Source organism: Prionailurus bengalensis, chromosome A2 (assembly GCF_016509475.1).
Source record: "Prionailurus bengalensis isolate Pbe53 chromosome A2, Fcat_Pben_1.1_paternal_pri, whole genome shotgun sequence".
In the NCBI taxonomy this organism is placed as follows: Eukaryota; Metazoa; Chordata; class Mammalia; order Carnivora; family Felidae; genus Prionailurus; species Prionailurus bengalensis.
The window spans coordinates 21,845,505-21,957,778 of NC_057348.1; the positions used below are offsets into that span (position 1 = coordinate 21,845,505).

The 112,274-nt window shown below is 53.1% G+C and overlaps 2 protein-coding genes and 1 long non-coding RNA gene across 5 annotated transcripts; 1 reads left to right on the forward strand and 2 right to left on the reverse strand.

The window, feature by feature from the left end:
• Positions 1–17,202: 17,202 nt before the first annotated feature.
• On the forward strand, positions 17,203–46,924 carry PRKCD (protein kinase C delta). Its single transcript, XM_043587634.1, has 19 exons — positions 17,203–17,481; positions 20,964–21,077; positions 33,122–33,255; positions 34,366–34,565; positions 35,889–35,949; positions 36,121–36,283; positions 36,374–36,405; positions 37,860–37,945; positions 38,237–38,366; positions 39,049–39,149; positions 39,842–39,929; positions 40,149–40,246; positions 40,417–40,590; positions 40,780–40,871; positions 41,451–41,513; positions 42,530–42,668; positions 42,832–43,020; positions 43,624–43,752; positions 46,186–46,924. The coding sequence occupies exons 3-19, from the start codon at positions 33,141–33,143 to the stop codon at positions 46,342–46,344; spliced, it is 2,019 nt and encodes a 672-aa protein (XP_043443569.1). The 5' UTR covers positions 17,203–17,481; positions 20,964–21,077; positions 33,122–33,140; the 3' UTR covers positions 46,345–46,924.
• An 802-nt stretch (positions 46,925–47,726) lies between these two features.
• TKT (transketolase) lies at positions 47,727–92,753 on the reverse strand. Of its 3 annotated transcripts, XM_043587635.1 has the most exons (17): positions 84,372–84,517; positions 83,781–83,826; positions 82,313–82,430; positions 81,339–81,452; positions 80,485–80,582; positions 76,449–76,640; positions 74,361–74,479; positions 72,711–72,904; positions 71,777–71,941; positions 70,528–70,684; positions 70,267–70,397; positions 69,034–69,117; positions 68,834–68,927; positions 67,504–67,626; positions 66,535–66,785; positions 61,331–61,344; positions 47,727–47,738 (listed from the first exon to the last, which is right to left on the reverse strand). In XM_043587635.1, the coding sequence occupies exons 1-15, from the start codon at positions 84,451–84,453 to the stop codon at positions 66,610–66,612; spliced, it is 1,893 nt and encodes a 630-aa protein (XP_043443570.1). In that variant the 5' UTR covers positions 84,454–84,517; the 3' UTR covers positions 47,727–47,738; positions 61,331–61,344; positions 66,535–66,609. The 3 variants fall into 3 exon arrangements, with proteins under 3 accessions (XP_043443570.1, XP_043443573.1, XP_043443571.1); XM_043587638.1 differs by lacking the exons at positions 83,781–83,826; positions 84,372–84,517 and adding an exon at positions 92,508–92,753; XM_043587636.1 differs by lacking the exons at positions 47,727–47,738; positions 61,331–61,344 and having other exon boundaries at positions 66,534–66,785.
• Positions 92,754–95,716: 2,963 nt separating this feature from the next.
• LOC122487329 lies at positions 95,717–104,015 on the reverse strand. The gene is made up of 2 exons (XR_006298354.1): positions 103,802–104,015; positions 95,717–95,979 (listed from the first exon to the last, which is right to left on the reverse strand). It is a non-coding gene; the product is annotated as an uncharacterized LOC122487329 (long non-coding RNA).
• Between the last annotated feature and the right edge of the window lie 8,259 nt (positions 104,016–112,274).

Here is a 112,274-nt window from a genome sequence, read left to right on the forward strand (position 1 = left end):
TTTTCCACGACTTGCACAATGGATTCCCTACATTTAATTCCGTCTATTTGAAATACCTAGACTGGCTTCTCTTTTGCTGCCAAACCCTAGAAGTCCAGAGAGGTGAGGCTACTTGCCCAGCATGAAGGGGCTTACCTGTGGCAGTCCACTCTCTGCTTCCTCAGCCTCCTCTCCTTCCCTCACCTCACCTCTGTGCCAGCTTTTCTGCTTTATGGATCTGCCTGGCAATGCATTGAACTTAGGGAACCAATCAATTGATTCTCACTAAAGTATTACTGATTGATATGCGTGTCATCCAGAAGAAGCTAAAACCTCATTGGGTCTGTCCAGGGGGTCTGAGTCCATGAAGGAGATGTAGCCACAAGCTGGAGACATTGCCTAAGGGGTCTCTCTTCCTGTCTCTGTCCATTTTCCCCCACAGGACCCCCACAGGCTAAACCAAGCCACACAGACGTTTGGGGAGTGCAGCCTGAAGAGATTGGGCCCCTTCCATGGACAAAGGTCAGAGCTGGGAAAGGCAAACAGGTCCAGGATGTGCACACTCCTCTTTTGTGCACTGTCACAGGGGGTCAGAAAATGATGGTCCCTGAGGACCTTTGCTCTCTGAAAGTCCACAGATCTGTGACTCTTAGAGCAAGGGCATGACATCCCTGGGTTCTGGTCCCAGTTCTGATTCTATGTGGCCTTTTGATCCTTTCTCTCTTTGACCTTAGCATGCCCATCTGCTCAATGGGGAGGTTGGTCAGACAGGTCCAGGAGGGCCCTGGAAGACCCTGGTCCACATCCACAACCAGGCCACGATTCTCCAGGAGCCTCCCTCAGGAATCTGCTGACCTCACCATCCCTTCTCACCTAATGTCCTATTCATCCTGCTGTCCCAGGATGGGGCCCACCTGGTCCTATGCCCACTTTTCCCTGTAGTCCTATCTGCATAAGCCTGAGAGCCCATCAGCCCCGGTCTAGACCTCCCACCCACAGGGTCAGGAGTGATTCCAGCCATCAGGGCTCTGCCTTCTGCCTGGCTGAGGGGTTACTTCCCCTCAGAGGAATAGGGGGCACCACTTGGCCTAGACAGAGGTTCACTTGAGTCCCCTACCCCACTGCCCTCCCACTGTCTGGGGCTCTTCCTTTCTTCCTTTCCAGAAATGAACCGGAAACTGGGACACTTTCTAGAAAGACTCCAAGAGAGGAGTTGGAGCAGAGGAAGCTGATCTCCCTCCCATGAAAACTGAGGTCAGACCCTTCTAAGGTTTCTGCAGGCTCAGCTCACAACCCAAGCAGGTTAAAATATACCCACTTCCCACGTCATAAAACACTTTTGAATCACTTTATAAGAGTTGAGGTGTGCTACATTTGACAAGTTGTCCTAATATTACACTTTGCAGACATTTAGTGAAACATGTAGGAATTTCAAGCTTCCTGTCACTGAGCTCATATCCTGTGCCATGTGATCTCAATCTACTCAAAATATCATACTACTATTAACCCATTTTATAGGGGAGAAAACAGGGTGAGAAAGGCCCAGCACCTAAGACCACACATCCAGTGAGCACTGGGCCACTGTCTGGGTCTGCCTCTCTCTGCAGCCTGGACCTCTGTCATCCTGGGTTCCTGGCTCTGCCCTGGGGACCCCGGGGGCAGGGGATTCAGGCCTGTGGGGCTTACATTTCATTAGAACTCAGAGCCAGCGCACAGCTTGGCTGGCTGGACCAGAGACCTCCTCCTGGCCCAGTTAGGTGCTTGGCACCTGCACCTCAGGACTCCTCCCAGGGTGAGCTCTAGGGCACATGGTTTACCTGCAGGAGCCCAGAGGTAGGAAAGCAAACACCATAAATCATCAGGAAGCCCGTGTAAATCTTTTATAGCTGGGACAGTAAATAATGCAGCTCCCTGGACACACTCAACCCAGTTCATCTGTCCCACATCCAGCGCTCTGTCTGGGCCCGTCTCTTGCCTTGTATTTTTTAAACAAATGCTGAAGCCCAGTGCTGGGCACTTTCCTATGCACCATCTTCACTGCTTAGCCTTTGCTCAGACTGCTCCCTCTGCCTGGAACACCTTTGTCCCTAAGCCTGGCTATTCCTCCTCCTCCCTAAGGAGTCACCTCCTCCAGGAAGCCTTCTTTGATTTTCTGGATGGGTCAGGGGTTCTTCTGACTCTCACAGTGCTTTCCCCATCTGGGCTCTGCTAGACTTCCCCTATCTGGGCTCTGCTCACTCTGTGAGGTCTTTTCCTGGTGATTTGCCTGCTCTCTCTCTGTCAGCTCTAAGAGAGCAATCACATCCCTTAAGTTGAATGCAAGTCTTGGCATACAGTAAGTGCTCAACGAATAATGTTGAAAGATGGAATGTCATCTTGTTCAATCCTTAAATAAGTCTGTGAGGCAGGTGTTGCTGTGTTATTACTATAATCCTATGTCACACACAACAAAACTGAGGCCCCAGTGGCAGAGCTGGGACTGACTTCCCACCTGTCTGACCCTCCCTGAATCTGATGCTTTCTCAATAACCCATCTGGGAATACACCCGTTTCCCCTGCAGACCTCAAGCTCCTTGAATCAGGGACCCTGTGTTTCTGCTCAGGGAGGCCCTTGACCCCTGCCACAGGCTCTGACATTCAGTGGGTGTTAATCTATGTGTATGAAAGACTACAAAAGGCAAGTCATGGTCAGGACCTTGCCTTCAACCTGGGCGGGAAGGCACAATGAGGGCCTGGGGAGCAGGAGGCTAGGCAAGGGGATCTGTGCTTCTTGGGCCCCAAGCAGCCCTGGAAAGAGGTTTGTTCAGGGAGGATCCCTGATGCAGCAGCTGTGGAAGGTGCTCAGATGCAGCAGCCCAGATGCCTTGGGTCTCTAAGCACTGCACCACTTTGGGGCCAAGTCCCTAACCAGGCCATCACTGCCTCACAGGAACCTGAGACGTGAAGACAGATGATCCTGTCTACCCTCTTCCCATCTTGTGTCAGGCGCTGAGAACGAGGACAAAGAAATCAGGGCACAGGCAGTGCAAGGTGGGACAGGACAAGGATAGCTTTGCACAGAAGCCCTGGCCTGACCCTGGCCTCAATCCTCAGCAGAAAGTGGGCGGCAGAAGTGTGGGTAGATGGGTTTCGACTTGTATGTCAATTCTGGCTGGTTGCTGATGGCTCCCTGAAGCTGTTGTTAAGAAGGATTCTAGGGGCACCTGGGTGGCTCAGTCAGTTAAGAGTACAACTTCAGCTCAGGACATGATCTCGTGGTTTGTGGGTTCGAGCCCTGTGTCGGGCTCTGTGCTGACAGTACAGAGCCCGGAGCCTGCTTCAGATTCCGTGTCTCCCTCTCTCTCTCCCCATGCCCTGCTTGCGTTCTGTCTCCCTCTCAAAAATAAGTAAACATTTAAAAAAATTATATATATATATAAAATAATGCATATAATATATAATATTGCATATTATATATATACATATATACATATACATGTATATATATATGTATATATACTCATGTATATATATACATGAAGGAGTTTGAGCTGTATCTCTCCAGGCTCAGCAAGAAGTGCTGCGATCAATTACCAATACCTGCCACAAGCAGAGTGGGGCACACTAGCCCACCTCAGAATTTGCTCCCTCATTTGACTTCTCAGCTCTCTGAACAGAAGAGGACAAAATAAAGGGTGGTGGGTTCCTTGTTGATTGCTAACAAGGTCAGTGCAGAAGTCATCACCCTTTGTGGAGATGGAAATACAAACACATGGCCTCTTTACCAGTGTATCTGTAAGAGCCAGGAAGGGAATAGGGAGAAGAGAATGGGAAAGAATAACAGAAAGCAAGTGAGAAGTCAGATGCTCATAAGGATTTCCTGGCAATGTGACTGAGACCCTGAGTCCAGGGACAAGGGCAGGCCTGGCTCTGCCCTCACCAGTAAGCAGGAACCAAGAGTTTTCCAAGGCAAATTCCAGAGATAATCCAGACAAAGGCCCAGGTGTTGGGGCCTTGTGTTGCAGGGGGCAGACCCAAGCTTTCCATGCCTGTTAGACCCGGGTGTCCCCACTGGGCCCAGCTTGTTTGAGGGGCACACAGGGTCAGGTGGGGCTCTGTGTGAGCCCCTGCCCTCACACAGTTTTCCAAGTTGTGAGGGAAGAATCTAGTAGGATCAGAGCAGGCAGAGATGGGCAGGATGTCCCCTCTGGGCTGAGAAAGTCTGGGCGGGCCCCCAGGGAGGGGTGGCAGGGTCGAGAGGGCCAACTGTGAGGCTGCCAGACCATATGTGCTACCCTTGTTCCCCCAACTCCCACTGCCCCTTGGGCATTTACCCTGTGAGGCCATGCAGGCAGGATCCGCACAGACATTCACAGTTAGGGCAGAAGGCTCTGGAAGAGGAGCTCTGTCCTTCCCCTGCCAGCTGCCAATGCCTCCACACCTGTCTCTTGTCTGGCTCCACCCGGGCCAGGTACCAACTGTCACACCCTTGCTCCTGTGGCTTTAGGGGAAGCCTGGCCTAATGGCTATGAACTCTGGCCTGGAATGCAGAACAGTGGGGTGTGAGGCTCAGTTTTGCTGTGTCTTGAGCATGTCATTCAGCCTCCCTGGCCTTCAGTATTCCCTCCTGTGAAATGGGGTTCCTGATGGTACCCACTCACATCGTAAAGGCTTTGTGGGAGGCTTGTCAGTTAAAGAACATCAAGTGTTATCTCAGGGCCTGGTAGGTTGTGAGCACTTGATAGGTGGGGGCTGGAATTATTATTATTATTATTCTAATCTGAGACCAAGTTCATGTTTTCCACACCATCTGCAGAGTCCAGATTCTACCCAGACTCCCAGGGGACCACTTCCAAGACTGGTAGACGTGCAGGCTGGTGGCAGGTCCTGGTGCTGGGGATCTGGGATGCTCTGAACCTGAAGGCCTAGGACAGAGCAAGATGGGGCAGGCAGGGGCTCCCTGTAGCTCCGTGGCCCCTGAGCTGGCCGAGTTCTGTGCGGTGCATAGTCGGCCATCCCAGGCCACTTACAATTCTCTTTCAGCACTAACAAGGTTAGTAGCAGGGTCAGTGCAGGAGGTCTGGGGCACTGAGCAGGAGCAGCTATTGTCAAGTTTTATTATGATGCCCAGACAGTGCTCTTGGGCAGCCCTTACCAGCTGGCCATTGCCTAGTACGGATAAAGGTTGAGTTCTTTGGGGAGAAGGCCCTTCCAAAAATGTTGACCTCTGCAGGGTGCAAAGGTTTCGGGAGCCCACGTCTCCCCAGAACCACCTCTGCTCTGAGGAGCCTGGAGCAGCTGGGAAACCTAATGGGGAGCACCCAGGGCACTCTTAGACACAGTGTGAAGCCATAGTATGGAGCAGCCTGGGAAGCCAGGGACCCACAGTGGACTCTCCATCCCCGTCCCCTCCCCTTCGGTCTCCCCCACCTCCTCGTCCCCTTAGCCACCCAGGCCTTGGTCTTATGCGGGAAGATGCTGGCATGACTCCCACTGGGGTGGCTAGGAGTAAAGGTGCCTCAAGGGCAGACCCTGAGCTGGGGGAAGTCAAGAAATGTGTGGTGGACAAACGTTTCTGAGCCGTGTCTCTGGGCACGGGGATGCCACCACAGGAAAGCCAGTCTTTACTATGTGTCCACACTGTATTTGGCCCTCACAGGGTGGTGTCACATGGGTGGTGGCATAGGGAGTGACCAGGAGAAGAGGACATGGCCCTCAAGGGAGTGACCCTGCAGGCATATAGGCCCCAAGATGGTCACATGCCAGAACCGTGGCACCAGGGAGTACGAGACCCAAGGACAAAAGTTCCAGGATCAACGGTGAAGGAAAGAAGTGTGTTTGAGGTGGCCCAGGAGTCCCCTCCACACACTCATACCCTTACCATTGAGCTGCTGGTCAGATTCCCAGTAGCCCTTGGTGAGGGCTGAGCCACCGAGCTCAAAGGTCAGAAGGGCAAAGACTGGTGAGGGTTCCTTGGGTTCACACCCACTGGTGCCTTCTCAGGTAGCCAAACCTTATGCTCAAGGAGCAGGCTGTCATCAGCCTCAGGCACTGCCTTGAGGGAGGGAAGCTGGGAACTTGAGCAAGTAGAATTCTGTCTCCCCACCCCGACTGGGCCAGGGCCATTAAGAGCATGGGGCAGGGCACTCCAGTCCCTGCCCCTTGGGCCCCAAGAATGCCTGGCAGCATGAATATGAATAATAAAGGCCATGCCTTCATTTATCCATTCACTTCAAGGTGCTTTTTGCAGCCATTCCTGCTTCTAGGCTTTTGCTTTCGTTGTGTCCTCTGCCTAGAAAGCTCTAGTCTCCTGATCTTCTCCCTTCATTCCTGTCTGGGAAACCCCTTCCCCAAGCCTTCATTCCCCATTGTCTTCAGCACAGGCCCACCTGCAGGCTTAGGCCTTTGCATGGCACCCAAGGCACTGAGAATGTAACCACCGTCCCACCCCCGCGCCCCACAACTGACCCTTGGGTTACCTTGCACAAGCCCCAAAGGCCCACCTCACTGTTTACTGGAACTGGGCTTAGATGTAGTGAGTTCATTAGCTCTGAGTCTTTGCTCCAGCTCCTCCTTCTGCCTGGGGTGCCTTCTCTGTCTTCTCACCCCCACTTCCCTTGTCCTCCTGGCCTGGGCCAGGGGCACCTTTGCAGTAGAGCCTTCCCTGCTTCCTCAGCACCCCCATACAAAACCTATCACACAGTAGGTGCCCGTGAAATGATGGCAGGAAGGAAAGAACAATGAATTATGTTCTATTCTCAGCTCTGTTGGGATCTGTTGCTGGTAACCTGGGAGTCACTTTGCTTGTCGGAAGCTTGGTCTCCCATGACACAGTGTTAAATCAGAGTTGGATGAAATGGCTTGCATTAAGCTTCTAAGAACCTTAGATTTAATGCAGAGGCTTCAGGCTATGGAAGCTTCCCTGCCCATCCCCCTATACACCCCGACAATAACAAAATTAAGTCATATAGCAGAAGTCTCAGTGATCTATGGAGAATGCATCTGATCCAGGCACTGTGCCAGACCCTTGTCTGGTCCACACTCCCTGAGCTCTGAGGGGTACAAAGGGCCCCATTTATAGATAAGGGAGTTGAAGCAAGGTGCCTTGCCCAAGGTCACACAGCTCAGGGGCTGAGCTCCCTGCAAGAAGGCCAGCCCCCATCATCCCAAAGGGGCTCCTGACCTCCTACCAGGGCCCCCTATGTTTAGCCACTGCCCTCCAACATAATAGCTGTAAGGATAGGCCCTTTTGCTAACTCTTGTTCCTGATCTCAGGAGGCTCGGGCTCAGAGGCTGGGCTGCCTTGTGAGCTGGGAATCTCATAGGCATGTAAAAGGGAATAGGGGTTTCTGGAGGGCAGTCACCCATGCATTTGGCAGCAGGGATACTCCAGCCCCGCATCCCTGCCAGCCAGAGGAAAACAGGTGCCTGGCCTCCTAAATCATGCTAGACCCCATGCCCTCCTCTGGTGGGGATACTTCTAAGTCAATCTGGGCCCAGCCCAAACAGTCTTGTAAATATCTGCCCCCTTTCCAGTTTCCTGAGAAGTTGTCCTGGCCATGCCCCTGTCAGAACCAACGGCTGGGTGGCAGAGCCTGCCCCCCACCTCAGCATCCATCCTTTGTGTAGAGAAGGGACCAGAGACCCTCTGCAGGACAGGTGGACAAATCAGGCCCTGGGCTCCTGTCTCAGTCTCCTCCAGTAACTTGTGTGGCCTAGGGCAAGGATTCACCCGAGCCTCGGTTTCCTCACCTGTGGGATGGGATCGGCACACCTACTCTACCCAGGTGTAGGCAATTAGACAGCAATTAGTGGGCTCTCGGTGGAAGTGGGGGAGCCTCTCAGCCAAGGGGTAAAGAGAAGAGTGTGGCTGGGCAGAACTGCAGGACATGATTCCTACACCCCTCCAAACTGTACTCCCATCTGTGCCCTAGGCAGACCCTCATGCATACCTGGGAAGGAGGGAGAGATGAGATTGGGAAGGCAGGAATCCTCCTCCCCCTTCCCTCACTTGGTCAGTTAATCCTTGTGGTCACAGAGAACTAGGTCTCTCATGGTCATTCCGTAGTGTTTCAGAGAAGCTGACCTACCTGCCCAAGGTCACCCAGCCAGAGAAGGTTGAACCGCGGGGAAGTCTGGCTGCCTGGGGCTCAGGCTTAACCACCAGGGGCCCCTGCCTCTAAAGCCACCAGCTCTTCCTCCTGAAAGCCTGGAAGCTGTAGTCTCACACAGATCTGGGGACCTGGCCCTGCCACCTGACCTGCCAAGTGGCCTCGGGCAATAGCCTCACCTATCTGAGTCTCCATTTCCTCACCTATAAACTGGGGCTACCCTGACTTTGCAGGTTGCCCTGAGCATTAAACAAGAGGCTGTTTTGAACTGCTCAGCCCCTGGCAGGACCCAGTATCATCCTAGTGGCAAACTGATATGTACCATGCTGTTGCTCCCTCATACAGCTGGAGCCATCAAGGCCTGAGGGGCAGGGGCCTGCCGGGATCCTGCAGCTAGCCAGAGTCAGAGGCATGGCAGGCCAAGCCCCAGCCTTGTGGTGCTTGCCCAGGCATCTCCCCACGCATGTCCACTGGGGGCCCACGTTAGCCTCAGCTGTGCTCCAGGTCCACCCCTGGTTAGTCCTCCAGAAGTTTACCTTGTGCCTCCCTCCCATCAGACAAGACACAGGATGCCAGGCCTGCCCTCAGCTACTAGGGTTCCCTCTGAGCTGGGACTCAGCTAGGGGACTACGATCAGTGGGGGAGGATGCTGAGGTCCAGGTAACCCAAGACCTGGTGGCTCTGGTGAAAGCAGACTCAGGAGATAATTGGGATAGGAGCAATCAGCTGAGGCCCTATAGAGCAGGTGGGACAGGGCTCCGGGAGTCATCCTGAGACCCCCTGGTTGTCCCCTGCCCTTACTTCTCCCTGTACTCTATTCTCTCTTCCTCAGAGACCTGAGGGAGGAGGCTCAGGCTTGGCAGCTGGACAGGGATGAGTGAAGAAGAAATCCTGGGTGGTGGTGTTCCCCAGGGATTGAAGGCACACTGTGCCTTGTTGGCTAAGGTCTGCCTAACTGGGTACACGTGGTTAGGGAAAGCTTCCTAGAGGAGGACCTGCCTGAAGATGGAGGAGGAGGTAGCTGGGCCTGGAGCACCAAGCAAAGGGAATTGTACAGGCAAATGCCCGAGGTGAGAAATTGCAGGGTGTTGTCCGGTGGGAACTGAAAGAACTTCCTCTCACTGGAGTTCAGGGGCTAAGCCATGCTGGGCCTGGTGGTCATGTGTGGACTTTGTCCTTTGTCCTGAGAGATCCTTCAGGATGGGGAGTGCATACTCCTTGACATGTTAGGAGGATTGTGTGGATGCTGTGAGGAGAAAAAATTGTGGGGGTGGGGCGGTGGGGTCCTGAGTAGACAACACTGAAGATGGCCAGGCAAGAAACACCAGTGGCCCTGGCCAGGATGGCGACAGTGGGGACAAATGAATGTGAGAAGTCAGAATGGGAGACTGAGGTGCTGAGGGGACAAAGTTTCCACAGTGACCTGGGGCCGGGCTGGGGTGGCAACCACTGTGTGTGGGGGAAACTGAGCATGGGAGAAGGCCAAAAGGCTGCCTAGAGCAGGCTCACTTCGATCCATCCCAGCCTCTGGGAATCCTTTCTTCCCTCCCCATCTTTTGGAACAAAGTTTCTGCCTCAGGGAAGAAAAGTTTATGTTATTTTTTTACTTTGTAACATGGCTGTGCCAGGCACACACACACACACACACACACACACACACACACACAGCACCCCCAACCACCTGCCTTCTTGAAAGCCTGAGAGAAAGTGTGGAAGCTTCCTTGGGGCCTTCCTCTCTAGATTCCAGTGGCTTCATGAGGAAGGAGGTATGGAAGGAGGGGGTTTGAGGAACAGGAGGAAAAACTGGGCATTTCTGCCACACACCCCCTTCCAACCACCCCACCCCCACCCACCCACATATACACCATCAGACCTTAGGTGCACACACAAGAACCCAAAGTCACGTGCCACAGAACACTCCCACTGCAGCCCCTAAAGCCCAGCATTCAAACCCCCTCACAATTTCCCCAATTCCTGCTTTATCTTCCCTCCTGGCTTGCCCTGGAAAGGAGTGGTGCGGGCACACACACAGGCCCAGGGGAACTACCTTCCCACCCCAGAGGACACACCAGCATGGCTGCTTTGTAACATGATGGAACTAGAGCAGACATCAGCATGAACTTCTCAGGCTTCCAGGTTGTGAAACCTGAGGCCAAGTTGAAAGTCTAGTTCATCTTCTTTGCAAGGTCCCCAAGCATGATCCTAGATCTCCCCCACACCTGGCAGCTCCTGTGATTCTGGGCCTGGTACCTGGAGCTGAGGCCTCCGTTCCAGTGCCCACCTTGGGGAAGCCTGCTGCAGCTATACTCAGCTGGCCTGAGTCCTCCCCCCACTGGCCTAGAGTGGGGGTGTAAAGGTCCCCACATGAAATCTGCCTGAGGGCTTAGATTCTGTACCCCAGCCCTTGACCCAAATGCCATCCTCTATCCAGAAATTTCAGCCTTCTTCCTCCCCTTCCTCCACTGCCCTGGGATGAGGGCCCAGTTGTTCACAGGCCCCAAGGGGCTGGCCTGGGAACTGGCTGTGTTTCTTGCCCTAAGGGCTCACCATTCCTGCTGCCCAGGCCTGCCCAGCAGCCTGGCTGCCTGCCTAGCTGCTGTGGCCAAGGTGGCCACAGCCTGTGCCCACAGAAGCCTGTGGGCAGAGGCAGGGCTCAGGCGTGTGAAGGCGGTGGGGGTGGGCAGTAGTCTGAGGGTGAGACTCTAATCCCCCAGGAGGTTAACTTCTGTCTCTGCCCACTGCAGGCAGAAGTATGTCTCGGCCAAGGGAGCTCACAGTCTGGGGAGGTGGCTTGGATAGCCCAGTAGCAGTCTGTTTCTAGTCCTTGGCACAGGCTGGGTCCTCTGCTCCTAACATTTCTTTCTTTTTTTAATTAAAAAAAAAAAACACGTTTTTTTAAGTTTATTTTTGAGAGAGAGACAGAGAGCACGAGAGGGGTGGGAGCATTGAGAGAGGGAGACATAGAATCCGAAGAAAGCTCTAGGCTCTGAGCTGTCAGCACAAAGCCCACAGCAGGGCTCAAACTCACAAAATCTGAGATCATGACCTGAGCCGAAGTCGGATGCTTAATCAACTGAGACACCTAGGCACCCCTGCTCCCAACATTTCAATCCATCCTCAGAGCAGCCCTAAGGGGTAAGGGAGCCCCAAGGGGGGTACTCAAGGTCACACAGCCAGTTAGTGTGGAGCTGCATGTTAGTTCTTCCTACTCTGGAGCCTCTGCCCCATGTGGTTGGTGCCTCAGGAGAGACCCTGGACGGGGTGGGTGGGGTGAGTAGAGTTGAGGGGAGAGCTCATAGAAAGCAGAGGACCTCCTTGGTTAGGGGCAGGCATCTGGGAGGCTCCCTGGAGGAGGACTTTTTTGTAGGGGGCCTGGTTAGATGGTTAAGAACTTGATGGGATGACATTCCAGTGGCAAAGCACAGCTTGAGCAGAGGCAGGGGTTTTGATGAACAGGGGGGGGGGGGGTGGGGGGAAGGGGGGGGGGGGGGGGGGGGGGGGGGGGGGGGGGGGGGGGGGGGGGGGGGGGGGGGGGGGGGGGAGGGGAGGTGAGTGGGTTGGCTAGGGTGTCCTGGTGCCCCAGGGCCTCTTATACCGCTTGAGGACCTGGGATGGAGGGTGCTGGCTATGGGAGTGTGTGGGCACTTTGCTCAGGCTCTGCTGGTCCAACTGGCCCAACCACTTCTTTTCAGGCCCTGCTCACAGTCCTGCTGAAAGCTGTTGGCAAACTCTGGGTGACGTCTGGGTCAGGAACCTAGGATCCCCCAGTCCTGATCTCGGGGCAAAATTATTAAGGGGTCCTGAGCCCCATAATGCTCTGTCATCTCCTCTAGAAAGCCTGCCCTGATTTTGGCCTCCAACAGAACAATTTCTAAGATGCAATCACAGCGTGGAGGGTAGGTCTGTCAGTTGGAGATTAAGTTATTGGAGGAATTATGGGAGATTTCTACTTTCCTCTGAAAGCTAGTCTTTATTTTCCTTATTTGCTCTGTTTTTCATCAGCAACCGCTAATGTGTAACATTACTTTTCTAGGTTTCTGTGACTCTCTCCCTATCTCTCATCCCCCATCCACCCCTGTCCTCCGATCTTCTTACAGGTTCCCAGCTAGCTAGCAGGATGCTGGACCACCTTCACTCCCAGGACCTCTGTTGCGCCATCCATGAAATGGGCGTGTTCAGGTCTCCCCGACTTTCCGGGACTGAGCCGGCAGCGGGGAAGGGCTAGGAGAAGAAGGCGCCGCCCGGCGCCGGGGCCCAGGTGTCGGCGCCAGTCCAACCTCCAGGTGGCTGCGCAACCCGGAATAGAGCCGTCTCTTTTATACCAGGCTTACGTCACAGGGATGGGCGGGGCCTCCGGCCGGCCTCGGAAAGGCTTCCCTGGGGCGGGGCGGGGCGGGGCCGGGCCCCCGGCTAGTGGGTACCCGAGCGCGGAGACGTGCCTGCGGGGGCGCGTGTGGCTGTCGGGGTGGGGGTGGGATGTTTGTGCCGCACGGGGGACGCCAGTGTGCCTGCGGTTCTTCCCTACCCTCCCTACATAGAGGGCTGCCTTCCCGCGCTGGGCCTGCCTCCAGTTCCCCACGGGCTAAAGGGCTCAGTGAGCTACCCGTGCTGGGGGGGTGGGGGTGTGTGTGGAGTGAAACTGAGGCATGGCCAGGCCAGGGGGCTGGCAAGCCCTGTGGGTGACTGGGCTGCTCAGACTCCCAGGTGTCAGAGCCTAGTGTGAGACCCAGCAGATCAGAGCAGAGGGTGCTGTTGCGTGTGCGGGATGGGAGAGGTGGAGGTGGTGGAGAAGGCTCCCTTGGGTCTCTGTGTCAAGAAAAAGCCTTCCTTCTGTTTCTGCCTCTGACAGCACCGACGTCTATCCAGCCCCCCTCCACACCCCTTTGGGTGTGGAGCCAGAAGTGGGGACTCAGGCAGGCAGGGGCTGTGCCATGGTCAACGTGGGACTGGGGCAGGCCAGGTGCTGCATACCGGTAATAGCTCCAGAAAAAACCCCGTGTCCCGTGCTCTCAGAAAACACCTGCCCCTTGCCTACTCCCAAGTATTTCCCCAAGTTTCACCTGAACACAAATATACTGACTACAGAACTTGGGGACTATTAGCTGGGCCTCATCAACTCTTTATTTGGCAGTTAACACCAACACAGACTGAGTCTCATGCCTAGTGCCCGGTGAGCCCGGTCTCCCCATCCTCCCAACCACCCACCAGGCCAGTGTTACCTTTATCATCTCCATTCCACAGATGAGGAAGCTGAGGCACAGTTAAGTCACAGGTCCAGGGTGTGAGGAGGATGTGAACCTGACCCCTCTAGGCCTTGGCTTGGCACTCTACTACCATGTGGCGCTGCTCCCAAACCCACTGCCCTTGCTTGCCCCCTACCCAGTGCCTGAGGCTGAAATCCCTGCTCATGACCATTTGGTGGCCTGAGGTATAGCCACAGGTTGGACCATGTCCCATGTGCCCTTCCAACCTTCATCCCCCAACTACTCTGCCATCCCCAGAAATCACCCAGGTGCAACACCCTTGCTGGCCCGGGCCTCTTGCTCCAGAAACATGAGTGACTCTACCTTGGCCAGGCCAGCACTCTGGGTGTGATGAGGATGGTGCTGGCAGCCAAAGTTTCAGGGATGGGGATGATGATATGGAGAGGCAGAAACAGAGAGCAAGAGGCAGAGAGGCCAGGACAAGGACCAACTCTTGGCAGGGATCAAGGGTGGGGGGGACCCCATCCTGCCCTCAGGTAGGTGGGCCCTAGGGACAGAAGAAGGTTTAGGCCTTTTCTAGGTTGCTTAGCTGAGTCCTGGACTTCCTGCAGAGGGGCCTGGGGGCCCCCAGGGTTCATGGTCTATGGGTGGGGTAGGGGCTGCACTGGTCATGCTAGCCCTCCTCTGGACAAACCCTCTAGGGAATCCACAGAGAACTAGCCCTGGGCGGATGCTGGGGGTAGGAGACTGGATGCTGTCCACCACTATCTGTGATGGGCCTGTTTCCTTGGCTGCAAACCCGGAGGAGGAAGAAGAGAAAGTACCACTTCCTGGTGGCTGCCATGGGCCCAGCCCTGCTTGGGGATTTACACCCTATGTCATGAGAGGCCATCAAGGGCTCTTCCAAAGCTGACAGCCTGTGACTCAGCAAAGTGATGATACCTGTGCCCCTGGCCAGTGTGAGCTGAGCCCTCACCAGGTGTCCACCCTGGCTGAGGTTTCCCGCACATCATCTCACCTAACCCTTACTCAGCCCCTGACATGAGTCTGTCATCAGCCCCTTTTTCAGGTGAGGACTCAGGATCAGAGAGGTGTGGTCGCCTGCCTCAGGTCATACAGTTAGCATGTGATACAGCCAAGGCTAGCTTCCAGGCCTCAGTAGGCCCTTTGAAGGCCTGGAGCAGGCAGGTTATGAGGGCACAGAGGCAAGCTCTCATGGACCCTGCCCTGGCCCACCCAGTGTGGCACCCAGGAACAGTTCCACCATGCACAGTGGCTCCAGCTGACTTTGGTCTGGACTCCCTGGACCCCACCCAAGCTTATTCTCTCTGGGGCCCCTGGTCGCAGCGTTTGTCTCTGCATCCTTCCTCTGCCCTTGTCACAGTGTGGCCTGCACAGCCTTAGCCTCTCTGCCCCTTTTGGGTTATCACACTTCCCCTTGAAGTCTCCAGAAGAGAAAGATTGGCTGAGGCCAGTGTGTGCTCACAGCCCCTGAGCCCACGTGTCTGCATAATCCTCAGGGCCCAGAAAGTACTTCCTGGTGTCTAATTTCAATCTTTCGAGCTCTCACAATACCAGCCCTGCTCTAAAGCCTTGGTTCTCAACAAGGTGTGATTTTGCCTGCTCCCCTGCCCCTCTCCCTGCCCCAGGGACATTTGGCAGTGTCTGGAGACATTTTTATCTGTCACAACTTGAGGGAGAGGAGTGCTATTGGCATCTAGTGGGTAGAGGGCAGGCATGCTGCTAAACATCCTGCAAGGCACAGGACAGTCCTCATAACAAAGAATTATCTGGCCCAAAGGGCAATAGTGCTGAGATTGAGAACTCCGGACATAAAACATGGGCTTTGGAGCCAGGCAGACTTTGGTTCGAATCCTGCTTCTACCATTCACTAGCTCTGTACCCCTGGGCAAGTGGCCTTGCTTCTCTTTGAGACTCAGTTTGCTCTTCATTCAAAGTGACACTAACAGTAACCCTTACCTTATAGGGTCTGAGAACTGATTGAATTGAACATATCCAATACTGGGCACGGGGCCTGGCACTGGGGAAGCTCCATTAGTGATAGCCATTATTCTTCCTTTCCATTTTCTAAGGTGAACCTCAGGGTGTGGGAGCAAAGTTCCCGTGGCTGGATCTGGAGATCCCTGAGGGTCAACCCTCCTTTGCCCTCTCTCCAGCAGTCCTTGGTACAGGGTGGACCTATTGTTGATGCTGAGGGAGAGAATACTTGCCAAGGTAGACCTGGAAGGAGGAACCAGAAAGGAAACTTGATCCCGGGTGGACAAAAGTCACCTGAAGCTCACCCTCCCTCCAGCCCAACTCCAGGGAAGCCATGGGGTGGGGTGGGGGTGAGAGAATGAGGACACAAAACACACTAATGAATACGTTCCCTTAGCTCAGGGAAGTACCATGGATTCACAGCTGGGCATCTGGGAGGAGTGTCATGTGAGTGGACACAACCAAGACAGGTAGAGACATGGGGGTGGGTGGGAAATGGCATTCGGGGCCCAGAGAATAGAATGTTCAAAGGTCCTGTTGTGAGGGGTAAGGCATAAGGTTTATTTTCCAAATGATATCCAGTGTGGTCAGAGGGGTCCAGCTTGGTGGAAAAAGCCTACCCCAATGGGGCAATAGGACTACAAACATGGACATAAACCGGTTCTCAAAATAGGCCCTCCCTTCCAGGTATAGGATACCTGTGTCCCTGTTTGCTCTGTGGTAAAAAGAGTCATTGTAGTTTTTCTCTTTCCAGTCTAAACCCACCCCCCTTAAAACAGAGTTTTGGGATCCACATCTCTGCCAGGGCTCTCCATCCCTGGAGGTCTCACTAAACACCTCCTCCTCCCAATCTAACCACAGCCCCATGACCCACCTGGTCTGTCCTGTTCTCCCCATACATCTTTCACAACCTAGGGTCCTCCAACCTGCACAATGTGGCAGCCTCTGTCCCTATCCATTCTCCCAGGAGGCCACTCCAGTGTAACAGCTGCCACCATCTGCTCCTTGAGAAAACCTTGAGCCCCTTGGATCAACTCAGGCCTCCTCAGGAATTGCCCCTCATTTCCAATCATTAGGCTTCAGCAGGGAAGAGCTGTCTAGGTGTTCCCCTGGAAGGTCTGGGACCTGGAACCCTCTTCTTTGCCTCTGGAAAATGACATTTCTTTGGAGTATGGAGTCATCAGCTCTTTCCTTTCTGAGCTTTGAAGGCAAGGGAATGGACTCCTTGGGTCCCTCACCATCCCCAGACTTTAGGCCCAGAGGGTACCCAGTGAATGAATGAGTTATGCCTGACAACCAAGTTTCAAGTGTGGAAGGAAGCTCAGGTGCCTATTAGGGGCGGTGGGGAGATATGGACGGTGGGGGCAGGAGAGCAGAAAGCTGAGGGGTCAGGATAGGGGCTGCTCCTGGAATCTCTCAACCAGCAGTGATGAACCAGCTAGAGCCTCCCACCCTGGAGCTTTCTCAGCCACTCTCAGGGCCAGGGACGGGACGAGCCGGCCTGGCAGCAGGCACTGGGCCCAGCCGCGTCTTCACTCCCACCAACAAAAAGGGGCGGGGGGGAGAGAGAGAGAGAGAGAAAGAGAGAGAGACCGGGCGCGGCGGGCCAGCTGGCCGGTGGGGAGTCCCGGGCGTGGGCGCTGGGAGCTGGGGAAGCCCCGCCGGCACCTCCCAGGCTACGGTGTGAGAGGGGTGGAGAATGGGGTGGGGGGGTTGGGAGAGCGTCCTCCTCCCGCGGGCCTCATTGTCCTCCTCTGTAAAGTGGCCCCCCTTCTGAGGGCTGGTACGCGCGCCAAGGTCTGGCAGGGGCCGACGTGCGTCGAGACCGGCCGAGAGTGACCGGCACCGGGAGGCGGAGGCCGGGACCCCCTCCTCTCCGCGGCGGGGGCGGGGCCTTAGGGGGCTGGCCCTTGTGAAGGCGGGCCCTGAGCGGGGGCGGGGCCGTGGCAGGCACCTGGGTGAGGTCGCGCCGCCCCGCCCCCTTGCACTTCCGTGTGCAGCGGCTCGAGAGAGGGAGGCTGCGGCACCGGGATCCCCGGAGCGACCCTCGGCATCCGCCCGCCGCGCTGAGGCCCGGACGGGACTCAGCGGCCTCCGGGCCCGTCCCGGTCGGGCCCGCATCGACCCCCAGTCCTCGCGCGCGCCCCGGAACGGAGCAGGGAGCTGGACCCCAGACGTCGAGACCCCTGGCGCCTGGAGGTGTGCGGGAGGTGAGTGAGGGCCGGGACCGGACGAGGGAGCCGGGCTACCCTTAGGGCGCGCCGCCCCTCCCTTCCCCCTCTCCAATCCGGTTCTCGTTTCCAAAACTGAGAAACTGAGCCGCGGCCAGCGAAAGTCCCCGCCGCGCTCCGAGACCCGCCGGTGCCTCCGTCCCCGGTCCGTCGGTCTGTCCCTCCGTTCAGCGGTACGGGCCGAGGCCCTCTCGTTGGTCTGCTCCCGGCCCCTCTACCCGCCAGTATGTCCCTAGACCCTCCGAGCGTCCGCCCGTCCCCGTCGATTCCCTGGGGCCCTCGGTCGGTCCATCTGTCCCCACCCCCTCTTGTGTTCCCGCGTCCGCGTCTTCCTAATCTTGATCTGTCTGTCCTTAGACCTCCGCGTGCCCCACCCCCACCGCACCTCCCGCCGCCCCTGGATCCCGTCCTCCCAGAGCCGCGCCCCCAACCCACGCTCGTCGCCCCCTGCCGGTCCCGCCGCCTCTCCTTTTCTACCGCGGAGCAGAAGCCAGGCCGCCTGCCTTGCCTCGCCGCCCGCCCCTGGGTCCCTGCCCGGCCCAGCCGGAGCGGCGCCTCCTTCTCGCTCGCTCTCTCCTTTCAGTCTGGGTGTCTCTCTCGGTCTTTCTCCATCTGTCTCCGGCTGGGCGTGGCTCCAGTCTCCACCATCCCCCTTACCGCCCCACCCCTCCGCCCCTCTGAGCCCCCTCGCCTAGAGGCCCCTTCCAGGTCCCGTCGGTCCTAGCCCCTCCGCAATTCAGACGCCACCCCTCCCCCCGTGGGTCCCGGCCAGGTGAGGGGAGAGAGTGGAGGAGATTCGGGGTGAAGAGGCTGGAGGTGGGCACCGTCAGAACTGTCCTACTTTTCTGACTCTCATTTCCTCCCGTAAGAAGGGAGAGCCCCACTAAGCCCCCCACTCACACCTGGTCAGAAGGATTTGCTGTGCGTAAGAGCATCCCCTTCTCCTCTGGTCCCTACCCTATACGGTTGGACTTGACTCCTTGTAATGAGTTGCCTGTATCTGGACATGTAGGTACATTGTGTGTCTGTGTCTGCCTGTGTGTTCTTTGTCACTGTGTCTGGAACTTGCCTCTGTGGTCTTTTCCCACCTGTGTGCCTTCCCTATGTACATGTGTGTATGTCTGTGTGTCCTGAGGCTCTGTGTGCCCTTCGCAACTCTGTGTGCACTATGTCTTGGTGTGTCCTTTATCACCAGACTCCCGTCAATGTGTTGGGGTGTGTGTGTGTCTTTGTGTGCCTATGTGTCCCTTGTGTGTCTGGACAGTCCTATGTTGTACACTGGGCGTGCCATGGTGACCCACTGGCCAAATACATTTGAGCTGTTAGTTTTGGGAGCCTGTGTTAGAGTGTTAGCCCACCAGGCTCATGTGTGTGTCTGAGTGTGGGTATGTGTGTAACACTCGTTCTTCCTCTCCCTCTGCTACTGAGCCTCTGTGACCAGGCTGACCTGGTCACCAAGGGAGGGGACTGGTCCCTTGAGTTTCCTTGTTCCTGCTGTGGACTGAGTTGGGGTGCGGTGGACAGGCCCGTAGAGGGCAGTCCTGTTTGTGTGTGTGTGTGTGTGTGTGTGTATGTGATGTAGAGGTGTTTGGACAGCTATACCTAGCTATAGGCTGGTATAAGGGATCTGGTGTGTTCAGAACTGTGGCTGGGCGAGACTGGTGAGTGTGTGACTGGTGGGAGACTCACAGTCTGACTATGAAACTGCCAGTCTGTGTGCTAGGGAGTCCCTGTGATTGTAGGGAACCGAGAGTGTGGTGCCTGCGCCCCGAGGTGACAGTGCTGGGCAGGAAGGTGAGAGCCCCAGTGTGTGTGAGCATGTGGGAGGCTGTGAGGGTGTGGATGTGCACGGGGCACCTCAAGGCCAGCCCTGGTTCCTGGGGAGTTGGGGAAGGCCTCTATCTCTTGCCTTCCTCTGCTCCCCCAAGTTGAAGGATACCCGAGGGCAAGTCTTTGGGTTTGCAGTGCTGTGACCAAGACCTAGGGCTCAAATACTCACTGTGCCTCTTACGGGTGCAAGACTGGGGCTAGGCCTCTCTAAGGCTGAGTCCCCTTACCTGCAGAATGGAGAAAGTTGCTGTGAGGACTTGAGGTCCTGTGTCAACAGTCCTCTAACACAGGCTTGCTTGTCAGAGCTCAGCACATGCTAAGTCTTATTTGGAGACCACTCCCCCCTGCCTACTCTATGGTCTCCATTTTCCTGAGAGCTGGGCTAATAAAAGCCCAGATAGTCCCCCACCCAGTTTCTTTTCTGTGATGTGTCTGGTGCCCCCTCCCGTGCCCTTTACCAGACTGCTTTCGGAAGGGCTGAGGGCTGGCAGAGACCCCAGCAGCCTTATTCAGCCCACTTGACACCTGCCCAGTCTCAGCAACACTGATGGGGAAGAAGGGGCTCGGGGTGGGGGGGTGATTTGGAGCTTGACTGCAGGATGCTGACACCATTTAGCTGCCACAGCTAATTGGAGTTTAAATTAAAATTAGAAATAAAGTACAGACAAGCCTGAGGATGACTCAGTCCCTAGGGAGCGGTGATGGGGGTCTTCAGTGGGAGGAGGAGCTCACATCTTGGGGAGAGGAATCTTTTGTGGAGGCCCAGGCCTTTCAGCCAGGAGACCTGGGACACCTTGCTGCCATTGCCATTCCTTCCTTCTAGGATCTCTCTGGGCCTCGGTTTTTTCAGCTGTATAATGGGCACAATATTAATGTGAGAATCACCTGAGCTAAAAGGTGTAAAACAAAGAATAAAAAAGTGTCATGAGGCACCTGGGTGGCTCAGTTGGTTGAGCATCCAACTTCTGATATCAGTTCAGGTCGTGATCTCCTTGTTCAGAATCGAGCCCCTCGTAGCACTCCGTGCTCAGCATGGAGCCTGCTTAAGATTCTCTCTCTCCCTCTCTCTCTCTGCCCCCTCCTTCAAAATAAATAAATAAACATTTTTTTAAAAAATGTCACTATTTGGTACTCCCAAGGTGAGTCTAGCACAGGAGCTATATCATGCCGCATCACTGGGGCCTCAGAACCACCTGGAGAGATGTAGTCTCCTCATTTTAAAGATAAGATAAACTGAGGCTCAGGGAAATTACCCCAGGCCACAGAGCAGTGGCTCCCCCAATTGCCACTAGGTCTCCTAAGTCATAGGGCAACCTCTTGCAGACAGGAAGATTAGGACAACCTCGGGCGGACAGTGGGAGCTTTCTTGCTGCATCTGTAGTCTGGAAATGCTCTGAGGGCTGAGACACAGCGATCCAACCCCTAGCGTGGAGAGGACATGGGGCCGGTGCCCTGGAGAAGTTGGGCCCAACACTCCACTTCACAGAAGAGAAAACTGGGTCCAAAGAGGCTGAGGCCTCAGAGCCAGATGGGGCTGAGCCGGGCCTGCGTTGGTCGTTCTGGGGCTGACTGATGGGGAAAGCCTGTTTGGCAGTGCCTCCCAGCTCAGCTGTTGCCTCTTGTTCCTGCAGGTCTGCCTGGAACTGGCCCAGGTGAGGGCAGCGGACCTACTTCTGGTGGTGGTAGCGTGGCGGTGGCCGCAGCGGGAGCCAGGACTGAGTGCAAGGGGGAGCCAGGAGCCCCAGGTAAGACTGGATCCTCCTAGACAGATGGACATATGGACAGTGTGCCAGGGTGGCCTTCCTCTTTGGGTTCCTCCCCATCTGCTGGGGCTGGGGCTGGGGCTGGGTCAGGTAGGGGAAGGGTCACACAGAGTCCCTGGGTTGAGTGAGGAGCCTGGGTGCCCAGAGCGGGCAGCAGTTGGCCTTGCCTATGAGGGCTCCCTGCCTGACACTGGCTCTTGGCCCAGGGAAGACTGTGGCCTTGGAGCTCAGAGGCCTGGGGCCCACCGGCCATCTGGGGTGAGGAGGGGTGACATTTTGCTAGTCAGTTAGAAAGAAGGCGGGGCATGTGCCAAGGGTTCAGGGTGGATGTATCAGCTTTTCTATGGCCTCTTGTCTCTGCCTCAGGCTGTTCTCATCATCTCACAGGGAAACTGAGGTTTGCCCTGGGCCCCACGGTGTGTTGGACACCAAACTGAGAATGGAATGAGGTCTCTCCTGAGTTCTTTTCCACATCCCAGTTCCCTCATTTGCCCATCTTCTCTGGGGTGAAGGAGAGATACACAATTCTCCTCCCCAGCCTCCAGATTCTGGGTGAGTTAGGCAGTCTCTAAGTAATACTGGGGAAGGCTGCACTCAGGCTCCTTATAAAGCTAAAGATTCCTTCTTTTGGGGCCAGACCTCCTTCCTTCTGCCCTCATTATAATGAAAACAGCCCTGAGAGTTACCTATCGAATGTCCAAAGTTCAGTGGATAAGATTCTGGGGTGTGATTGAGGGGGTTTGCTGAGGGCACTTGGAACCTAGGGAGTGACAGTGGGGAGGGGTGGCAAAGGTGGTCTTTCCTCAGGGAGGCCTCCCTGATCAACCCCTGCTCCTGCCCCTACTGCCCCACTCCCGCCCCTACTGGTATCTACAGGTTTTGGGGGGGCAGCAGGGGTGGGGGGTGGTGGTGAATAGATCAGTGGGGGCTGTGCTCTCAGAGCTTAACTTGGAGGGGAAGGAGGGCAGGAGGGCAGGGCCCTGGCTCCTGGGATGGGAGTGGGGGCTAAACAAGGGGAGGGTCATCATTGGGTCTGCTGTTTATTCAACTTACCATCAAACCTGGTGAGGGGAGGGGAGGAGGTGTCCTTGGCAGGCTGGAGGCCTCTGCTACCTGAGGTCAGGGACCCACCCACTCCCAGCACTGAGCCTCATTCCCTAAGAAATTCAACCAATTAGTCTTGGAGCCAGCCCACTTTCAAAGCTCAAACCTCACCTCCCAGCCGGCGCAGACACAGATATGCTCACACAGGGATATAGAAACTGAGCTGCCCTCTGCGCCCAGGCCTGCACACCCTCAAGTGTCCACACACGCACCACACATGCGCACACACATCCACAGGCATGCTCAAACACGCACTCGGGTGCTCGGCCAGTCACCCTTGCATTCAGAAGCCTGCCCACACACACCACACTGCCCATCCTGGGTCAGGAAACGGGGTCCTTGGTCAGGGTCACAACCCAGCCTGTGTCTGGCACTGAGGGTGAGGTTTGAGGTGTGGTTGTGACCACAGGTGCTCCAGGGGGCTGGGCCACACCAGGAGGTGGGCTCTGCCTGCCCAGGCATTCACCAGCCATCCTGCTCACCTGGGCCAGATCCCGCCCCCCCCCCCCCCCCCCCCCCGGCTGACCAGGACTCAGTAGGGGGTGGGGGGAGGGACGATGGGGGACAACTTCAGCTGTGCTGGCACTGTTTGTGGCTGCTGCCGCAGAGGAGGAAGTGGGCTGCCTGTGGTCATGGGGCTAAGGTGCTCGAAGGTGGGTGGGGGTCCAATCAGTTCCTCTGTCCCCGCAGTGTCAGTGCCTACAGCGGAGTTGCTGGGCTCTGGCGACTGGGAGGCAAGCAGGGTACTTCTCCCAGGGCGGTCTGTACACTTTCCAAGGCCTGGGCCCAGGGAGAGATCTGTCCATCTGAGGTGCTTCCGGAGGCTCACTTCCCTTGGGCTGCCCAGGAAGTGGTTTCAGAGTGGGACTGACCAGCCCTCCGGCTGTGGCCTGCCCCGCCCCGGCCTTGCCTGTGAGGGGAGCAGGGCCTGGCCAGTGGGTTAGGCTGACTGACCAGGCTTCCCGCTGCCAGGGCTGACCAGGCCTTGACAGAGGCCCGAGGAGAGGGCTCGGGGAGCTGAGGCTATGAAGTCCCCTGCAACCCCCATCACCCCAGCTCCTCCTTTCCTCTGAGCTCAGAGGCTCAGAGCGCTAACTCTGGCAGGCAGAGCCGCGTCGCATGAACTGGCGTCGGCTGGGTTGCGTCTCAGGGATTAGCCGGCTCCAAGCTGTACGAATGAACTTGGACAAGTGGCTTTGATGCCTGGTGCCTCATCTTTCTTCTCTGACAGATGAGACAATGATAGCATCCATCTTCCTGTGGTTGTGCCGGAAGCTACAGATAATGTATGCAAAGTAGCTAGCATCTTGCCTGGCACTTTATTAGTGTTTAAGGGGTAGAAACTGGAGTTATGTAAAGCACTTAGCACTCAGTTTGTGGTAACAATCCCCCAAAACAGCAAGTGGTACTGATGGTGGGGTTATTATCGTCTGAAGGCCTGGGCACTGGCCCAGTGTCACAGGGCCAGGTGGCTGCACAATGCGGCTGAGAAGCCAGGTCTCAGGCTCCTTCACTCCCGCTCTGTTCTGCCTCCCGGTGGCAATGCTGCAGGGTGGGGAGGGTACGTTCCATGTCCTCTGAGGAGAGGAGCTGCAGGGCGGAGCAGCTGTGCCCACTCAGCAGCCCAGCCCCCTCACTCCCTTTCAAAGGGAGGAAAATAGATCTCATGACAAATGGATGCAGGGAAGAGAAAGGCAGCTGCCTGCTGCCCCCTCAGCCTCCCCTGGGCCCCTTCCCTGACTCTGGTCCCCTGCGGGACGTTGGGCCTGGAGAAACTGACGCTGGTGATGGGGGTGGTGGGTGGTGAGCCCTCCTGCCAGACTGCCTGCCCTTTGGACCCCTGGAGTCAGCCTGTGGACTGGGAAGGGGGTAGACATCTGGGGATAGAAACTCCCCCTACACACATGTCCATACATACATCCTTGACACGTGGCGGCTGGTGACAGGGACATGCTTGTGCTAGCGACAGGGAGGGGAAGCCCTTTGCTATCCAGGGCCCAGAGGCTGGGGGCCTCGGGTGTTGGTGTGGTAATGATAGTGGTATTGTAGGCGGGGGCCAGAAGACTGGAGGGCTGGAGATTGGCAGGGGTCTGGGCTAGGAGTTTTGAGTGAGGGCATATCCTGAAGGTTTAGGAGCAAGACCTCTGCAAGCACCAGACAGACCTGGGTTCGAATTCTCACTTGATATTTACTGGCTGTGTAGTCTTGAGCCAGGGACTAGACTGCTTTGAGCCTCAGCTGCCTCATCTGTGAAATGGGAAGGTGAAGGAGTTGTCCATTTGAGACCTGAATGATAAGGAGCCAGTGTGTGTTTCAGAGGAGGGGCAGGAAGACAGAACAGCAAATGCGGAGACTCCTAAGCAGGAAGGAACTTGGCTGTTCAGGGAACTGAAAGGGGTCACTGTGGCCTGGGGCAGAGGAGTGAGGGGAAGGCAGTGGCCGAGGAGGTCAGGGAGGGTGGGTCAGGCCCGGGGGAGGCACCTAGGCTTATTGGGAAGGAAAAGGTAACCATTAGGGATTTGGGCAGGGAGTGACGAGATCTGCCTTAGTTGCTGGGGCAGAAGGACTGTGGGGCCAGAGCAGAGGATGGAGAGCAAGCAGGTGCAGAGCCTGGGGAAGGTGATGGGGTGCTAGGATGGGGACAGCGGTGGACAGAAGAGATTACTTCAGGGTAGAATGCAGCACAGAACTGATGGTGATGCTGTGTGGGGAGGAGGGTGAACCCCCCACCTCCTCTGGTGTCATGGGGCCAGTGCTGGCCCTGCTAGGAGATGAGGGGACACTTGCGTGGAGGACACGAGGAGGCCTGGCTCAAGTGCATTTGAGTGTCTCTAGAGCATGGTGAGCTTGGGGAGGCAGGTGGGCCCACAGGCAGGCCTGGAGTTTGTGGGACCTGAGCTGAAAGCAGAGACATGAGAGTCAAGAGGTAGCGTGCAAGCCTGGGCTGGGGAGGACGGGGTTCGGCAGGTCTTTGGTGGGAAAGTTCAAGAGGCCCTCGGTATGGGGTTGGGATGGCTGTCCCTCGAAGGTCCCTGCCAAGGTGCCCAGGAGGGCAGGCTTGCGGTGGCTGAGCCACTGTTTTCACAACAGCCCCGGAAGCTTTGGATCATGTCACTGGCTTGTTGGGTAAACAGGCACAGTGGAGCGGCTAGATCAGATGCTTGCTTGGTGTGGGCTGCAGGGGCTGGGAGCCCGGACCAGGGTGGAGGGAGACAGGAGGATTGCAGGGCCTTCTAGAACTAGGGCTGGAGAAAGCTTGTGGGTCTGAAGTATCAGTACAGGGAGACCGAGGCCCTGAGAGAGAGAGCAGCTAGCCCAGGGTCTGCCAATGGTCTCAGGCTGCCTTTGCCAAGCCTGGTCTTTTCCCAGAGCAGCAGTCCAGAGCAGGGCATTACAGGGGTGGGAGGCTTGAGAGAGCCCCTTTACCACTGATCCTGGTGACAGGACGGCTGGAAATGGGCAGGGGGGCAGGCGTGGAGAGGCCAGGTGTGAGGGTGGAGGAGGTGATAAGGATGATGGTGCCAGGTCTTGCACTCAGCACAGCCTCCTAGGCAGGGCAAGATCACTCCCTTTTACAGACGGGGATGCCAGGGCACCTTCACCAGGCTCACAGGGCACCAAGGAGCAGACCAGGTCTGAACTAGACCTGTCCAACCTACACCCAGGCCCCCACTCCTAAGTTCCTGTGTTCACTGCCCGCCATGGGATGGCACGCCATGGCCCTGCCTCTCTCCCGGCTTCTCCTGATCCCCAGATGGGGAGGCGTCATCCGAGCCCTACTCCCCTTGTGGTGATGGGTGGCAAAAGCCTTAGGCGCCCATTTCACCTTCTCCCAAACACAGAGATTAATGTCAACTATGGGGAGAACCATGGGAATCTGGAAGTAGGCCTCTGGGGGTGCAGAGGGACAAGGTGGAGGAAGTAGACTCGGGGCCCACCTCTTTGGAGGCTGGAGGAGGAACCATTCCCACCCCCAGGCACACAGACATGCCCTCACCCCACAGGAGGCCAGGTGGCCAGTTCCAGAGTTAGAACTGGAGGGTCCCCCTCTGCCTCCCCACGGGGCTGCCCCAACGGCTTTGTGGCTTTGGATGAATTGCTCTCTTTTTGTTGAGTTCTGCTCAGTGAGTCTGAGCTCACTGGAGGTCATGTGTGAGGTACCTGGCGTGGCCGTCCCACCTGACAGGTGTGAACCTTCCCCTCCTTCCGTGTGCCAGGCCTCGGACTGCCACCTGTGACCCCTGGTCTCGTCCTCAGCCTCCGCTGTCCCCTCAGATGGGTGGGCGGGGAGGCCTGCCCAGTGATGTATGCGACTGGCCCACTTCTTCCTCTGTGCACTTTGGACTTTGCTCTGGGCCAGGAGGGACTTTCTCTGCCTCCTTCCGTGGAGAGGCCCAGCCTGCCTGACACCCAGCTGCTGTTTCCCTCCTTAGCTGTTGTGCCCCAGGGGCTGTGGTCGAAAAGGCTACATTTGGACATTCCTGGTGCCAGACCCTAGCCAGACGTGTGTGGGTGCTTCCAGACTTGTGTGTTTATCCCTGTCTGCCTGGAATATCTCTGTCCATTGTGCTGGTGATACCGTGTGTGCACACAGATCTCTCTGCGCTTATGAGTGCATGAGGGTATCGATGTCTGTCAACAGGTGACAGCGGTTGTGGGGGGTGGTGTTTCTCAGTGTGTGTCACTGAGTCATCCTAGGAGTGTGTATGTGCCTGTGGTTACAACCATCTGTGTGTGTGTCTAACTGCAAGCAGGGTTCCCCATGTGTAACTGTGTTTGGGTTGGTGGGTGTGCCCGTGTGTGCACACATGTGCAGTTATTCTGGGAAAGACCCTCATGTACCCCCCACCCCAGCTCTTCACAGAGGCCCCCTTGTCCTCAGTCCTGCCATGAAGGGGCCTTTGTTTCTCCCTCAGGGGGTACCTGGAACTCTCCCTCTGACTGAGCCCAGGGCTTCCCCAATCCTAGGACTAGCTGAGTGACTCAAGGCCTGGGCCTGGCATGGACTATGCCCCCAAGAAGGTCCTATCCTCACCCCTCCCCTTACCATGTGCTGGCAGGAGGAGTGTGAGCCAGTGACAGCCAGGGTCCCAAGTCTTGCCTCTCAGACCCTTCCAGATCCTCTGACTGGCTGGGCCAGCTGCACCCCTGCACATCTCTCAGATTGAAGCCTGGTCCCCATTCTACCCCAGCCCCTCTCGCTCCCTTCCACTCACTACCTGAGCAGCGGTCATATTCTCCTCTGTAGTTACATATTTATGTGACTGTCCCCCACCTTCCTAGCTGTGAGTTCCATGGCCCAGTATGTCTTGTCACTGTGGTGCCTGCTGGCTGGGCCTGAGGAGGGCTGGACTGGGCCTTTGGGACTTAGAGCCCCCACCCCATCGTGTGCAGAATTATGTCACCACCTTTACGTGCTTTCCTGGGAAGAGGGTCCACATCTTTCATTGGTTCTCAGGGTATGACCACCCCTTTGCAATTGCAGAGGCTTCACTCATGCTGCTCAGGCCTCACCTGTGATTCCCACTGGATCCCTGTGGACTGGGTCAGCCTGGCAGAATGATTTTTGAATGTCCCCAGGACATTCATATGTGTGGCCAGAGCTGAGAAGCCCAAGACAGGGACTGAGACAGTGCCCAGAGAACAGACCCAGGTCCTCAGCATGCACTTCTCAGACAACTGCACAGGGTACCTGTAGTGAGTACATGAGGCAGGGAAGAAGCTGGCTTCCTGATTCCCCAGGGTTGGCCTTTAGAACTGTCTGGAAGGATATGTAGGAATTCAGGACATTCTGGCTGAGGGAATAGCATATGTAAAAGAGGGGGCTTAAAAGCGAGATAGGAGTTCACAGAGTAGCCAGAGGTGAGACCTGAGGTGAAGCAAGCCAGGGCCAGGCTGAGGTCTGGGGTTTCTCCAAGGGCAGTGGGAGCCCAGGAAGTTTCATGGGTTGGTGGTGACTGAGGTCGCTGGGGAAAGGGAGGAGAGTCCACTGCAGTGGTTGGTCTGTGAGGAGCGGGGCAAGAAGGAGCACTCATGGGGGTTGGGAGCAAGTGTCTGGACTTGCTCTGGGACTTGGCTATGATCTGAGACCGTAGCTGGTTCTCCTCCAAGACAAAGCTGGTCATATGGAGGCTGGGGCACAGGACCTGGTGGAAGGGCCTTAGAGGGGACCTTGCCTAGCCCTTCCCCTCCCCCACCTCCTGCTCTTCTTGCTGAGCCCATTTCCTGGGTTGTGAAACCCCTGTGGCCTCTCTGACTTGCTTCCGTCTGGGAAGGCCATCTGGGGAGGCCATCCTCCCTGCCAAGCCCGGCTGCCTTGCCCTGTTGCTGCTCTGCCAGAGTCAGCCCTGCTCCATACTACTGATCACACTGCCTTTCACTCGCCTTCACTCCCACTCTCTGGGCCTCATGTGTCCTCCCTCCTTCATTCATCCTTTTAGGCCCAAGTGGGCTAGACCTTGAACTACTTCCCAGGCCGGGTCTGTATACCGAGGAAATCCTGGGCCGACACTGCCTCCACTTTGCAGCCAACTCCACCCAGCCTTGACTGGCAGCGGGTGGTACCTTCCATGGGCAGGTGACAGGGGCTGGCCCCAAGATTGGGCAGATATGTGTGGGAAAGGGTTGCATGGGAGGTGGGCGTCTTCTGCCCCAGCAGCTGCCCCGGCTCTGTTTGCTTGCCTTTCTCGACCTCAGCCTGCCCCCTCTTATTTCCCTGGCAGATTTTCTGAGGAAGCCTCCATCTATGTTTGCACACACTCCCCAAGAGCCTGGCCAAGTCTCTCTTCTTGGGGCCCCACTTTGCTCCTCAGTCCAGTGGGCATGTCCCTGTGGCCTATGAGACAGAATCCAGTGCCAGGGAAGGACCGGAGTAGAGGGGCCAGGTCGGGTCTGGGGACCTGGAGACTCTCATTGCAGGACCTCATTCTTGGTTTCCCCCTCCCTGCAAAGAGGAGATGGGCGGGTCAGTGTCTAAAGGTCCATCTCTTAGATATGTTTTGATTTAATGGGTTTTATTTTTCACCTTTAACAAAACTGTTATTGAACAGATTACACGCGATTGCTGTGGAAGAGTTAGAAAGTACACTTCTATTCCGGATGGCACACCTCAGGCCATGTCTCCCACATCACCCCCATTGCTGGAACACACTCACGGGTGTACACGTGGATGTGCAGCATGCACACTTGTCCTCTGTGCCCCAGGAGTCCTCACCAGTGCGGTCACTCTGCTCACCTCAAGGTTGGCCTTGTCCACTGCCCTGGGCGGCCTGGGAGTACATTGCCCTGGAGGAGGTGACCTGCCTGCTCTGGTCCTGCCCAGCACCACCTTTCCTTACCTCTGGGTGGCTGGTCTAGGGTGGGGTGGGGAGCCGAGTCAGTGGGCCCTCATGCCTTGGGACTGGAATCTAGTATGGCCTAGGCTTCCCCAGGTTTTGAGCACCAGAGGCTGGCCCAAGGGGCTGGGATGGGCGGAAAGGTAGAATTCAGGGGTCTGTACCACCCTCATACAGAAAAGGAAGAGGTCCTCAAGGTCAGGTCTAGGACTGGCCCAGAGGGGGTTGGGCAGATAGACTCTGATTAAGCACAGGGCACCACTCTCCTGGTGCCCTTACCCCTCTCCTCGTTTCCTCTGTCCTCAGTGTCTGTGTGTGGTGCTTGGCACATTTATCTGTCTGTACCTTTGCTCCCTCTTTCCCTTTGTCTCTTCTTCCTGACATGGTATACGGGAAAGAACATCGGCTGCAAGATGCCGGCCTGGATTCAAATCCTTCTACCACTTACTGGCTGTGTGACCTTGGGCAGGGCATTTAACCTCTCCAAATCTGTTTCTTCATCAGTAAAATACCCACTTCCAGAACCAGCACGGACACGAAGTGAGCTAATGCCATTACAAGGTTAATCTGGTGTGTGTTGGCCTTAGGGAAGGATGATCCTTCTTATAAGTGAGGGTGCTGAGATTCACCCCCAGATCCTCTGACTCTGTGTCCGGTGCTCCCCCACTTCATAGGGCTGCCTCTGCTATGGGCTGAAGAAACTGGAGAGTAGAGATTAACAGCCCACTGCTAGCTGGGAAAGGCCTGGCTGGCCTCAGCCGGCTCTGAGGGGCAGGTCCCCATGGAGGTCTGTGTGGGATCAGCCCTTGCCACTTCCAGGCCTGGCAGAGCGGCAGTGAGGCTGAGCCAGTGGCCTTCCTTTGGGGCCTGTGGGCCTGGGCCTATTTGCATGGGGGCTATAAATAATCGGCACACCTTGCTTTTGTGCTGTTACTTCAGTCCCTGGTTTCCCCACCAGTGTTCAGACTGCAAGGTAGATGGGCAGCGCTGGCTCCACTGTGCAGGGCCCAAGACCTCTCTCAGGGTCACGTGGTAATAGAAGAAGATCCTGGTTCATGGTGTCTGTCTCCCTCCTGGGGTCTGGGCCGTGCAGTGGGGTGGAGGGCCCATGCCCTAGTTTTAATCTACGAAGTTGGGGATGGGTGACCCAACCCTGGGATTACTGCTGAGTAGCCCCATGGGTCCCCCTCCTCATGGCACTGCGGCCTGGCTGCACAGGTTTGGGGCCAGGGCTGGGGCTTGCTGTGGTTACGGTTTCCCTCCAGTGGCTTCTAACTGAGCAGCAGCTGCTCTGAGTGTGATCATTGGGTGCTGGAGCACAGGCCTGATTGGCGGCCTGCGAGGCTGGGCTCTGCTTCACATTCCTGGGGCTTCTCTGATTCCATCTCCTCCATGCAGCCCCCTGGGGTGGTCCCCATGGACAGAAGTGGGTGAGGTCATGGAGCCTGGGACCATCTGGACTGGGCCCCAAGGGGAGGCGGTGGGGAGGCATCTTGACTGCTTGCCTCAAATGCCCAGATCATTTTGCCACCAAGGCTACCCTGACCCCCTCTCTCGCAGGAACCCAGGCCCCTGCAGCGTGACTACTGCTCCTTTGTCCCTGCCGGTGTGACCACTCAGCCCTCATCCTCTGAGATACTCAGAAAGCCCGTCAGTACCCCACCCTGGGTCCCAGGGTTATCCTGTTGGGAAGCACACGGCCCAGCGTGTCTGCTGGGGTCGGGCCTGGGGATTATGGATGCAAACTTGTGGCAAACGTGTGCTGTGCAGGGGCCCTGCCGATCATCTGGACCCCCCAGGGAGAACTCAGCCGGGTGCTCCACACCTTGGGTCCCCAGGCCAGCAGGGTGGCCTCACGAAGGGCACGATGTCCTTTTTGCCCGACAGTTTGGGACATTCACCCAGATTCACACACACACACACACACACACACACACACACACAGCCAGCCTGGCCCATGCAGCCTGCTTTCTTTCCCATTCACATTAGCTCAGTGCCCACTTTGTGCCACCCACTCACACCTTCAGACACGCCAGTTCACACACTCACACACGCTTGAGTTCAGGGAGGAGCCAGCAGCCCCCCACGGCTGGCTCCTCCTCCCTGCCTACCAAGAGGTCATAGTGGCTGGTTTGGCTGGTCTTACGCTGAAGGCTTTGGGATCTGAGCTCAGATGTGAGCTTACACACCCATTCTGGCTCCTTCTGAGTAGGAGCCAGGCCTGGGCAGGGGACGTGGTGGGGTCTGCCTCGCCTGGCGCACCTCCCCTCTCCCCTGGCTGCTGGCCTCAGAAGACCGGCGGGGCCCCTGGGCTGGGCTTCAGGCTGAGGTCAGTGTTTCCTGTGAGCTCATCTGGGCTGGGAGCTCTCGGCAGACCCGGCTGCTACTCTGGCTGCCTTGTGGAGGAGCTGGGGGAGCTATCCCAGGGGCAGGGCGGCTCTGGCATATTCACATGTATGTGGCGGGGGGGGGGGTCTAGGGGCACGTGTCTGAGACTGCCGCCACGCTGGCTTACGTTCAATATGGAGTGAGTACATACGTATGTGCATGTACATGAGTGAGTGTTCGTTCAACCATGTTTATGGAGCAGCCTCGTGTGTGGGGCCCAGAGCCAGTGTCCACGTAGGTGTATGAGGGTACACCCAGGGGCTTGCACATGTGGCCCTCCTCCAGGAATAACAACCCAAAAGACCCTCAGGGTCACCTCCTTGAGTGACCCTTGATTTGAGGAAGAGCAAGGAATAGGGCGAGATGTGGGGGTGACCTGTGTGGTTTAAAAAACAAATTCAGTGTTACGTTCAACATTAAAATAGTTTTGTATTTGGGAAAAATTAGTTGGAAAGCGCAGGCAACCTCTGTAGGATGAGGGGCACCTGACCCAGAGGGGCTGGGGTTCAAAAGGTCAGGGGTGAGGGTGGGGCCTTTCCCTGCCCTGGTCCCTGAATGAAGTGGGTGCTTAATTAGTGGAATCTCAGCTTTAGCTTCTGGCTCAGCCTCAGGGTTTCCGTTTCTCCATCTGAAAGGTGGGGGTGGTTATCTTGGCCCTATTTGTCCTCCTGGGTAGTTATGAATAAAAAACAAACTTCGAAAACCAAGAAGATCTGCAAGGGAACAGGGTGCAGGGAGGCGGGGGTACCGTCCTGCCCATCTTGGCTGGCACTGACGTGCTGGAGCCCAGCATATACCGAGTGCTCAGCACATAGTACGTGCACAGGAATTGGGTATTACAGGGGGCCTTAAATGAGTCCCCAAATAAATGACTCGTGGTCACAGACTCAATGCCTCCAGGGTCCCGGTAGGTTTTGGAAAGGAGTAAAAAGGGGGCCCCTGGCCTGGAGTAGACTGGCAGGAGTGCCAGCCAGCTGTTGCCCAGTGTGCTTGAGGTCACATCTTCATTTTACCAGGGATGCCACAAATCCAGACTTCCAGAAAACGTCTCAGTTTTGGCAACGGCAACTAGAACTAGTGCCCTGTAAGCACTAACTCAATGGGCCAAACTCAATGCAGTGAGAGTCCCCCGGGGGCACCCGAGCAGCGCCTCCTGGGACTGTCCCTTGCTGCCCGGCCTCACCCATTCTGTCTGTACAGCCGTACTGCAGGCCCCAGCATGGCACCGTTCCTGCGTATCGCCTTCACCTCCTATGAGCTCGGCTCCCTGCAGGCTGCAGACGAGGCCAGCCAGCCCTTCTGTGCCGTGAAGATGAAGGAGGCACTTAGCACAGGTAGGACTGAGAATCCAGGCTCAGTGGGAGGCCCTGCAGGGCCCATGCCTTGTTCCCCTAGAACTTCCGAGGGATCCTTCTCTTCCTCGTCCTTACCTCCCGGCCCAGCCCAGCTGTGGATGTAGGACCGTGGAGACCACCGAGTGCCCGTAGGGCTTCTAGCATTGGCTGTGTAGAGCCTTCTCCAGGGTGATCGTGGGGTGGAGGTGGGGGGGAGGGGGGATTCTGGCTCCTCCCCCATTGGTGGGTTCACCCAACAATTTCCTCATGCTCATCTGTGCCAGCCCCTGTGCTGGGCACTGAGGACACTGCCATGCTCCAGGGCTGACTTAGCCCTGCCCTCATGGGGCTCACAGTCAGGTGTGGAAGCCAGACAATGAGTCCCGTGACAGGGAAGCCCACAGGAAGCACTGTCCCAGGCTGGGCTCTCAGCAAGGTCCTCCTGGAAGAGACAAACATCTCACACCATTCCTTCTTGCTTCTGTCCTCACTTGCTGAGCCCCTGGCTCATCCCTTAGGTCCCGGCTGAGCTGTCCCTTCTTCCAGGAGGCATTCCCTGACCCTTAGGCTGGGGCATGCCACCTGACCATGACCCAGAGCAGGTCTAAAGCCCTGGCCTTGCTTTCTTCAATCTCATCACAGCTGTGGTTTAACGTTTACTTGAGGAATTAATGGGCTCATGTCTCTGCCCTGGACTGGGCTCTAGGGAGACAGGCACTGTTTTTCACTTTTCTTCCTGCCGTGTTCTTTACCTCCAAATGCCAAGGCTGGCATGATGGGCCTCCACATTTGTTCACTGAGTGCATGAGGGGAGGTGACAGCTAAGTGGGGCTGAGGAAGAGGGTCACAGGAAGAGGGAAGAGCAGGGGCTGGGATGGGATCTAGCAGGGCTTCCTAGAGGAGCTGCAGGCAGCTGTGTGCTCTGGAGTGTGTTAGGAATAACATGAGGCTGGGGAGGTGAGCAGAGCACAGTTGTGAAGGCGGGGGAGTGGAAATGTCAGAGGGAGAGCCAGGCGGATTCTCTCCGGCTGAAGGCTATGGGAAGTCTGGGGGTGGGGTGGTGGGACAGAGGGACCCCAGCCGGACCTTGCCTGCCCGGCCATGTTGCAGAGCGCGGGAAGACACTGGTGCAGAAGAAGCCCACCATGTATCCCGAGTGGAAGTCCACATTCGATGCCCACATCTACGAGGGCCGCGTCATCCAGATTGTGCTGATGCGAGCAGCCGAAGAGCCGATGTCTGAGGTGACAGTGGGTGTGTCGGTACTGGCCGAGCGCTGCAAGAAGAACAACGGCAAGGCCGAGTTCTGGGTGAGGACGTGAGGGCTGCAGCGTGTGCACGCACGTGTGCGGGCCCCTGGGTGAGCCTGGCTGCGGGGTGCAGGTCCTGTCTGGCCACTGGAGCAGCTCTGCGATCGGTGCTGGCTCTGTGATTTACCAGATCCCAGCCCCTCTGAGCCCAGTTCTGAATCTGTAAAAGGAGAAGCTAGTAAAAGACCCCACCTCAGGGTCATTTGTTCAGGTGACATGAGTCACTGGATGCCAAGGGCTTATTGTAGCGCTGGGCACATAGTAGGTGCTAAAGGGAGCCATCCTTGCCATTGCGACTACTCTTTTCCCTTTTAATTTTGTGAAAGCACAATATGCACAAGGTAAAACATTTCAGAATGTATGTAAGGGTATGTCCTGGCCCCACCACCAGGCACCGCACCCACTTCTCAGAGGCCCCCATTGTTCCAAGTTCTGTTTGGAGCCTTCACAGATATTCCAGGCCCAGGCAGGCATTAGGGAACACACTTATGTCTCCTCAACAGTGAGGAGGTGGGAGAAAGGGAAGGCTTATGGCCATCACTCACCTGCTGAAACCTGGACTTCGCACATGCATATGGCCATGTGGCCCTCATGGCCACGGGATGTCAGCGCTGGCAGAGCACCTCTTGCCCCCTGAGGTTACATGTGGGCTCCTGCAGCCAAGATGTCCCCACTGGAAAGACACTATGACCGTGAGGGACTCTGGTGAGCCTCCAGTGAGGCATGAAGGGGCCAGGAGAGAAGTTGACCTAGGGCTGTACGAACACTTGGCTGGTCAGGTAGAGATACTTGCTGTGCTGTCTGTCTACTCCATCAAGAAACGATATCAGTCACCAGGCATGGGTGTTGGCAGAGGTGAAGGTCCTGACAGAAGCAGCCAGTCTATGTGAGGAGACTGGGCATACAGAGACTCGGACACAGAGAGAACCAGCGTGGGTGTCTCAACACGCATGTGTCTGTGTCTCTGTGTGTGCAGGGACTTGGGGGTGTGGGAAGGCATTCTAAGATCCTTGTTAAGGGGGCAGCCAGGAGTGGGGGTGGGGAGTTTCCCTTCCCACTCTGTTCCTGGGCCATGTGGCTGGGCTGGGTGTGGGCTGGATCTTTTCACTTCCCCAAATGTAATAATACCTCTGGGTAGAGGGTGGGGGCGGGGCTCAGGGGCGGGGCCGTGCCCACACTGGGCAGACAGGTGTCTGGCTAGGCTGCCAGGACTCCCTTGGCCTTGGGGGACCAACCATGGGGGCGGGTTCTGAGTCCAGCATGGCTGGAGCCCGCCCTCATTGACCCCCCACCCCCACCCCTTCCCTACCCTCACCCCTGCAGCTGGACCTGCAACCCCAGGCCAAGGTGTTGATGTCTGTGCAGTATTTCCTGGAAGACATAGGTAAGACCCTCCCTATCTGGGCTGGGGGTGTAAGTTCAGAGGCCAGAGCCAGGACAGAACCTTAGGGAAGCAGTCCCTGTGGGCAGTGTGTCCAGGGCCACCCTGGGAGGGACTACAGGAACGTTACCCTTTCCGGGGCTGGGGCTGACTTCACTACTGCACGGCCGCCAGATTGCAAACAGTCTATGCGGGGTGAAGACGAGGCCAAGTTCCCAACAATGAACCGCCGTGGAGCCATCAAGCAGGCCAAGATCCACTACATCAAGAACCATGAGTTTATTGCCACCTTCTTCAGACAGCCCACCTTCTGTTCTGTATGCAAAGACTTTGTTTGGTGAGGGCTGGCTGTGCCTCTTGAGAGTGGGGTCTGGGGAGGGAGGGCCCCACACCCAGAACTCACCCTGCCTGGGGATTTGCCTTTCAGGGGTCTCAACAAGCAAGGCTACAAATGCAGGCGTAAGTGTCTCCACTGCCCGGTCTGTTTGCACACGTGTGTCTGCCAGTACCCGCGTGCGTTCTCAGGAAAGCCCATGTCCCTGTGCAGGGATCACATGTCTAGACTCTGTGTGCTTGCATGTGTGCATGTGAGATTTTCCACGTCAGAGTGTCTGTGTACGAGAACCACACTCAGTGGGTGCATGAGTGGGCTTGCTCTGGCTCATGAAAGCCAGTTCTCTGTGTCTTTTCCCAGGCTTTGGCGCAGTATTTACATAGAAATCAGCCAATGCTACTTATCACGGCTCTTTTCCCCTGCAGAGGCTATTAGACCTTTTACAGTATACCCTTGGCTGCACATGTGCTTCTGTTTAGACATGTGTGTATATGGGTACACACATATAAGACACCTCCACAGTGGTGCTGGTTCTGAACACAAGCTCTGGGGGCACCTGGATGGCTCAGTCAGCTAATCGTTCAACTTCAGCTCAGGTCATGATCTCATGGTTCATGGGTTCGAGCCCCACGTTAGGCTCTGTGCTGACAGCTCAGAGCCTAGGGCCTGCTTCAGTTTCTGTGTCTCCCTCTCTCTCTGCCCCTCCCCTACTCACGCTCTGCCTCTATCTCAAAAATAAATAAAAAATAAAAAATTAAAAAATTAAAAATTAATTTTAAATTAAATTTTAAAATAAATTTTAAATTAAATTTTAAATTAAATTTTAAATTAAATTAAAAATTTTTTAATTTATTTAAAAATTAATTTAAAAAATCAAAAATTAAAAAAAAATTGAGCACAAGCTCTGGAGCCAGATGGCCTGGGTTTGAATCCTAACTCTGCCACTTCCTATTTGTAGGGCCTTAGAGTGACTTAACCTTTCTGTGCCTCAGTAAAATGGGGATAATAGCCTTTATGAAGATCAAATGGGATAAAATATATAAAGCGGCAGTTTAGGTGACTGGCACATAGTAAGCATTTTATATAGAGAGCGTATTGTCATTACGCAGAAGTGTGTATATTCTGGTGTCTTTGTGGTGGCGTGTGTGTGTGTGTGTGTGTGTGTGTGTGTGTGTGCATGTGCATGCATGTGCATGAGAGAGCTTAGGACCCGTTTGCTGTCCCAAGCATAGCAGAGAGACAGGAGGCTCTCTGCCTGTAGTCCTCTCACTGCAATACTCTGTGCCCTCATTGCTGCCCCCACTGCCCACTAGGACCCTTTGAACCTTCCCTAATCTCTGAGATCCTCCAATTGGCCCACCCTCCCTGCTCCTCCCCTTTCCAGGCCCCTCCTACGAGGCCAGGCAGGAGGAGAGAAAAAGCAAGCTGTGGGCCCCAGGCGTCTGTGGGGTGAGGGTGTGGGCGAGCAGGGAGAACAGTGGCTTTGTATAGAGGGCTGGACTGGGCCAGCGGGCGCCAGCTCACAGCTCTGCCCCTCCTGGTGCCTTCCCATCCCCCTCCTGGCCTGTGCCTCCTCAAGAATGCAACGCTGCCATCCACAAGAAATGCATCGACAAGATCATCGGCCGGTGCACCGGCACCGCAGCCAACAGCCGGGACACCATAGTGAGGCTGGGCCCAGGGCGGGGGACCTGGGGGGGCTTGGCCAGCTGGGAGGGATTTGGGTTCTCCCCACCCCTTCCCTGTGGAGCTTGCCCTTCTCCCCATTTTTCTTGGTTGCCTCCTTGGACTTCCAGATTGCCCAGTTCCTGCACCTTCCCCCCTGCCCCCCCTACCCCATGGCCCAGTGGAGCCCTTTTGAGCATCTTGCCATGCAAGGGGTTGAGGAGAGCTAGGGGTTGAGGAAGGAGCTAGAGCTGGCATGTGACCCTCAACCTGTGACACTCTCCTTCCCAGTTCCAGAAAGAACGTTTCAACATCGACATGCCGCACCGATTCAAGGTTTACAACTACATGAGCCCCACCTTCTGTGACCACTGTGGCAGCCTGCTGTGGGGGCTGGTGAAGCAGGGACTAAAATGTGAAGGTGCGTGCCACCCAGCTCCGGGGACTAGGGCTGGGCAGGAGGGCACTCCCAGCTGGTGCCTGCCCACCCAGACCTCCTAAACTCCCACTAACTAATGCTGCCTTTGCCCCGCTGCTGGGGAAGGCCTCGATGTCCCCTCCCCACTGGCTTCCCCATTTACCTGCTGTGTGACCAGGAGTCCCCACTGCTCTGAGCTCAGTGTCCTCAAGTGGAAGATAGGGGTAAGAGTAGAGTAGGGCCCAGGGAATCACTGAGGGACAAGCAGGCGGAAGGTGTTGAGCAAACATGTTTCACAGACCCCTTCCCTGGCCCCAGGCTTTAGTGAGGCAGAAACAGGAGGCCCCCTGAGAGGAAAAGTGGCTTGTCTAGGTTGCCCTAGACATTCTTTGAAGGGTTTAGAGTTAGGTCTCCTATCTTGTGCCTTTTTTTTCTTTTTCTTCTTTAAATAATGAAAGATTTAAAGCACTCACGATGGCTTCAGATGCATTTTTTTTTTAAGACCAGAAACCCAGCAGTCTCCACCAAAGCCCTGCTTCCTCCTGCTCCCTCCTCCCCTCCTCCTCTCCTCCCTGCACTTGGCTGAGCCCGGGGGAACGGGGACAGTTCTCCCAGAGCCTGCCGGCAGCCTGTCAGGCCCTGCCTGAGCGGGGGCCCTGATGGCCCTGTGTCTGCTTCACCCCAGACTGTGGCATGAATGTGCACCATAAGTGCCAGAAGAAGGTGGCCAACCTCTGTGGCATTAACCAGAAGCTCTTGGCTGAGGCGTTGAACCAAGTGAGCCAGGTAGGCAGACACGGTGGGAACCCTGGACACAAGGTGGCAGGATTGGGGGTGGGCCGTCAGGGCTCATGCTACTATTAGGGAATCTGAGCCTGGGGGTGGGGAGTGGGTGGGCAGCATTTGTGTTCATGACCCCACTTCTGGAAGATGTAGTCCAAGAATTAGCAGAAGGTGGTGGGCTTGTTCTCATATAAGAAATTATTCAAGTGGTTGTGTACTTGGTGAGCCCGGAGGACCACAAGGTTGGAATGCTTGGAACTAAGAGCCCTTATTGTGTGTATGTTTTATGTGTTGTGTATGTTGTGTGTTTGGGTGTGGGTGGAGCTTGAGAAATGCCATAACACTTTAAGGTAAAATTCTAGAATCAATTACCAGTGAAGGCAACACAAATAATCCATTGAGTAAGTGGTGGGAGGGTTCAATGTACAAAATTTTCTTTCTATTCAGTGCCTTCCAGGCCATCAAGGTATCCCTGTGCTACAGGGTGTGTGTGTGTGTGTGTGTGTGTGTGTGTGTGTGTGTGTGCGTGCGCGTGTGCGCGCGTGCGCTCCCTGGAGTCCTGGGCTTTGCCCCTGCTGTCCCCCATTGGTTTTGAGAGTGGAGTCATGGATGGTTGGGGTCCTCCTTCTTGGCTGAGAGTTCTGATCCTGGTATGACTGACTGGATGTCTCCCTAACCTCTACCCTCTCCTCCAGAGACCCTTCCGGAAGTCAGAAACAGAGCCTGTTGGGATCTACCAGAATTTTGAGAAGAAGCCAGAAATCTCTGGAGAAATTGTCCCAGGTGAAGCTGGGCCCATTTACCCCCAGAAAGTTCCCACTCCCCACTAGGACCCAAGATGGGACCCAACCTCCCTCTACTGTTGAGACCTGAAGGGAGACACCACCCCTGGAGAGGGAGTCCCTTCCTCTTTGAGGCCCCTTACTCCACCCCACCTCTTGGCCCCAGGGGAGGGGACTCAGCAGACAGACACCTGAGTCTAAAGTGCCATCTCTTGGGCAGACAATGGGACCTACGGCAAGATCTGGGAGGGCAGCACCAGGTGCAACATTGAGAACTTCACCTTCCACAAGGTCCTGGGCAAAGGCAGCTTTGGGAAGGTAAGGGGCTGTTTGGCCCTGGGGCAACTCAATGGACCTGGACCCAGGAACCCAGGAGCCCAGGGGCACCTGCATCCCACCCTACCTGGCTTCTTCCTGATGGGGTGCGGTTGTGGTGTCCTAGCTTTTGGCCTGGCCTTCCCCCGCTCGTCATCCTGCCCACCCATCAGGTGCTGCTTGCAGAGCTGAAGGGCAGGAAGGAGTTCTTTGCGGTCAAGGCCCTCAAGAAGGACGTGGTTCTGATCGATGATGATGTGGAGTGCACCATGGTGGAGAAGCGGGTGCTGGCACTCGCCTGGGAGAATCCCTTTCTCACCCACCTCTTCTGTACATTTCAGACCAAGGTACCCAGCCCTTCCACTGTCATTGTGTCTGGAGCCACAGCCCCCCTTGGCCTCCCAGCGGGGCCATGTCTCCCCTGCTTGTGTCCTCCAGGGCAGAGTTGTCCCCTACTTCCTTCCGCCCTTGGTAGCCCTCAGTAGAGTTGCTTCAGCCCTTTTCTGTGCCTCTGCTCACCGCTCTTTCCACCCCAGGACCACTTGTTCTTCGTGATGGAGTTCCTCAACGGGGGGGACCTGATGTACCACATCCAGGACAAAGGCCGCTTCGAGCTCTACCGTGCTACGTATGTGAGGGACCTGTGGGGGGAGGAGCCCTGCTGGTCTGCCCTCTTTTCCTTCTTCCCTGTCCCTGGAGAAGCCAGCCTGGGCTAGAGCTGGGCTTGGAGAGATTTGGGGTGCCTGGGGCTGTCCCCACCATATGGGAAGCCACGGGTGGTGAGTGAGCTCTGGCTGACAGCACAGCACAGGCGTACTGGGGTCCTGTCCCCTGCTCCTTGAGCCTCAGCCTGGGCAGCCTTGTAGATGGTAATGCTGTACAACACAGGACCCTGGTGTGTGGCCCCCAGACTAGTATGTACCCCTTCCCAAACTCTGGTGTGTGTGTGTGTATGTGTGTATGTCTGTATAAATGTATACACTCATGACAGAACTGTCTCATTTGGAGCTTTTCCTTAATAATTTTCTTTTTGGTTGCCAGGCCCCCTCCCCCTCTTGCCCGATACAAGATGTGCTTAATCAGACCCAGGTGGCCCATGGGATTTTTTGCAGCATTTCCTGACCCTGGGGATAGGGGTGAGGGCCCAGGAAGAAGCAGGAGTTGGTCATGGAAATCCCAGAACACTTCGTCTCTCTCTGTCATCCAGGTTTTATGCAGCCGAGATTGTCTGTGGACTACAGTTTCTACACAACAAAGGGATCATTTACAGGTATGAGGAGGGAAGTGGTTGGGAGCCTTTCAGGAGGGAAAGCTCCAACCCATCATATCCCCCACAATGCTCTGAGTGAGGCCCAGCCCAGCCATGACCCTATCTCTGCTTAGAGTCCGTTGTTAGTTGGGTGTTTGCCTAAACCTCCTACTCCATTGCTGGGATTCCTGTGGCCCCTCTGCTGAGGCTGGCCCAGCTCCAGGCACTGGGGACTCATTGCCCATACTTGGTTCCACTGGTGGGAGTATGCACTGCCTGGTAGTGTCTCCCTTCCTTGGAGCAATCGATCTTGCTCCGAGGCCCCATCTGAGCAGTCTAAGCTTCCATCAGTAGGGACTGGTTCCATCAATTCTCACCCAATAAATGACAGTCCCGTCCTGCAGTGGATTAGTAAGGACCCATCAGAAAGGCTGACTGTGCACTGATGTGGGACGGGGCTAAGCTACGTTGCCAGGTGGGTTACTAATCCGTGGGACAGTGTGCCTTGAATATTAGGATTCAGGATTTAGAAGGTGGGGGCGAGCGGCACATGGTGATGTGCTTGTCCGTGCCTGGGATCGCTCTGGGTATCGAGGTTAGGGAAAATGGACTTTGTGCTGTTTGCCCTTCTCTGGTACTTGTTACCGTGTGCATAAATTACCTCCTCCAACCACAGACTGTGTAGAGCAGATGTGGTCCCTGCCCTCATGGAGTCAGACCAAACTGAGCTCGGGGCCGCCTCCACTGCTGACCAGCTAGGTGACCCTGGGCAAGTGACATCACTGCTCTGAGCCTCGATTCAGGCTTTAGGAAGTAGGATGGTGTATATCCAGCATGTAGCACACCAGCAGGTGTTTTGCAGGGAACACCCGTTTTTAGCACGTCTTTCTCCTTCTGCATCCTTGCCTCTTTGTTATTCCCTTGTCCCTTTGGGAAGATTCCTAAGCTTACAGGGTTGGAAATGGGGCCATGGGGGCTGAGGGGAGAGGAGGGGGGATTGGTCCCTGATGACTCCCTTTCCCACACCATCCTCTCAGGGACCTCAAGCTGGACAACGTGATGCTGGACCAGGATGGCCACATCAAGATCGCCGACTTTGGGATGTGCAAGGAGAACATCTTCGGGGAGAAACAGGCCAGCACCTTCTGTGGCACCCCTGACTATATCGCCCCCGAAGTGAGTGGGCACCGTCCCAGCCACCAGCCCAGTGAGATACCTTGTCTCAGTGGGGGTGGGGACTGTGATGTCTGAGCCACAGCTAGGAGGGTGAAGAGGCCTGGTGGGTGCTGCTCATGCCCTGCAGCACCTCTCAGCTCCTGCACCCCTTCTCCTGTCCCAGATCCTGCAGGGCCTTAAGTACTCATTCTCCGTGGATTGGTGGTCCTTTGGAGTCCTTCTCTATGAGATGCTCATTGGTCAGTCCCCCTTCCATGGTGACGATGAGGACGAACTGTTTGAGTCCATCCGTGTGGACACACCACATTATCCCCGCTGGATTACCAAGGAGTCCAAGGATATTCTGGAGAAGGTGGGAGGCCCCGGGCTGGGCTGGCTGGGGCAGGGGTCAGTACACATTCAGATCGTGGGATGGCCAGAAGCCCCTCATCTCTGGAATGGTAGCCTCACTGATGCTCTGGTCCTAACACACCGGGGGGTATCGCTCGCTCTCCGTGTTCCCGGGAGCTCCTGAGTCCACTGCGCCGAGTCAGCCTGGTATGGTGATTATGAGCTCAGGGTCATAAGCTGAAGCTCAACTGAGTCTGTCTCCTTGTCTGCAAAATGGAGGCTACAGGGGAAACTGCCTCACAGAGTTTTTGGGAAAAAAACCATAAATGAGTGGTGCTCAGGTCTATGCCAGGCAGACAATAAACACCCAATGAACTCTACTGCTTTTAAGCACGGTCCCACCAGCAGGAAGTCCTGGCAGCCCTACTCCATGGACTGTCATCTCTGAGGGGCCCAGCAGTGCAGCGGGGTCAGAGAGGACCCTCTTGGCTCCAGGGGCCCTGGGTTGTGCTGCTGGGTTGGACTAGACCCGCCTGGGCACGCCTGGGCCTGCTCGGGGGGTTTGTGGAGGCTCTGGCCTCCCTGCAGCCCTCAGGTGCTAACCAGGGCCCCTACTGGGTTGCAGCTGCTTGAAAGGGATACAACCAAGAGGCTGGGAGTGACAGGGAACATCAAAATCCACCCCTTCTTCAAGACCATCAACTGGACTCTTCTGGAGAAACGAGCCGTGGAACCGCCCTTCAAGCCCAAAGTGGTACGTGATCCCACTCCCATGGGGGCCCCTACTAGATGCTGCCCTCCGCTGCCTTCCTGTTGGGCATCTCCTTTGCTCTGCTTCTCTCTTGCTTCATTTACATGCCTTCCTCCTGTCCATTCTGCCAGCAAACCTGCTTTCCCGGCCTCACCTGCACATTCGGTCACAGCCTCTACCCTTGTGTTCTCACCCTCTCTCTCCCTCACTCAGTCAGTCAAGAACAGTGGGAACTGCAGATCCAGACATTCTTTAGGGCCCCCTGTATGCAGGCGACTAGGCTTTGGGAATCAGAGTTAAGACCTTGCTCCCTCCCTCCCATCTGTCTTCCAAGAAATACTGGAAATGCTGGGAGCCTGCTGGCTGCCTGTTGAGTGCCTGATGGGTACCGTGTTGAGCTGCACTCCCAGGCCCAGAGCCAGAGAAACTCCAGCCCCTGGGGGAGATCATCACTTGCACACTGATGATCATTTGTGATAGGAAACGACAGTACGAGAGCTGCCACAAGGCCACACATGGCCAGTTGTCACTGGGCGGGGGTGGGAGGGTCTGTCAGCAGGAGCCCAGATGTAGAGAACAGAGTGGGTCTGAGAAGAAGTGGGGTATGGGCAGGGTGGGGAGACTAGGCCAGGCAGAGGGCAGCTTCGAGGCATTCCAGACAGAGGAGGAATGTTCACACAAAGGCCCAGAATCTACAGAGGCCACCTAGGAGCCAGCAGGAGAGCAGAGGCAGGTTGGGGCCAGAATTCTTAGGTAAGAAGTTAGACTCTGTAGCCCTTCTCTGACCATAGCTCTTCCCTCTCGCTCCCTTTGTCTCTGTCAGGACACACTGCCCCCAGGCAGGCAGCATGTGTAATGTGCCCCACATTTGTGTTTTGTCACCAGAGAGCATCGCCCTTGCTCCAGGGGTCTCAAACTCGGGGGCCCCTGGGCTGGGCACCGTATCACCAGGCCAGGCCAGCTGTAGGAAGGCCACACAGCCTGCTTTCAGTCGCTCGCTTTTGCTAGAAAGAGGGGCCGATTTATTTCTCTGCACTAGAAAACACAGGGCAGGTGTGTAGGTCAGCAGGGCCGTCAGTGGGAAATGATGGGGCCTCTGGCGAGCTGTCCGAGGGGCTTCAGTACCAAGAGTGGACCTCCCGGGAAATGGGGCCAAGGCTGTTTGCTCTGCCAGTTTTCAAAAGAAGCCAGAAATCTGGGTTTTTATGTCAAATTGTCCAATTTTAAAATAATTAGCTAGGGGCGCCTGGGTGGCTCAGTCTGTTAAGCGTCCAACTTTAGTTCAGGCCACGATCTCGCAGTTCGTGGGTTTGAGCCCTGCATCGGGCTCTGTGATGACAGCTCGGAGCCTGGAGTCTGCTTTGGATTTTGTGTTTGCTCCTCTTCCGCTCATGCTCTGTCTCTCTCTCTCTCTGAAAAACAAATAAACATTATATATATATATATATATATATATATATATATAATTCTTTTAAAAAATAAAAAATAAAATAATTGACTCAAATCCCATTAAAACCCAGTACCAGTCAAAATGATTGCACCTACCTGCTCAGTTTGGCCTGAAGGCCACCAGCCTGAGATCTAGTATCATTCCATTGTATCCCCAGAAGCAGACTTGGCAAACTTTTCCTGGAACAGGCTGGTGCTAAATATTTCAGGCTTTGCAGGCCAGTCTCAAAGCAGCCATAGAAGATTTATCAACGAATGTGTATAGTCTTATACTAATAAAACTTTATTTATAGGCACTGAAATTTGGATTTCATTTAAATTTTACATATCATGAAATACTAATCTCCTTTTGATTTTTTCCCCCTAAACATTAAAAATGTGAAAGCCATTCTTTTTTTTTTTTTTGAAGCCATTCTTAAAGCTTTTGGTGGGTGGGGTTCGCTCACAGACTGTGGTTTGCTAGAACCCTGTTCAGGATGATGCCCACCTCTCCTTATCCAGGCCCAGAGTTCCTTGATGGCTTCCTTTATCCCCCCTGGTGAGATAGCACCCACTATCCAGCTGGGATCCTCTCAGGCTCTTGGGAGAGACTCCCTTTTCTGTTCTTAATAAGGCTGGCTCAGGGCATCTGGGTGACTTAGTCAGTTAAGCATCTGACTTCAGCTTAGGTCATGATCTCACAGTTCACAAGTTTGAGCCCTGCATTGGGCTCTGTGCTGACAGCTCAGAGCCTGGAGCCTGCTTTGGATTCTGTGTCTCCCTGTCTCTCTGCCCCTCCCCTGCTCATGATCTGTCTCTCTCAAAAATAAATAAACATTAAAAAAAAAAAGTAAAATAAACATTAAAAAAAAAAAAAAAAGGCCAGCTCTGGTCTGGCCCAGCACTATGGGGATTCTGAGGTGTTTGGGATGCAGTCTTGGGAACTCAGGAACCTTTGGACGGCCACCCCTTGGGTCCCACTCACTTGCCCCTGCATTCTGCCCACAGAAGTCCCCTGGAGACTACAGCAACTTTGACCAGGAGTTCCTGAACGAGAAGGCACGCCTCTCCTACACCGACAAGAACCTCATCGACTCCATGGACCAAACTGCATTTGCTGGCTTCTCCTTCGTGAACCCCAAATTTGAGAGACTCCTGGAAAAGTGAGACTTCCAGACATGCCCCCCAACCCTCCCCAGCTGAGGAGCCTGCGTCAGCCAGCACGGCCTGCCCATCCAGCCCGAGGCAGAGCAGACTGGGCGTCCCCCTTCATCGGTACCTGCCCGCCCCCCCACCCCCAACAATGAGCAACAGTGTGATTGTCTGATTTCTGCTGCTGCCACCCCCTTACCTCCAGGAGGGGCCTCAGCTCCTGTCTGGCTGGGCTCTTATGGTACTTCTGTGAACTATGTGTGAATTTGCTTTTCCTCTGCCATCAGAGGGAAATTGTAAATCCTGTGTTTCATTACTTGAATGTAGTTATCTATTGAAAAAATATATTATACACACACACACACACACACACACACACACATATATATATATAATAGGCTGTATATATTGCTCAGTATAGAAGAAACATATGAGGGACTGGTGATCTATTGATTTTTTAAAATATATATGTATATATATACACATATATACACAGATACATATATGTGACCACAAAAAACAAAAAAGAGCACAAGCTGTTTGAACCACCAGGTTCTTTTATCTGTGTGTCTGAATAAACACCAAATGGTACTGACCTGGCTGTCGGGACACATTTGTCCCAGGAACGCTGGTGGCCGCTGCTCCCACTTCTGGAAGCTCTATCCCGGAAGCTAACTGAGCTGTTAGCTGCAGACAGAGACGCCTAGGTTTTCATGCAAATGTGTTTGTATTTATGGGTTTCCTGTGCCTCTAAGGCCCTGGGCCTAAAGCAGAAACCTTTTTTCTGGGTGGCTGAAGGGAGTCCTGAATGTGTCTGTGGGGCGATGGGAGGAGGTAGGACCCACCACAGGCTGTGTTAGGAGAGCGAGGGCCAGTCTGGAAGAGCAGAGAGACATGAGCAAAGGCTTGGAGGCTGGCCCGGACTGGGGAGGACAGAGAAGAGGAAGGAAATAGGGCTGAGGCTTCAGGCCCATCTAGATTCAAATCCCAGCGTAGCCAAAAGACATGGGCCTATCACTTAATCATCTTCAGGCTCAGCTTCCTCAACTGTAAAATGGGGACAAGGCGAGGTGATAACTAGATGGAACTCTGTATCTCATCGCTATTTTTCCCTGTCCCTGCCACAGAGAAGTCTGTGTTAGAGTTCTAGAATCTACTTCTCAAGAGTCCTTGCCTGCCTGGGGAAGGGGAGGGGAGCAGGATGGGAGAAGAAGGATGAGAACATGCTGAGCAGCTGCATCGGGGTTGAGCACCATGCTCCAGTGTGCCTGCGGTGTAGTGAGGACACTGGCTCCGAGAGACAAAGGTGGCGACCAGTGACCCCTGAGCATGGGCAGCTCTCCCTTACCGCCACCTCGGTGTTTCCCTCCCTCTGGCTTCCCATTTCTTCCTCTCAGCCTCTTTCCCTACTCCTCCCCCCTTCTCTGCCACCCCCCCACTCTGGGCCACAGGCCTGAGGCAGGGCCTGCCCTCCAGCCCCCCTGGTCCAGCCCCTGGCCCTTCATCCCTGGAGGTGGGCAAAATGCCCCAGTGCCTGATTGGTTGGCCCTGACAGCCGGGCAGCTGACTTCCAGCAAGTTCATTTTTCTGGGCTGAGGTACAAGTTTCCAAGGCTGGAGAGAGGTGGGATGAGGTGGGGCTGGTGCTGGCCAGGGGAGGGGGCTGTGGGGATGGGGGCAGCAAACTCTCCCCAGAAAGACTAAAGGCCCCCTCCCCTCTCCATCCACCAGCCGTACTTTCTGGAAAGCAGTCGTTGAATGCCCCCTCTGCTGAACAGCAGTGAAAACCCCCGAAGTGGGACTCACGGTCAGGTGGAAGAGACAGCGTGGCATGGGCTGTGCTGGGGGATCCCGACCCCCAGCTGCAATACACACAAGGCCCCGAGAGACTCCATGGGGCTGTGCAGAGTGAGTTTAGAACGAAAGTACAGTTGGTGTTTGAACTCCAAGCCTCTCTCCATTGTTCTGCAGCTCCAAGGCAGAGCCTTGCACCGAGAGCCCCAGCTTCCTCCTGTGTGGAGTGGGGATGAGTGGTTTATCAGTCAGAGGCAGCAGAGGGTGATGGGAAGAATGTGGTGCTGAGAGTCAGGAGCCTGGAGTTTGAGTTTCACTCTGCCATCCACGAGGTTTTTCATTGAGCTTCAGTTCCCTCATCTGTAAAATGGGACAATCTTGCTGCTTTGAGGAGCTCTTGGCTTTAGGGAGCCCCTTAAGGACTGATGCTTGTACCTCACGGGGTACAAGAGCCCAGGAAAGGGCAGGGGCTGGGCCTGTGGAGCCCACCTCAAGCAGCCTGGGAAGGGGAAGCAATGGCCAGGGTGCTGCCAAACTCCCTGGGAGGCTGTGTGGCTCCAGGCCTGTTGTCAGAGCTGGGTAGGTGCCAGGCCTGACCTGGCAGCCTCAGGAAATGCCTCTTGTGGCTGGGCCCAGAACCACATTTACACTGAAACCTGGGGGTCCAGAAGCAGGCAGGCTGTTCCCCTCCACCTACCAAGTAGGTGTGCAAACGGAGCAGTGAGCTCAGCCCCCCTCACCCCCTGCAGGGGTCAGATGGAGTGCTGTGCCCTGCCCGAAATGTGTGCCAGGCCTCAAACTCAGTGCTGGGCAGGCATGGTAACAGATGCAGGAGGGCCTGGGGGGCAGGAACATGGGCTCTGCTGTCAGATGGCCCCGGGTTCGACTCCTGCTTGTCCCTAGTTGGTGACCTCAGGGAGTGACAACCTCCTGGAGCTTCAACCTCCTTTTCTGTGAAGTGGGGATAACTATGCTGCTGCTTGTGGGTGAGGAGGAGGTCTCTAAGAGCTCCCCACGGACTCAGGACACAAAAATAGGCTTAGTCAACAGCAGTCATGTGATTCCATTCCCTCAATCAGGACAGAGGACCTACCAGCTGCACGTGCAGTTTGAATTCCTGGGCCTCTGACTGGACAGTGGGGGGCAACTTGGCAGTTTCGATTAAAACCTCAGACGCCCCCGCCCCATGTCCCAGCCATCCCCCTTCTCAGGCAGAGCTGCTCAGAGGAACCTCACCCACAGGCCCCAGGAGGCTGGCCCAGGATGCCTGCCATCGCATGGATTAATTGGGAAGGAAGCAGAAAGCCCAGCAGTTGGGGAGCTGGTTGAATACTTTCCTAACATAAAAAGTGGTGCAAGGCCAGGAGACCAAAATGAGCAAGTTAGAAAGATTCAGAGTGACTCCACCCAGTAGTTCTATGTGCCAGTTTATGAAGGCACCCATAGGTTCTGGGAGCACAGGGCGGGGCTACAGAGAGGGATGAATGAATGAATGGACTGCCCAGACCAAAGTCCCTTTAAGGCTCTCAAATTCAGCGTGCAGCACGTACTGATGAGACATGGCCACTATGCCAAGTTCTAAGCAGCAGGTCTCAGCGCTGACAGCACGTTGGAACCCCATGCTCAGGGTGCCTGTGTCTAATAAAAAATGGTGATCTCTGGAGAAGGACCAGGCATCAGCATTTTTAAAGCTCCCTGGAGGGTCCAACCTGCATCAGGATTGGGAGCCAGTTAGGTGGGAGCCATGAATCTGCATTTTGCCCAGTCATTCAAGGGAAGTCAGGAAATGCGGCTCTGGAGCACCTGGGTGGCTCAGTTGGTTTAAGAGTCTGACTTCGGCTCAGGTCATGATCTCACGGCTCTTGAGTTCAGGCCTGCATCAGTCTCTCTGCTCAGAGCCCACTTTGGATCATCTGTTTCCCCACCCCCCCTCTCTGCCCTCTCCGGCTCTCTCTCTCTCTCAAAAAATAAGTAAACATTAAAAAAAAATAATAAAAAGGAAACGCTGCTCTGAACAGGCCACACCCTGGAAGGTGAAGTCACCAGCCTTTACCGCTGGGACCCTGAGTCCAGGAGCTCCGTGGCCAGAAAGCCTGAAGCTGGCTGTGCTACAGCGCCCTCTGGTGGCCGGTTTTGCTGCAGGCTCAGGCCAGGGAGGACCTGCTTTGTGCCAGATACTGTGTTGAGTTCTTAATCCCCATCGTGTCAGTAGTCCCTGGGGAAATATTCCAGCAAGGAGATGCTGGAGGACCATTTTTAAGAGACTCAGGGATGCGAAGGTTATACATCTAGACATCTGTCCTGACCTGTAAGAGGATCCTGGGGCTAGTCCATATCTCTAACCCATTGTCTGGCATTCATCCCAACATTACAGTCACATTTCCTTAATTTATTCCTTATTACAGTGTGCATAGCTGATATGAGCTGGGAGCTCCCTGTTCTCCTCAAGTTTTAATAGCAGGAAACGAGGTGTGTCGAATTTGCCAAGGTGGGAGGGGCTAGTGAGTCCAGGACCTCCCACGGATGCTCTTGGCCTCATTCCAGCAGGCTGGGGGTTTGTACTCTGGAGCCCACCGGCACCTGCCTTCTCTTTGGCCCCTCTAAGCTGGGTGGGACCTCTGGCTCCCTCTTGCGGCCTGACTGTGCCCAGCAGGTGACCTCAGACTACCCTGTGGGTGGTTAGAGGCTGGAAAAGCTCCTGTTGGTTCCTCTGAGTCCTGACTACCTTCCCAGGCACCTTCTTATCTCCTTGGTTCTGGCGAAGGGGAGATGCGCGCAACTGGAAAATGGAACCTGGTAGCAGAGAAGGGGAAGGGGGGCAAAGGAAGACCCTCAAAGGTGGATTCTAGGCCCAAGTCAGTACGGCTCAGGTGAGGCCAGACCTGTGAGGTTTGGGGCACTCCCTGGGTCTTTCATGTGATTGAATACAACCCTCTGTAGTCTCAGTGATTTAAACCTTTGAAACTTTGGGGCGCCTGGGTGGCTCAGTCGGTTAAGCGTCCGACTTCAGCTCAGGTCATGATCTCACACTCCATGAGTTCAAGCCCTGCGTCGGGCTCTGTGCTGACAGCTCAGAGCTTGGAGCCTGTTTCAGATTCTGTGTCTCCCTCTCTCTCTGCCGCTCCCCTGCTCATGCTCTGTCTCTCTGTGTCTCAAAAATAAATAAAAACATTAAAAAAAATAAACCTTTGAAACTTTAACACCAGTCCCCAAATCAGGCTTTTTCAGCGACCTTAGAAGACCCCCAATTTATTCTCTTTCCCTGCTGAGAAATACATACTCTGAAAGCCCTGCCATTTACTGTTCAGCCCACATTAAGCACCATACAAAGCTCCAAGTCTTCTGGGGGAAGATATTTTCCTTTTTATTCTTCTGAGATGGGAGTTTAGCTTTCTGCTGATTTCACCTGTATTGGTGGAGGGACGATTTCTGTGGGTGGCATGGCAGTTTGGGGCTCTGTTACCGAATTCATGCATTCTGACACAGAATGGGTGCCTGCTCTGTGCCAGGAGCTCAACAGGCAGCCTTTGGAGCTGTCACTCAACAGGGCCTGCTGTGTGTGTGTGTTTTAAGAGCTCGTGAAGGGGACACCCTGAGTCTAGCACTGTGCTTGATGCCTTCCCTACAGCATCGAAGACAATTAATCCTCACAACAGTCCCATGAGGAGAAAACTGGTAGTCTTCCCATTTTATAAATCAGCAAACTGAGGCTCTGAGAGGTCAAGGACAACTTGCCCTGGGGCTCTGGGCTGGGGGCTGTGTTGTGATGTTTTCTGCAGAGACAAGAAATCTCCCACAGTCTCCAGGGCTTGCTCAGGAGCTATTAGAGAGAGCACGTGAGTCCCTTGCCCTGGTCCCCAAAGGCTCCAGGAAGAGGGAAGTTGGGCCTGGTGACAGGCAGAGACAATGGAGGGCAGGTAGGATGGGGCATGGGCAAGCTGCCATAGAGCTGAAAGGACCCTCAGAGAGGGTGAATCTTCAGTGGGGATCTCTGTGGATTCACGATGGAAAACTGAGCTTAAAGAAGGAAAGGGGTGGGGCACCTGGGTGGCTCGTCCATTGAGCTACTGACTTTGGCTCAGGTCATGATCTTGCCATTCGTGAGTTTGAGCCCTGCATGGGGCTCGCTACCGTCAGCGTGGAGCCCAGTGCAGAACCTCTGTCCCCCTCTCTCTGCCCCTCCCCTGCTCACACTGCCTCTCAAAAATAAACATTTCAAAAACAAAACAAAAAAAAAAAAAAAAGGAAAGGGGCTGGGCTGGGTCACACAGGGAGGCAGAAGATGGGACAAAGGCAGACCCTCAGGGGGAACAGCCATTTGTGTCCCCAGCCTTCCCCTTCCCGTAGGGCAGCAGCGTGCCTCCTCCTTTCTGTCCACTGCAGGCTCACACCGAGCCTGGCACACAGTGGGCAGTCAGGAAACGCTGATGAATGAACACGAGTGAGCATGAAGCATCCACTGAGCACTTGCTATACCCCCAGCACTGTCCTGCCCCTCCTTCTCTGTCCCCTGCCCCTGCTCTGGGATGGGGAGGGTCAAGGGTAAGTAGGGACAAGCAGGGGAGGCTGCCAGTCCTGCCGGGTGGCCTTAGCAGTGGCAGGTGACCAGAACCCAGTGACCTCAGAAGGTGATGTCCACCATCTGGTGGGTGGCAGAGGTCCAAAGCCCGTTTAAGAGAAAGGCAGCTGCGGCTGGTCACAGTCCAGTAGAAACCTGCCATCAATAATATTGGCAAGTCCTCTGAAGCAACTTCCTGGGTTTTAAATCATGAGTTCAGAAACAATTAAGCATACTTTGAATCAAATAAGTTAAAAATAATGCATTTCATAAAAGGCTTGCTTTGAATTAAAAATGGATCTCGTTAAGCTTAAATGTTCTTGAATGCCCCGTTTGAAAACAATGTCTTTTTTTTAAAGCTATTCCTCTAAATGTGCCAGTGGTTTTATTTTTCTTTAATGTTTATTTATTTATTTTGAGTGGGGGAGGGGCAGAGGAAGGAAGAGAGAATCCCAAGCAGGCTCTGCTCTGTCAGCACAGAGCCCTCTGCAGGGCTTGATCTCACAAACCATGAGGTCATGACCTGAGCCAAAGTCGAGAGTCGGACACTTAAGTGACTGAGCCAACCAGGTGCCCTGAAAACAATGTATGTTTAAAAAAGAAAAAAAGATTGTCTTTAAGTCCTCATGCAGGTTTGTCAATAGCTGGATATCAAACGCCCCTGTTTTTGTTGGGCTTGTATTCATACTCAGCCTAATGGGTGCCAGAAGGTGGCAGTGCTTATGGCCAACCCATAGGATGCAGGTGTGGAGCCAGATATAGGTCTACACCTGCCTGACCCATCCCCAGCTGTTACTCGGCCTCTCTGAGCCTCAGTTTCCTCACCTGTAGCTTGTTCATAACAGCACCTTCTTTTTTTTTCTTTTTTTAAATGTTTTTATTTATTTTTGAGACAGAGAGAGAGCATGAGCAGAGGAGGAGCAGAGAGAGAGGGAGACACAGAATCCAAAGCAGGCTCCAGGCTCTGAGCTGTCGGCACAGAGCCTGACGCGGGGCTCGAAGTCACAGACCGTGAGATCATGACCTGGGCTGAAGTCGGACGCTTAACCGACGGAGCCACGCAGGCGCCCCGACAGCACCTTCTTTATAAGGTTGTGAAGCTACTGCATGGAAGCCTTCTTGCAGCTTGGCACCCGGTAAGCACTCAGGGAATCTGAGACTATTGTTCTTATGAACTCCGTGAATGTTTTACTTCATGCATGCTTGCCTCATAACAAGGCTGTCAGTACAAGCCCAGACTAGTAGCATCTGGGAAACCTGCAGAAAGGGAGAGGACGTAGTTTCCCTGGGTCGGGAGTGAAGAGCAGTGGATTGTGAGTTGGGAGCGGATTCCAGACCTGGCAGCAACGTCCTTCACTGCTGCCCTCGCTAGGGGCTCTGGACATGAGCCAGCTCAACAGCAGGAAAATGAGGGTCTAAGGCTGATATGAACGGTGAGTGGGTCTCATGTGGATTTAAGTTACGAAAAAGAAAAATTGAATGTCAAATATCCCCACTCTTGGCCCAAATTAAAACCAAGTGATATGAAAGGCAGTAATTACCACTGTCATGAAATTCTATTGAAAGTTATGGCTGCGGCAGAAAGAACCCCTGCCCCCTCCTGTGTGGGTCTTACACCCCACGCTGAAATCTCTCCTCAAGCCTCATGAGCCTCCCAACATGTTGCAGAGGCAGAGCTGGAGAACCCCCCCTGCCCCCCACACCGAGGCCCCCAAATGCATCTCCTGCTGGTAGCATCTGGGCTGCGGGGATAGGCAGGTTGCACTGATGTTTCTCTAGTAGCTATGAAGGTCAGATCCTGCACGGGTGGCTTTTCTAATACATTTCTGGTCATGAGTCCCAGAAGAAAGCCGATTCATTCTGTGAGCATTTAGTATGCACTGACTGTTTGTCAGGGCCTCTGCAGGATGGGAGGAAACCGGTGCAAACAAGGAACAGGCCTCATGGTCTCCTGGGGGAGGCAGGTGTGTGAGCAGACAATTGCAGGAGGATGGGGTGAGGCGCCTGGTGGACTGTGGGTACGGAGAGGGTGTGCTGGCTTTTCCTGGGAGAGCAGCGGGGACTGAGAAAAGCCTTCTGGAAGAGGAGACATCTAATCTGGAGATCTAAAGAATGAATAGGTCCTTGCAACCCCTACCATCTGCTAATTGCTGACGTTCGAAGCAGTGGGTCCCTGTTAGCAAGGGTGGGCTGTAAATTGGCCCCCTTCTCCTGGAAGGCAATTGGTACTCTTTGGGGAGGACCCAGAGTTTGCACTGCTGGAGAAAGTCTTGGTGGGGACATTGAGAGCCACAGGTGCAGGAATGTTCGTTGCCTCGTTGTTTGTAAGATACAAAGTTGGAAACAACTGAATGTCCTCAACAGGAGACTAGATCCAGAACTGCAGGTGGATTCCTGCGGCAGAATACTGGTTCCTCTGCTTTCTCTGTGGGAGAAAGCTGCCGGCTTCAGGGCTTCGACACTGATAAAATCTCAAATCCACAGTTGAGGGCAGATCACATTGTGGAAGGGTAAGTGCAAAGTGATGAAATAGTACTGTGTGGAGCTCAGACTGCAGTTCGGTGTGAAGTTCAAGTTCACAGACCAGGGGTGAGAATGTGGGGCCAGGACACTGGCCACCTCTTGGGGGTGAGGGAGATGCATGGGGTCTGGAGGGTACCTGAAGGGCTCAACTTCCATCTGTAATGTTTTACCTCTTAAGACAAATCTGAAGCATGTAAGGAAAACCTTTAGAGGCTCATAGAACTCCATGGAGGGTCTGTAGCTGCTGTTTTAATCTCTGTGCCTATCTTTACGTTCAGAATGTATCGTGAGTTTTAAAGGTGTTTTTTAAAGAACTGCCAGGCATTCTGTCTCTTGACCTGACTGCTGGTTACACAGGTATCTCTTTTTTTAACGATTTGTTACACTGTGTATCTGTTCTATGTGCTTTTCTTTATGGAGGTGACATTTCAGTTTTTAAAAGTTAAGGGCTCCTGGGTGGCTCAGTCGGTTGGGCGGCCGACTACAGCTCAGGTCATGATCTCATGGTCTGTGAATTCAAGCCCCGCGTCAGGCTCTGTCCTGAGAGCTCAGAGCCTGGAGCCTGCTTCGGATTCTGTGTCTCCCTCTCTCTCTGCCCCTTCCGTGCTTGCTCTCAGTCTGTCTGTCTGTCTATCTCTCTCTCAAAAGTAATAAACAATAAAAAAAATTTTTTTTAAGTTAAAAAGAATGAGCAGGTGAGAGGCTGGGGGCAGAGAAGCAGCCTCAGGCAGGGGTGAGTGCAGAGGCCTGGGAGCTGGGCAGAGCCCTTTATATACAGGTCCCCCAGGGATAAGTGGTCCCCTGAGTGGCAGTCCTGCTCCCAGCCCTGCCTATCTGTGGTTGGGCCCCCCTCTCCCCACCTGGCACCTAGGGGCTAGGCCTGATTCAGCCCCGAGCCTTCATGAGGCTGGCTAGAAATGGAGCTCTCAGGGAGGGACACCAGCTGGAGGTGAGAGGAGGGCTTCAGTGAAGTTTTTCAACCAGTGCCTGCTGGGCATGTGGCCTGAAGGTGGGGGTTACTAGGAGCTTGGCATTTCTTGGAGGCAGCGGGGGGTGGTGGGTGGTGGCAGGAGAGGGCAGAGCCCTGGGGGGGAGGTACAGAGGAGCACCTCACGTGGTTCCACTGGCAGCTGTCTTTAGGAGCTGGGAGGCTTTTTCCTGGGCTTTCAGAAGGTTGGGAAACACACGGCATGTGCAAGGGTGATGGCAAAGCTGCATTACTCTGGGGGGGAGAAAATAAGCTTCAAGTAGAAAAGGTTGGGTTCTTAAACTCTCTGGTGCTCTCTCTGCACCTGCATGAGATGGGAAGTCAGACCCAGGCAAGGGGCTTGGACTACACGAGGAAGCAGGGTGCCTGACTTGGGTGGGAGTGCAGAGTGATTGGTCCTACAAGTGATCCTATTAAGAAAACTCTCAGGGGTGCTCAATTGGTTGAACTTCCGACTCCGACTTCGGCTCAGGTCATGATCTCATGGTTCGTGGGTTTCAGCTGTGTCGGGCTCTGGGCTGACAGCTCAGAGCCTGGAGCCTGCTTCAAATTCTGTGTCCCTCTCTCTCTGTCCCTCCCCTGCTTGTACTCGGTCTCTCTGTCTCTGTCTCTCAAAAATAAACATTATTATTTTTTTTAAAACTCTAAGGCATATAGGAAAGGATAGAGAAGGATTTTGCCCGACTAAGAAATAAAACATTGGAGGTAAAACTGCCCCCTTTGTACCTCCCTCCCCAGCACACACCCCTGTCATTTTCTCTATTCTTCCAGAGGGGCCAGAAGCCACTTTTAGTATGTGGAGCATTTCTCTGCACCACAGGCCTATAGGCATCCCTGAACATAGTCTAGGGAGTTGTTTTCCCTGTGCTTAAGCTTCATACAAACAGTATCTGTGTCCTGAGGACCCTGCTGCCCCTGGATATCCCCCGGGCATGCTTTCAAAATTGATTTTTGCTAAGTGTTGCAGCTCACGTGCTGTTCTTTTCTGTTTGTGAGAACTTTGAAATTCTCATGCCATACAATTCACCCATTTAAAGTGCAAAGTTCAGTGGCTTTCAGTGTGTTCGTGGAGTTGTGGAACTATGGCCACCATCAATGTGAGGACAGCTTCATCACCTAGAAAGGAACCCCACACCCCAATTCTCCCCTATCCAACCCTAGACAACCACTAATTGACTTTCTGACTATAGACTTGCCTTTCAGGACATTTCATATAAATAGAATCATGCAATATGTAGTCTTCTGTGACTGGTTAAAGCATTGCTTTCCATGCATGGATGTTCCATCCTACACACAATTTATTTATCTAAATAAAGGATGTAGAATCCTGCTTTCAGCCAAGATGGAGTAAAGGGACTGTATTTACCTTCCTGACTGGAAAAAAAAAAAAAAAAACTAAAAAAAAAAAAAATCAATGAAACAACAGTTCTCGAGATGCTGGACATCAGGCAATGAAGGGCAGTGCTTCTTGAGAGATGGGGACAAAGGAGGTGAGCCCTCTGATTGCTTTGGCTTTACTGCCTGGAGACGGTCTCCAGGCCGAGGACAGGGAGGGAAACACAGGTGGTGCCCAGTGGGCTCCTCAAGTCGAGGAGAAGCAGCTAGAAGTTCAGGGAAGCCAAGGTGGCTAGAATTCAGTGTAGCCTACTGGAGATGAGAGAGAGAGAAAGCAGGCTGGAGAGATGCCCAGGATCCTCTCTGAGCACTCAGCTTGAGTGCCCATTGGTACATATGTGCAAGGAAAAGACCCAAGGCTGGGGAAAGAGCCCTCTGTGTGGATCAGAGGGAAACAATCCTCAGAACCCACATAGGGGTGGAACAGGATCTGTTCCCAGAAGCCAGACTGCAGAAGCTCATGATTTAGGGGTTACTATATAAAATACCAAGAAAGTACATCCTAGAAAAAAGCCTGATAATTTTTATGAGAATTCAGAAAATATCCAGTGCTCAGTAAGGTAAAATTCACAATGTCTGATACCCAATAAGAAATAACCAGACATGAAAAGAAATAGTAGAAATATCAATCAATTAAAACTGACCCAAAGCCGGGGTGCCTCAGTGGCTTAATTAAGCGTCTGACTCCTGATCTCAGCTCAGGTCATGATCTCGCAGTTTGTGAGTTTGAGCCCCATGTCGGGCTTTGCGCTGATGATGTGGACCTTATTTATGATTCTTTTTCTCCCTCTCTCTGCACCCCACCCCCGCTTGCACGATCTCTCTCAAAGTAAGTAAATAAACTTAAAGGACCCAGGGGCACCTGGGCGGGTCAGTTGGTTAAGCGTCTGACTTCAGCTCAGGTCATGATCTCACAATTTGTGGGTTTGAGCCCCACATTGGGCTCTGTACTGACAGCTCAGAGCCTAGAGCCTACTTCGGATTCTGTGTCTGCCTCTCTCCCTGTTCCCCACTCACACTCTATCTCTCAAAAATAAACATTAAAAAAAAAAAACTGACCCAGAACCAACACAATGTTAGAATAATCAGACAAAGACATTAAAGTTATTATAACTGTATTCCATGTATTAAAAAAGTTATGTAGAAGATGACTAGGCAGGATCACATAGGGTTTTTAGGACAGTGATATTATTCTGTGTGTTACTATCAAGGTGGACACATGTCATTATACGTTTGTGCAAACCCACAGAAAATATAACCTGAAGAGTGAACCCTAATGTAAACTGTGGATTTGGGATGATAATGATGTGTCAGTGTAAGTTCATCAACTGTATCAAATGCACCACTCTGGTGGGGATGTTGATAGGGAGGGAGGCTGTGCATATGTGGAGATGGGGGGGTGTATGGGAAATCTCTGCACCTCCCACTCAGGTTTGCTAAAAGATTATAGCCCATTAAACAAAAACAAAAACAAAAAACAAAACCCAGAGATATGGAGGATAGAAAAACCCAAATCCTACTTCTAGAGATGAAAAACATGCTGGTTGGGATTAACAGCAGATTAGACATTGCAGATAAAACAGTTAGTAAACTTGAAGACACAGGACTAGAAAGTATCCAAAAATGAAGCCCAGAGGAAAAAAATAATTAAAAAAAAAAAAACAGAGCACCACTGAGTTGTGGTACAATTTTAAGCAATCTAATCTGCACATAAGGGAAATCTCAGGAGGAGGAGGGGTTAATGGTGCCAAAGAAAAAAATACTGGAAGAAATGATGGCAGAAAATTTCCAAATTTGATGAAAACTATAAACCCATAGAGCCAAGAAGTTCAATGGACCCCAAACACACTAGGCAGAAGGAGAACTACACCAAAACATGTCACAATGACTTACATAAATAATTGATAAAAACCAGTGGTAAAAAGATCTTTGAAGTAGCCAGAGAAAAACATCATGTTAGAGAGGAACCAAAAAACACAAGGATTCTCTTTGGAAACCATGTGAGTGAGGTGACAATGAGGACAAATCTTTAAAATATCAAAGGCGGGGGGGAAACCGTGTCAACCTGAAATTCTATGGCCTGTAAGGGTGTCGTAAAGAGTCTTCAGGGGTACCTGGTCAGCTCACTCAGTAGAGCATGTGACTCTTGATCCGGGGGTTGTGAGTTCAAGCCCCACATTGGGGAGCAGAATTTACTTAAAAAAAAGTTTTTCAGATAGCCAAAGCCAAAGTAATTAATCTCCAACATGTATAGAAAATGTTGAAGACTTTCAAGCAGAAGAAAAAGTATTCCAGACGGAAATATAGATCCACACTGAGGAACAAAGAACACCAGCGACAGTGACTGTGTGGGTGGCTGGCATAGTAATGAAGCTTCGGCGAACTGTCATCTGGAGTTGCAAAGGCAGGCAAAGCCATCCCAGAGGTCACATGATTTAACATTCCTTTATAAAAGTAAAAGTCATTCCCGCTATAGGAGTGGACACACTCCTGTGTTTCTATGGTGACGAAATGCAGGAAACCTTCGGCAATGTGTCTGCACATGGAACTCTTCCAACCACCATCACAAAGTTTTCTCAGGCTGATGTACTATTTTGCTACTCTTTTCTTAATTACCCACTTTGTTGGACAGCCATTCATGTGACATCTGCCCTGTGCAAAAGCATTGTCCCTGGCTATGTGGAGAAAATAAAGACGAACCAAGAAATTACCCAGGTTTTAAGGATTTCACAACTCAGAACACATTGTCTTGATAGAAGGTAATAAATCGAATTCCCTTATGAAAGGAAGAAATACAGAGAAGAGAGGAAGAGATTTCTCCTAGCCAGAGATCTCAGGAAGGCCATTTTCTAGGGAACCCTGTAAAGCATGAGAATTTAGAAATATTTAGTTCAGAAAGCCTGCAACTTATTTGTCATTGGTTGACAACTTATTAAAATATTAAATTTCTGGGGCACCTGCGTGGTTCAGTCGGTTAAACATTCGACTTCAGCTTAGGTCATGATCTCACGGTTTGTGAGTTCGAGCCCTATGTTGGGCTCTGTGCTGGCAGCTCAGAGCCTGGAGCCTGCTTTGGATTCTGTGTCTGTCTCTCTGTCCCTCTCCCCCGTTTCTCTCTCTGTCTCAAAAATAAATATTAAAAAAAAAAACAAGAAAGTGGATTCTGAATGTACTTAAGAGTCCAGGCATGGAAACCAATTTGACAATAAATTTCATATTAAAAAAAAAAAGAAAGAAAGAAAATACAGACCTTGCTAAAGCCAAAAACCAAACCAAACCAAACCAAAACAGAGTCCAGGCAAATCAAGGGTACTGGGTGGCTCAGTTGGTTAAGCATCTAACTTTTGGTTTGGCTCAGGTCATGATCTCATGGTTCATGAGTTCGAGCCCCATGTTGAGCTGTCAGCACAGAGCCTGGAGCCTGCTTCAGGTTCTGTGTCTCCCTCTTTCTCTGCCCCTCCTCTGTTCACACTCAGGCTCTCTGTCAGTCTCAAAAATAAATATTTAAAAAAAAAATTTAAATATTAAATTTTGGGTTAAAATATTAAAGTTTCTCCTTCTGCTTCATCCTGCCCTCCCCCACCTTCTGTTATCCTACTGTGTTTGAGTTGGGAGGAGAGAGAGAGGACGGACATGAGCACAGACAGTGAGGCAGTGGAGTGGGGAAGATAGTTTTTGCCCCCACGATGTCTAGATTAACTATCTCCAGAGGCTGGTGAGAGGGTGAGTGGCCTTGGAGATCACCACCGCACTTCCGGCTTGTGCACAGACTTCCCAAGCGTGTGGGCGATATGAACAGAGAGTCCGATGATATTTTGGTTTGGGAAGTTTCGGAACCTCTGGAAAGTCTGACTAGTTTGAATTTGATTTAATTTCAGACTTCAAGTACTCTCTGCCTTTATTTTCTCTTGGTTTAGCAAACCCCTTTTTGAGCCTTGTAGTCTGCATTGTCTTTGCTAAGGAAAGCCACAGGAAGGCATTGCCTGGGGCCTAGGACCTGGTACTTGCGGAAGGAAATCTCCTATCTCTTCATTAACCAGCTTTGGGAAGTCACAGGCCTGGAGGCCGTGGACTGGGGCTGGCTCACCTTTGGATTCCTCTTTGCACAGAACCTGGGCAATGGAAAGCATTCAGTAAAACACTGGAGAAGGAAAGAAAGAAGTTCCTCTTCCTGCAAAAGTAAAATCAGAAGTATTCAAGGCCATATCATTCCACCCCTTCCGCGAGGCCTCCAGTCAAGCTAGATGTTTGCTGTTGCCCAGATAGCCTGTGCCTTCCTCCTGGAAGGCCCTCGCCCACCCCCCATGCACACACAGCCCACTCTGTCAGAATCCAGTCTGTTTCCTGGATGTAACCTCCTCCCAGAAGCCTCTTGTGATTGTACCCTCCACCCCCACCAATCTCTCGCTTCTTCCTGTTTGGTCCTCTCTTCCTGGGCCAGACTGACTTGTGTTTTCCCCAGCCCTAAGTGTTTAGGCACCAGCCCAGGCTGGGGAGGGGTAGGAGGCAGAAGAGGAAGTGGGAGAGAACCGAGAGAAGCTGGAACTGGGCCTGTACTGGGGCCTGGACAGTGAGGGGGAGACGGTTTGAGGGGAGGCCGAGTGGGGGGCAGAAGGCCACTCAGGGCCTCGGCCAGTGTCTGGGCTTCATCTGGTGGGAGTCATGGAAAGGGGGCTGTTGAACAGGAGAGTATTTGTACCAGGTTCTAGAAGGTTCCTTGGGCTGCCACACTGAGAATGAGCTGAGGGGATGGAAAGAGGTCAAGAGGTGGCTGGAGGCCATTGACTGTCATCTGAGCAGGGAGAGGTGATGGAGGTCTGGACTAGGATGAATGGGGCAGGAAGTGGCACATTGGGGGTCAGGTAGGCAGTAAAATCAATAGGACCTGGGGCGTTAGTGGGGAAGAGCCCTGTGCAGTCTCATGGGAGCTGCCTGAAAGCTTCCTCTTTGTGCCAGCATGCATCTTGCAGCTTTGGTGCTGTTTGACTGCCAGGAGGCACTGCGGCAGCCCGGGGTCTCTGGTCCATGAGTCCATTCCTCATGGTGGCGGTCCAGTCTCTTCCTCCCAGGATATGCAATCCGGGCCTCTGCTGACGGCCAGACTGGCTAGCGGCTGAAACTGTGTCCCTGAGATCAGCTAATGTGCGATTACCCCCCACTCCTACCCTGGTGGACCCCAGCTTGGCTCCAAATACTCTCTTGTAGAGAGAAAGCTTCTCATCCGGTTCTGAATTGGGTAGTGGTTCCTTGTCTTTTGAGCACGGAGGAGGAGAGGTGGAAACCCCCTGAATTCAGGGTGTGGCACATGGACAGGAAGTTTCTGTTAAAACCCTGGTCAGCTGCCCTCCACCCTCCCCTCCGAGAACATATGTGACGAGCGTTACTTACTGAATGCTCAGATCTGAAGTCACCAACAGGAGCATCAAGACGGGCCGTGTATAACTTGTGTACCAGTAAACTCCCCCTTGGTGAGTGATGGAGACTCAGGCAGAAGCAGGAGGCAAGCTGTGAACTTGGTGGATTTGGAGGCTCTTACATACTGAACTATGTCCCTCCTAAATTCATAGGTTGAAGCCCTAACCCCAATGTGACTGCATCTGGGGATGGAGCCTCTAAGGAGGCACCTAAAGGTTAAATGAGGTCATGAGCAGGGGGGCCCTGACCCAATGGGACTGGTGCCCTTATGAGAAGAGACCCCAGATTGCATGCTGTGTCCACATGTCTGTGGAGGGCAGGCCACGTCTACCAGCCAGGACATGGGCTCTCACCAGAAGCTGGCTAGTACCTCAATCTGGGACCTCCCAGCCTCCAGAACAGTGACAACTTAGTTTCTGTTGTTGAAGCCACCTCGCCTGTGGGATTTTATTATGGTGGCTTGAGCCGACTAACATAGAGGCTTCCGCAGCTCCTGGGCCCCTCCCTGCCCCTCCCATTGTCCCTCCCAGTTCCCAGAGGGGCTGGGAGCAGGATACTCCCGGTGTCAGGCCCAGGTCATAGGGGCAGCAGCAGGACCCCCAACCCTGAGGACAGCCCTGGAAAGTTCCCAGCCTTTTCCTGCCTTGCCAGCTGGACCAAAGGCTCGTTCTTCCCACAGCTGCACCTGGCCTCAAGTATGTCAGCACCAAACGGGCGGAACACAGACCCTGCGTTCCCAACCTGGGCCTCTTTGTGGCATCCACTTCAGGGGAAACTTTCTTCCTCTTGCACTAGGGGCCATGTCTGGGTGACCCCCTTTCTCTGGAGTGGACAGTGGGAGCAGTATCCCTGCTGGGGGGCCCCACTGAGCTGCCACTTGGGGCAGGGGAAGGAGCCCTATGGTTGTCCCCTCCTCTTCCCACTTTCTGCACTTATGTACTGTCTGTGATCCATACTTCAAATCCACATATCCCTAACACCCAGATCCCCGAGGGTCAGTGATTTCTGGAATCCTGCCCAGGGCATTTGCCTGGTGTCCCCTTGATGTCTTGTTACCTCTTCCCCTTCCCAGAGGGGGACAGAGAGAGCATAGGGAAGGCCCAGGTGGGCTATATTCGGGGGGGGGGGGGGTGACTGGAACGTGCCTCCAAAATGCTTTAGTTATAAAAGTAATATCCTCCCAAGCCCCGGATCCTGGAGCCCGGTAAGCAGGGATAGACTGTTTGAGGTGGTGGCTTTCCTTGTGAGGGGGGACCCAGGTCCCTACCTCCAACACACTATCTGGGAGGAAATCTTTGGTGGGATTGGGCAGCACAGTTATGACCCCAGCTCTGCAGCAAGAGGCATCTGTGTGGCTCTCAGCCCCTTGGAAGCAGAGGAACTTCACTGAGGGAAGGATCATTTGGCCCCCCCCACCCCCTAACTGCAGGTGACGTATCTCACAGTCCTGCCTCCCCATCCTCCTCACAGAAAAAAAAAAAAAAAAAGGGAAAACCCTTGGGTCCTATGAATGAGAAAGACATGAACACTGGTAAAATCCGAGTAAGTCTGTGGTCACTTGAGACATTGTGAAAGTGTCCATTATCTGGTTTGGTAATGTGCTAATACGTAAGATGCCATCATTGGGAGGAAGCTGCGCGACGGGTCAAGAGACCGCTATACTTTTCTTTGTAACTTCTTGTGAATCTATAATTCAAAAGAAAAAGGATTTTTAAAATGACAGACCCACAGAATAGGGTAAAATATTTGCAGATCATAAATCTAATAAGGGACTTGTATCCTGAATATATACAGACAACTCAAGTATCCATTAACTGATGAGCGGATACAAAAAATATGGTATATCCATACAGTGCCATGAAAAACTAACAGGTGTTGGAAACCAGCCTGGGCTGCAGCAGGCGGAACCCTGTGTGTCCTGAATACTCGTCTGTGGTCACACACAACCCAGTGCCCACTCTACCGGTAGAGCTGGTGCCCTTGCCTGGGACTCGCTCTGAATTGCAGCTGTCTTCAGCCCCCTGGCACAGTGCTAATGGTACTCCTGCATCCCTTACTGCGTCCTCACAGCAGCCTTATTAGGAGGTGCTGCCGTTATTCCCATTTCACAGATGAGGAAACTGAGGCTTGGGGAGATGATCCCCCAGTGGCAGAGTGGAGAGTGGCACAGGTGGGAACAGAATACAGGTCTCTTACACCAGAGGGTTTTGGTCTGCGGGGATTTCTGAGGCTGCCGCCTCCCTGCCTACCCCTTTGTCAGGCTCGCAAGTTGCAGCCTCCTTTGAGCAGCTTGGGGACTGTAAATGACCCCATACACCCCCCGTAGCCATGTCACGTGCATGACTGTGTGGTGTGAATAAATGTGATCTCCAGCTTCCCCTCTTTGCCAGCTGGGCCGGGAGGGCCTTTCATTGGTACCAGGAAGGAGTCTGTCCTGGCATGGCCAGGTAGTATCAGGCATGGCCACGAGATGGCACACCCACCTCCAGCTCTGTCTGGATTTCCTCGTGCTTCTAAGGCATCGCGGTACCAGGCATGGCCACCAGGTGGCACACCTACCGCAGCTCTCAGTCTCGGGGCTGCTGCCGGCAGACCTTGGTTTTTGTTCTATGGTTTTGCTGTTTTTATCTTGGATTATACAAAAAGGGGCAATCACACTTGTGTCAGGACCCAGTGCTGTGGCTGAGAGTTATCCTCCCCCCACCTCCCTTTCCCATGTAGTAAGAGAGGGCTAGACTGCTTCCCACGGCCCCCACACGTGGGCTTTCTGTAGTGCCTGCTCCCCCCTCGCCCCCCAGCTGAGCTCAGGCTGGTAGGGGGAGAACTAATCCTCTGGTCACAGGATGAGAGAACCAGCAGTGGGGCAGGCCTGGCACACAGGTCTGCGGAGCCCATTAAGCGTGAAAACAGAAGCTCCTGGACCCGCTGTCACATGGAATCCCAGGCTCCAGAGGCAAGGCCTGGGAACCTGCATCTTCATAAACTCTGCACACGGGATTGAGAACTTCTGGTCTGTGGTGCCGGGTCGCAGCTGGGCCTCCTCGTTTGCCTCACCACCTGCCGCTCTGATGCCAACCTGAGGGGGTGACCTTCCCCAGGAGAGGGACTGCCCTGTTTCTCTCTGCTTCTCTGAGGCTACTCGTTAAGAGGACCTGAGGAGCTGGGACAATAAACAAATGCGCCTCCCTACCCAGGGAGACCTCTGACCACAGGGCTGTGAGGAAGGTGAGGCGGCCCTGAGGGGCCCTCCAGACTAGGAGGAGGCTCCCTCACCTCCACGGAGCCTGCTGGCTGAGGGTGAGGTGAGATTGCGTTGTGGCCTCTGGGCTGGAAGGCAGGCTGCAGTTTAACGTTGTCTGGCGGTGTCCGGGGGCAGGAGCAGTTCTGGTGGTTGAGGGCAGATGCTGGGCCCAGGGGAGGTGACTGACCAAGACTCAGATGCCTTCCCTCGCCCTCTACCAGTACTGGCTGCATTCACATCAAATAAACACTTCAGGGATAATTCATTTTTTCTCAAAACATAAATTTATTACTCCTCTCACTACATCTTTGAGCACCTTTGCCAGAATCTCGGGAATGTGTAGAACCCTTTGCACACTTTACCCTTACTAGGCCTTGGCGACAAGGTCCCTCACAGCTTGTGCAATGGCATCCCTGTCGATGCCAAACATCTTCAGCAGCTCAGCTGGCTTCCCACTTCTTGGTACCTCGCCAACGGCGAGGCGGGAGACAGTGATGCCAGGCTCACCCACTAAGGCGGAGGACACTGCCTCACCTATGCCACCTGGGTAAAGGAAAGGAGGCGAGTCAGGTGACGTGGGCCTCAGGGTGAGCAGTGGGCACCTCCTCCCCGGCCCTCTGCTAATCTGAGTTTATTCCTTTACCCAAGGATGACAGAGACCGCACACATACACCCTCCTCCAGGCCTGCGGCCAGAGCAGACATCACCAATCACTCATGATACTTATGTTTTATCATAGGCCCAAATGTAGCCTCTGTATCATTTTTAACACCATCCTCTGGGCAGCGGTTATAAACGAATGAGCATCTGGACCTGACCCAGAGACTAGGCCCATCTCTTCCCCTGGAGTGGAGCCTGTCCTGGAGGACACATGGAGTGTGCTAGTGAGGGGCTGCTGTGCACAGGACTGTACAAGACAGAGATTCTGTGTTGCTTTCCCAGTGTGATCCCGTACAACAGCCTTAACACCCAACTATGTCAGGGACACAGGCCACCTTTTCTACTCTTAGAGGCAAGGTCAAGATCCTCACAGGCTCCCTGGGTGGCAGGGGCTCCAAGGAGCCATGCCAGCAGCTGCGTTTGCTGGGTCCCTAGCCAAGCCTGGGGCCTGTTAAGAGGCCAAGTGCTAGCTGCTCCGCAGGACGGCTCTGGGTTTCCTGGGGCGGGGGATGGAGAGACGTCCAGCCCTCTGACTGTGGTCCTGTGGCCCTGGCCCTCCCCTGACCCATCTGCCCCTGCCTCTCTAGCTCGGGCTCGTCACCTTCGTAGTAATGGTCCTCCACGGTGAGGATCCTCCCCTTGGTAGCTCGGGCGCTGCTGAGAATGAGATTCCTGTCCAGGGGCTTGATGGTGAAGGGGTCCAACACACGAATGTTGATCTTCTCTGTGAGGGGAGAAAACACAAGGGCGCGGTTTGAGCAGAATGTGCTGGATGCTGTGGGTGTGTCCTCTGATAGGTGGGGGCAGGCGGAGGTGTCTGAAGAGTTGCTGCAGTTACAGGCCTGCATCCTCTGTCCCTCTGTTCCCTCCACCTGGCTAGTGTTTGCCAACCCTCAGTGGCTTGCCCTCTATCTCTGCTGATCTGTGATGCCCACATCCTCTGGGCCCATCCCGCACCCCCTGGTTTAGGAGCATCTGGTCTTGGGGAACAGAAGCGCCCCTCTCTCTTCCCTCATATCCTGGATCAGGAGATCTCAGCCTTTGCACCACCAAAGAGTGCGGAGTGGCACGGCAGGGACCTGCACAGTTTTGCTTCATCCTCCCAGGTACCTTCGAAGATACAGGGAAAGCCAGAGGACAGCTCCGGGTGTCTGACGCGAGACAGGGCCGGGGCTCACGGGGTGCGGTGGCTGCAGGCCCAGGTGCCAGGTCAGGCGGGGACCCAGCAGAATGGCCTCAGAAGGACAAGTCTGACTGTCCCGTGCCTGCTTCAAGTCTTCCCCCTGGGTCTCCATCCCTGACAGGGCTGGGCTGCCCCTGGCTTCTCTCCAGCAACTTGGAGCCCTGTACACACTGTTCCTTCTGCCTGGGCCTGTCTGCTTATCAGTTCCTACCCACATCTGAGGTCATTTCCTAAGGACACCCACGTCTGCCTTCTCCTTCCTGCTCAGCACGGCTACGACGAGGCGTCTGTTGCGATTCTGTGGTGTGGGTGGGGGCTAATTCCCCTACTGTATCAGTAGCTAACATCTGTGAGGCTGCAGTGATAACGATGCTAGGTCACATTTATTAAATCCTCAGGACAGCCCCACCGGAAAGGTAACAGTATCTCTATTTTATGGATGGGGAAACTGAGGCATGGTGATGCTTAATAACCAGTGCCCCCACTAAGTGGCAATTCAGGCCTATTGGCAGGCTCTAGACCTCTGCTCTGACCACCGTGCTGAGGCACCTCAAGTCCTGCCCTGTGGCCCTGGGCCTATGGCCACTGCAGCCCCAGCGTTTAGCATCATGCTGGCCATATAGTCACAAGTGCTCAAAAGGTGGCTTTTATTACTACCATTTAATTCAAGGAGACTCATTCTCACCCCCAAGACCTAGTACATCATCAGCACCCGACCCGGGACCTGCTGGGTCCCTCCCTCCCTCACCTTTCTTCAGTAGGTCAGCAGCAGCCAAGGCCTCGTGCAGGGTCACCCCGGCCCCAATCACAGTCACCTGGTCATCCTTGCTCTTCAGGACCACCTGGGGAGGACATGGATGCCAATGAGGCTCAGGGATTGGTGGCCCGGGGTGAGCCCTGGCTTCGGGCATGCTTTGGGGATCTCACTGGGGCATGTATGGCACTGACCTTGGCTTGTTTGATTTGGAAATCCTCATTGCTGTTATAGATGATGGCGTTTTCTGGGCGACTGGTCCGGATGAAGCAGATACCCTGGAACAGAGCAGAATGACAAAGGATTATAGGATGCGGCACGGCCAACCTCAGGGAGCGGATTCCTTCTAGAAAGGCCAGCCTTCCTCACTTGCAAATCTCCACCATGCTGTCCCCCCCTGGGTGTGTGACAAGCCACCTCATGCTGGCTGCCCCTCCAGTAGGAAAAGGGACTGTCGTTCCTCAACAGGGTGGACCTCTCCAGACACTCCTCCTGAGCGAGAGCAGCCCAGCAGCTTGGCCAGCCCCAGGCCCCAGACAGAAAATGGCTTTTCTTTCAGGTAGGCTGGTCTCTAAGTCGGGCTTTCCCCCAGAGGGCATCTGGTGAAGGAAGGGGACCCATGGGGGCACCCCGGTCTACGGCATTGTGGCTCTTGGTCGAAACCACGTTACTCAGCCCATTCTTTCGGTGTTGGAGAGCCCAGCTCAGGGGAGCAGACAGGCGTCAACGGCCCGATGGTGCAGGAGCTGCAGATTCTCAGCGACGAGAGTACGGTGCTGGGTTAGCAATGTCTGCTATGTGGCAGGAAGGGGCATGTGTATTTTGTTTTTCCTGATCTAACCTCTACAAACTACAAACACCAGTGGCAACGTCAGGAGACACCACTGTGGGGCAGTCAATGACCAGACCAGCTCTTGGCTGGCATGCTGACACCACCCCCCCCCCACCTTCCCCCACCCCCACCCATACTGGTCAAGAATAGCCACGTGACCGACCAGGCCCTGTGGGTGGCTCAGTCCGTTATGTGTCTGACTTTGGCTCAGGTCGTGATCTCGTGGTTCGGTTCGTGGGTTTAAGACCTGCACCAGGCTCTCTGCTGTCAGCACGGAGCCCACTTCAGATCCTCTGTCCCACTTGCTCTCAAAAATAAACAAACAGGGGCGCCTGGGTGGCGCAGTCGGTTAAGCGTCCGACTTCAGCCAGGTCACGATCTCGCGGTCCGTGAGTTCGAGCCCCGCGTCGGGCTCTGTGCTGACAGCTCAGAGCCTGGAGCCTGTTTCTGATTCTGTGTCTCCCTCTCTCTCTGCCCCTCCCCCGTTCATGCTCTGTCTCTCTCTGTCCCAAAAATAAATAAACGTTGAAAAAAAAAAAATTAAAAAAAATAAATAAACATTAAAAAAAAAAAAAAGAATAGCCATGTGACCAACCTTTGTATTGGCTGCTAATTCCACTGCCTTTTCCGTAGACACACCATCACTTGGGTAAAAGACGGTTGCAGTGGGGATTGACCGAAACATGGCCAGATCTTCCAGAGCCATCTGAGAGGGCCCGTCTTCCCCTGGGGTGTAGGAAAGGATACAACTGAAATAAGCCCCCCACCCATGGAATGGAATCCTGGACCCCCAACCTCCTGATCTGAAAGTCTGGGGAAGTTACAGGTACAAGCGTCCTGGCCCCGTTCAACTCACCGATGGACACACCACAGTGGGAGCCACAGAAATTGATGTTGCTCTCAGAGATGGCCGCCATGCGAATCTGGTCGAAGGCCCGTGTGAAGAAGGCCCCGAAAGCGCTGCAGAAGGGCACTGTCCGGTTGCGTGTGGCACAGCCCACGGCGACACTCACCTGGGAAGCAGGTAGGGGGATGGTCAGTGTCAGCCCCAAAGATGGGGGAGAGGGTGGCCGGAGAGCCCAGAACGTCTCACCCCTCTTGAGGGTCGGAGGATTCAGTCATCCTAGTAAGTGAATTCCCTTCTCCCCATGCAAGAGATCCCTGGGTACCCACGGATTCCACAGTCTGTCTCTGAACATCAAACTCCTTTGACTTGGAATAGCCACGTCAAAAATTCTCTTAAAATTACTTTCCTGGGGATTTTTTTTCTAGCAAATAAGCAAGACCTTGCAGAGGGTAGGCTAATAAACCTGGACACAGATGTTCTTTCCTGGGGTTCTGCAAAACCCCAGGCCCCATCTTCCTGGCCAACCCCCAGCCCTCTACAGACACCAGTCCTCCCCAACCCTCTTTATGCCTGAGGAAGTACCAGACCCAAATCCCTGCTTAGAAGCACCGAATGCAGGCAGTGGTTCCAAACTGGCTGCCTCCTGATGTGAGTCCTCCCTCCCCAGCCCCTGGGCCCACGCCAGCCCACACACCCTGCCAGTTTGGTCTGGACCCTCCAGCTGCCCAGACTAGAAGCCTCAGAGACAGAACTTCAAGTTCAGCGGGAGAAAGAATTTTGGATAGGGTAGGGCCAGATGGCCTTCAGACAGAGGAAGCTCCCAGTTGCTGGGGGCTTGTAGGCCAGGCTGGGCAGTTTGGCCAGAGGACCAGGGCTGTTGGACCCATTACGTTCCAGCCTGTGACTGTGCCTGTCCTACACCTGGAAGGCCCTTTACCCCAAGAGACAAGCCTTGCACGCCTTTCACCAGCACGCGTGGCCTCCACACCGCATTTCCTGCGTGTGACCGCAGTCTCACTCAGCTCCTGTCTGTACCCTCATCCGGGATATGTGCACCCGAAGATCACGGGCACATCCCTCTCCCTTACCACTACAGTACTCAAGGTCAATGCCGGGTCCTGGCGGTTCCTGTGGTCTCTCTGGGATGGCCTCCAGCAGGCACCTAACACTGCCAACATAGCTGCCCCAGGGGAACAGGAGGACCTCAGCCCCAAGGCTGTGGCTGGCTCTGTGCCCACCTGCCTACCCCAGCACCCACCATGTTCTGCTCAGCAATGTAGCACTCAATGAATCGGTCTGGGTGCTCCTTTTTGAAGATCTCTGAGAAGGTGGAATTCTTGGTATCCCCATCCAGGGCGATGATGCGGTCGTTGACGCGGCCTAGCTTCGCCAGGGCCTGTCCATAGGCCTTGCGGGTAGCTATCTGTGGGGGATAGAGCATGAGGGCTCTGAGCACTGGGATGGCCTGAAGCCTGGCTTGGCCTCAGCGGAGGGGCTCCAACTTTTAGGGAGGAAAAGGAGAACAATAGGGGCAGAAAAAGGAAGCCTGGCAACACCCAGTCCCATGGAAATTTAAGTTCTGTAAGGTTGCCAACAAGAACTCCTACAGGTCTTGGAAGTGCCCGCAGCCTCTTGTCCTGAGCCCAGCTGTGAGCCCTCCAAGCTGCAGATGTTCTAACAGATCCCCCCACTCCTGTGACAGAGGTCCATGAATCTACCCTACTCCACACAGGAATACACAGAGGGCCTGGGAGTCATAAAGCCTGGTAATGGTTCACACAGGGGAGGGCCCTGGAGCAGGACAGGCCTGCTGAGGCTCTGCTAGGCCACACACCAGAGGGTGGGGGGTGGGGGAGAAGAGTCCTGAGCTCAGACCTAGGGACTCAGAGTGAAGGGCCAGGGATGGAGAGACACTCAGGTGCTGTGGGCTTTGATCCCAGCACTACCAGTAGGTTGCTGTGTGACTGGGCAAGTCTCTTGTCCTCTCTGAGCCTGTGCAGGTAAATAGTTCCAGAACTGGCAGTCCCCACGGAGGAGATGGCAGGACCAACACCTCAGGGTTCCTCCTCACTAGCAAATCCCTCTTCTCTCCCTTTCTGAGCCTCCCAGAGACACATCTCGGCCCCAGGCTCTGGAAACCAGAGAACGACGACTACGCCAGCCAGGCCAGAAAAGCAAGCCCAACTCTGTACCTTGTCGCCAACTTTGTAGCTGGGTGGGCTGGGCATGCGGATGTTGGTGATGTCCACTAAGGGGGCATCCTCTTGTGGGGGAGTCACGAGGATCTTCTTCGTGCTCTGGATCTGGCTGCAGATTTCCTGGACAATCTGATCGGCCATGTTTTTGGGGAGGGGCTTCCCATGCCAAGCCTCCTTGTCCTCTATGCCTGTGGGTGCAACAGAGGAGGGCAGAGGGCCCAGTAAGACAGTAGTTCCCGAGGGCCAGGAAACCGCTCCACCAGTTGAGGGCAGGCCAGGAGGCCTCCCTGGAGGGGAAAATATAGGGCAAGAAGGATGCTGCCCCAGTGAGGCAGAGCCCTGTGCTGGGAGCTACGGGGGTCAGGAAAAGAGGGTCGTGGTGACCAGGAGTCCACATGCCTGGTGCCCACCAAGTAGCCGGCAGTTCTCCAGGAGCCCACAGCCAACAGGGGAGGGGAGCATGCATGGGCCGCTGTACTGCCTCCCTACATGCAGGGAGGGATCTGTTGTAGAAACCTACTCAGTTTGTTGAATGGGTTGGTCAGGAGGAATGCTGCCCATGAGAGAGGCAAAGCTGAGGCCCAGAGCAGAGGGAGCACGGTCAAGGTCACCCAACACACTGGTGTGCAGCAGAATGGCACCCAGGCACGTTCCTCACCATGCTGCCTTGCTGTGTGAGGACCAGCAAGGCTTAAGAGCCCCCTCCTCTGAGGTCACTGCGGCCCAGGCAGAGCCAAGGACTGACCCTCCCACATAGCATGCAGCACCCCCACAGACCACCACCTGCCCCAGAAGCTTTGCGGTTTCCAGATCCCACTTGATGGTAACACCTGAGGCATCAGTGTCAGGCAGCAGCACTGGGGTGGGGAGGATCCCAAAGGTCTTCTCCTTGATGTCCACCCCCCACCAGAAGGCTCCAGACCCACGCACCTTCTCCCACACAGCAGTACTTGTCCTCATTTCCCGAGTCCACATGGGCAGGTGGGCTGCCACGGCACGTGGCACAGGGAAGCTGGCCCGAGGTCTACAGTTAGGCCCCATGTCCCTGGGCAAGTTCCCTGACCACTTCTAGCCATGTTTTCCCATGTCTACCATGGGCCAGGGCTGCCTCAGCCCGAGGGGTCTGGAGCCCCAGGAGCCTGAGTGCTGGGGAGGAGGCTTACACCTGCATCATGCTCTCAGGCCCAGCCAGGAACATCTTCCAGACCCTCCCAGGCCCTCTGCTCATACAGGACTCTGGACGCACTTTACCCGGTCTTCCCAGGTTCTCTGGGCCCTCTGCGCCAGCCCTTCCACTCAGGGCAGACGGTGAGAGCTGCCAAGGATGCCGTGCAGATGACAACCAGGAAGGGTGTGGGGGACTGTGTCACTCGTGAGTCCTCCTGCAGGCCCTCCTCTCCTCCTGCCCAACCTGGGCTTCAATCCTGGCTCAGCCACGCTGACCGCTGAGTCACTTCTCAGAGCACAGCATCGCCTGACCCCCCTTCCCCAGCCAGGTGCATGCAGTGTAAGGTGGCAAAGGGTCAGTACTACCCCAGACACAGGACCTCAGAGACCACCCCACCTGTGGAAAGCCCTACTCTCTCCACTGGCCACGGCCTGGTCCCAGGGGTGGGGTGAGCGAGGCAGGGTGTGCAGACAGACCTGAGATCCCCCGGCCCTTGAAGGTCTTAGCGATGATGGCCGTCGGCTGGTGCTTGGCCTGGCCAAAGGCCTTGCACAGCTCCTCCACGCTGTGTCCATCCACGATGACGGTGTGCCAGCTGGGGACAGAGGAAGGAGACTGAGCAGTGAGGGACAGGGCCCACCCCCCGAGGGGCTGCCCTCACTCTGCTGCACAGGCATAGGCTGGGAAATACTGAAGAGTGTCAGGGGCGCCTGGGTGGCTCAGTCGATTGGGCATCCAACCCTTGATTTCAGCTCAGGTCATGACCCCGTGGTTAGGGAGTTCGAGCTCCACATCAGGCTCTGCACCGACCTCCAGGGGCCTGCTACCGATTGTCTCCTTATCTCTCTCTGCCCCTCCTCCACTTGCTCTTTCTCAAAAATAAACATTAAAAAAAGAAAAAAAAAGACTTTGGACTTTTCTGTTCCCACTTTTGGTTTCATTTTCTCTTTTTCTTTCTCCTTTGTACACATTCTTTTACGTCCTCTTATTTGCCTCTGAATAGATTTTCTTTCTCTTTCCTAAGTATTGCAAAGCTTGGTCCATTTATTTTCTCTTTCGTTTCTGATCTACTCGGTTCCCTGAAATCTACTCATTTCCTGAAAGCTGCATTGGGGACAATGCACTGGGTCTGGAATGTGTCTGCTGTTGGCCTTTTATTCAGGGAACACATCACTCCATAAATGCTGGATGTGGTGCTGGAAACACAAAGTGAGCCAGGCTGACAAAGATAGAAGGGAAGGAGCCTGGGCAGGCCGAACTTTCTCTCTCAGGCCCTCCTTTCTGGGACTCCAGTAGCAATCAACAGCAATCAAATTAGCAGCAATAAAATAGCAGCTAACGTGTCCGGAGTGCGCACTCTGTGGGCACTCACCGAGCACCACACATATGAACCCACTGCAGCCTCACCACAATCCCTTGGGCTGGGTACTGTTGTTTCCCCAATTTTTTTTTTTTGAAATGTAAAGACTTTATTTTTAATGTTTATTATTTCTGAGAGATGGGGCGGGGGGAGGCAGAGAGAGGTGGGGACACAGAATCTGAAACAGCTCCAGGCTCTGAGCTGTCAGCACAGAGCCCAACGCATGGCTCCAACTCACAGATGACGAGATCATGACCTGAGCTGAAGTCAGACGCTTAACCGACTGAGCCACCCAGGCACTCTGTTTCCCCCATTTTATAGACACATGAACTGAGGCACCGAGGATGGAACAAGCCTGCCTGCCCAAGTTCACAATGCAAGTTGTTGACACAACCAGGACTTGTGGACACAGGTTATGGACACAGACCCAGGGACACTGCCAGGGTTATGCTGCAAGTCCCCAGCCAACACGGCCTGGGGAGGCTCTAGAGACACTGGTGGCCCAGTGTCCTCCTCTGTCAGTCACCAGAGAGAACAACCTGTGGCTGCTATGTAACCACAGACTGCAATCCCACCTTTGACCTCTGCCAGGTAGACTCCTCTACAAGAGCGGCCCTGGAGGCCCTTGGCCCCTGGAACCCTGCACAGCCCCAGCCCAGGGCCTCCTCAGCAGAGGATGAGTGCGGGGGCCTGGGTTCCCTAAAGCCTCAACCACAGCACAGCTTTTATTTGGGTCAGGGGAGGGACACTGAGGTGAGGGCCCCCCTTGGCTAACACCCACCCAGATGACCTCCCTGCTTGGGAGTACGTGACCCCAAATTCCCAACCATTCATGGCCCCTCGAGGAAATCTGAAAACCCCGTGTTTCCCACTTCACCAGGAGAGGGGGCCTGCTTCTGCCCTTCAGGCTGGCTAGGGCCACGTACAGGTAGTAGCCACCGGACGGATGCTCAAACCCCTCGAGAACTATCATGTCCCACAGCCTCACCAATAAAGGAACTCACTCACTCTGGGCCTCAGCCCACAACTCCAGCTGGAGGCCTGGGTTGCTAGTTTAAGTCTGAAATTTTGAGTCGAACGCTGAAAAACAGACACCTTCTTTAGAAGGCTTGCAGCTGACTCAGCCCCTGAACCTAAAAAGCTTCCAGCTGGGATGGCTCCTTTGCCGTGAGCGTGCTCAGGCCACAGCCCTCCCTGTACTTACCCAAAGGCCTCGCAACGCTTCTGGTAGACGTCCACCTGGTGCTGCAGCGGGGTGGGGTCGCTCTGGCCCAGGCGGTTGATGTCAAGAATGGCAATCAGGTTGTCCAGCTTGTAGATGCTGGCGAAGGCCATGGCCTCCCACACAGAGCCCTCCGACAGCTCCCCGTCTCCCATCATGCAGTAGACGCGGTAGCTGCAGAAAGGAAGTGGGTCAGAGGCTAACCCCTCATCCGGGGCCCCGTGCTCCCAGCCCATCCCTCCTGGAGAGCTGTCCCCAGAGAAGGGCACAGCAGCCGCACAAGACATCCGACAGTGCCATCCGTCAGGTCCCTGCTGACCAGCTGGGGCCACACCCAGGGCTCTGCTGAGTAAATGAACAGTTGGTGGGGTTACTCTCACTGGGGGCACGGGACTTGAGACACCTGCATGGGGTGGGTCTACTTCTCTCCACCTGCCCAGGAACTAGTAATGGTGGGGAGCCCTGGGGACTCGATCCCAGGGGCAGGATGGGGAGGCCGAGACATGGCACCAGGAGCATCCCAGGGCAATTTATCAGGTGGGAGAAGGGTCACTAACAGGGGCATCTGAGGACCGGGATCACGGTGGGAACAGTGCATCCTAGGATGGGCTCTGCCTGAGGCTCCAAGGCTGCTTCTCACCCCAAGACTCACGCTAGGCCTAGCCCTTTCTCTGTCCTGGGGGCCTTGTCCTGAGTCCACAAGGCAACCATGATGGCTTCAAAGGCAGTGCTACCTGATAAAAAGAGCACTGAACTTGGGGGCAATTTACCTAGTGAACAGAGCCTTCCTTAGATCCCAGGAGGGTGGAGCCAAGGGGATGAGGCTAGAGGAAGGGACACCAGTTCAGAGACTCTGAGATGTGGGGGGACGGAGGTGGCTGAGGGGCAGCGGCCACAGGTGTTAGATCCAATGACCTCATCATCCACGGGCCTGTGTGTGGCACCTAGGGGTTCCCTGTACTGAGTACCCCTGTCCTTGAGGTAAGTGTACTTGCTGTTCCCAAATCACACGGACAAGAAAACAGGCTCAAAAATCGAGGGTCTTGTCTAAAGATCACGCAGCTGGGGACCTTAGCCCACACTGTTCATTCCTTGCTGTCTAGGAACACACACAGAGGAAGCAGTGACAGGACATGGAGATCCTTCCCTTTCCTGGCCTGGGGTCCAGCTGTGTGGCCCCAGGGAGTGAGGCTCAGAGGGGACACAGCTGCCTGCTGCTGCAGCAGGCAAGCCCTGGAGTGGGCCACAGCTGAACTGTTCTAGCTTCAGGGCCTCCGACTTCTAGGCCAAGGCAGGGGAGCTGGAAAAGAGGCGGGGACAGCCGGGGTGTGCTGTCAGCATGACTCAGCACTTCTGCAGGCCGCCAGGTCAGGGAGGGCTCCAGCATCCTCCCTCTGCCCGTGCCTTCCCTTCTGTGGCCTCCAGCAGGCCAGGCCGCTGGGTCCTGGGCCAAGAGCAGGAGTTTCAGGGCCCACACTCGAAGAGGCCTGTCTGAAGCTGTGTTCTGTCCCCACGCTGGCCTCCTGTCCCCTCTGTAGGCTGCAAGGGGGCCCAGAGATGCTGCAGGGGTCGCATCTGGTACAGAAGCTCCAGAAAGTGAGGAGCCTGATGGAGACTGGTAGGAAACCTGACTTCCCCAGGAGACTGCACGGAAGCACACTGGCTGCCTTCCCAAGGCCAAGCCCACTTCTAGGGAAGTCACACTGGGGCCAAGGGTGGAGCGTAGCCTCAGGCTCAGATCAGGAGGGCGTGCTAAAGTCCTGAGGAGACACTTGGAAGCCCGTGAGCAGGAAAGGGGCCCCACAGAAGCTGGGGCTAACCCTGAGGCTCTGTACTGAAGTTGCTAGATTTGGAGAGGGGGCTGCAAATGCCCATGGTCGTGAACTACCCTGAAGAGAAGGAACCCTAAAGAGAGGCCTACCTTTGCTGCAGAGGTTATCTGAAGAGGACCTCAAATGTCCAACAACAGGACTGCCTAACAGGTTTATATCCATAAAAGAGAATACTACGCAATCATTAAAACTAGCTCTCAGGGCGCCTGGTGGCTCAGTTGGTTAAGCATCCGACTTCAGCTCAGGTCATGATCTCATGGCTTGTGGGTTCGAGCCCCACGTTAGGCTCTGCGCTGACAGCTCAGAGCCTGGAGCCCACTTTGGATTCTGTGTCTCCTTTCCCTCTGCCCCTCCCCCGCTTGCGTTCTGTCTCTCTCTCAAAAATAATATAAACATTAAAAAAAAAAAAAAGCAAAAAACTAGCTCTTGACAGTTAAGGGAGAAATATTCACGATGCTTAGATTTTTCTAAAAAGCAGAATGTAAAATTGTATACATACTAAGATTACAAATTTCTAAGTTTCTTCTCTCAATAACATGGAGGAAATATGGTACATTAAATGAGATTCAAATGGGAGGTAGCTGAGACTAGGAAAACGGTTCATTTCTTTTTAATGCTGTTCCATATTTTTCACATGAGCTGTAACTGTACTCGACAACTCAAACAAAATTATTTAAAAGAGAAATGAAAGTGAGCCAACTTGACATATGTTTCTTGGTTGAATGACAAGAGAGACGTGACCCGAGGCCAGATCTATTCGATCAGGACGCTACCTCCGGGAGCCGGGTAATTCCCTTGACATCCACGCCCGCTCCCGACAAGGTACAGTCTAAGGGCCTGAGCCTTAGCCAGCCCTGGCTGCTGAGAACCCAGCTAAACCCCTTCTCCCTACACTGGCTTGTTCCATTATGTTAGGGTCAGGAAATGACCCTTCACAGGGAATTATTTCAAGCATCTGTAGGGAATAATTAACTCACATCTCTGGTTCTGGGCCAAATAAAATACTCTTAAACATACATCCCATTCTTTGTGCCTTTCACCTCATGGTGAATCACTTCTGGTGGAGCTGAGCTTGGCCCCAAGAGGGTCTGAAAGCCCCCAGCCTCAGCTCACCTCCTGGAGAGCGGTCTCAGGAGCCCCTTCCCCTGCACATAGTGTCACATCCTATGAGGCTCTCTGTAGCCCTTCTCTTCACTGGATCCACAGTGACCACCATACCCTCTTGACTGCCCTGGCTGTGGTCCTTGTCCTGCCAGTGGACTGCAGGGCACTGGGGAAGGGACTCCCCCAGGAATCCTACTCACGGGCTCCCAGAATCTGCTTCCCTCGGGCCCCTCAGAGCAGCCTGGGGCCTCTTAATACACTCTGGATGCTGGTCCTGGGTGCAAATCCTGCCGCCACCACTAGGAAAGTATTTTACCTCAGTTTTCCCATCTGTAAGAGGGGTAAGTGTAGTCATGTCACCACCCAGCCCACACGGGGCTTATCAAGGTGAAACCCTAGAAAGCACTGAGCACAGGGTCCCAGTCAATAAAGGAATGAAGGAACTATCTGACGCAGCCAACACTTCTCCCCTCCTACCAATAAAGACAGCGGTCTGCAGGCCCAATCTGGCCACACTACATAGCCTTGTGACTGAGATCTGGCGCAAGGGGGTTCTCCTCCACACGTCCCTGGGCTGGAGGGGCAAACCTCTCTGCCCACCCTCTGCAGGTCAATCTCCCCAGTGTTTGTTTCTTCTTTGGCTGACAGGTGGGGCTCAGGGATGCCCAGAACCCTGCAGAACACATAATCTCCTTCCCCACGACGAAGGCATGTGGCTCGAGCCTGGGCATGTGGCCAGACACTGGAGGGGTGGGGCCTTCTGAGACTTCAGGGTCCAGATGCTGGTCTTGGGGAATGCCACAGGAATTCACCAGCCCAATGATTCTCGGTGCACTCCTGGCCCTGCCGTCACTAGGAAGGGACACCGGGCATGTCTCTGCTCCTATGAGCCTATTTCCTCATCTGGAAATGGGGCCGGTCATGGTCCTGCACGCATGGTTACTCAGCTTCTATTCCCCACCCCAAGAGGAGGTACCTGGGAGCAATGGTTAAGGCGGGGCCACTGAGGATAGCATTTGGGGAGTGCAAGTGTTACCCTCCCAAAACTACTGAGGATAGCATTTGGGGAGTGCAAGTGTTACCTGGCTTTGTCGAAGTATTTGCCCGTGTAGGCCATCCCACAAGCGGCCCCAAGGCCCTGGCCCAGGGAGCCAGTGGCCACATCGGTGAAAGCTTGTTTCTGTCATAGCAGAGAGCCACAGTTACTCACAGGGGAAAGAGCAGGCAATAGCATTTCCCAACTACCCTCCCAGAACCCGGTCTTGGGCCCGCCCTCCCCCACCGCTGATCCAGGTGCAGGGCGGGCAGCCTCCACCCAGGGTGTGACCTCTCACTCTCCTGTAACGGTAACTGTGCCAGCCCTGCCCACAAGCTTGCTGTGTGACCTCAGGCTCCCACATCACCCACCTCACTACACAGTGTTTGGGAGGAGTCTATGACAAGACTGATGAAACATTTGACCCTTGTGGGTGCCCGGCTCGGTGGGAGGGGCAGGGGTGAGTTTTCATGGTGACCCACGAATTCCGAACATTCGCAGGAGCCAGCACCTCGAGGAGTAAGCTGGGACCCTTCCCTGGGGTGTCACCAGCATCCTGCTGTGACACCCTCACTGACTTCCTGGTGAACCTGTCTGCACAGCCAGGGAAGCCCAGCGGGGCAAGGAGGCTGGATGTGTGGTGCCTGAGGAGAGGTCGTCTCTGCAGCTGATCCCTGGGCTGGGACCTCAAAACACCCTGCTTGTCTTTAAGGACCAGCTTGGGGTGAAGACCGTGCCCTGGAAACCCCCACTACATCCTTCCGTCTTCACCTCAACGCCCTCTTCCCCCTTTCCACACCATCGGTTTCTCGGTGAGCACCCTGCCCCCTTTTCCCACAGCCCTTGAAAAATAGGAAGTGGAGACAGAGGCCTGTGCTGCTCGAGGTGGGGGCTGCTTACCGGAACAGGGTGCCCGTCCAAGTCAGAGGTGATCTTCCTCAGGTTCAGCAGCTCCTCCTCAGGCAGGAAGCCGGCCTCAGCCCATACGGCATACAGGATGGGAGCCGCGTGGCCCTGCCAGGGGATGAACGGTGGAGGGGGCATCAGCTGGGGAGCTGAGACTTGGGGGCTGTTCCTGCCACACACTGAAGGCGGGGCCCGGCCGATCCCGCTGGCCCTTCCAGGGCAGTAGCAAGTGAAAGCCACGTTCCCCCTTCATCCCTCTGCAGCTCAAAGCTCCCACAGCCAAGGCCGAGTGGGCTCCGGGACAGGTGCAGGGGGAGCACAGCTGTGGGGCCGGTCGATGCCAAATCCCCAGCAGACAGCCGGCAGCCCTAATCCCTGGTTTCTGGCATGTGAGCGGACTTGGACAGCCTTCTAAGCTCTCATGCCTGCCCTGGGAGCCCAGAGGCCACAGGGCCAGAGCTGGGTACAGGTGGATTTCAGGGGTCTGTGGAATAGTTTGTGGCTGTGATTCTCATGAGTGAGTGGCAGGACAGGGCAGCTCATCCCAAACCCTGCTGTGGTGCGCCACTCCTCAGGGAGCACATAGTGGCCCTGGAGTGCTGGCCCAGCACAGAAAGATGTGTGCACAAAGCCACAAAGCTATACCCCAGACATGGACTTGAGTCCTACCTGTTGACACGAAACAGGGGGAGAACACCTGGCAGATTATTCTCACAGTCCCCTATCAACAGTTGTTTATTTCTTAACGTGGATTTAGTGTGCCAGCTGGGTCAGCACAGACAAAGACACCAAGAGACAGGCTGGGCCAAGCCGGTGGACGGGGAGCGTGGGTGGAGAAGGTGGGCCGGGGCCAGGCTTACACTAGGGGGTAGGTCCCCTTGGAGATCACTCGCTGCCGGCACCTTCTCACCATTCCAGGGCCCGTGAGACACCTGGCCCAGGAGAAGGCTGGTAGGCTGGGCTCCTACCTTGGAGAGTACAAAGCGGTCGTTGTGAGGGTTCCGGGGGTCCAGGGGCTTGTAGCGCATGGTGTGGAAAAAGAGGACAGCCATGATCTCCGCAGCACTGCAGCATGACGTGGGGTGGCTGTGGGCCAGGAGAGAGACAGACGCATGCATCATGGCCCTGGGCCCCTGACCTACAGCACTCACCTCAGGCTCACATATGGGGTCCTGGGGGGTGCATGTGCTAAGGAGTCACAGGCCTGGCTAACCAGAGCCACGTGCTCCTATTCCTGGGAGGGCTGCACGGGGTCTCAAGGATGCTGTATTGGTGGCACGGGGTCTCACCCTCCTGGGGCCCAAGAGTCCAGGTCCCCAGAGACACAGCAACTGAATATTTCTGGGGCCAGACTAGAATAAGAAAGAAGGGGCCCCGGAGACCGGGCCCAGAATAGACCCGGTGCAAGGCAGTGTCGAGGCTGGAAAGTAGAGCCTAGTTCTTACCTCACGGCTCCTAACAGCAGTTGGGAGAGCTCAGCAACCGGGAAGCAGTGACCCCTTTATGTCCGACCCGTGAGCTATATCCCGGAGGCACTGCTCAGGACGGTGCCCACTTGTGAGGGATACCCTGCCCTCCCAGGCTGCCAAGCGTGCTGGCTCTCTTAGGCCATGGGCAGGGGGGTGAGGGAGTAAGGCTCATAGAATGAACACAAATCTCCCAGCAGCCTCAGTCCATGGGGTCGGCAGTCGGAAAAGTGGGGCTTCGGGCTCTCCGAGACATCACTGGTTACCTGGAAGCTTTTCAACGGGCATTTTAAAAGCTGGTATAGCCATTAAAAGCCAAGCCTTTGTGCAGAATTTAAAAGGCAAAACATATAATCTCATCTTCCACAAAGGCTAAGATCATGATAACATGAAAACCCAACAAGGGTTGCAGGGGGCGCTGACACAAGAGACTGCCCTTCCGGCCCTGGAGTGGTGGGGTCAAGGGGTCTCCCCTTTCTTTAGCCTCTTGCTCTATGAAATACAGTTACTTGAGAGAGCAAATAACAACCTGCGTTAACAACAGAAAGTGCAAAGTTTCTACCTTGGCTGAGAGTTGTTCAGGTCTCTTTGGGCCCCACACAATTAACCCAGCACTGGGGCTAGAGACTAGGGACATGCTGTAATTCCTGGTTGGTCCTGAAGCCTCCCTTGTCCACAGTTTTGTCAATATGTTAGCCTCAGAGCCCAGTGCCTCCCAGCCACCCGCTCCATGCAGCTTAGCATAGCCCTCTGATGCTGCTCGGAGGTCCACGTGGAAACATGCCCAATGCCAAACCCAAGGGGGCATGCAACATCTGGAGTTCACGCGCACCTCCCTCCTCCCCTGCTTGTCTGCTCCCCCCACTGGGTTAGGGGGTGAGTCACTCCCAGCGCAGACACATTAGTAGAGAAACCCAGAACTGCCCATGCTGGTTTAGTACCGCATTCCCGGCACACAATCATCTTATACTTAGCCATCTCTATGAACTCCTGGTCATGGGGAAAAGACACTAGGCCTGAAAGAGGGAGGTGAGGAGATGTAAATAGGAAACCTTGCTCTGCCGGCAGGATCCCCGTCCCCTCATTCCTGTGCTGAACTTCAGCTGGAGGATATCCCCATCAACACCAGTTAGGCTGATGTCAGGCCTCCCGAGCCTCCCAGGGTGGCCCGGTCTCTGAGGACCCCATGTTTCGGAAGTTATGACCCCATGATGAGAAGTTGGGGAAGGAGGCGGGTGGAGAGTGGGCCAACTTCTCAGAGAAGAAGGAAGGAAGGCAGGTGCAACAGCTCAACCCGCCCCGCCCACCATGTGAACCCAGGTGACATTCCCCACAGGGGCTTCATGTGGCGGCAGCATGCCCAGGCCTGGGCAGAGGAGACGCGGACGGAGGCAGAAGGTCAGCCAGTGAAGACACTCCAGAAGCTGAAGAGTGTTGATTTTAACCTTTCCTTGCTAGGTCCATGGTGAGTGAGCCTACAGTGTTATTCCCGCCAAAGCCTGCATCCCAGCCTCACTGCTGGCCTGGTACCCACAGAGTAAAGAAAGAACAAGTGCTTCACCTCCCCAAGGCTCAGCTCCTTCACTTGTAAATGGGGATGCTGTGGTGGGAGGCGGGGTGGGTGCCGGGAGGCCCGGTAACATAATGCATCTGTCACCACTGGTCACACCATCTGCTGGAGGACCTGATGCCAAACCTCTCAGTGCTACTCCAACTCCTCACGTGCTGGCTGGGACCATGACGCCTTGCTGACCATGCGGCAGGCAGGAGGAAAGAAACAAGCCAAAGATTGAGATGTGGCTGTAAACTGTAGAGTGCTGAGCACACAGGAGATGGTTACTTGTAAGCTCAACCTACTACAGGGACTTCAGGGCCCAAAGTGTATGGAGTCTGTGGCTTCAGGGCCTGAGTTTCCCAGCAACCCCAGCCTGCCTCGGGCAGACTTCTGGGGGTGGAGGCCCCACCCCTGGTGTTGTGACACACCCATGGATACAAACTGGCTAGAGACGGGTGGGAGGCTGTAGGGTACTTTACATCCTACTCCCTGTGACACATGGGGACTACAAGTTTGTCCAAAGTAAACGGTCCACTCTCAGCCTCGATTTGTTCAACCTATGAAGAGGGCACTGGCTGCTTAGAGTAAGGCCTGATAAGTGTCTCAATGGTCCCACTTAGCAGACGCCACATTCTTCCAGGTGTTCCCCCTCTCTTCCCTTTAGCATGCACTCCATATCTTCACCAGTTTCCCTGCAGGAAAAGTGCAGAGAAGGTCCCTCACCCCTCTGACTAGGCTACTCTCCGTTATCAATATGGCTTCGAGTCTCCATAAAAATGACGCTTCTCCACCCATACACAAGCTGGGCCAAATCACAAGGAGTCACAAGGCTTCTCAGCAAAAGAACAAACCAGGGATGCCAAACAGCCTCACCAAGGGAGACCCCAACGTGTAAAAGTACAAAGGAAGTCATCTACTGTGAAGAGGAAGTAAGTACCCAATGAAGAAAGTAAAAATCACAAGTGTTGAAAACCCATAGTCAAGAAACAACTTAGAAGGTTAGAAAAATGGAGTGAGCTCAGACAGTAGAAAGATAATAAAAAATAGAAATTCATGAAATAGGAAGCAAATATACAATAAGAAAAAAAAAATCAAAGCCAAGAGATAGCTCTTAACAAAAGAGTACAAATTTAGAAAACTTCTGATAAGGCAAGATCCAGAAAAAGAGAAGGCCAGTGTCAGAAGCGGAAGGACAGGCATACCAGATGATACAATACTCTAAACAACCTGATGCAAATAAGTTTCAAAACAGGAAAATGTTTAAGAAAATAACTTATCAAAACTGACTCAAGAAGAAATAGAAAACCCAAGTAATCTTTGAACTGTTACAAAGAAACCAATTAGCAGCTGCAGATGCACATTCACTAAGGCCCAGCAACTCCACTAGTAGCAACGTTCCCCCAGCAAAATGTGTCCTCTAGGAAACACAGGAGTTGTCCCTGCATCGTTTACAGTGGCCACTCCTGGAGGCCACCCATGTGTGCATCAACAAAATAGACTCATCACATTATGTTCAGGTAAGGGAATACATTGCAGCACAGGGACAATGAGTGAACGACACAGACCCAACACCCACATGTGAGCAAAGTGCACTACAGAAGGATCTGCAGATCAGAGAAGACCATCCTATTTACAGAGATATACAAATATTTTAAAACAATAAGGAAAATAATGGGCTGAAAATGCAAAATTCAGGGTGTAGCTCTTTCTGGAGGAGGAGGGACATCCAGGAATGTTAAAGCACTGTAATGTCCTAGTTCTTAAGCCTGGTGGTAGGCGCATACAGTGTGTTATTTATAACATGTGCATTATTTATATATCTTTAAAAAAAGGTTTGTTTATTTATTTGGGGGAGGGGAGGGGCAGAGAGAGAGGAGATAGAATCCCAAAGTGGGGTTCCAGGTCATGAACTTTGAGATCATGACCTGAGCTGAAATCAAGAGTCAGACACCCAACTGACTGAGCCACCCAAGTGCCCCAGCATTATTTATATTCTTGTTTAGGCATATGTTTATTTAAACAAAAATACTCAGGAGGGAATCCCAGGGTGCAAGGTGGAAGTGAACCTTGAAAGCAGTCCTAACCTCTTTCTGTTCCCAGACGGCCCTAGCTGGCTCCTGCCTGGAAAGACTGCCTCCAGACTTTCCCAGCTTTATCCCATGCCACCTCCTCTGAGAAGCCCTCCCTGACCACATTATCTAAAAATACCTCTTCTGGCCGGCTGAGTGGCTCAGTCTGTTAAGCGTCCAACTCTTGATTTGCGGCTCATGATCTCATGGTCAAGAGATCGAGCCCTGCGTTGGGCTCCGTGCTGAGCATGGGGCCTGCTTAAGATTCTTTCTTTCTCTCTAAATAAATAAATAAACAAATAAATAAATAAATAAAATAAAAAGACCTCTTCTTCCCCGCATTGACACTTGCCACCACCTGACATCACATGCCTATTTTCTGCCTGTCTATCCTACTGCAACACAAGCTCCGGGCAGACAGGGACTTTGAGCCTTTTCACTGTCATATCCTCAGGCCTGAACAGCTCCTGGCACACAATGCACAAATGAATAAATGATGTATCCTGGCCCTGAGCCTCTAAGGATGTGACCTCTCTGAGCCTCGGTAAACATGGAGATAGTAACAGAACCTCATGGAATGAGGTAGTGTATGTGTAAAGAGCTGGGCACAGTGCACAGAAAAATGGCAGTTGTTCGATATTTGCACTTAACATATCAGAGATGAAGTTAACATCTTCCTCATTTTGAGGATGGAACCACTAAGGCTCACAGAAGGGAAGTGCCTTGCCCAAGGTCACAGAGTCTACCAACAGAAGAGCTAGGACAAAAGCAAATGCTATGAGAAAATCAGGGCACCTGGGTGGCTCAGCCGGTTAAACATCCGACTTCAGCTCAGGTCATAATTTTGTGGTTTGTGGGTTTGAGCCCCGTATCAGGCTCTGCGCCGACAGCTCAAAGCCTGGAGCCTGCTTCGGATCCTGTGTCTCCCTCTCTCTCTGCTCCTCCCTGACTCACGCTCTGTCTCTCTCTCAATAATAAATAAATGTTAAAAAAAAAAAAATTTAAATACTAAGAGAAACTGCTAAACAGATAAAATGTGGTATATCCCCGCACAATGGAATATTCAGCAACAAAAATAACTAAGTGCTGCAGCCACATGCTACAATATGCAGGATCTTCCAGACGTTATGCTAAGTGAAAAAAACCAGACCCTAAAGATCTCATTATGTATGATTCCACGGATATGAAATGCCCAGAAGAATTAAATTTACAGAAACTAGATTAGTGGCCGCCTGGGAGCTGGGAGTGAGTGCAATGAGCAAGAGGGGCCTTTTAGGAATGATGAAGTGTCCTAAAACTTATGATCAATCACGGTTAATTTACTAAGTTTACTAAAAGCCACGGGCTGTACACTTAAAATGTTATGATTTGCATATAATACCCAATAGAGCTGTTGCAGATTGTTTTTAAGTTTATTTATTTATTTTGAGAGAGACAGTGAACAGGGGAGGGGCAGAGAGGCGGTGGGGGTGGAGGGAGAGAGAGTACCAAGCAGGCTCCTCACTGTCAGCGCAGAGCCTGCTGTGGGGCTCGAACTCACCAACTGTGAGACCGTGACCAGAATGAAAGTTGGACACTTAACCAACTGAGCCACCCAGGTGCCCCCAGATTTGTTTTTCAAAGGAGGAAAAGGGGTGGGGAGCCCCCAGTGGAGGAAGTTCTCGAATGTCCGCGTTTCCCTGTCCCGTCGTACAGCCCTCAGAGATCCATTCAGGCCACAAGTGCAACTTCTGAACAAGAAGCCCAAACCGTGCAGGCCCAGCCAGCCGGGCCCACCTGCCGCTGGAGTCATTCACCTAGACCCCCACAAACAGCCTGAGCAGACTCTGCCTCACTGGTCAGTGCAAGAGCACAGAGACCTCCGGGCAGGCCCCCACCCTCAGGGTGCTCCAGGCATCTGGGGCGAACAGCTGTGGACGTTCCAGATGCTGTGACCCAGGCTCTAGTGACCACAGAGCTGCCTAAGGAAGTTAAAGCCCAGGGACCAGGGCTGTGACAGGGGCCACAATGCGTTCAGAGCTGACGGGAAACCATGGAACATCTCAGTCAGACCTTAAGCTGGTTCTTGGTTTCAAGAAACACTGACCACCAGCACTGCTGAGTTCCAAGGTCACTCAGGCGAAGAACTGAGTCACTCTAGGCTGGCGTTTTCACACTGAGTTGGGAAATGCTGCTGCTGGGGAAATCTCAACGGGCTGTGTGTGCTCTTGCCTCAATCAGCATCAGGATAGGGTGGAAAGCAGCCCCCAAGGAAAAGGAGGCCCAGGCAGCAGCTTTCTGCCCAGAGAGACAGGGCATACACGGGGCCAGAGACTCAAAGGGGCCTAGGCCATGAAGGGGCCCTCTGAGCACTCAGCCAAAGCATCCTCGAATGCCAAAGCTGGGTATGTCCTTCCTGCCACTTCAAAGTTACAGGGACCACCAGAAAGTGGAGCTCATAACAGCAGATGGCAGGACCCCACAGCTTGCTCAAAACCACCTAAGGACTTCTCCTTTCAAGATGGGGAAACTTCCCTGGGATGGGAAGGGCCTTTCTTTCTTTTTTTCTTTTTTTTGCATTTTTATTTATTTTTGAGAGACAGAGAGAGACGGAGCACAAGTGGCAGAGGGGCAGAGAGAGACTGAAACACAGAATCTGAAGAAGGCTCCAGGCTCTGAGCTGGACACAGAGCCAGGCACAGAGCCGGACGTGGGGCTCGAACTCACAAACTGGGAGATCATGACCTGGGCTGAAGTCGGAGGCTGCAGATGCTCAGAACAGGGCCTGGGTTAGGTTCCTGTCGTCTTCTGCTCACCAGCCAGGTCTGGCCAGACATTATATTCCTAGGTATCCCTCCCAACACTGTGGGTCAGAACCCAAGGGACTCGCTACAGGCACAAATCATGCCCCCTCTCCCCCCACCCCACACTTCAGGCCTAATTCTAAAGGTGTCCTCCAACAGCACTCAGCACTATTTGGATAATGCCACAGCCCAGAGCCCCGGTCAATGAGAGCTACAAAATCTTCATCACCAGCCTCAGCAGCCAGGCCACTTCTGACAAGGCCACCGGGTTTCACTTTTTTAAAGCCTAGATGAGCTGGCTCCCTGCCATAGTTCCCTCAGCATGTACAGGGATAGGACCCCGGAGAAGCCTGGCCATTGTTGAAGCTGCCTCCACAAAGAGCCCTCTGTGAGGCTCTGTCCCTCAGCGCCTCTGACACAGAGGCCAGTGTCCTTACTCCCTGGGGCCTGGGGAGCTGACATGGGGTCAGCGATGGCAGACGAATGGGAAAGCTCCTGAGAATCCAGAACCCTCCTGAACACAGAACGTGTGAGCGCAGCCCCTGTGGGGGGCCATGAAAAGACCTGGCCGAAGCACTGTTTCTCCCCCAGGGCGTAAGCTCCCCAGAAAAGGGGTGTCCCGAAGGGATGGTCACTTTGGCTGTGGCTGCTGCCCAGACTGGGCCAGGGCCTCACTCCCTGTGGGGAGTGGGTAGGGCCTCAAGGTGAACATCCAGAGTCCTCTGTTGCCATCTTTTGTGCACACACAGAGCTCAGCACACACCCTCGAACACCCCTCGTGACAGGGGTTGTGTAGCAGTGTTACTTCCTTCTGAAAAAGAAGTGTTCTCTAAGTCTCTCCTGCGTCTTTACACACTCACAAACAACACAGGAATCATGTCTTCTATGCTCTTTTTTTCCTTTTGGCAAATGGACACTTTTTGAGCTCAGTGAGTTCCTCCAAAAGGCATTACAATGTAAACTTGAGTGTCTCTCAGGGCCACACATTGTATCTTCTTCCTGCAGGTTTTTAACCACATAACAGAGACCCAGGAGAGCCACTGATCCCACCCCCAACAGCTGTAATGTTATCTTATTTCTCTCAAAATGCTTTCAGACTGAGTGACATCTGCCATCACTGCACCTGGTCTTCCCTTTTCCAACTTCCCCCTGGGAGGCCCCTTCCATTATAATGTTACTTCATTTCTCCAAGTGCCTTCAGACTGACTTGACTGATACCTGCCATTACTGCACCTGGCCTTCTCCTTTCCCCAACTTCCATTCTCCAGCCTGGCACTGCCTGCCAGCCCCATGAGTCTTCCTATCAACCCTAGCCCCTCACTGGGAGCACAGAATAGCTAGCCACCAATGAGCAGCTTGGGCAGCTCACTTAACACCCTAGCCTCAGTTTCCTCATCTGTAAAGCGTGCAGGTAACAGCATCTATCTCATACGGTTATTCTCAAAACGCATGAGACAACGTTAGCAATAAAGGATGCTTTGTGTCATGCCAGGGATACCCATTTGGGGGCAGGACCCTGCAACTGTCTGCAGGTCATATCTAGCCTCGCAAGATGCTCAGATATGTCACACCACTTAGTCGGGTAACTGCTGTCTCTGCAGCTAGATCCCCAAGAGCCTGGCTAGACAGGTCCTAGCACACAGTAGGGATCAATAAGGCCCTGCAGGGTGAATGACCCACTGAAATGGTCAAGGGAAGGAGATCTCGTAGTACCCAGCAAGCAACACAAGGTGTGCAGACCTACTGTGTGTCAGGCAGGGGAGGGGCACTGCAAGGTGTCTGGCAGGGGAGAGGCACTGCGAGTAAGGCAAGGGACGTCAATCAGAATGGGCAAGTCTGACATAAACCCGATAGAAATAACAGCTCTAAAGCATGCATGGGGCGGGGGGGGGGGGGGGGGGGGGGGTGGGGGGTGGGCAGGAGAAGCTGCCCGCCAGGGGAGGTCTAATCCCTTCTGAGAACTGGAGGTCTTGAAGGCATAAAAGGTGAATGAGTACCCATCCTGAAAGTCAGAAGAAAGTCAGAAGAGATTTACTTATTAATGTACCCTGTATGACACTGGCCAGAAGCCAGAATTTTGGGGTTGTTCTAAACACACAGCTTGATTGGAGAGATTCCTGGAAAATCACCCCTACCCAACCCTCAAGATCACTTCATCAATCCAGCACAGGGCAGTCTCTGCAGCCTCATGCCAGGCCCCAAGGGAGGTGCTGGAATCCCTGAAACCACCCAGTTTCAGTGGGAGCTACCACTGTTCCCATTTTACAGAGCGAAAAAGCCTGTGGAGTAACTAACTCACTGGCCCACCCTCTCAACGGACCTCACCGACTGCCTCCAGCAGCACAGCGCCCTGTCATTATGTCCCTGCTACCTTCGGAGGCGGCTCCCTGGGATCAGCAGCAGCCTTTCAGCACCTTCTCAGCCAGAAAGGCTGGCGGGAAAGGATGTTGGGGGATGGGCCTCCCGCCCCTGCCCCTGGCGGCTGGCCATGCCCTGGGACCTTGTCCTCTATCCTCGGTTCTCTCAGCCTTCCAAATCCCCGCTCCCATTCCTCCTGCCTCCGGCCTGCAGGTCACGTCTTAGACCTCCCCTGCACGCCGCGTGCCAGGGTTCTGCATCCACACGGCCACTTCCTCCCCACTCTGCATCTCAGCAGACCCCTGCTCCAGAATCAGACCCAAAAGCAAGGGTGGCAGGAACGTGAAGAGGCAAAGAGGAGAGGTTGTGAGGCGGAGAGAGGGCCCGGCCCCACTCAACCTGCAAAATGAAGGGTTAAAACAGACGCTCTCGCGTAGGGCAGCTTGCATTTCAATTGCAGCCCTCGCCGTGTGTCACCTTGAGCAACTGACTCAAACTCGGAGCCTCGGTTTCCCCATCCGCAAGGTGGAACGTTGGCGGTGGCGCCCACAGAGGGCCGCGCGTGCAGAGCGCATGGCACAGGGCCGGGCTCTCGGCCACAGTGCAACAATAGTGGCCCTCTCGGCTCCGGATTCCCAAGCGCAGTCCGCGCGCCGCGGAGCAGCAAGGGAGCCGGCTCCCGGCGAAGGGCAGGGCGGGCCCGAGACGCAGCGGGAGCCGCGGCCCACCGGATGGAAGCCGGCCAGAGAGCGCGCGCCGCGGCGGGAGGCGCCTCCGGCCCGGGCCCTGCGAGGCGCGCGCCTCTGCTACCTGACCGCGACCCGGCCGCCTCCCTCGAGGAGGCTTAGTGCAGAGCGACACGGAGCTGGCGGGCCCACAGTTACCGCGGCCTTCGGAACGCCGCCCTCGCCCGCCACGCGTCTGGCACTCACCCCGAGCCGGCCGCCGTGGTGGCCTGGATGGAGCTTATGCGCAGACGGTTGGCCGTGTCCTTCAGGGCCTGCAACTTCTGCTGATCAGGTTTATGGTAGCCCTCCATGGCGTGGCCGGGCGGGCAAGCGGATGGGGAGGACGAGGACGCGGTCGCGGAGAAGCACGGGTTGCACTACCGCTCCGGCGATGACTGGCAGGGCCTAGGCCCCGCGCCGCTAGGGGCGAGTTAAGACTCCCCGGACCCGCCCACGAGGGCGGGGCGCCGGCATCACCCCAGGCCTCTGCGCCGCGGAGCCCTCCTCGTCCCGCCCCCGCCCCGCCCCCTGGCCGCAAGAGCGACCAGTAGCCTAGCCTTCCCGCGCCGTTCCGGGAAACCCAGGACCACGTCGTCCTGGGCGCCTAGGGACCCAGCCCCACTCTATCCACCTGCCTAACCTCCCCCTCCCCCTGTTCGGACCCAGACATTTGCTGGGCAGCTTGGGGCTGCCAGGCTCCTGAAACAGAACTGCCCTGCCGGAATTAATTATACAGACAAGTAATAATAACTCCAGCCAGGTTCTAGGCTTAGCTCAGTTTGCCTGACTCACATCTTCACTGCAGAATGTTCTGTCTCCTTCCTCCGCACAGCTCTGGGTGGAATTGAGAGGGGAGGTTTCATTGGTAACCCATTTTACAGATGAGCAAATTGAGACCAGCCAAGGTCACATGGCTTGTGGGTGCAGAGGTCTTCCCTAGCAGAATGGCTCCATCTACAAGCCCCAGTTCCAAGAGAGTAAGCCCCAGGGCTTTGGGGGCCTATAAGATGGGGATTATGAAAATGAGAATTAGCAGTAGTAGTAATGATAATACCAGCTGACGTTAACTGAGAAATTACAAGTGGCAGGCCTTTCACAAATTATTAGGGCCTAAGGGCTGCAAGATCAAAGGGAGGTATCACCAGGGTATATCATGGTCAGAGGCCTGGCAGGGTCTGAATAAAGAGGACACGACTTTTGGGGTGCCTGGGTGTCTGAGTCAGTTAAGCATCTGACTTTGGCTTAGGTCATTGTCTCGAGGTTCATGAGTTGGAGCCCCGGGTCAGGCTCTGTGCTGACAGCTTAGAGCCTAGAACCTGCTTTGGATTCTCTGTCTCTGTCTTCCTCTGCCCCTCCCCCCACTTGAACTATGTTTCAAAATATATCAATAAACATTAACAATTTTTTTAAAAAGAGGACATGGCTTTGAAACCATCTGAGAGCTCTGTGTCTTCCAACTCTATTTCCTTTAGAGCAGTGGTTTCCTATTCCAAACCTCAATTTCCCCATCTGCCCGGTGGGACTAATCCTTGCCACTCTGCACCCACCCTGGTCTCTGATGATGGCAGGAGACTCAACCAGACTCTGGAGACCCAGTAGTGATGGAGCCCCCCTCCCCACCATGGGGCTCTAGGGTCCCCTGGGGGCAGCTTCTCATCTTGGGTCCAGGTGAATGAGATCTGTTTCATCCTGGCTTCAATCGTATTTCAGGGGCTCCTGGCTTTCTTTCCCCAGGGTCCACTTCGGGACCAGAATCCTGAGTTGACTGGAGGTGTTTGTCCAAGTGGGTACTCCTGTCCCCAGGTCCTGAGTCATTATTCAGCCACATGCACCTCATAAATCACATGGCAATCGGGAGGGAGACCTTGGGTCCTGCTGGTCACGGCTTTATGTCTGGTGTCAAGCTGCCATTTTGCTCCTCTACTCCCTTCCCATCACCCCCATCCTCTTTCAGCCTCCTGGTTATGCTCCCTGGGGCTGCTAGAGAGAACTTCTGCTGCCTCCCAGCTAAGCTCCCCTTGCTCTCCCTCCACCCGTAGAACACATTTCCTTGTGGTGTGCATGCTCTGCTACTCCCACCTCTCTCCCTTGTCCTCTGATGGTGCCCCCACACCCACACCATTCCAGCCACACTACCCTTTTTGCTTTCCTTAAAAAACACTAAGCCCACTCCACCTAGAAGTTTTTGCATGTGTTATTCCCCAAGTCAGTAATGCCATTCCTGAACCCTTCGCGTGGCCTGGATCCAGAGCAGCCCTCCTTCCCATCTGTGGTGTCCCCTGCCACCTCCTGGAGAGCTTTATCCCAGGGTCTACGACTGTGTCTCATACACAGTAGGTGCTCAGTAAATGCCTTGGGAATGAAAGTATAACGTTGCATGATTTGTCCAAGGTCACACAGCCAGCAACTGCTAGAGCTGCACCCAGGGACAGAGTGTCCCTGAGAGACATCAGGGCAGGGAATCTGGCTTTTTAGGAGTTGGGACACAAAGGGACACTGCTGGAGGATAGGAGGTGGCACAGCTGTCCTGCTGCCAGCATCAGGTGTCAGCAAAAGGCCACAGCGACCTGAAAGCAGAGTCATGCACAGGAGGCTGAGCCATCCCCAGGACCCACACAGCACTTGGGGAGAAGGGCACACTTAGGGCAACCTGGGCAAGTCCCCGTGTAAGTTTCCACAGCCGGCTCCCCATGGGACCTCCAGGATCACTGGAAGGGGCTTGAGAGGGAAACTGGGGTGCTGAGGGGTAACATACAGCCTAGCACTGTTATTGGGGGTAGCTTTTGGTCGCCACAACAGTGCTGATGGATTGTAATGGCTACCTGGAGCTGAATGTTGAGCACAGAATTCTGAGCTACATTTCAGAAGGAAATGCCAGGACCCATCAGCAATGCTGAGCAGAGGCGACTGGTATGGGAGACAGGGAGTGGGAGGCATGCTTCTCCCACTTCTGCTGGGTACTGCAGGGAGCCGGGCTGGGCGCGAGCAGGAGCAGAGATGGCTGGAACCATGGGACTGCCACATGCTCACACACACACACACACACACACACACACATTCACACACACACATACACTCACTCATGCCATTTCCCTCTCTTGCCTGCCCTGGAGAGTGCAGGCGGCATCACCACAGCACCTTCGTGGCCCCCTGTAAAGCCTGTGTGCTTTAACTAAGGCACAGGGCAGAGCCAAGGCCCGGCTTCTTCTGCTGCTTGGCCCATGGCGTCCAGCCAGCCCTTCCAGCACAAAGGCTCCCACAATGCCCATGCCCTTAGACAGCAAGCTCCATACCTGGCAGATGATCCTGAGGGAAACCCTGGCTGCAAACAGGTCTGGGCAGCAGAGGACAGGGACTGGCAGAGGCCTGAGTGGTCATTTTACCAGATCAGCATGAAGACCAAACCTCAGAAATGGGTTTACTCATTTACTCAGAGTTTATTGACTTGGGGACCACAATCAGGAGGGCCTGTGGGGGAAATGCAGGTCCTTAATGGCCCCTACGACCAGACTTGGCAGTCCTCTCAGTGGCTACATCATTAGAATTGCCTGAAGCAGTTACTCAGCATGCGGCTCCCTGGGCACCACATCTAACCTTCTGAATCAAGAGTCTCTGAGGTGGGGCCTGTGCTTCTAAGAAGATTCTCAGGCAATTCTGTTTGGGGGTTCTAAGAGCTCTGCAGAGAAAAACGTCGAGAAGACCATTAGGACTTGGGTTCTGGAGCTGAACAGACCTGGGGTCAATGCTTTGCTGGGTGCCCTCTAGGGCTGAATATGCTACAGCCGGTTAGGCATTGAAATTTCAGCATCTGGTGGGAAGATGTCGTGATATGTTGGTAACAGGGTGAAAGCAAGGTGTAGAACAGCAGGTAGAGTGTGATTCTACTTCTGTCAAAGATAAAAAAAAAAAACACAAAACGGGGTGCCTGGGTAGCTCAGTAGGTTGAACATCTGACTTCGGCTCAGGTCATGCTGTCTCAGAGCCCGTTTCGGATCCTCTGTTCCCCCTCTGCCCCTCCCCTGCTCACACTCTTTCTCTCAAAACCAAATAAACATTAAAAAAGTAAAAAAAAAAAAAAGAAAAAAGCTAAAAGCATGTGTGTGCATGCTGCCCCTGTATGTGCGTGTTTGTAAGTTTGTGTGGACGAGGAGAGCCGGCAGAGATAGGCAGGTGGACTCTCAGATTTCTCTTTTGTTGGAATTTAGTGCCAGTGAACACGGATGACTTTTCTAGTCCAAAAAAAGCAAAACAAAATTCTATCTTGAAAAAATGTTGTTGAGGTCAGGGGATGCCTTTTTATGAAGACACTTTTTCTCATAATTTTCCATGATTATGTAAAGCTGCCCCTGTGTTTCATAAGCCAGGCTGCGGCCCTGGCTGTTTTGGGGTTGGGAGCACACCCCCAGGCGGTGGGTGCTCGTCCTCCCGTCCTTGCTTTGCTATCCACGTGAAGCTTGGGGCAGAGCTGCCCTGATGTGCTCCTGCACATCCACTGAGTAGGCACTGATGAGGCGTGAACAGTCCCAAGCAGCTGCATTCCTGAGTGACAGTGCTGGGCATCGCTTTGGCAGCTCTAGGCCCGTGTGTATGCTCCTGCGGCACGCCTGGGCTGGGCACTGGCATTGGGCTTGCATCGGAGCCAGCATCCGAGTCCGGGGCCTCCAGACACTTTCCTGGACTCCTATCCAGGGCTGCGGCCTGCAGGGGACTGGAATAATTCCTATGTGAGTGTGTGTCTAGCCTCATGGCCACCTAGATCGGGTAGAGGGCCCACTGCAGGCATTCTCTATAGGCTTGTACATTGATTAATTAAGTTTTCATAAACCCATCTTTCCTCTCAATGCCCCAAATTTCATTCTGGAGGCATGTTTGGGAAAATGCCTTTTTTGATAATGTTGCCCCCAGGAAGGTGAGATCACATAAGGTTCAACTCATGAAAACTCTGTTGTTGTTTTTTTTTAGTTGACTTTTGTTTTTGCTTTTGTTTTTATTTTTAAAAACAGGTTTTTGGGTGCCTGGGTGACTCAGTCGGTTAAGAGTCTGACTTCCACTCAGGTCATGATCTTGCGGTTCATGAGTTCAAGCCCCACGTCAGGCTCTGTGCTGACAGCTCAAAGCCTGGAGCCTGCTTCAGATTCTGTGTCTCCCTCTCTCTCTGCCCCTCCCCTGCTCATGCTCTGTCTGTCTGTCTGTCTCTCTCTCAAAAATAAATAAACACTAAAAAATTTTTTTAAATAAATAAAAATAAAAGTAAAACATGCTTTGGGCAAAAACCTAGAAGGTATAGGGGCATATGGTTGGCTCAGTTGGTACAGTATGTGACTCTCAGTCTTAAAGTTGTGAGTTCAAGCCCCATCTTGGGCATGGAGTCTACTTAAAATAAATACATAAAATAAATTGATTAATTAGTTTAAAAAAACACCTAGAAGGTACAGAAAAATTTTAAAGTAAAATAAAATCATGCATAATTCCATCCAAAGAAGGTTAAAAGTCGTTTGTTCATTTGATGAATATTGATTCATTAGGATTGTTATAAAGAAAATAAAGCAGGGTCAAAGGTCAAGGTCTTGGAGAAGGGCTGGAGAGGGGCAGCAGGACACATCTGGACCCCAGGTATCAGGTGCGGCTGAAAACTAGAGTCATTGCTCAATATGTGTTTGCTATTACGGGTTCTTTTTAAAAATTATTATTTTTAACACATTGTCAGGATCATATACAATTTGCCATTTTTCTCCTACATTTTCTCATCAGCATTCTAAAATTTTTCCAAGACTTCATTTTTACTAGCTGTGTATCGTCCTGTCATAGAGTGATGTTCTCATTTACTAGCCGCCCCTTAGTGGTGGATATTTGGAGTGTGTCCATTTTTCGCCATTCTATATTACCCTGCAGTGAACATTTTGGTGCCTATAACCTTTGTCCTCCTGGCAGGTTATCTCCAGAACCCAGAGTTCTAAATAGGAAAGTACTGGGTCAGAGGGTGGCAACCCTTCTAGAGCTCTTGATACATATTTGGCAAAGTACTCTCTAGAAAGTGGTTCTGTGACTTAGTCACCTTTGTCTCTCACTGGAGATGTCCCAGCATGCACTCAGGGTAGAAAGTGGAAGAGGGAATCTGAAACCTGCATGGCCTTGGGTGGATCCCTGCCCTTCTGAACGGGACCTCAATTTCTTCATATCTAGGAAATGGGTTCATGCTTGCAACACAGAGGCTGAGTTTCCCCTTTGTGCCAGGCCCGGAGTGCTGGCTCAGAGCCTTGCTGGGCTACTCTCTGCCTGCAGGAAGCCAGTTCAAGTGAGTTTAGCAGGGCTGCAAGGCTGCTGTCTTTTTCACAGGCTTGGGAGCTATTCTTGGCAGTGTTATGCTGGCAGTAAGAGGGGTTGGACCCCAGTGGCCAGCACGCCAAAGGAAGATCAATGAGAAGAGAGAATCCTCTTTGATTGAATAGAATTTTGTACATGGCTTTCTCCTGGACATCTGCAGACCCTGGGGCCCTAGGCACATGGGGAGGAGGAGCGGACGGGAAAGGGAACCTGGAGACAGGAGATGACGCACCAGCTCCTTGACTTCCTGGGACCCAGACACACGTGGCTCCTTCCTTTCTCATGTAATGCTTCTTTTTAAAAACTATGGCTTCACTGAGATATAATTAACACATCACAAAATCCACCCTTTTAACGTGTACAATTCTGTGATTTTTGGAATTGTGCAATCATAGAATTCTAGAGTTGTACAATCGTTACCATGATCCAATTTTAGGACATTTTCGTCACCCCAAAAAGAAACTCACACCTATTACTGGTTGCTCCTTATTTACCTCTCCCTGCCAGGCCAGGGCTACCTCAAAGCTACTTTCTGTATCCATGAATTTGCCTATTCTAGACGTATCAGATAAATGGAATCCTACAATACATGTTTTGGGGGACGGACTCCTTTCACTTCATATGTTCAGGGCTCATCCATGTTGTATGTAGCACGAATCAGTGCATTATTCCTTTTTTTTTAAATTGAGGAATCATTTTCCATTGTATGGACAGACCACATTTTGTTCATGCATTTATGGGTTGATGGACGTTGGGTTGCGTCCATTTTTTTGCTGTTATGAATAATGCTGCTTTAAATGGTGATGTAAAACTGTGTGGATAGATATTTTCTTTTTTTAAGTTTACTTATTTATTTTTTGGAGAGAGAGAGAAAGAGAGAGGGGAGGGGCAGAGAGAGAGGGAGGGAGACAGAGAATCCCAAGCAGGCTCCACGCTGCCAGGGCAGAGCCCAATGCTGGACTTGAACTCACAAACCTGTGAGATCATGGCCTGACCTGAAACCAAGAGTCAGATGCTTAACCTATTGAGCCACCCAGGCACCCTTGGACATAGCTTTTCAATTCTCTTGGGCATACACCTAGGCATGGATTATACAGCAATTCTGTGCTTACTTGTGTTACACAAGTAAACTTGAAGAACTAATTGGCTTTATTTGACAAATCACAAATTGGGCAGCATCCCACCTAGCAAGCAGAAAGGAACAGAAAAGGCTTTTACAGGCAGAAAGGGGAAGAGACAGGAAGTCATAAACAAAACAAAGGCTTATTTTAGGCAAGGTCATCCTTCTTGGTGGAAGAGAGTTAAGGGGTCTTTTACACACATCACCTCACTAATGCTTGTCAGGAGTTTCCAGACTGATCTGGTTTAAAATTCCACTCCTGATGGGGTGCTTGGGTGGCTCAGTCGGTTAGGCATCAGACTTCAGCTCAGGTCATGACCTTGCGGTCCGTGAGTTCAAGATCCGTGTCGGGCTCTGTGCTGACAGCTCAGAGCCTGGAGCCTGTTTCAGATTCTGTGTCTCCCTTTCTCTCTGACCCTCCCCTGTTCATGCTCTGTCTCTCTCTGTCTCAAAAATAAATAAATGTTAAAAAATAAATAAATAAATAAAATTCCACTCCTGAGAGATGCTGAATCTGCAATTAAGTTAGGTTTGCTTTTGTGGGCGTTAGCACAAATGACTCCTTTTTGGGTCTATTGTGTCTTTTTTATCTTTTTTTTTTTTTTAAATAAGTGTTTATTAAGTTTTGAGAGAGAGAGCATGAGTGGGGGAGGGACAGAGAGGAGCGGTGCAGAGAATCCAATGTGGGGCTTAAACTCACAAACTCCCATGAGATCATGACCTGAGCTGAAGTTGGATGCTCAACTCACTGAGCCATCCAGGCACCCCTATTGTGTCTTTTTAAATTTTATTTTATTATTATTTTTTTAATGTTTATTTATTTTTGACAGAGAGAGAGAGCATGAGCGGGGGGGAGAGGCAGAGAGAGAGGGAGGCACAGAATCCGAAGCAGGTTCCAGGCACCGAGCTGTCAGCACAGAGCCTGACGCGGGGCTCGAACTCACAGACTGCGAGATCATGACCTGATCTGAAGTCGGACGCTCAACCAACTGAGCCACCCAGGTGCCCCATATTGTGTCTTTTTTTAAACAACTGTTTGAAGAACCACCAAACGGTTTTCCAAAATGGTTACATAATTTTTACAATTTTACCAGCGGTGGATGAGGGTTCCAATTTCCTCATAGCTTTGTCAACGTTTGTTATCATAGGTCTTTTTTATTTTATTAAAAAAAATTGTTTTTAATGTTTACTAATTTTTGAGAGAGTTCGAGCAGAGGAGGGGCAGAGAGAGGGGGAGACACAGAATCTGAAGCAGGCTGCAGGCTCCAGGCTCTGAGCTGTCAACACAGGGCCTGACGCAGGGCTCAAACCTATGAACTGTGAGATCATGACCTGAGCGGGGAAGTTGGATACCCAACTGACTGAGCCATCCAGGTGCCCCACCCCAGGTCTTTTTTATTTTAACCATCTTGTAGGTGCAAAATGGTATCTCATGGTAGTCATTCATTGCTTTAAAAAAACCCACATTATATAAGTAACACATGTTCCTTGTAGAAAATTAGGAAATTTAACAAAAATACTGTGATGGTCCATTTTTAGGTGTCATTTTGGCTAGGCTATAGTCTCCCAGTTGTTCAAACAATAACTAGATATTGCTAGAAAAGTATTTTTAGGTGTGATTGAAGTCTGTGATCAATTGACTTTCAGTAAAGGAGACTGTTCTAGATGTAACCTGGGTCAATCTGATTCATTCAGTTGAAAGGCTAAAGAAAAAAAGTGGGGCACCTGGCTGGCTTAGTTGGTAGAGCATGAGACTCTTGATCTCGGGTTTGTGAGTTCAAGCACCATGCTGGGTGTAGAGATTACTCAAAAACAAAATATTAAGGGGAACCTGGGTACTCAATCGGTTGAGTGTCCAACTCTTGATTTCAGCTCAGGTCATGACCTAACGGTTTCGTGAGTTCGAGCTCCCCATCGGGCTCTGCGCTGACAGAGCAGAGCCTGCTTAGGATTCTCTCTCCCTCTCTCTCTGCCCCTCCCCCATGTGCCCTGTCTTTGTCTCTCTCCAAATAATAAATAAACCTTAAAAAAAGAAAAAAGAGAAAATCTTATTAAAAAAAAGCTACTGTACTTGAAGCAGCAGTGCCTAAAAGCCCAGCTGCCCTTCCTTAGGCCTGCCCTGCATGTCTACGATTTGCCTGGCCAGTGCCCACGATGGATAAGTCAATCCCTTTCAACAAATCTCTTAATATAGACCTCCTTTGAGTTCTGTTTCTCTGAACCTCGACTGATACACACACAGAAGGATCCCTTAATCCCCCCAAATCACACCATCCAGAGATCATCACGGTCAATTTCCTTCCAGTCTTCCCCACCCCCCCACCCCCTTTTTCTACCCAGGTTGCAGGGCATCTGGCAGTCTCAGTCAGTAGAACATTTGACCATTGATTTTGGGGTCATGACGTCAGGCCCCATGTTGGGCATAGAAATTACTGAATAAAAAGAATTTCTTTTTTAATTAAATAAGAGGGTGTCTGGGTGGCTCAGTCAGTTAAGCATCTGACTCTTGATCTCAGCTCAGGTCTTGATCTCAGTATTATGAGTTCAAGCCCTGCATTAGGATCTGCACTAGGCGTGGAGCCTGCTTGGAAAAAATAAAAATAAAAAAATTAAAATTAAAATGAAGAGGCGCTTGGGTGGCTCAGTCGGTTGAGCATCCAACTTCGGCTCAGGTCATGATCTCATGGTTCATGAGTTTGAGCCCTGCGTCAGGCTCAGTCCTGACAGCTCAGAGCCTGGAACCTGCTTCAGATTCTGTGTCTCCCTCTCTCTCTGCCTCTCCCCCACTCATGCTCTGTCTCTCAAAAATAATAAACATTAAAACATTTTTTAAAAATTAAAATTTAAATTTAAAAAGGTCTCAAACCCTTTACACGTGTTGCTTTTGCTTTTGTCACTGTGCATCTTAAGTCTTTCCCCACAGAGTCTGCATGCTTTTCTCCCCCAGGATTGTCGCCGGCTCGGAGGAAGTCAGCTGTTGTCCCCTTTGGGTGGATGCTTGCATTGCTCCTGGGTTCGCGCTATAACAGGAATACTTGTGCTCTTGCTCTAGCCAGCACTGTGCTTCTGGGAGAAGGCTTTTTTTTTCTGGCTGCTCCTGCAGACCAGACCCTGTGTCTCCTTGGCCAATCCCAGGACTAACCCGGGGGGTTGACCCTTGGAGTCGCCCCGGAAGGCCTGGGGCTGTAGAGACCTGGCACTGATGGAAGGCAAGCACCAGTGTGGAGCCCAGCCAAGCCCCACCAGGACTGCGTTCCTTGTGCACAAAGGAAAGGTGCCTCGTCATTGTAGTGTGAACAGTGCAGCCTGGGTGCCTCCCTGGGTGGGGAGCAGGGAGCTGCCTCAACAGTCTCCGTCAGCTCCTTCCCAGGGGCGCCGTGCCAGGCCCAGCTAGGGCAGCACTGTTGACACTCAGGGCACGTTTAGGGCAGCTGGGCCCTGCCTTGCGTGGTCTGCAGGACTGAGTGGGGAGAACCTCAGTTTCATCCTTCTCTCCGCTAGCTCCTGAGTAAGCTAGGCTGGTGGAGGTGGCTAGACTGTTCCCGTGGATATTAAAGATGAATGTGTTTGTTTAAGTGTGGAGAGATTAAGTGGATTTTGTCCCGGGTAGGGGGGTTGTTGAGGAATAGCTGAAGTGAATGGTTGCTTAGGGCAGGACTAAAGCTCTCCGGAGAAAGGCACGGAGAGGGATTGTTTCCTGTTTTGAGCCACAGTTCCTCCTGGGAAATGTGAAGCCGTTAGCGGGGCCTCCCTCAGAGGGCGGAGTGGGAGGATTAGTGAGGAGATAAAGTCCCAAGCCCTCCAAACACAAGGTCTTCTACTATCTCTCCCCACAATTAGCAACGGCACCCAGGCACCCAGTCTGCTGTCCTGTTCTGGTGACTTAGGTGAGGCCTCCGGAAAGCATCTGCTCCGTGCTCCTGTGCAAAACAGAAGCACAGCTGCAGCCAGTCACCCAGTCAGGACAGAGAAGAGCTGCTGCCATCACTGGCCTGTGATTCATTCACCATTCATTCCATGTCTGACTCCATGTCTACTCATTCATTCCACGTACCGAGGCCTGTGTGCCGGTGCTGTGCTAGATGCTCGGGGAAGGAAGGTGATCCTGTCTCTGTACTTGGCTCTGAGGATGTCACAGGTTAGCAGGGGCCATGTGTGCATCTGTCTTGTGATCTGTACAAAGAATTGCCTGCTGAGGCTGCAGATCAAGGAAGGCTCCAAGGAAGACGTGACCATGGACAGCATGTTTTGAAATAATATTCCCTGCAAAAAAAAAAAAAAAAAAAAAAAATCATACCTGTGCCAAGCTGGTATGGGTGAGGGCAATTGAGACAATTGTTAAGAAACAAAGTTCAACTAAGTAAATTTGGAGATCTAACGTTTTTATTTATTTTTGGGACAGAGAGAGACAGAACATGAACAGGGGAGGGGCAGAGAGAGAGGGAGACACAGAATCGGAAACAGGCTCCAGGCTCCGAGCCATCAGCCCAGAGCCTGACGCAGGGCTCAAACTCACGGACCGCGAGATCGTGACCTGGCTGAAGTCGGCCGCTTAACCAACTGCGCCACCCAGGCGCCCCTAAATTTGGAGATCTAATTGGCTTTATTCAAGGAGTCAGGAATCAGACAGCGTCCTATCTAGCAAGTAGAAAGGAGCTCAGAAGAGCTGTACAAAGTGGAAGGCTTTTGCAGGCAGAAGGGGGCAGGGACAAGGAAGTCACAAACAAAAGAAAGGATTATTTCAGGAAAGGTACTTTCCTTTGCGGGAACCGGAAGGCCAGAGGTCTATCATGAAGGTGACCTCAGTAGTGCTGGTCAGGAAATTCCAGGCTGCTTTAAAATTCCACTCCCAGAAAAGGCTGAATTGAGCAATTAGGTTAGGTACTAAGTTTTGTTTTGCTGACGTGACGCTTAGTACAAATTACTCCATTTGGGGCCTTTTTTTTTTTTTTTTTTAAATAACTCCCCCATTTTGATCAGAATCTCAGCCTGAGGGAGATGCGATCCACACTTACGGCATCAGAGCCAGCCACTCTTAGCTACTGCTCTGCCAATTCTTACAGCTTTTCCTGACCCTCTGGGAGACATTCGCAGGTCAGGCAGGGTTTGTTTGTTTTTGCTGAATCTTTGTAGTATTCATAGGCCACAATTCAGGCTCACAATTTTTTAGTCGGTTATTTTGTTTATTCCTTTCTTGACGTTCCAGTTTTAGGGAGGTCATTGCCTTGGTGGTTAGCAGCTGTAAATGTGCATTTAAAGCTTTGGCAAGAATACAATGTGTCAGGGAGATAACTGTGACTATTATAAATAGATAAGTCCCAACGTCTAGAGTGTACTTAGGAGCCGAGACTCAAAGCAATTGAAGTAACGTAAGTCAACCCCCCTTGAAGGGTCACTTTTTTTGTTTTTAATGCTTATTTCTTTATTTTGTGAGGGTGGGAGAGAGAGAGAGAGCATGCGTGTGTACACACACACACACACACACACACACGAGCACACGCACGTGGGGGAGGGGGCAGGGAGAGTGGGAGGCAGAGAATCCCAAGCAGGCTCCGTGCTGCCAGAGCCCAATGTGGGGCTGAGATCATGACCTGAGCTGAAATCAAGGGTAGGATGCTTGACCAACGAAGCCACCCAGGCTCCTTCCAGGAGTCACCTTTTTAAACTGAGTGGCTTGTTGGGGCGCCTGGGTGGTGCAGTCGGTTAAGCGTCCGACTTCAGCCAGGTCACGATCTCGCGGTCCGTGAGTTCAAGCCCCACGTCGGGCTCTGGGCTGATGGCTCAGAGCCTGGAGCCTGTTTCCAATTCTGTGTCTCCCTCTCTCTCTGCCCCTCCCCCGTTCATGCTCTGTCTCTCTCTGTCCCAAAAATAAATAAACGTTGAAAAAAAAAAAATTTAAACTGAGTGGCTTGCTAAGTGATCCTATGTAATTGAGTTTCAACTTCCCCAAAAGTATTAATCCACATGCCACAGGTGGTGTCGGCCCCAGCGTGGACACCTCCTTGCTCAACTAAAAGATAATCAAGGGCTATCATGTAATCAAGAACAACTTTGGCCAGACAGTCTAAGCATTTTTGTTGGCCAGCTATTGTTTTAGCAGCAGATTCTGCAGTATTTTCAAGAATGAAGGAGAGGTTCCTGGGGCTCCTGGGTGGCTCAGTAGGTTGGGTGCCTGACTTTGGCTCAGGTCATGATCTCATGGGAATAAATAAACAAACAAACAAAAAAGGAGATGTTCCTGATTACAGCCTCATTTACATTTACTCCTAAGTAGGGAAGCAGGGCCCCTGCCAAAGGAAGCGGAAGCTGAATCAAGAATGCCTCCTGGTAATTCCATTTGACTTTCTGGGTCAGGACTGGAAAGGTAACTGCCATGGAGACGTGTGTAATTTTAAGGGTTGGTAGACAACACAGGCAGTTTTGATTACCCTTCCTTGTGTCTTTTTTTTTTTTTTTCATATTTATTTATTTTTGAGAGAGAGAGAGAGAGAGAGAGAGAGAGAGAGAGAGAGAGAGAACGAGCGGGGGAGGGGTAGAGAGAGCTGGAGATCCAGAATTCAAAGCAGACTCCAGGCTCTGAGCTGTCAGCACAGACCCTGACACGGGGCTCAAACCCACCAGCCATGAAATCATGATCTGAGCAGAAGTCCCACGCTCAACCTACTGAGCCACCCAGGCGCTCCCCTTGTGTCCTTATTTTGCGTAGAGCTTGGACACAATGCTCCCCAAGTTTGGGGCTGTTAACCAGACATAGGGAAACAGACCAGGGGGTCTCTAGCATCACGGACAGATCAGAGTTTTTGATGACAAATCCAGCAGTCTGAAAGGTTACCTGCCCTTAGCAACAACCTGGAAAGATATAGGTCTGTATAGGACCAGGTGTCTGGTGGGGCCTCCTTCGGCTGTAAGAAGTGTACCCGGGTGAGGGGCACCTGGCTGGCTCAATTGGTGGTGTGCAACTCTTGATCTCGAGGTTGTGAGTTCCAGCCCCATGTTGTGTGTAGAGATTACTTAAAAAAACAAAACAAAACAAAAAAAACCTTAAAAAAAAAATGGAAGTGTACCAAGACTCAAGTCCCTGAAGTTTGGCAGCCATCTGGGTGGTGAGGAGGACCTGATGTAATTCCTTCTAAGGAGATCTAAGGGCAGTCTTTGTTTTTAGTGATTCCAAATTGGAAGGATGGGAGAAAATTGGAAATATTAGGTTGCTGAGTTGGAACCAGATAGAGGAAACTAGAAGAATTCAGGACTCCGTCCAATTACAGGCATGTCCTAACAACTGTAATCATGCTCTTCAGTTCTCGTGTTATTAACTCTTGTTCTCCTTGGATCCAGGTTGTCTACCCCTTCTGGAAATTCTTACCAGTTCAGTTTTATGATCTTCAAGTTACCAGGAACCTGTTACCTAGAGCATGCTTCATGAGTCTCCCAGAAGATGGGGCACTTTTACAGGCACAAGCATCAGAGTAAAATACCAGCTCTTTGCAAATGACAAAGACTTAGAAATGTCCATTGTTAAAGATCTGATGAGAATTCATTATCATGGAGTTGAAAAGGAAATTTGGTCATTTCTGTGAAACACAATATTTTTAAATAACTGAAATTATGATAACATTAATGCCAGTACATATCAGACTTTAGGAATTGCATACAATTTTTGGAACACTGACAACATACACCTACACAAATATGACATTTGACCAGTTAGGAAACCTGGGTAGAAAAAAAGTATTATATTTAGTGCTGATAACTCTAGAAACTTGCCTGTTTCAGCGGTGCCTGGGTGGCTCACTGGGTTGAGCGTCCGACTTTGGCTCAGGTCATGATCTCACTGTTTGTAAGTAAGTTTGAGCCCCGTGGAGCCTGCTTAGGATTTTGTGTCTTCGTCTCTCTCTACCCCTCCCCTGCTTTTGCTCTGTCTCTCTCAAAAATAAATACACATTAAAGAATAATAAAAAAAAATAGGCATGCCTGTTTTAATTAAACCAACGAACTTAAACTAGCTTTAATACCAAATAGTTTCCCAGATCATGTGAACCAGAAATTCATTTGGATTAAGTTTCTCTTATATTTCTCAGAGTTTAACTTATTTCAGCACTTAATTTTCTTTAAGCCAATTAAACTAGAGCTCGTTTACAAATTAATTTTGTCAATACCACCTGGAGGTGTAAAATTCCACACATCTCCCACACATTTATGTGGGACACACATGAACGTGCATGGAGAAGACTACGTGGGACATTTACATCTCAAAGGCACAAGGACTAGGCTTTTGAGATAAATAGGGGAGGTTTGGGATTGGTAAAAAGGATTGGTGGTGGACTCTGAACTGTTTCTGGGGCCACACCTCTGGTCTTGTAACCCTGACTAGATTGGAAACACAAGAGCTGCTGTTTTTATTTCCTCAACGAATTGTGTTACTGTCTAAATGGTATCAAATGACTGACACACCCACCCACCTGTGTTGGGATGTCTTTATTCCCCCCAGGGGTACATTTAGCTTAGGGGAAAAGATCTAACTAAAAAAGTTCTTATCGGACTCTGAATATCAGCCCCCAACCTGGATAACCTCTGACCACAGAGCTACGTACACATTTCTTCACATATCTTGTCAGTGTTTAGCTGGGACAAACTGCCACAGGGAGAAACTTAGCATGTCTGACTCCATGTTGCTTCCATTTCCCTTGCTGCTGTGACACAGAGCTTGGAAACTTCTGCTTAGCCCTGCACATAGGCATGTTAGTCATCAAAGAAATTTTGTTTATAGCTGAGATTTGCAAAAAAATGTTTTCCCCGAAATCAGCCTCATTCAAGGAGATAAGGAAGTGAGTACAGAAATAACTATGCAATGTTTAATATCTACAGGAGTGACATGATCGGATTCCTACACACAAAGATCAAATGAACAGGTGCAAAGAAATTACAGGACTTTCCTTGGATGTCTACAGATGCCAGTCACCTTTGACTCCAGCACCTTCCTTCTCCCTCCTTTTGCTAACTTAAAAAGAAGTTCATGCCCAGGGGAAATGGTTCTTTGGGACAGTAGTCTGCCATCTCCTGGTTTTGCTGGCTTTCCCTACCCCAACTGGCTTGTTGTTCATCGAGCGTAACCAGGTTGGACTCAGTTACAAAATGTCAAGTATTTCTGGCAGTATTAAACAACCTCATGGACCTGAGAGGCATCCTTAAAGACGGTGCAGAAGATATCATCTTCATAAGATCTAGAGTCACCCCCAAAGATCAATAACCAGTGGCCTAGATTTGGAAATGAAGGGACAACATGACCATGGCCCTTAGATTGGCCTTTGAGGAGTGAAAGATGCCTGAGAGGCTCACCTGTAGTGGTTGGTGGTATTATTTCAAAAGATAAATAAACATTTAATAGTCTCTGGAGTGGAAAGACCATTTGGATGGAGGATTACTAGACTGAGCACTGAGAGGAGGATAGAGGGAAGCAGTAGGAGTTATGTCACCTTGAACCAGCAGCTCCAAACTGTGGGCTGGGGGCTGTGCATGGATGGAGAACTGTGCGTGATGTGAACAGTTCCTATGTGGATCTTTGGACAGAACTAAGGGTTGAGGGTCTTCCATCAGAAACCTGGGAGTTTGGTCTGAAAAGCTAGGGGCTTGGCTCCAGGTGGAACTGTCTGCCAGCTCAAGCTGACCAGCCCTGTATTGGAAAGCCAGTTAGATCAGGTCCTCAATGCAGAGGGCAGAGCTCAGGACCAAGAAGAACTTACCCATGGCCCTCGGAAATGGCAAGAAAGGATCAAAATGGGGTTCCCATTGGTACCACACCTGTGTTTCTGATCCCCAAATGCTGGTGGAAGTTCACTCCAGAATCCACTGCTGCCACCAACTCTGCTAAAAAAATTCGATGGAGTGCATTTGAGATCTAATGGATTATGACTGGGGCAGCATCTCCTGTAGCATGGAGAAGGAGCAAGGAGGAGCTTACAAAGTAGAAGGCTTTTGTAGGCAGAAGTGGGCAGGGACAAGGAAGTCACAAACAAAACAAAGGATTATTTCAGGCAAGGTTACCTTCCTCTGGGGGAAGGGCCAAAGTCTATCATAATTACTTTACTAGTGTTGATTAGGAAATTCTAGACTGATTGGTTTGAAATTCCACTCCAGGCAAAACCCATCAGTCCTGAAACCAATATTACGCTGTATGCTAACTAGAATTTATTTATTTATTTATTTATTTATTTATTTATTAATATAATTTATTGTCAAATTGGCTTCCATACAACACCCAGTGCTCATCCCAACAAGTGCCCTCCTCAATGTCCACCACCCACTTTCCCCTCTATCCCACTTCCCACCAACCCTCAGTTTGTTCTCAGTATTTAAGAATCTCTTATGGTTTGCTTCCCTCTCTGTAACTATTTTTCTTTTCCCCTACCCTTCCCCCATGGCCTTCTGTTAAGTTTCTCAAGATCCACATATGAGTGAAAACATATCTGTCTTCCTCTGACTGACTTACTTTACTTAGCGTAATACCCTCTAGTTCCATCCACATTGCTGAAAATGACCTGATTTTATTCTTTCTCATTGCCACATAGTATTCCATGGAATATATAAACCACATCTTCTTTATCCATTCATCAGTTGATGGACATTCAGTCTCTTTCCATAATTTGGCTATTACTAACTAGAATTTAAACAAAAATTTGAAACAACAACAACAACAAAATATAATTCCACTCCCAGGGAGTGGTTGAATCTGCAAGTAGGTTAGGAATTAATTTGCTGACTTGGGGCTTAGCACAAGTAGCTCCATTTTGTGCCTTTTTTTTTTTAAACAGTAAACGCATGGGGCACCTGGGTGGCTCAGTCAGTTAAGCGGGGCCGACTTCGGCTCAGGTCATGATCTCGAGGTCCGTGAGTTCGAGCCCCACGTCAGGCTCTGTGCTGACAGCTCAGAGCCTGGAGCCTGTTTCGGGTTCTGTGTCTCCCTCTCTCTCTGACCCTCCCCCGTTCATGCTCTGTCTCTGTCTCAAAAATAAATAAACATTAAAAAAAAAAATTAAAAAAACAAAACAAAACAGTAAACCCATTTCAAATTCTAAAACACTGAATTGGAAAGCAGCAATGGCTATGGAGGGGCAAAGCAGGCTGGGTCTACACCTGCCTCCTGCCCTGGGCCTCAGTTACCCTGCTTAGGCAGTGTCTCGACAGGATGCCTCTGGGCCTGCCCTGTCCCCTTCAGGCCTAGGGCCGAGGAAGACCTATGATAGCCACATGTATGGAGACGACCGGGAGTAATCACAACAGGTGAGGCAGTCCTTTAACGGATAAATGGCCCCTGTCAGGGGAAGCAACACCACTGCCATTTCAAAATGCTCTTTGCAATTGTCTAGGAACCTCCATGGCTTTCTCCACAAACCACAAACCCAGAGGGAGGTGGCATGCACAGCTGGGTTCAACTCTGGCCTCTGCTGCCCTCTATCTGGGTGAACTTGGGCTGATTCTCTTTGGCAAATGACTCAATCACCAGTTCCCTCATCAGACAAATGAAGTAACGATCTGTGTCTCCCAGGTGGTCCTAAGGGTGAAATTCACTCGATTCCACCAATTGTAACACGCACCCCTACTGTGGGCCGTGGTGTGGGTGCAGAGGGGCTCCAGCAGTCCGGTTCGCAGGGAGCCATGGTGTCACGGGAGCGGCACACGCATGCGTGGGTGTGGGTGCCTCTGCTCGAGCGTGCACACCTGGTGTCAAGCACGGTGTCTGGGGCTGAAGGGCCGACGCCCCCACCTGCGAGGGGCAGATGAGGACTAACTAGCGTCTGGTGTGTCACCTCCTCCCGCCTTTCCCACCGCCTTCCTCTGCCCTCTCCCTGAGACACAGCCTGGGGAGGTGGTGGTTGGTCGAGAGAGCAGCAGCCACGGCACCGGCCCATCATTTCAGGACCCCAGGGCCCTCCAGGAGTCCTAATTAATGACCTCGCTCTCTCCGAGGTCTGAAGAACCGAAAGGGCTCCTCAGTTTCCTTTCTGGGAGAGGCACAGTGAGTCTGGGCGCGGAGAGCTGAGAGCCAGGCTGCGGTGACGGAGGGGTGGAGGAGGCTGGCTCCCAGGTGTGCGGGCCCTGGCCAGGCCCTTTGTGGTTGTGGGAGAGGGGCCATCATTTTTTTTTTTAAATTTTTTAAAAATGTTGATCGTTTGATTTTTTAAATATTTATTTATTTTTGGGAGAACACAAGCAGGGGAGGGGCAGAGAGAGGGAGACAGAAAATCTGAAGTGGGCTCCATGCTGACAGGCTGACAGCAGTGAGTCCGATATGGGACTCGAACCCATGAACCGTGAGATCGTGGCCTGAACTGAATTCGGATACTCAACCGACTGAGCCATCCAGGTGCCCCAATGCTCATATAATTTTGAGAGAGAGAGAGAGAGAGAGACAGAGAGAGAGCAAGCGAGACTGCATGAGTGCTGGAGGGGCAGAGAGAGGAGGAGACACAGAATCTGAGGCAGGCTTCAGGCTCTGAGCTGTCAATACAGAACCTGATGTGGGGCTCAAA

Coding starts and splice junctions, on each gene's coding strand:
- PRKCD (XM_043587634.1), top strand. CDS start 33,141: ATGGCACCGTTCCTGCGTATCGCCTTCACCTCCTATGAGCTCGGCTCC. Junction 36,284..36,373: donor GTATGCAAAGACTTTGTTTG/GTGAGGGCTGGC, acceptor TTTGCCTTTCAG/GGGTCTCAACAAGCAAGGCT. Junction 40,591..40,779: donor TCTGTACATTTCAGACCAAG/GTACCCAGCCCT, acceptor TTTCCACCCCAG/GACCACTTGTTCTTCGTGAT.
- TKT (XM_043587635.1), bottom strand. CDS start 84,453: ATGTTACCGGGCCTCCCGGCACCCACCCCGCCTCCCACCACAGCATCC. Junction 82,431..83,780: donor GAGTTCATAGAGATGGCTAA/GTATAAGATGAT, acceptor CCTGGCCCACAG/CCACCCCACGTCATGCTGCA. Junction 76,641..80,484: donor AAATACTTCGACAAAGCCAG/GTAACACTTGCA, acceptor TCCTTTCTGCAG/CTACCGCGTCTACTGCATGA.